This window comes from Polyodon spathula, chromosome 3 (genome assembly GCF_017654505.1).
Source record: "Polyodon spathula isolate WHYD16114869_AA chromosome 3, ASM1765450v1, whole genome shotgun sequence".
NCBI classification, from domain to species: domain Eukaryota; kingdom Metazoa; phylum Chordata; class Actinopteri; order Acipenseriformes; family Polyodontidae; genus Polyodon; species Polyodon spathula.
The window spans coordinates 60048889-60193067 of NC_054536.1; the positions used below are offsets into that span (position 1 = coordinate 60048889).

General features: G+C 36.6%; 1 protein-coding gene across 1 annotated transcript; it reads right to left on the reverse strand.

Annotated features, from left to right (window-relative positions):
- Positions 1-1290: 1290 nt before the first annotated feature.
- On the reverse strand, positions 1291-119500 carry LOC121313267 (angiopoietin-1-like). The gene is made up of 9 exons (XM_041245629.1): positions 118815-119500; positions 65018-65173; positions 64292-64413; positions 62283-62515; positions 45046-45173; positions 43884-43985; positions 42978-43144; positions 4808-4938; positions 1291-2913 (listed from the first exon to the last, which is right to left on the reverse strand). Exons 1-9 carry the CDS (start codon positions 119121-119123, stop codon positions 2753-2755), a joined length of 1509 nt encoding a protein of 502 aa, XP_041101563.1. The 5' UTR covers positions 119124-119500; the 3' UTR covers positions 1291-2752.
- Between the last annotated feature and the right edge of the window lie 24679 nt (positions 119501-144179).

Here is a 144179-nt window from a genome sequence, read left to right on the forward strand (position 1 = left end):
GTATATGTGTATTTAGGCACGAGGATTGCACAGCACTTCACGTGCAAGTAAAATGTAGTAATATGTGAGCACGGGGAATTGCACTTTATTAATTCACGTGCTGGGATTCAAGTGAATAATTAATTGGTAATTGAATCCCAGCACAATAGTATATATAGATGCACGTTGTCACATACTGGCGGTTGGGTGTTCGGTGAGCGGAGAACGGGATTGGAGACGGAGGAAATAAGCAGCAGCAGCAGCAGCAGCAGCAGCAGCAGTAGTAGTAATAATAAGAGGAGAAAGTATCCGCTCACCGTGTTTGTCAGTGTCTGTCCGTGCACCGTTTTGTTAAGTTTAGTATGTTTTTGTTTGTCTTAAAATTACGATGAACTCTTCATGTATTCTACACTTCATTATACATTTGTTAAGCGAGTGCACAAACAGTCACTAACCCGTTTAGGCACGTTGTGCAAAACAATCAAATCAGACAAAGAATAATCTAAACTTATACGTTAAAATCTTAGCCACATTATCTTACGTTTACTATAAAATGTCAAATCCGTTTTCGGTACCTGTCCTGACAGCCCTGGACTGGTGGCTTCTCCAGAGAAGAGGTCCTCCTGAGGAGGCTCCTCCGAGGTTCAAGGACAGGTGCTTCTTCCTCCTGGATACAACAAGCTAGAAGATCCATGGTTTTGGGGGTCGCAACCCCCCAGCCACCTGATTTGTTGAGACACCGAAACCTAATTTTTTAGTAAACCAAAGGTCTGTTGTTTCACATTTCTAGCAGTGTCTGTGTGCCCTATTGTAAGCCTCTTCTTCTTTCTTATGTGGATTAGATACACCTAATCTTAAAAGAAAAGGACATATTGCAAATCCACAATCACCTAGGGAAACAAAAGCTGCCTTATCCGGACGCAATCGTGTTTTTAGATCGTCATCTGGTAAATCTAAAGAATTAGCCCTGGTCCTGTACACCCTCTCCCTGTATTGTCGACACCGCACCTGTCAATCTCAGACTCGCATTCAAGCATTAAAATTACATTGCTGCTACAACTGCTGCCACTCCCAGCAAAGCCATACTGTTGTTTGTTTATTCTATTTTTTTTTTAACACCAGAGAACTTAAATACTGTTTCAAGGTGAGTCATATACTTTATTGTTAATTAAAACCCTAATTTTCAAATTGCAAATTAAATCTTGATAAAGATGACAAGTAACACAGATTTTCTTTTAAATGCCCATGCACACACAAAAAAAATCACAAGCACTGCTTTTTGAGATATTAATATTATTTTGTAAATCAACATAATTTCAGAAATCACATTAACACAATTATTTAATAATGAAACAGTCATAACGACCGCTTGAAAATGACTAAATCAATACCACATGGCGATTTGTTGATTAACACTACAGTTATCATTTATGACCTTTTGAAAATCCCCTCCTTGTGTTTAAAGTCGCTTCAAATGGCATATTCCATTTTTGTTGTTTTTTGTTTTACTTTCTACTTTTTAAAAACATTTTAATGATATTTGCAATTGGTCTGAGTTGTTCTGCTGCTCAAATATTGGGGGGGGATTTGGGAAGTGCTTTGAATTATTTTGAAAATCCCAGCGATGTAGTGAAGTTGACAGCACTTCTAAGTTGTCTTGTGAATCCCCACTCTAGTGAATGTGATCCGATTATTTTAGATTTTTAGAGAGACGTCACTGTGGCGTTGCTTGACCATGGAGTCACATCACTCCAAACAACCAAAAGAAAATCGGATCACCTCAGTTATTATGTGATCTTATAAGTATGATGCTTACCAGGACAGTACATTAGATTGTATAAATACAGCGTTATGACAACACTTATTACATTAACAGGCAGTCGTGGAAATGTACTAACCAGAATGAAGTGCAACAGCATTAACATGTTATGAATTGTGAAATTAGTATTGGCAAATAAAAACAAAAACAATATACTCTGGTACCCGTTTATCTTGGGTGGTTTATTACAAAGAGTTGACAACAAGTTTCTCAACTCAAACCCAGATAAATAAATTGGCTGTAAATACTGTGACATGCTTCTGTTCAGCTGCATCACTTGAACATGGGATCACATATATGTAGTAAAAACAACACAATATATTTTAATATAAAAGAAAGAGACCTTTGAACATTATGTAGTAAGCTGAGTTAAAAAGCAGTGCCATTAATGCAGAATTTTGTTTGGAGAAAATGACCACTTTCCCTAGCCAACTTAATTTAAATATACACATACTAACATTTTTGTGAAAATGCTATAAACAAATATTTATCACTGTTGTGAAATTACAGGTGCCTTTTCCTAATACAAAATCAGTTATATGTTCACAAAATATTCATGTACCTTTTTAAATTATGTATAGTTTGAGACTATACATAGGTATAGTTTTTTTTTAGCCATGTTATATTTTATTTATATTTCTGCCAGTCATGTGGGACAGGACACAGCATTTTTGACAATAATCACCTTGCAACATCTGATTGACATTATCAGTTTCTTTCACCCACAAGTTCATAACCATGACCACACCAGTCAACAGTTTCACAGCCAAATTCAACTGAAGTGTATAGCCCAAAAATTTGCTGACTCGGTCCTACAATGCCATCAATCTGCTAGCACCATTACAGTACAAGGAAGTATCAGTTTCAGACTCCTTGGTCATTACAGTGAAGATTTCTTACAAAGTCCTTTCTTCAGATGCCAGTTGTGTCAACAGCGTTAATGTCAAGTTTTATTTAGAAGTCCAAAGGTCGAATCATCATGGTTGTAGCACGCAGGGAATAGCTGGGGCCTTTGAAGTAATGCCATTTTATCCCATTTAGTTTTCCAAGGTTCTGTCCTGATTTGTAATATATCCCGTTTAGGTTAGAAGGTCCACAGGCATCAAACCACCAACCTGGAACAGCAAAAGTTTAAATTAAATATCTTTGACACTACCTATGATGTTAGAAAAATGAACATCAATTTAATAATGGATAATGAGGAAGACACAGATGTGACTAAAAGCCAGTATGGGAATGTAGCTGGTTCAAACAGTAGCTGGAGTTGCTGTATAACACTGCACGTTGCACCAATGTCTTTTTACAGAATATTCACTGGTGGTTACTGGTTTCTGACGGTTCATTTGTTTTATTCCTTAGGGAAAACTGTCTTCCAAACAGTTTTTGGAAAAGTAAATTTCTTTTTCAAGGTGAGTTATAGTTAAAACCTTCCTTTTCCAAGTACAAATTAACTCCTGAGGAATTATGACAATTAACACGGATTTGCTTTTAAATTCCCAAACAAACAAAATAAATAGTCGTAACAATCCCTGCTCATTAACATATTAACATTATTTTGTAAATCAACATCATTTCGGAAATCACATTAGCATGATTATTTAACAACAAGATAGGCATAACGACCTCTTGGAAATGCCCAAATCAATTCTACATAATGATTTGCTGATCAACACTGGAGTTATCATTTACGAACTTTTGAAAATCCTGCCCTAAGCTGTTAGATGGCAAGTTTTGTTCTACATTCTGAGGTTTTGAACAGCAGCTGTATTTGGTACCTGATTGAGGCAATATGTGAGGTTTATAATTCTGAATATGTTACTTCCTTTTCTTAGTAAATTAGTAAAAATGTACCAAAAAGGCATTTAATGAAGTCAGTTTGATCCTTGTTACACAAATGGCTTCCAAAATACATTAGCACCCTAGTCCTCAAGCTCCCTATATATATATCATAATATTTAGTTTACCATTGAAACAAAAACCTGGAGTTTTAAAAAACAGTGCTTTAGTAGCATGTGCAACAATGTGCAACATGAGTAACCGTTTCTGTTGAATCTGAAAAGCATCCTTATAATGTTATCTAACTCACACAGCTAAAATGATTTTACTTCACATTAATAAGGCAGAATACAATATTTCCCATACCATAATAGAATGGAAAAGGGTGCTGAGGGGCCCTCATAAATACATTACGTGTAAACTGAAAAATCTGTTGGTTTGCATGAATTTTTTAACTTGGTAACTGCACTTCATAGTAAATCTCTCCCACGGGCATTTTGAGCCTGGATGAAATAGGTAGATAACATACTGTAAAAGATGATCCTTATGGACTTCACCAGCCACCTTGCAAATAATAATGCATAATTGACATTGTTTTATGAAGGACATCCAACTGGAAATACAACCATTTCATTTATATCCGTGATTATAGCTGATCAGCTGTTCTGTCCTTGTTAAATGTATGTCATGCAATCAGCTTTAGTGGTCAAATATATGCTATAATGGTTAAAATATTTTTTATATAAAAAATAACCTAATACATTGTAATACTTTTGAATTGATTCATGTACAGAGACTTGTCATACATTAATAGATACACTCATATGACAAGTCTACATTTATGACAAGTTTCTGTACAGTACAGTATTGCACATTTGAAATGGTCGCCTCGATCAGCTGGAAGCTGATTTGCTGGGTACCAGATATGCGTACCTATGCCACTGAGAGGATAGGAAACATTTTCCGTGTTTCTTGTGATAAAAATTACCACGCATGTTCCCTCCATGGCAGTACCCTGTGGATCTGTGTCTTTACAGGCAGTGCTAATGAAAGGGTTAATTAGAAACCAAAATTTATGTCTGGCAGTGTTATGGAGAGCAAGGTTTTGGGCTCCATTGGCTTCATGTAAACTAGGCATTCCATTCTCTATGCTAAGACTGTTAGTTGTTTAATGAGCCCTGTCAATCTGTGAACCATTGCCCTTCCCCGATTGGTTATACTTTGTTTTCTTACCTCCAGTTAGCATCAGAGCGCACTTACAGATACAGTTGTCGTTATCAGCATCTTTAGTGCTGAAATCCGCACCATGTATAGCCAGACTGCTCTGTTTCCCTGCAGTCCCACTGTGACTTTTTAGAAACAACCTGTGAAGAAAAGAATATTTTTACACTGAATTCGTGTCAACTGCACAATTACTCGATATTTTAGTGAAACAAATATCGCACTTAAGAATGGAAGATTGAGTGTCTGTCTGCCTCGGTGCATTTGGATATGTCCATCAATTATTACATTTTTTTAAAATATGAATGGTTTATAAAGCAGGTAAACAACATTTATTGCAAAACAGCATTAAAGCCCCTAACAATACCATAATAAATGTACAGTACATATAAAACAACCTGCATGTCACGGGATTCCATTGTTGTACTCTCAGAATGTGAGTGACTCAAAAAATACCAACACTCCCATTAGAGTTGAAACTGAAAGTAACATTTAAAGAACCATTTACTGTGCTCTGAACCTTCTTGTGGTGCAGATATAGCCAAATAAAACGACATTTAAATAACTTTTGCGTGAACACAAATTCCTATGAAATATTGTGTCAGGGAGATTGAACAATCATGCAGATAGTAGTCACAAATATTTGGGCTGCCCTGTTTAAAGAGAAAGCAGTCTCTCATGTTGTTAGAAGAATTGGGGCCCTGTTGACTGGTCAGTGAAACATCTGTGATTTTTTGGGGGGTATATCAAATACAGTTGTATTGTCATGATCCCACTGGGTACTGATGTGAGAAAAAAATAAATAAAAAATCACATATTTGCAGAACTTTCTGCAATGCTAAAGCATACTAATTTTACATTCTTCTGCAAGTTGATCTTGCCAGGAGTAATACCAAGCACCTTTCAACAATGGTCAAGAAGGATTACTGTTCTGTCACAATAAAGATTACCTTTATTTAGTTTATTTGCCTGGGGAAATGGTTTGCCTAAGACTAACACAAACAAGCAAAGTGATTTGCGGCTTCTGTATAGAGTACCTTGATAATGACAGTACATTTCAGTACTTGTAGTCCCCTTGTTGCGATGACAGATACCTTGTGGATAATAAATTTATTTAATTGATTTTATTGTACACTAAATAGTGGTTTAAAATTTATCAGGCCTCTTTAAGACAATCAAGTTATTATTAATGGACTTTTTTTTAATATACCTTAGCTTAAAAAATGTCTATATCGTCTTAGCAGAATAACAAATATAATATATATATATATATATATATATATATATATATTATATATATATAAATATAACTACCGGATGAACTAGTTCTCACCGTTTCCTACTTTCATCTGATTTTGCAAAGGCACCAATTAGAGTTATTTTTAGAAGTAACATGGTAATACAATAAAAACATATCTTTCTGGACTAAAAGGACCGCATAAGGACCTACACAACTTTACGACATGGTGTCAATCAAGTTAGTTGTTATATAATAATAATAATAATAATAATAATAATAATAATAATAATAATATATCATTTTTTTATATAGCGCCTTTCTTAGTGGACCACCATCACAAAGCACTTTATAGAGGTAGGCTGTGAACTGCGCATTATATGCAGAGTCACTTACAATAGGACATTGATTTAACATCTTGTCTGCAGGATGGAGCACAAGGAGGTTAAGTGCCTTGCTCAGGGTCACACAGAGATGGGATTTGAACTGGTGACCTTTGGTTACAAGCCCTGGACCACATAATAAGCACGACCACACTGCCTCCTCAAGCTTCCTTCCCGCCATGTGCCACCAAGCCTTTATCACAGTAATTCTTACAACAGTGTACATTATAAAAATAAGCAGCTATACACAATGAAAAGACTATCCAGAAAGGGATTTGAAGTACTATGCATACCCACCCTTTGAAGATTTAGGGCAATGGTGCACAACATACGGCCCATAAGGGAACTGTTGCAGTGCCAAATTAATTTAACTTAAAGAGGCTTTACGACACAGAGCATTCAAGTTTTAATGAGTACATGGGAGAATTGCAAAATCAAAAAACTGCAGATCTTAGACGACAGCTGTCTGCCCAGCAAGATGTCTTCTGAAAGGCACAGAAAGAAACTAAAAGTGCCACAGAGGTAAGCTATGATATAGCTTCATTAATTGCTAAGACATCTTGACCATTTACTAATGGGGGTTTTGTTAATAACATGTGAAAAACTGTCCTGCTGAAGCTCTGAACTTTATCAGTTTGAACATGTTGTATACTTATCCCTGGTAGTGGACAAGACAACTGATCGTTCAGACACAGCACAGATGACAATATTTGTGCATGGTATAATGAATAGGGCTGTGTTTGAAGGTTCAAAGGTTCGTTCGCTGGCCATGGATTTGAAGGTTGTTTTAAACCTTCGAAGGTTTGTCAGACACAGTTTTTTTTTTTCTTCTGTTAACAGAAACTGTTTGACAATGTGTGATTACTATAATTCACATTAAATGTCACTCACATGCAAAATTCAATCTTTTGATCTGTATAATGGATATTACGTACACAAAAGTTGTTGTATTAAAATCCGCTACCAAATCGTTATACGTAGCAACTCTATATGGTGGCTCTGCCGTGTATGGAGCAGGGTATAGTATCCAAAGCACTGGGGGCGGTACAGTTGTAGTGCTTCAGTAAAATATGTACTGAATATCTAGCGTACAAGACAGTGTAAGTAGAATATGTTTGAAACATTCAAAATATATGACATCACTAATAACTTTAATTTCTAAAACGGAGCACTGTCCATCCCTCCCCCCTCCAGCTCGTGTTATCCAGAAGCAAACTTTTAATTTCTTCATTTTCCATCTCGACAGCAAAGCGTTGTACAGAGTAAGCTGTATTGAAAGAAATGTCTCGAAACCCCTCTGCTGTTTGGGATTTTTTTTTTAAATGCCCAGACAACCAAAAAAAAAGTTGAATGTAAACTGTGCAAGTGACTCGTATAGTAACCAATCTCTGGGGTCACTTGACAAGCATAAATTCATATTATTATTATTATTAGTAGTACAATATTTAGTCATAGTAAAATGTGACAGATAACCTGCTTGGAATGGTGACTGTTAAATAAAGTTTTGTTTTGCCTTTGTTTTGGTAGAGACCTATCCCAACACACTCACAGCTGTAATTGCTGCCAAAGGTGCTTCCACCAAGTATTAACTTAGGGGTGGAGACTTATCCAATTATGATCTTTCAGTTTTGTATTTTTAATATATAATTTTTTTCTCAATAAAAACTTTTTTTCCCCTTAACAGTGTGGAGTATGGTGTGTAGATAAGTAGAAAAAAATCATCATTTAAATGCATATATATATATATATAGAGAAGAGAGAGGAGAGAGAGAGAGAGAGAGAGAGAGAGAAGAGAGAGAGAGAGAGAGAAAGAGAGAGTGTAAGGGGAGAATAATGTAGTCCTGAGGCTGTTTTTTCAAAATCTGGATAATCTGGATGAAAAATTATTTTGTAATCCTATATTTTGTGATGGAGATTACTTAAAAAAAAAAATCATAATTTGGCCAGTTTCTGAAAAAAGGGATCAAAACGATCCAGATAAACATAATCACAATCAGAAAATATAGGATTACAAAATCCGGATCACTTTGATCCAGATTACAAGTTTTGAAATCTCTCCAGGTGACCATCAGGTGGGGAAGGTGAGGCAACGAAGGAAGTTGTGCCTGAAGGGCAGTCCCCCACTATTACTGTCGGAGTGTTGGAAGGAGAGATCTGGGACATACTGGAGGAGCAGAGAGCAGACCCTGATATTAGCCAGTTAAACCAATGGAAAGGGTTGCTCTAGATATTTTAGGTCCCCTTCCCATAACCCCTAATAATAATCGCTATATTTTGGTTATTTCTGATTATTTTTAAAAGTGGGCCAAAGCCTTTCCTCTCCCATTTAAGAAGCAGTCACGGTGGCAAGGATAGTGGTCAAACAATTCATCTGTTGGTTCGGGGCAATGCATACGGACCAAGGTAGGAACTTTCATTCCAGGGCTATGCATACAGACCAAGGTAGGAACTTTCATTCCTTACTAATGAAAGAGATCTGTAGCCTATTGGAGATTAATAAGACCCGGACTTCCTCTTACCATCCCCAATCAGATGGTTTGGTTGAACTATTTAATAGGACTCTGACCACTACGCTTGGCTCTTTTGTGAACTCAAATCAGACTAACTGGGATAATTTGTTACCCTATGTAATGCTAACATATCAAAGTAACACTCAATATAGTACTCGGTTTGCCCCTTATGAGTTTATGTTTGGTCGAGACATGACCCTTCCAATAGATGTGTTAATTAATTTAAAACCTGAATCTAGCTATGAATATGTAGCCGGGGTAGCAGAGACCTTACGGTCAGTACATGAGGCAGTACAAAGACACCAGGATCCAGCAACTTAAAAACAGAGTTTTATGATTTAAAAGCCGGTCCCTATATCTATTTGGAGAAGAGGGGGGGTTGAGATCTCCGACCCTACTAGGACACTCGGGACTGCAAGGCAGGGGAGGACACCAACATTTTGACCCAAGGTTGCCTGTTGATTGGTGGGCCCACACACGGAGGACAGGACAGGTGGACCCATTGATCAGACCACAACTTGTTTTACAGAAACCAGTTTTGCTAGAACCTGGTGGGGATATTGGAGTGCCACATGTTAATACCAGAGGAGCAACAACACCACGACCAATAAGGGAGAGACATCCACCACGATAGCTTCAGGACTACGCTCCTAATGAGTTACGACACAGGTTCTCATCCTTCTTCCAAGGAGGGGAATAGTGTGATGGACTCATTTTTTAATTTAAAGGCCTTACCTTCAACAGTGCTTAAAACAAAGTACACAGGGGCTGAGGGTATGCAGCTGGTCTACCTAATTAGTGCTGATTGATTGATGGAGACTATAAAGGGGTGGCTGGGGAGTGTTAAAAACAAAGGGTTGTGCTGGAGTTGAACTGTGAGCTGTGAGTTGGGAACTGTGAACTGTGAGTGGTAACTTGTGAATTGGGAACTGTGAGCTGGGAACTGGAACTGGGGGGTATCATTGTGTACCACCCAGATCCTAAAGGGTTAATTGTACCCTAGCAATTTTTTCATTCTTTTGTTAGCAAGATACAAAGAGCATACCTTGTAAATGACAAACCAGTCCTGCATTTAGTTTTTTTGGTAGGAGCAGTTGAAACTGGCACTATAATTGTAATATTATACAGTGTACTGTGAATGTCCAATACCAAAACAACTTCAGCTTGGTCTCCTTGTTTTATTTAGTCAAGCCATTTATACATGCTGTCAAATACCCACAGGTTACATGAAATGAAACAATCATTCCAGAATGTTGTGTTACATAAAAATACCATGAATAATTGTATTTTGTTTTTGTAGAAAGCTTAAAATAAATTAACCTGTTACAAACATTTATATTTTGGTCTTTTGTGTTATACAACAAAACTATCTTTGACTGATTCTGAATATAGTCGTTCTAAAAAAACAAAACAAAACAAAACAAAAAACATATTACTGTATTATTGGCCCTCAGAAGTTAGTTAAGTTTTCAATCTGACCCAGCCAGCAAAAAAGTTGTACACCCCTGATTTAGTGTGTTATCACAGTGAACCAAATAGAAATTAAGAAGCATATGGGAGGTATGTGTGTCAGTGTGTTTAATGTCTCATACGGGAGGTACTGTATGTGTGTCAGGGTGTTTAATGTCTTTCAGTAGGAAAAGAAGACGGCTGAAATCAGCAGAGCACACATTTTTAATCAAGTGTGGAACAAAAAAATATATAACGGTACAAACCCAGCAAGAAACTACAAAGAGCAATAATTACCGTAAAAAAAATGGTGTACAAGTCTCCACCCTTCCCCCACCCCCTTTTGAGACAAAAATTTCAGGAAAAAGCCTATATGCTCCCCCCTTGTTAGGACCCCCTAAAAATACCTAGAAAACAGACTTATACAAAGGTTTTTACAGTATGTGTGCAAACTTACAGAACACACATACTGATTTTATACATTTTCCTGCATGTTTTTTTTTGGGATGTTTGTTTCTATAAGCTTCTGACTCTTACCACTTGTGAACAACTTCTCATTGATTTGAAAATTAAATGTATGAGTATAAAGCCCACCCTCCCCTGAAAAAACAAATAAACAGAAAAGACCACCAGCTATTGGCTATTAATAAATCTATAAGAATAATTATTTGCAAATGCACACTTTTAGTTCAGCTGCTCCTTCCTGCAGCAAAGTTGTTTTGTCAAGGTTACTGTAGATAAACAAACTGAAAACTGTATATTTATGTAATACATATTATTTCACCTTTTCTGTTTTTTTGTTTTTTTTTTAATAAAGGAAACTATTGTAGAAATCACAATAAAACTAGTAAATCTACTTGTGCATACTGTAAGTCGTTAATGAGATATTTATTTTAAAACACTCTACACTGCCATCTAATAAGTATGGAGACAATTAAGTGACTTTAAGTGACTTTATTGCACTGGTATACAGCTTGCATGATTGATCACACTGGAAAGCCACAACCATTGAGCAGTATATTCTTGTAAGTCCCCCTTTTCAAAAACAATGAACTCTGAATTTTACAGTTATCATTAATAATTATTCTCCAGTCATAAGAGTATGACTCTCTTACACAGATGCTATATTGTTAAAGTGGGAAAACAGCTTGAGGGTCAAGAATTCCTTTTCCTTTGATTTAGCCTCCTGTTATGTTTTTTTTTTCCTTTATAGTCCATCATAGTTTCATTTATCATAAGACCAGTTATGAATGTCACACAAAGAATGAAACTATTATTTGATAAATACAAACTACAAGTGAACTAGGTCAGTCCACTAGTAAGCCAACTATATATCCAATTATATTTACTGTTGCTGTAATTGTCAATGTTTCTAAATGCTTAATTAAAACTGTCACCACATATTTGAAGTGTCACTTCAACCCAGCTAAAGTTGTTTCCCACCAAAAACAAGCATGCCAGGAACACATTAGTTCAAAGGGCCAGCTATTTCAGAATTTTATAAATGTATGCAGCTATTACTATTTTTAATGTGTGTGATTAGTATTCTGAGCCTGTTATATCTGGTTCCCTTTCAATTCAAAGAAGGCCACCAAAACATCGTTATGGGCTATACGCCTGCCTATTGGTAGGTGTCACTAAGGTGACCCCCTCAGTCCCACATACCGAGGGTACATAACCGTCACACAGGGGAGCCTCACCCTCTTTTCGCTTCTCAAGATTGGTACAGTAAAATCTCTCTGTGTTGCATTGAGCCCTTTATTCTTCTTAAAAAGAGCTGCGTAAGTTACTGCTAGATCCCCTGCACTTTGTGCTGAAAGCCGGCTTCGCCGCTTTTCCCGGAATCAGTAGCCTTTTTTATTCTGTTTCTAACTATCAGCACCTGCTCGCTCCGGTGTCAGGCTTCTTCTCTCTGTCTTTACGTCTTAGTATGGTAAGTATTATTGTTAAGAATTGTGTGTTTTTCATCCTTTCTTATTTGGGAGAATGCTGTTACTCCACGGGCCGCAGGTCGGGCCTTGTTTTGATTGTAGCTGCGCGTCCCCGTGCCTGTGCAGAGGACTAGCTGCAGCATGGCTGCTTACAGCCGGACCAGCCTTATACTCCTCACTGAGGCATTCCGTGTTGTTGATTTGAGATGTACGCAGGCTGCGTTGGCCTTCACCACGTGTGTAGGTCTTACAATCAAACAGACAGTGTGCTCTCACTCATCTGTACTGTAATATTGAACTGTTTTTGTATTTTAAAAACTGTTTTTGTAACTGTGTTGTAAAAGTCAATCGCCCGCCACTGCTTCGGCCCTGCCCCCGTTATACACTACATGCTGCTCAGGTGTGTGACCACACGGTCAGGTGTGTGACCGCACGGTGCATGAGACTCAGCCCGTGCTACTTCAGTACCACGGTGCGCACGGTGCTTATTGACTCGCTGTACCGATACAGGGTGGCGCGCTGGTGCTGCACGGCACGCGGTGCACACTATACTTGGTGCCGCACGGCACACGGTACTTGCGGTGCTCGGTGCACACGATGCTCAGTGCTCGGTGCACGCAGTGAGCACAGTATCTATTGTCCCATGCCTAGTGCACGCGGTGTGCAAGGGACTCGGTGCTGCACGGTACTCAGTCGCTGTACCACCCTGTGACAGAGTCTTCCTCGGGTCACACGTGTGGGTAGCCGCTGTTCAAGCATACAGAGAGACTGAGGTGGTGTTGAAACGCCGGCACAGGCGCGCAGGATTTATTAACAAAAACATAAAACGAAAGTAAAACAAAGGCGGTCATGTGACATTACCAGCGATGGTAACGCACAGAGGACAAATACAGCAAACTGTACAAAAAGTGCAAAATAAAACACAATACCCCAAACTATAACTCAAAAGGTGCCGTGAAAACGGCAGGCCTTGCAGCAGCCCCGAGCAATCTCCCGCGGATGTTTTTAAACTGACGGACACTCGGTCGAGACCCGCCCACGTGCTGATTGAGGACCAGCACAGCCAATCACTTGCTGCCCTTCCCTCAACCAAGCATAGCAGGCATCAAGTCTCAATCGAGCGCCCGTCTGTAAACAATAATACAATCAAACTAATCAAGTCCCAAAACGACACAAAATAAGCCCATTCCCACATATAAACCACACCAACACTAATTTACCACTGTGCAGGGCAATCGCACTGCCACACACCCCCTGACCTCTCCATGGGAGAGCAGGGTGAGCGGATCTACCGGGCGCTTTGCTCGTACAAGGATATGCTCTCTATCGCTGTCTCGTGGGGGGTCTGCTTTTCCTCCGGATATGGAGGTCGAGGCGGAGCCTGAGTTCCCTGCTGAAGCGGACCCTAGTTCTGAGGTTTCCTCGATTACTAACAAGCCACCACTGTCAGGGTCGGTGCCTGCACTCATGGGGAACATGGGGGTGTAACTGCAGGTCCCCTGGATAGCGCAGGCAGAGTCATGTTGCTCCGTCTTTTGGCCGCTGGACGTGGCTCCCTGAGCTCCACCCTTCCTAGCTTTCCCTGATTTTATGGAGGAGGTGCGCTCCTCCTGGAACCACCCAACCACAGCACTGGCTCAGTTGAGACACGGTTCTCCACTGGCCTCGCTGGAGGGGGCGGAGAAGCTGGGCCTAGCCGGGACATATAGGATGCGTATTTTCATGTTTCCATTTGTCCACAGCACAGGAAATATCTCCACTTCGCCTTTTAAGGCAGCGTGTACGAGTTTTCCATGCTGCCATTCGGTCTCTCCCTGGCTCCCCGTATGTTTTCAAAGTGCGTAGACGCTATCCTCACCCCCTTGCGGCTGCAAGAGGTCAGAGTGATGAACTACCTAGTCGACTGGTTGGTCTGTTCCCAGTCGCGGGAGGGATCGGTGGCCCACACTGCGCTGGTGACGGAGCATCCAGTGAGGCTGGGCCTCACCATCAATGATGACAGGAGTCGGCTGACACCGGTGCAGTGCATAACGTATGTGGGGTTCCGGCTGGACTCCACTACGATGCGCACATACCTATGGGACGACAGGGTAGCAGCTCTCCAGCACCAACTGTCCCCGTTTCGACAGGGATCGAGGGTGCCCCTTGTTTTGTGCGGTATCAGCCATCGAGCTGGGTTTATCTCAGACAGTGTGTCTCGTGTGTGAATGAGAGGGTATGCAACCGCAGGGTGGTGACGAAAAGCGTGTTAGTGAGCTGCAGGCGCTGTCTGTGCATAGCTCCTGCATGGGTATTTGGGATGATGGTAGCAGAGCGTCACTGTGTGCAAACCCTGCTTTTCTCCCCAAGGTGGTTACAGCCTTCCACATCTGTGGAACTGGAGTCCTTTCATCCTCCACCGTTTGCTTCGGAGGATGATAGGAAGTTGAACCTTCTCTGCCCGGTTTGGGCATTGAGATGTTATATGGATAGGACGAGAGCGCTGCGTCAGTCTGACCAGCTCTTCATCTGCCATGGAACACGGACTCGGGGACAGCCCTTTTCGAAGCAGTGACTGTCGCATTGGACTGCGGACACAGTCTCGACTGCATATGATGGTGCTGGCTTACCCCCACCTGGGCGGGTAGCCGCACATTCCATGAGAGGTGTGGCTACATTATGGGCCCTCTTTCGAGGTGCCGCCATGGCTGAGATTTGTGATGCAGTTAGCTGCACTACCCCGCATACTTTTTCCAGGTTCTACCGCCTAAACGTGGTCTAGTTTAATCTCTCAATGCCCTATGTGAGCACTAGGGTCGAGGTTGCACGCTCGCACCGCTGACCTTGGTCAAGCATGGCTAGGCGTCCCTCGCATGCTGCTGTTCTTTTCTCCCTCGCGACGGCTTTGGTACTCGTTTCCCATAACAATGTTTTGGTGGCCATCTTCGAATTGAAAGGGAACGTTAGTTTACCTACCGTAAACCTGGTTCCCTGAAAGAGAAGATGTCCACTAACCGCAAGTTCGTGTCGGCTGACATCACGGTTTCGTCGCGAAAAGAGAAAGATCCTTCCCTGCGTGACGGTTATGTACCCTCGGCAGGTGGGACCGAGGGGTCATCGAGGGGAGGGGGCCTATTGGCAGCTTTGATAGAAAGAGCTCAGTGACACCTATCAATAGGCAGGCGTATTTCCCATAACAATGTTTTGGTGGCCATCTTCTCTTTCAGGGAACCAGGTTAATGGTAGGTAAACTAATGTTAGTTATGCATTCAGTGTTTTATAACTAGATTTTGGAAGGTTCCATTTACTTTCCTACCCCCCCCCCCCTTCAAAAAATAAAAAAATGCTTTAATAAAAGTAAATACCAGCAAGATGAATTTCACAATCAAGTTGGGTCATTTAGGGGAAGTTTCTTAGTGCCAAACATGTATATTTCCAAATTGTTAAATAGGAAATGATCTCAAAATATCCAAATATATTTTACACAAATCCAGAATATGCAAATGTGCTGAGCTATGTTGAGTTTTCTACAACTCTAAACCAGCCCTTAAGAGCTTTGCTAGTTTTTGAGATAGCTGTAAAGACAAGTGGGTTTGCAAAACTCACAAACAGGTCTTTACAGATCTCTGTCTTGGCAGGGGTTCATATCTGCCAGTTAAACAATGCTTCCACTTTGCAAATGCTAGAAAGTTAAGTAATTATCGGTAAAGTATGCATTCAGTGGAAATCATAATAAAATGTAATACCGATTCTTGCATTGGTCAAGTTTCCTGGAGCCGGTTTTTCAAAACCTGTAATTTGGATCAAAGTGATCCAGATTTTGTAATCCTATATTTTGTGATCGAGATTACTTTTATCTGGATCATTTTTATCCGGTTTTTCAGAAAAATGTCACTGCTGGATTACATTTATCCAGATAACAAATAATCACGATTACGAAATCCAGTTTTTTGCTAGGCTAGTTCTTAAGATTTTTTTTAAGAGGCCTTATTTATGATATAACCTAATTTAACAAAAGAAATACAGATTGAGGTAATAATGATTAATACACATTTTTTACAAATTTATTTTGTTGTATATTATTTCTTTTAACAAAATCTAAATCACTCTTAATGTTAGTGCACATATAAAGCATAATTGTTATTTTATTTATGCCTACTTGGCTGAAATTAAATAACTAAATCTAAATTTAAAAAATAAAACTTTGGATATGTGTTTTTAGACATCTTCATTGTCTTTTTTGTTGGTCGGGAGTCCAGCATCCAACTTTAAAGGAGGCGTATGTGAAGACGTATGCTTTTTTATTAACGCTATACCACTAAATATGTTTTCCTTTTTGCTTGCATCGATACAAAACTTAAATAGAATATAATATTTACATATATAATACTCTATTTGGATATATAGAGTGTTTGCTATAATAATTCAAACAAAATATCGATGTTCTATGATCATTTAAAAGCCAAATCCACCTCCGCAGTAGGATCACAATAATCCTGCTATTTTGGATCAAAGTAATCCTGATCTCCTCTTTAAATTCTGAAAACCCAATTGCATCATTTAATCGTGTGATCGGACTATCAAAACGAAATCTGGATTACAGTAATCCTGATCGTATTTCGATGTTTTGAAAAACCCACTTGCACAATATAATCCAGATTGACGCCTTAATCCGATTACCAAGGTTTTGAAAAACCAGCCCCTCATGTCTGCTGCCTACATATCATATACATGTAGCTTTCTGTGGAAGCATCAGCAATTTGTAACTCTTAAAAAAACATCACAAGGTTAACTTTGCAATCCAATTTTTATGAACTACTCCACAGCTGCTTGTTGCTTCTCCGAAAAGGCATTGAAAAGGCACATCTAACACAAAAATATACAACCTATGCAGTACCATCCCTATTGCATTGGGCTAATTTGCTGTTAGGCTAGGTTATCAGTACATTCAAGTTCTGTTAAAATGCAGGACACAATACAGAAAGTAAGTGGCAACATAAAGGCCAGGATTGTCTTATTTTCACACATTGTAACATCCAACCACAACCTAATCATAAATGCCAAAATGCTTAATATCTGCAACACATTTTATCAAAATTGGATTAAACTGGAACACAATGTCCTTTTGACAGCTTTTCTATTTCATATTTGTCTTTTTTTCACTCCAGTTATGCAACAATCCATTGGACTTAATATTATTCAGTAATTTGTGATATCACTGAATGTGACAAGATTACAAAGCCTCTTTATTATGAATGTGAAACAAGGCATCACTCCCACACACATGGAAAAGCTAGCACCCCACCAACCTCTAAACAAGCAAGACAAGGAAGAGAACAGCTGAGTGGAGAAAGAAAATGTCTAACAAAGTCTGTTTGACAAATGATGCATTACGAACTGAACACAAAGCCCAACTCATCCATCAAATGCAAAAAGTAAATAAAATAAAAGCAAAATGGCCTAAAGACACCCATAGAATGCTGGTAGCTGTTTAGAAATGCAGAATTCCTTTCCACAAAAAAAAAACTTTTTCTAACCACTGATTTAAGAAAATGGACCAGTAAAATTTTAACCTTTTTTAACCTAAAAAATGTTCAGCTTGCTTTGTTTGCAGTCTCTTACATTGAGCTGATTATGATTGCAAAAATCTATATCTATCTATCTATCTATCTATCTATCTATCTATCTATCTATCTATCTATCTATCTATATATATATATGAAATTCTGTACCACATTTAAGTTTTACAGTGTAATAAAGATAATAAACAACACAAGTAAAACAGAAAAAGAGAATAGAAATGTTAAATATATTGGCAGATATCAAATGTAATTAATAATTGATTTAAAAAACAGAAAATAAATCTAATGAATATTTCAGGGTTCATAAAGGCCATGGTAAAACAAATTTAAGGACTTAAGGACTTTTTCAAGGACCATCATTTCAAAGGACATCACATGCTGATTTTAATTAAACATATTCCATCCATGTACCAATGCACTGAAAACAGTCTTAGTTAGTATATTATACGGTTAAATGTTCGAATGCTTTTAATGATCAGAAGTATATTATTTGCTCCTTTATCATAAATCATGTTGTTATAAATTTGCAATGTGTTAAATGCTAAAAGAAAATGCTTAAACATAAATAGATAAACTGAAGAAAGTCCAAAGATACCAAGCATGACACAGGCAAATATACCAATAATCACTGTAGTTTAATACTAAGCCTCAGTTAAAAAAAGCTGATGAATTTAATGTGTCACGTCTCAGCTCAGTTTTTGAGATGTGTGCATTATTCACTGTTTCAGTTAATTTATTGACAAATATATTAGTCTAGTTAAGTATTAAAGGTATTTTTTTATTTTGATATGGTATTTTCCAAATACAGTTGTATTTTGTAGTTAATATACATATATCCAATGTAGGTGTATTTGGTATTTTGATAAATTTTTCTTCGGTATGCTCAGCTAGCTGCTGAAGCAGAACAGTGATGATGGAGAGTCTGGGTTTATCCAGTGGAGGTGGGTTGTCGGGTTCAGTGGCCAAGAGTTGCGTCGCACAGTGAAGAACTTATCTGAAGCAGCAGAAAGGAGCAGCAACTGGCTGTGGTTGAGACGGAAAGATTCTGGCTGGGGATCTCAAGCACAATAGAAAGAAAGAAACACTGATGTATGGGTAAGTAAGCTGGGCTGAACTGAGTGGGGGATGGAGGAGCGATGCTGGGATGCCAGAATCACTGTTGTCATGGGCTAGTCGACAAAACACAGAGGATGGAAGGTGCCCAGAGATGTATCTTACTTAGATCAATGCAGACGGTTGTCATGCTGATGCGCTGGGGAGACTGCACTGTGGTTGATCCTTGGATGCGCTGGGGAGGCAAAATAAGCTGATCCCTGGAGCCAGCATTACACTTCAGCCATCAGCACCAGGCAGTAGGACATCTGCATCATCAGATTGAAAGAAACACACATGGATGGAGATGCAGATGGCTCACATTAGTTTACTATAAAGCTACGTCTTAGTTGGTTCTTATCTTGGCCGAGTTTTAACATCTGCTCTCATGTAATGGAACTCATTCTCTGAGTATTTTGTATTAATACATTTACCCAGTAATATTTTGGCCCAGCCAACAACAATAAGTTGAAAGGATGTCTCATAATAAACCAACAAAGAGATGTGAGAAAAATGTTAAATTTATTCATTAAGTGGCTTGAAAAAGATGTAGATATGCAAAAAAAAAAGAAAAAAAAAAGAAATCCCGGGGAGGTGTGGGGGCTGCATGATTTTACCATTGTGGCAGGGCAGAGCCCTGTCTGTAAATAATAATAATATTGTTGTGTGGTGATTTGGTGGTGGTTGGCAGGGATGGGGTTAATTTCCTATCCCTGCCAAAATACATGTGAGAATGTGGCTGGAGCTAATTAAATTATTGAAAATTAGACTCCAGCCACATGCTATAAAAAAGGGGAAATCCCTTTGTTTGTAGGAGGTGTTTTGGGGTGAGTGAATAGTATTACATTTGTTTGGTGTGACAAAGTTCAGTGAAGGCTCTGCCCAGCCTGAACAGTTTTGTTTAAACTTTTGTTTTGGCCCTTGTGCCAGTTATTTTGTAAGTGTTTATTGTGTGCAAGATTTGTTTTTATTTGACCTTTTATTTTTGGCTCTGTGAGCAGTGTTTTGTTTGACTTTGATTGCCTTTTGTTTATTAAACAGCACAGTGGCGCTTTCACTTCAGCTTCCTTGTCTCTGAGTCTCCTTGACAGCCGATACCACCCGAGCCTGCAACGCTATCCTGTCACAACCACATATATTGTTTTTAAATGCCATCTAAATATGCTGTTTTTTTTTTTTTTAACAAGGACTAGTGTTAATTGTATTCAATGAAACAAATACAATACATTGTTTTACTGTCAATTGTTTTTAGATTACGCATCATAAAAGGTCTATATAAATTATTTAAAAATCTTTACATTTTTTGTGAACACAACCTTAGACAGTATTTAATTTACTTGCATCACGACAGCAACTTTCGAAAACAGCTATTTATTTTTCTCTTTGTGTTCCAGGTGTTGTTGTTTACTTCAGCAATCGGGGTAATAAACAGAATTAATACCTCGGAGGAGTTTCTTTGTTCTTCTCCAGATATTGCTGATCTAGTTCGGGTTTGGTGCCGAATTCTTTTTGAAGTTCTGATGTTTTTGTGTTGTCCAAACTGTCAGAATTCTCACTCGGTGATTGCTCAGTCTTAACATTGCTTTGGCTGGCCTAGGTGGCTCTCTTCATTTTGATGTCAGCAGATGATTAGCAGGTAGCTTTTGTTCGAAATAATGGAGCTCCTGGTTGCAGCATAAAGGAATATCCCCAAGAAAGTGTCCTGAGAGCATCAGATGATTCGAGGGCATTTGCCATTTACTCCAACCTTTCACTTCCAGAGCTCGACAAACCTACGAAATCAACGCACCCTGACCCTGACCCTAACCCAATTCTAACTCTTGCCCTCAGGACACTTTCTAGTTTGTATGCCTTTGTGCTGCATCTGGGTCGGGTGATTTGCTCCAGTAAAACATTTATATAATACTTAGTTTTTTAGTACGATGTACAGTACGTATGTTCCGTTCATGTAAATATTATCATATAAATATTATATATAATTACAGTAAAATTAAGCTTGAAAACTGGGAGAGGGGGGGTGATTGCATATGTTATCCCCCTGATCAAAAAGTGAGGGAAATATATACCCCCCACCCTCTGTGATCTACATCCATGCATACTTGATTAAAATAAAATAAACAAAATAACAAAAATCTGTTTGAGATTCCTCATAAAATTATAAGAACATTTTGCAATTTTTACCTGTTTGAATGGTGGACTTTTTAGCACTGATCCTTAAAATTATATCAGTTATATCAGTTTGTAAACTATGTTTGAATAGTGAAGACCATATAAAATGCACCATGTGGGGTTGTACTGAAAGAATAGTATCCATTTTGAATGCTAAAAAGTATTATGTTAAATAGGATAGGACAAGTTTAAAAACATTTTTTTACACCCTTAAAAATGTCTATAAATAATAAGCATCATGTTTGAAAGCAAATGTTAACACATTTTTTTAACACCCACCACTAGCTAGGTCAATCCAGCTGATAAGCCCATAGGCCCTTCATCAACATGAAAAACACACACACACACAAAAAAAAGTCCACTCCCTGCTACTCTACAATAGAAAGGATATGCAAAACATAGAACACTGACTAGCCAAAACTTAAAAGGCACCTTAGACTGACGCATACTAGACTATGATATCATGGAACATCACTGGGGAACCCCTTTTACCAGATAGAATTTTCAGTGGAAGGGAAAAAAAATGACCATGTAATATTACTGCAATTTTATTACATATTACAAGCCAATAAATGAATGGAAGAGGGACATATCTAATCTTATTAGAACCGATACCTGAAACCCTGCAATATTTCCATGCATGCCCTCAAATAAATACCTACAGCTCACATTCCTCAGAAATCAACCACAGCTTTTAATTAATTATTTATTTTTTTAGAAATGCAATTATTTACTGTTGTTGCCTCACTACTATCAAACTAATAATTCCAATGAAAAAATAGGATTTGATGTGTTCCTGATGAGCTGAATACTGTATGAACAAAAACAAAACAAAAAAATAGAACCATGTGATTCTGTCTCTGCGGCAATTACACAGACAACATTGTCACAGCATCTGCACTGGCTAAAATAAATAAATCAGCCAATTAAAAAGGGTCTGAGGATTTCATTCTGAAAGTGCTTACTCCAAATCGCTATTAGATTATTTTATTCTGAAAGTACAGTAAAAAAAAAAAAAAAAAAAAAAAAAAAAAAATCAAAATACAATTCTAAACATAGAATATTGATTCTAAAGAAATCTTTTTTCTACTGACTCCACTGTGTTTTTCATTTCAATTCTTCACTCGTATCTCAGTGTTGAAAGGCCAGCTGGCTCTTCTAGTTCTTCTTCTACTGACTTTCAGAATTAATTTCTGCTATCATTTGCTTTTGAAACAGCAGAACCAGGCCTTAAAATCAATTGAAAGTGATCCAGTTTCCAGATACCTATTCATTATTTACACAGCAATGACAAGGATTTATGAATGGGCTGAAAGGTTATTATATAAATGCGCTGAGTCCAACTTGTTTCATTATAATATGGATATTATTTATTATTACTATTTACTGCATTTATATAGCTTTTTATACATTTGTATAGCATGTCACACATACAACTGTGAGCCAGACAATGTAAATAACAGTACATAATAATACAAAGGCAGCAATTTCCTTTCCTTTCTGTATTTAACCAGGTGGCCCTTCCATGCGATGTAATGAACATGCAATTTAGATTCCCGCCATCTCTGTTCTATTTTATGGCCCTCATATTTAATCTTACGAGTTGTGTCATTGAACCACAGTGAGATTTTTTTAAAAGACACTCTCTGAGTGTTGATTGGCGCTACAGTATCTAAGATACCAGTCAAGGTGGTGTTGTAGGTATAAACCAGCTCATCTACTAATGAGGACTCAAAGAGTGGTAATGAGCTCAAGACATCAGAAAGCTTAACAGCTGTTGAAGAATTAATTACCTGGGATTTAAATGTACGATCCACAGTCTTTGTAGATACTGGCAGATTCACCTCAAAAAGAATGGCAAGATGATCAGAAATAGTAAGATCTAGGGTTGTGAAGTTCTTAACAGCTAAACCACGAGAAATTACCAGATCTAAAGTATAGCCACGATTATGCATAGAACCCTTGACATGCAGGATATAATCTGAAGAATCCAGTAGCCTCACAAATTCCAAGGAGTTAGAATCAGAATCAATCATAGGGTTTCCATGCGGGTCAATTTACATGTGAAATGACGATGCACACGCAAGTTTCGGAGAATTACTCGTGTAAATCAGGTTTGTGGCCGAAAAAAAAAAATGCCCAAGAGAGGGATAGGATAAATCTCATTTATTAGTGTAAATGACGAAACACACGGGAAAACCCATGCCCAGTTTTGCATGGAAACTCGCATTTCATGTGTAAATGTTAATGAGCGTGTTTATCCTTAACTATAAATATCGCAAGGGAGCAGGTCAGTTGTTAGTGTGGATTCCAAGTAGTGCCTGAAGGGCGATTTTATGGTCAGCAGTGGTGTAGTTCACCTTAATGATAATGCGGGCGGCTTGTTTTTATTATAGTTTTTTGCTGTGTCTGGCCTGTCATATTGTATATCTCTTCTGGGTTTACAGTTCTGTATAAAACCACTTATAATGAACTGCGTTATGCCCTTGCTATAGTATTACAGCAGCTGTTTCAGAATATCCTTGCTGTAAAAATCAAACACAAAGTGGAAGTGAGCTGCTTAAGTGTAACTGAATTAATTCCTGTCCTTTTTTATCCCAGCTATGTCCAAAGACAATGCGTGTCCGCCCTCGACGGACACGCATTGCCCAAAACAGTGCAACAAACATCCAACAAGTTGTTGATGCCCTCAGACCTTATCGAGTAAAACTGCAAATGAACGTACTGATTGTGTTTTATTTGCTTGTATTATTATAATGTGACACAACGGTAAATCCAACACAACTTAAAAGAAGAGAATCTCTGACAGCTCATGCCTCCTCGGATCACTGCTGTCCAATTGAAACTGACGGCTGAGGTAACCTTCACAGTTGCCAAGTCTGCTTATAACAAGAGGAATTGGGCTTGTTTTTGAGAGTCGCAGGTTGTAATTTGCATAAACACACACATTAACATGGGTTGCGCTTGATTTGGGCTTGTTGTGAAAGGCAGTGCTGCTTTTTTTTCTCTTGATAATGTAACCTTCCCCTTCTGTCTCACAGGCAGCTACTGAATGGTGTAACCAATCACCTTCAAAATCACACACCAAGTTAAGCGATCATCACCTGTGTTAAATTGTAGTGATTCACTTGATTTCAGGATAAATTCAACAGTTCCTGTGGGTTCCCTCTGCTGGGTAGTGCATTTCAAAGCAAAGAATCAACCATGAGGACCAAGGCGCTTTCAAAAGAACTTCAGGACAAAGTTGTTGAAAGGCACAGATCAGGAGACGGGTATAAAAAAAATATCAAAGGCCTTGAATATTCCTTGGAGCACAGTCAAGACGATTATTAAGAAGTGGAAAGTGTATGGCACCACCCAGACCCTGCTTAGATCAGGCCGTCCCTCCGAATTGGATAACCGAGCAAGGAGGAGACTGATCAGAGAGGCTATCAGATTGTGCATGTGACAACAATATCCCAAGCACTCCACAAATCTGGCCTGTATGGTAGGGTGTCAAGAAGGAAGCCACTATTCAAGAAAGCCCAACTTGAATCCTGTTTGAAGTATGCAAAAAAAAAAAAAAAAAAACTCAAGAGATTTTGTAGCAATGTGGCAAAAAAGTTTTGTGGTCTGACAAAACTAAAATGGAACTTTTTGGCCTAAATGCAAAGCGTTATGTTTGGTGCAAACCCAACATAGCGCATCACCCAAAGAACACCAACCCTACTGTGAAGCACGGTGGTGGTAGCATCATGTTATGGGGATGTTTCTCATTGGCAGGGACTGGGAAACTTGTCAGGATAGAAGGGAAAATGAATGGAGCAAAGTACAGAACCCTCTTCAAGAAAGTTCAAACTGGGACGGAAGTTCATCTTTCAGCATGACAACGACCCAAAGCACACGGCCAAAGCTACAATGGAGTGGCTAAGGAACAAAAAGGTAAATGTCCTTGAGTGGCCCAGTCAGAGTCCTTACCTAAATCCAATTGAAAATTTGTGGCATGACTTGAAGATTGCTGTCAATCAACGCTCCCCAAGGAACTCGACAGAGCTTGAACAGTTTTGTAAACAAGAATGGTCAGATATTGTCAAATCTAGATGTGCAAAGTTGGTAGAGACCTATCCCAACAGACTCGCAGCTGTAATTGTTGCCAAAGGTGCTTCCACCAAGTATTAACTCGAGGGGTGGAGAAATTTTTAATATATATATATAAAAATTCTCCACCCCCTGAATGGTGGGGAATTATAATATTTTTTTTTCTCAATAAAAACATTTTTCCACTTAACAGTGTGGGGTATGGTGTGTAGATAAGTGGAAAAAAAAATCCTCATTCAAATGCATGAAACTCTGAGGCACTGACACAACAAAATGTATGGAAACCACAATTTTACAAAATTTCACTAGTAATCTTCAAAAACAGCAAGAGTACTTTACGCATAGCTAATTTACATATCAACCCCCACCTTTCCCATTCATTTGCATGATGTCAGGTGAAAAGCTTGGTTTACTCGAGTAAAATAAACTGAGTGAATGGAAAATCAAAAGAGCATTTTACACAAGATATTTTTCTTGTGTAAATGTCTCGAGTTAAAAAAAAAAAACTTGCATGGAAACCCCATGAATGTTAACATGAAGGTTAAAATCAACCAATAAAAGAGTCCTGTTATATATTACTGTCAATATAGATAGCAGATCCCCAAATTCAGTCAGATAATCCTATGCTACTGCTGACACTGTTTAGAGCAATTTATATTAAGTTGTTCTCTCCAGTTAACCCTGACGAAGAGACTACTTTAAAACACAAAAATGGTTACCATATTATGCACCTTTTGAATAAACATAAAAAGGTAATGTTGGTTTGCCTAGGTTTAAAAACCAATAAATACCTATTGGCCTACTCATCTGGTTTCTTTGTCCCCAATTCATAAAACCCCGTGCCAAGATGAGTTATGTGGCATTAAGACTCCTGGTAAAATATACAAAAGGACTGTGCAAACATAGCTCAACTCCCCTAACGTCGCTTGTGGCTGATAAACAGTCACACGAGGGAATGGTTAATTGCCTGTCTCTACTTTCTGGTCCGACACCGTGACCCAGCCATTGGGCTTTTAGTGTGACCTTTGAATTTGTTAAAATAAGTATATATATATATATATATATATATATATATATATTATATATAATATATAGGGCTATATATATGAATATATACTATATATACTATATAATTGTGAAATCTAGGACATATTTGATTTTACTTCAGAGTCTTTACTTATTCCTGTCCTCAACCCTATAAAAGTGCCAAACCCTTTTGATGTTCATGACAATGTAGGCTATGTATGTAATTCATGCTGTATAAAACTATTTTGATGGATCTAGAAATGATAAGTTGATGTATATTACTGCTGTATTACATTTGTTTATATGCTATACTTTCATAGCAATATGTTTGTTAACATACAGATACACCACCTCATTCTCTTCAACAAGCATCTGAAATATTTTCAGAGATAAACCATATCTAACTATAAACAGTATTGCTAGAAGAAAAGATAAATACTGGTAGATAATAGAGTTGCTCAAAGGTGTTGGGATGTTAATTCAAAAGGGTTTGTCAGTGATTAGTTGTTAATTTTAGTTCCTGTTTCTCTCACAGACAGATAACAAATCTGCTTGTGTTAGCGTCTGAGGGTGTGCATCCTGCCTCATTAACAGCCTCTTCTCACAACAGCTCTCTGGAGAGTAACGTGCTGCCACCCAGGCAAGGTATTTTGACGCAGAGCCACGTGGTTTCCCAGACTATTATGTGGACGTGGCAGGCTTCCTCTGGCTAGTAGAGCTTTTAGACTTAAGGTACACAGAACTTTCACTAGCACAGTCACTGTAAAAAAAAAAAAAAAAACTAAATTCTGGTTAGCTAATCTGTGGGTACTAATGAAGCATGAATACATGGTTCTGTGAACATTGACAGTACTGCCTACGTTTGGGGTATTATTTCTATTATGGAAGTGCAAAGCTGGCTCCCTGTTTTTCTAAATGAAATAAAAATGTTCAGAATGTTTCACATTCTGCTTTATTTCACAATACGGTTTCTAAGATTAAACATTTAGCTAATTCTGTGAACTTGGCCTACATTTTGTTAATTTATTTATTAATTGCATTTATATAGCGCTTTATATACAAAAGTATCGCAAAGCACTGTACAGTACATAGCAGAAAAAAAGAACAAACCACAATACATTTGTATAGCATGTCACACATACAACTGCCACAGTCAGACCATTTAAATAACAGTATACACATAATAATACAAAAGCAATAATTTTTAAGTTACATTAAAACCCACTAAGATAAGAAAGCCATTTTATAAAAGTGTGTTTTTAGTCTTGACTTGAAAACTGTAACGGTCCCAGCTTCCCTGACAAACAAAGGCAGAGCATTCCATAATTTAGGAGCTCTACAAGAAAAAGCCCTCCCTCCCCAAAGCAGGGGTAATATGTTCACTTTTCCTGGTTTTAGTCAGAATTCTAGCAGTGGTATTCTGAACAAGCTACAAGCGGGATACCACATGTTTTGGGACACCAGAAAAAAGTGCATTACAATAATCAATTCTAGATGAAACAAAGGCATGCATTAGTCTCTCAGCATCAGATTCAGAAATCATTGGTCTAAGTTTGGCTTTATTTCTCAAATGGTAAAAAGATACTTTAGTAACTTCCCTAATATGAGTCTCAAATGATAGATCAGGATCAAAGATGACCCTCAAACTCTTAATTTCTAGTTTAAGTTTTGATGAGAGACTGCAAGGGTTGCGCTCATGTAATCCCACATTTCCTTTTAGTTGGTTCTGTGATCCCACTAGCATAACCTCTGTTTTATCTGAATTCAACATTAGAAAATTCTGTGACATCCAGGCAGAAGAAATTCCTGGCTTTAGGGACAAATATAGCTGGGTATCATCAGCATAGCAATGGAAGTTCACTCCGTGTCTGTAGATAATGTCACCCAGCTGTAGCATATATAATGAAAACAACAAGGGACCTAGAATGGAGCCCTGTGGAACACCACAGACAACGTATGACAATGCTGATTTTACCCAATAGAGACAAACTAAACCTATCAGAAAGTTAAGATTTGAACCAGTGTAAGACAAGGCCAGACAGTAACACTGTGCTTTCAATACAATTCAGTAGGATGGAATGGTCTACAGTATCAAAGGCAGCACTTAGATAAGAATTAAAAATGACGGAAAGCTCGAGTCAGAGCTTATCAGCAGATCATTCACAACTCTGACAAGGGCCGTCTCTGTGCTATGTGCAGCACGAAAACCAGACTGAAACTTCTCGAATATACCATTAAGAGTTTTTGTAACTGAATTGCGACAACTCTTTCTAGAACCTTATCTAAGAACGGTAGGTTAAAGATTGGCCTATAGTTATTGAGGTCTTTAGGGTCCAAATTGTGCTTCTTAAGCAAAGGCTTTACTACAGCTACCTTAAGAGCTAAGAGAATTATACTGGAGGAAAGTGAACAATTTATCATTTATCACCTCAAAAAGAATGGCAAGATGATTAGAAATAGTAAGATCTAGGATTATGAACAGCTAAACCACGAGAAATTACCAGATCTAAAATATGAAGGTTAAAATCACCCAATAAAAGAATCCTATCATATTTGACTGTCATTATAGATAGCAGGTCCCCAAATTCAGTCAGAAATAGCGGGTTTGACTTAGGGGGGGGTCGATAAATAATTACAATATGAACAGGTAACGGACTGTTTAATGTTAAGATTAAAATTTCAAAAGATGAATAACCTTAAACAATTTCCTGTTTCATTCCAAGTTCAACAAATGAAAACAGAAGACTCTTTATGTGTGCTTCTATTTCCAATCTTTTAAACAAATGCAATATTTTGAAGCCCAATCACCCTTTCCGAACATATCGTGATTTTGACCAGTTGCATCTAAACTGGTGACTCACCACAAGACTCAAAATGCTGCCACATGCTGAACATTGAACAGAGGGCTTCCTGTAATTAGAACCTTTTTTTATGAAAAAGGTTCATCCCACATCTTATTTTCATTATTCTTTGGACCTATTCCTTCTTCCAAAACTTTTGCACTATTGTTCAGATGGTAATTACCCTACGGTGGCATATAAATATTTTAAACCCAAAATTGTACATTTTTCAAAGCTCACGCTGTCCTTATGGCATGTGTGCCTGGAAACAAAGAGTACATTTCCTGTTCTCTCGATCTTTTTTCTTTAGACAATAGTATTACTATTTATTGCAGAAAAAAACAGTGTTCTCATAATTTTATTCAGGTCTTCCCACCGACACAACCAGAAGGGTGTAGTCCTCATAACTAGGACCCTGTGAAATTAGAACAACATGACTAACCTGCAATTCAGTCCTAAACCGCAAGATGTCCACGTAGCCACTCCAGCTAAATTGATCAAAATAATAATTAAGTATTCAACCTATTAAATTCTGGCTAATTGTAAAACACAAGGGACAATTATGGCCATTCTATAAATCGATTGATGCTTTTAAAGAATGCTTACCTCAAGACTTTCTTTGAGAGATCGCACACAGCAATATCCACCTGGGGTGCTGCCGCACACTGATGGGCATAACTTATTTTGCACAATCTGCAATGTATCTTTGGACCACGCTTGAAAGGGAATAGACTGATATTTCAAAAACACAGAATATGAAAGGCTCAGACTGACAGCAGTGTGAAATTGTCTTTTATTAAAAAACGGAGGGGACTGAAAATCAAGGACACTGAAATAATGTAATTTTCAATTTAACAGAAGCATTTGCTTGTGCTAATACCCCCCTGTTAAAACTAGATAACCCCAACCTAGGTAAATTCCTTAATAAACATGCAGTAAATGCGTTGGGGGGGGGGGTGCAATTCCTCCAGCAAATCGCCTGACGGTAATATTTGCCTGAAGTTGCTGATCTGCACAAGCAGAAAATCCAAAAACTGATAAAAGATTCCAACAGTTTATCTATAGTTACTGACGAATCCACAGATACTAAAAAAAAAAAGTGTTTTGCAAGGGCTTGCCAGTGAAGGTACCTCTGAAGAAGAACTTAATGTTATTTTAGCAGATACAGTTTATCTGCACACTGTTAATTAATCATCAGTTGCACAGAGCATTGCAGAATGTTTATGCTTTTAATACTGTCACTGGATTTGTATCTGATAATGCCATTTGCATGATCAAGGTACACAATGGCATTCTGTGAGATTTGTTGCCAAATTCAGTGCACTTGACTTGTAATGCCCATATATTAGCCCTTGCATGTAATATCTGGGCAAACAAGCTGAACAAGAAGAAAACACAAAAGAGTCTACATGAAATGCAAATCAGCAGAAAGTTATGCCAAGTCCCTTTGGATAATTTCTATATTATCTTTATGTAGCACCCGTGAAGGGCAGTCGTTCCTTTCGATCAGTGTGGGATCAGTCAGGCGGAATACCAGAAGGAAATAAACGAAGACCACAACAACTTGCAGGGCAATGAACATTGTGTTATTAAATACAGGTGGTTAACTATATTGAACAAATAGAACAAGTCTAGAATACATAGTCACGGCATGGGGTTTGCCGTGTTCAATAAAAACAACACATGTTAATTACACCGTGTAACAATTTTTTTTTTTTTTTGTTCCTGGGTAGTAAGTGTTATTTCCTAATTGCTTATGCCTCAAAAGTATAGAAAATGGCTATTATTCCCCCACAAACTTTGCTTTTGTGACCAGGACAGTGATATTTCAAAATATCACTATTTCCAATGGGAAAACGGGCAAATGTGTGTCTTTTCGTTCACATAAAGTCAGAAAAAAACAACATATGAATCAAAATTAACATGTATTTATACTAAAGTAATACAAAAATGACTACAAAAGATTTAGAAGTGAGTAGTTTTTCGAGATTTATGATTATACTGTAAATACAGTACAAATACAATCTCGAAAAACTACTCACTTCTAAATCTTTTGTAGTCATTTTTGTATTACTTTAGTATAAATACATGTTAATTTGGATTCATATGTTGTTTGTTTCTGACTTTATGTGAACTAAAAGACACACATTTTCCCGTTTTCCCATTGGAAATAGTGATATTTTGAAATATCACTGTCCTGGTCACAAAAGCAAAGTTTGTGGGGAGTAATAGCCATTTTCTATACTTTTGAGGCATAAGCAATTAGGAAATAACACTTACTACCCAGGAACAAAAATTGTGTTACATAGTGTTATAATTCAAAACAAAGTGCAGGGCTGCTCGAGACAATCGAGGAGACGGGGCTGACCAAAAAACAACAGTAAAACCAATACTTTAAAAACTCCCTGTCTCCAGCACTCCTCCAAAATCCCCAATGTCTTTTAAAAAATACTATAATCTAAAATAGTTAAAAACATACTGTGGCAAAGTATGTGTGTGCAGCTGCAGGAGTGCTGCAGTGATTAATAAACAGACAGACAACGATAATCCAGGTGAAATGATGTTTTATTTATATCCAGGTCGGAAGGGAGATTTATCACCAAGAATCATTCTGTCTCTGTCACACATACATACAGACGGTGGGAGACAGGAAGCACAGCAGGAGCCTCGCTCTAAATGTCGGCAGTGTTTTCAGTAATTTTTCTCCCCAACTCACTGACAAACACAAACAAGTCCAATTCCTTCTCTGCTCCTGCTGGCTGTACGTCCAACCCAGGCAGTAATGTATAGTGGTATCAAAGACGGAAATAAACCTTCAACTCAGGAGGTCTGCATTGCAGATTTACATAACTACAATTCTGTGCATGCAAATTCTATCAATTTGGCCTCACATATTACAGTTGTTATGTCTGATATGGAGTTAAATAAATCGCTGGCTCCTAAAAATTAAAACAGCAGTGGAAGACAGGGAGGTGTTTGCGTCAAACAATATCTCAAATGCTGACATTTTAAGGGCAGTTAACAGCCTTGCATCCCAATTTGCCAGCGTTGAAAATGAAATGAAACAAAACTTCTTGTTGCTCGCGAACAGGGTCGGCCTTAGTCTGTGTGGGGCCCTAGGCCGTGACACCCCCCCCCAAAGAAAAAAATTATATATCCCAATTTAAAAAAAAAACCACACCCTCCACACATAATATCAATAAAACGGAAGGCTACCGCTCACCTTCAGTAATCAAGTAGGGAAGTCTTACTGCATGTGTCACTTACGTGAAATAAAAACTGTTTGTAAACGTTATCCTTTTTATATAAATCTAAAATTATATTTGACCAATCTACTTATCAAATTATTTTTCACATCTGGATACTGCACATTCAGCTGCAGTTTGACTGCTCTTTAATTTTTTGCTGTGTAAATTACACTAAAACAATACGCCCAACAAAACATCATGACGTTTTTTTCTGAATATTCCAGAATACTTTTGAGAGCCACTGTAACCCTTAGATGTTGCATTTTTAAAAATACACTTCTTATGATCAAATACACTCACATGAGGAAATACGACCACGGTGGTTTGCAGCATTGTCAGCTTATGATTTTCAGCTCGTTTATCGCCCTGGGTGCACAAATATAGATGGAGATGCACTGTTGAGACTCCCTCACCCCATGCACTGTGGAAGAGTGAGTGGGTTGAAGTACCTTCTCTGGTGGTGAGAGCGACCTGCCAGAGTCAAAGTGGATTTTTCTCCTGATTGTAAAGGAGTTGTACAGCAGTTGGGAGTTCTCCCCAAAGCCCTGCCAGCTGCATATGTAAACTTCATAGACTTGGATCTCTCCCAACTGCCCCAGCTCAGTCCACAAGATGTTTGCACAACTCAGAGAAAGGATCTCCTTCTCACCAAAGTTATTGTTGCCTTGGAAACAGGGAAGAAGCCTGCTCCAGCGAGAGGTGCCCCCTGGACGAAGTGATATGGTGGAAGATGTGGGACTTGTTTGTTTTGAAAGACGGCATGCTATATCATTGCTGTAAGACCAATCCACCTGTAGGTTGTCAAAAGCTTGTGTTACCAAGTGAGCACCGGCAGCTGGCTATGAACTCTGTACACAACAACACGGGATATTTGGGCATTGAGAAAACTCAAGATCTAGTTCGCACCTGGTTCTACTGGCTAAGGATGGCAGCTGACATAAAGTGGCACTGTAAATCCCGCTCCCAATGTGTACAGCATAAAACATTGCCTAAGCATTCCGCTCAGCTAACCAATTTCATGACTAAAGCCCCCTTGGAGCTAGTCTGTATTGATTTCTTGAGTTTGGAAAATGAATACATAAACATCAGGAACATTTTAGTTGTCACAGACCACTTTACTAGGTAGGCCCAAGCTTACCCAGCAAAGGACCAACGAGCTAGCACAGTAGCAAAGATGTTATTGAAGAAATTCTTTGTCCATTATGGCTTACCTCAGAGGATGAATTCAGACCAAGGAAGAGATTTTGAAAGTAGACTGCTGAAGGAAGCACTGTACGTCGCAGGCATGAAGAAGTCTAGGACAAGTTCTTACCACCCACACGGAGACCCTCAACCCGAGAGGTTCAATCGCACCCTATTAGACATGTTAGGGACTTTGAATCAAGTGCAGAAGATGAAATGGAGCCTGCACATATCTGGTGTGTGCTTACAATTGCACACGGAATGATGCTACTGGCTATTCGCCTTATTATTTGATGTTTGGGAGAGAAGCGCGACTTCCTATTGACATCTGTTTTGGTGTGTCCACAGATGGAACATCCACTGGGAACTACCTTCAGTGCACAACTCGACTGAAAGACTAATTAAAGGAAGCTTATCGCCTGGCCAAGCTAGCAACCACTAAGAATAACCACGGTAACAAACCCCGGTATGACAGAGCAGTCCACTACTCAGAATTGCAGCCTGGTGGTCGGAATCTAGGAATTCCCGGGAAACATAAAATTGCTGATTGGCGGAAACGCAAGCCATACTTGATAGAAGAGAAAATGCCAGGTATACCATACCAAGTCAAGCTGAGGACGGTAAGAGTCCAACAAAAACCCTTCATCGAGACCATCTGCTACCGGTAGGACAGCTGGCTGAAGACTTCACCCTTGAACCCTGTCGGTCTGAAAGAGCACCCAGAACTCACAGACATGCTTCCAGAGGAAAAAAAAAAAAAGATGTCACAGTCTTCTCAGACCAACCCGGTCATGATCCAAGAAGGAGATGAGTTCAGATGAAGAAATGGGATATCCTGAGTCAGTCCCATTACAACTTGAGAAGCTTCAGTCTACAGTGTTAGATTTGGGATATGAAATCACTGCCCCTGGAACTGGAAACATTGTTGAGAGGGATGTTACCAAGCCTTCACAAGAAGAGGCTGCAGCATTGTTTGACCCAGTTTAAGAAGAAACATCCTGACTAGAGGTGGAGAACACATACCTCAACCTGATCCTGTTGAAGTGACTCAACATGGTTCTGATGGGACTGCAATTGAAGAAGAACCTGTAAGAGTTAAGAGACCAATTAAACCTGTCAGTAGGCTTACATATGACAGACCTGGAGTCTCTTACAGTACCCTTCTGCCAACGGAGCACAGGCAGCACTCAGTTTTCGCTGAAAGAATACAAGCCTGGATTAGGAATGTTGTTCTCGCCTTGAGTTATGGGAGTATGTGGAAGTGAGACTGTGTAAGGTGGAGTGTACTTACACTGAGAACAGAACAGAAATGTACTTTGCTCAAGTTATCTGGAAACGTTATGCCAAACAGTATGGAAAGCATAACCCATGACTTGTCAGAATGCCACATTTCCTACTGAGGGAGACTCTAGCTAACCTGGTGAGACAAAGGTTAGAAGCTTCGTTTAGATTTGGAAAGCAGTTTACTTTAAAATAAATGTCCTGACCCTCTTTCTATAACGTGCCCACAAATCTCAACAATAGGACCTCTTCTCATTATATATTCATGATGATCGTCAGTTAGAACTTTCCAGAATATCCTATCTCTAACATTGTGCACATGCTCTGAGGCATGTCATAACGTGTTTCTGAAGCAAACTTTGATGAATTGGGGCAGAGTTTTGAATAGAATGAAAAAATAGCACAAATTGAGTCAGAAAGAACTGAGGAAGAAAGTACTGAGGCAGAAAGGATGAGCTGAGTAGGAGACAGAGAGAGCTGAGCTGGCGACTGTCTGGCACTTTACGGTCCACGGGTGAAAAAGACGAGATTCACAGGATTAGAATTATTATTATTTAAATTGCAGTTCGTAAACATAAGAGGAAAAAATATACTTATCCTGGAGCGAGCGTTTCCACAGTTCCTTTGCATTGAGAAAGGATCCCGTTCCTGCCTGGAGTGGCCGAGTTTGTGAATGTTATGTCTGCTGCTAGCAGACCTGCAACATTTCAATGGCTCAGAAAGAGTAAACCAAAATAATTACAAAGCAACTAATACACTAGTTCACTGTATTTAAAAAAGTTCGGTACTTAATAATTTAAATACTATCCAATACACAACCTGAATTATTGGATGCGTAGTTTGAATTTTCATAGAGTAAGATTGCTTTTGATTTAAATAGATTAACAGGAAAGAAATACAGAATGAGCTTTAATTTTTTTTGAAGGTATAATCAGCAAGTGTGAAAAAGACCGATTTATTTTTTGAATGAGACGGTGTTTTTTGATCTCCACGGTGAGAAAATCTTGTTTTGTTGATTGCATTGGACGATTGACACATCACCGCCATCCGGTGGGGAGAAGGGAGAAGCGCATACAGCATATTATTGTTTAGCAATATTCAGTGTTGAAACTAGGTTTATTATATTTTTTCTAGGAGTTACTGTTTATTAAAGGAGGGACATTGATTTAAGAGAGAATTGTTTTTAAAGGGGAATAGAAGACATTGATTTGACTGGGACATTTTCTATTTAAGAAGAAAAAATAACTTTATTTTATAGCCAATGGAGACCCCCTAAGTTACTCAGAATTTTTAGATACATTTAATGTTCCTATGACTCCAAAAGAATATGCAATATTATTTGATGCCATTCCTAGTAAGCTCTTTTACCTCTGTAAATCATCATTTGAATGCAGTGATCTAGACCTTTCCTTTCTAGATTTGCATATTCGTAATGTTACTTTATTTGATTCCAAGTGCAGTAATAAACTTGTAAGACAGCACTTCTCGGACTTGGATTATACAAGATCTGAAGCTTGAAACTCATTTCTAAACTGCAATATTAATTGGAAGAAAACATGGACAATTAATCATAAGTATGCCCTATTGCCGCAAATCTGAGGTTCAGTTTTCTATCATACATAGGGATTACCCAGCTAATTGTTATATGAATAAAATGCATTCAAACATTCATCCAAATTGCACCTTTTGCAGCTCTCATTCTGAAACGTTCCCTCACTGTTTAACCGAAAGTAAAAAGAAAGAAAAATCGATTGCTACTAGGCAGACCAGCACGGTATGTGTTTGTGAAATTTGTGTTAGAGATTCTTTTTTTTAAATTTATTTTAAACCTTTTATTTAGCTCTGTGAACAGTTTTTTTGTTTAGATATTTATTTTATTTTTGTTTTAATAAAAACGGTTCACCAGCACGCTTTCACCTGTAGTACCTGCCTGTGTGTCTCTCTGTCAGCTGTCTGGTCTTGGAATGTCACTACTCGGCCAACCTGTCACATATATGTTTTAAAAAATTCAATTATCAATGCATCGAATCATTGGAATAACCATTGATGGATAAAATGACCATCAATGGTTGAAAAAAAAAATACTAATAACAATAATAAAACCTCCCACTACGCAGCACATACGTTTTCAGAGTAAGCGTGAAAAAAAAAAAAAAAAAAAAAAAAAAAAAAAAAAAAAAAAACTAGAGACTAGAGGTAGGCTGCATTTCAGGATCAGATTTTGCTAGTTAAATTGTCAATTTAATTTTAAATAATGCCATCAGATGTTTGGAAGTTATTTACAAAAGAACAAAATGGAAAGGTAAAATGAGTTGTTTGTGGAGTTTTGATGAGCTTCTGTGGCAATACCACCAACCTGTGGGATCAGAGACAGCACCCGACAAAACATGACAGCGGAAACACAAGTAAAAAACAAAAGGAAGCAATATCTTCAGCGACAGCTTATTTTGGAAAGAAAGTTGATCCAAAAAGTGTTATCTGTTTGAACGCCTTCTTGAATTAAAATGGCCAGTTATTGCTGTTTTTGTCAATTCTCAGATTTGGCCAAAAAAATCTCACGACTGAGCAGTGGAAGCTAATGGCTGAGATATTACCTTTGCTACAGCTATTCAAACTGGCTACAGTACTTTTGAGTGCAGAGAAAAAACATTACTGCTACTTCTTTGTACCCACTTGCAACAGGAAAAAACACAGACTGACTGAAGTTCCTGATGAAGGGGACACACTGTCTTCTTCAAATTCAACTGATCTGCTAATTCCAGTTACACTGACTTTGAGAGATAATCTAGTGCATAATTTGTCCAGCAATTGTGTTTGCATCAGCTGAATGACCCAAGTAATGAGGTTATGCCACTGCTTTTTGTGTCATTTCTTGACCCCAAGATTTCACCATCTGGATTTCCTATCCGAACATGACGAAGCCCGCGTGTCTGAAGCACTGTCTTCCAAAGTAGTGAGGCTGGTGGAGGACAACCTTGAAAATCGTGCCTGTACAAGTGATTGCAGCACAGAGGACTTACCTGTTAAAAAGAAAACGAAGACCAAACAAGCAATGGAATTGTTACTTTGTGGACGGCAACAAACACACACCACTTCGAAGGAAACCTTAATCCAACAAGAGATGACAATTTATGCTTCTGAAACTCCATTAAACATCAGCGAAGATCCCCTGATTTGGTGGGAAAATAACTAGACACGCTTTTCCAACCTAGCAGCTTTGGCAAAAAGCATGTTAAGTATCCCTGCAGCATTGGTCCCAAGCGAGCGTGTGTTCAGCAAAGAAGGGATGCTTGTGAACAAACTTTTTGTTCTTCTTTGAAACCGGAGAATGTGGATGCCATATTTCTGAATAAAAACAGAAAATAAGCTCTGGAGAGAGCACTTTCATGATTAGATTTGATGAAAATATATGTACTTATACATGTTTCTTTTGCATTATGAAAAAACAATGCATCGATAGTAAAAAATAAAAAAAAAAAACTATCGTCCCAGCCCTAAATTTTTTTTTTTAAAGTCATTATCCTGAATCCAATATTAATCGGTAAAGCTTGTTAAACGTCGAATTCACCAAAAATATGAGTTTGACTGAAATAAATTTATACACAATAAACAGCGGTAAAATCACTCGCTATTTTTTATTTTCTTACCAAAAAAAATTATTTTGAAATCCTCTCTAGTTTGTGTAGTTTATACTTGCTGTCTGTCTCGTCTCTGTTCCGCTGAATGGCTGGGGCCGCTGTCAGTCATCTCAATGGACTGTTAGTACTGTAGTTTCACCCTGTTCTGACAGATCTTGCTGACTGAAGCAGCATTAGAATGATCTCATTTGTTTAAATCACTGTTAGTAATCAAGACCTGCACCGATGGTGCACTTTCATTTGTCAGCTACAGCGCCTGTCATTCAAAGTGCCTACTTTGAAATTAGCGGGTTAAGATGTAGGTAAGCTTCTGCTTTAGGTATACAGTGACAGTTACTAGTTTGATTTGAAAATGAGGCGCAAGAGAAAAACACTTAATGAATATTGTGCACAGTGCCTCGACTGACGGCTGAAGTCTCCACGGCAGGATGAAGCGGCCCGTCTGCCTTACCTTCCAGTGACTCTTAGTTCAGCTGTGCTGAAGCAGGAGAGGGGTGGCGCTCAGACTCTGAATAATAAGTGCAAGTTAGTTATATTCAACTATCTAATTTTTTTTTTTCTTTGCATATTAGTTTTACTTGTAAATTGTATGCTGTAAGTGCCTGTGTAATACACCTTTATGTGCTGCGATTTCTACTGTTTATTTGAGACTAGGGCTGTCAATTATGCCTCCAAATAGCAATCGATTAATTGGGCACACAAAATCGAATTGTTTGAATAAATATCGATGATTGTACATACATTTTTGCTCCAATCATCTCCCACAGGTGTGATTATTTTAATATAATTGCAGTTATATAATGGCTTGTGCCAGCAATTTAACGTGAGCGGTAATTACACCTTGGTAGCGTCAGGGGGAGAAAAAAACAAACAAAAAAACAGCATTCGCAACAAGCCTAAAGCAAGTTTTAACAGGGGTGGTGCTAAAATATTTATTCCAAACAGATTACAGTACTTTGGAATGTAATGTATATAAACTAGACACATGTTTATGAAAAACGTCTTTATTTATTCAGTGACAGCTGCAGCATCACACACTGCATCTTGTTAATACTGTACCACTTTCACTCTCTGTGAAACACACAATGTGGAAATCCCTGATTAAAACATCATCATCATCATCATCATCATCATCATCATCATAATAATAATAATAATAATAATAATACATTGACTTACCAGAACTTTTCTGAATATTGTTAGGCATTCACTATATAACAGTTCATTTTGAAACGCCAAAGAGGCGCAAACTATATACAGTCAGTTTTCTGCAATACGCACAATTTAAGGGGCGTACTTACAAAGCATTTTCAAAAATGATTCGCTGGTAGGATGGAACCAGCAAATCAGATGCTAGTTAACAAGAGCAGGGAAAGAAGAGCAAGCCCACTGCTTGCCTGTGGCCGAAATACTGTAAATAACAAGGTAGGGGGTTCAATGCATTTTTGTAGATAAACTTAAATAATAATATTATTAACTATGCGCATTACAATAATGTAATTATTGAATCTATTATCCAGCATTTATATCGATGTATATAATGAGGAAAGAAATCAACTGAAAAATCAATTTTCGATTTAATTTGTAGCAGCCCTATTTGAGACCATTTTTAAATTTGTGTAGGATCTTTATCTTTACAAGGTATAGCTCCACTGTGACCAAACGTGCTATTTAAAAACAATGTAACCATGGTTTTGTTGCATGTTGAATATGATAAAGGGGTTTCTCTAAATAGGGCTTTCTTCAATGCATAAGAAGTCTTTTTTTAAAGCATTAAGGTTGATTTCATCCATTCTCTGCTTGAATTGAAAAATAGATAGAAAAAACAGTACATTCTTTCTAAAATAAACGTCAATATTATTATTTATTATTATTAATCGTCAATTTGGCAAACAAATAAAAATCTAATAGTAACAAGCCTAATCATAACACACAGCTTTATGACTGAAATTCCAAATGCTTTGTTTAGGCCATCGTAATGGTGTTAAAAATCTAAATAAAACCGTGATTGGAAACAGAATGCATATTTGGTTGTGATGACATGTTTTAGATAGATGGATTAATCAATCATATATCTTAGATGAAAAAATATCTCTATTAATTTTTTCCCAAGCTTGTTCTTTCTTTAAACATTTGGCTGGACTTGGCCAAAATTTTGGTGCTGGCAACAGTAACAAAATAGTTCAGCTGACTGGCAGTTATCCATATTATTCTGACTGATGGGTACTCTACATTATAATGCTTTGACCTTTTACACCAGTGTACACGGATGTGTTACATTTCAGTAGTCAAATCACTGCCAAAATATCTCAGCTTCAGTTTCATCTTCATCTAAATAAGGTAACACACTGTATATAACATTCAATGTCTAAGTAATTAAACTTGAAAACAAATTTGCCAAAACATCTCAGCAGTAACGCCTTATGTTCTCTGTTTCATTTAGCCACTAGTTTTGTGGTTTATCTTGGCTGGTTTCCATTCAAAACTGGACAGAAACAGTCATACCTCAATACTTTGAAAGAACAAATCTATTCATAGAGAGAACTGTGTAACAATTATTGACAATACTAAAAGTTATACCAGTATCTGTATTTAATGGTTAGTTGTTCCTCACTATCTTGTAAAGTGCTTTGTGATGGTGGTCCACTATGAAAGGCGCTATATAAAATAAATATTGATTGATTGATTGATACATTTTATTTTTCCCTAAAGGGTTTTTGTTGATTTTCATGGATGTTTTACTATATTGCAAAACAAAATAGTTTAGAAATGTACCCCACTAATCTCTTTCAGAATACTCTATATCGTTTAATTACAAAGTAATAGCAATTTCTACATTTTGGAATTTATTGATTCATTTTAATTAATTAAAATATCTAAAAGTTGAATGTCTTCAGCCTTTTGGTCTGAATGCTTCTCCACCTAATCTTAAATGAATATCTAGTGATAATTTACGATATGGGTGAATATTTTATGATATCTTGTAATATGGGTTAAGTTGATCTTCATTACAGTCAAGATCTGCAGTTCTTTGTTGGATACTAAAATGGTTTGATGTTTGAAAATGTGTAGGTTTTTACATGTTGGCTCCATTCTGTCCCGTTGAGAGTACAGTAAAAAGATCTTGAAAATTAATTGAAAGACTTTGCAAAGATTACGAAAGAGACATTTAATGCAAATAATACATCTAGGGCTTAAATCCAAAATATTTCTTAAGTCTGCACTTATGTATGCTTTTAAATAATCTGGATGAAAGTTAATACATTTCATAATATCCTTTACATCCAGCTGTTCAAACTGGGGACATTCTTTAATTCCATTTCTTCCCTTGGGGGTCTCCAAATAGTTTGCACAAACAGGACATTCATGTTAAGTGAATTCATATAATAAGAAGTAATTCACAATCAATGACTGCTAATGATTCATTATTTGTTTTGCAAGTTCACAATAACACATTTTTAGTTTGTATTATTTGTATCATGATATGTATCACAACCGATGTATTGAGGTAGGTATCATATCATTGTGAACCCAAAGATACAGTACACACCCCTACTAAATACACAATGTCATTTGATAATGCACATTTATAAGCACATACAATATTGTGCAATGGATATAAACATTTGACTCATTCTGCCATATTTTCCAGAGAGGTTTTACTTACTGTATTTTTCAGAATAGCATACATGGCTAGCATAAAGCTATTCTCTTTATTTTTTTTGTGTGTTTACCATGTGATATGTACCTATTGGCTTCAGCATTGTGTTACCCATGGCTTGTTATGTGCCAGTGCAACTCTACATCAGAACCTGTGTTCATTCCCCAAGCAGCTTTATGCCGGCTCTGTACAATTCATTTACAGTACGTAACAACTGTAATGAAAATGTAAAACAACATGGATGAAAGTAAAGAGTCAAAAGTGCACAACTAACATGCAGCCCTGGTCTAATCTGGATGTAACACTCAGCACGCACAGTATAAGGTTGTATTTGTTTAAAAGGGTATGGTACTTGAGCTTGGAACAGAAAGCGCCTAATAATGCTGGATAACGGAAATGGTTTATTTGTACAGGCCAAGTGATGCAAAGTGGGGAAAAGCTTATGTTCCACACCATTCTCAAATTGCCAAATTAATTTACACATTTCTTGGATTCTATTGGTATGCGGTCCTACATTACTTTATATTGTTCCCAAATCAAATTACCAGTCAGTTCATAGGCATAAATGCAATAAAATCATATTAGACAAGTATATGTGCGACTGCAAAACAATTGACTAAGTTCCAAAAAATGTTGCTATTACATGTAATTTAAAAGTAACTACAAGGTTGTACTACACACATGTGAATGAGGGTCAATTCTAAAAAAAGATGTCATATTAAACTCATCAACCTCAAACTTAAGGTGCTACACTTGCTCTAAATAGTCAATGAAACTTAACAAAATATGGACTTTTAAGAATCAAGCGTATTATCCTCCCACCGAATGTGCTCACCTTGTATAGGGTTTCCAAAGTCCAACGTTTAGGATGTAATGCAAGTCATTGTTTGTCCTTACCTGTAATTGTGCTTCTCATTCCCAATATGAAACCTGTCGTATTGAGAAAATGCTTGAGTTCCATCCCAGTCCATCAGTTCGATTCTCAGCGAATACTGCCGCTGACTGGTAAGCAGGAAGACAAATTCATTTCCAAGCCAGTGTTCACTAGATGGGCTCCCAAAACCCTAGAGGAAAGTTGAGGCAATACATTTAGCATTATTCTGTTTGGCTGTTACAACCTTTACATTTTTCTGAGACATACATCCATCGCTGCTACTGTTAGTTCAGCTGTAGCATCATTTTGAACTGCATGTTAATATAGTTTGCATTGGAACATAGTCAGGAAAACTTTGCACTCTGTAACAAATACACTATTGATTGGCTTTTTTTAACATTAAATGCACCATATTCTGTTGGTTTGAACTGCTTTTATTTTAAATAGCACAATAATAGTAAACCTATAAATACACTGGGTGCTGAACAGTCCTATCCTTACCTATTATGAAAACACAAACTGAAAACACATGTTAAAGCAATGTCATGTAGGTGCTATCTATTGTTTTCTCATTCAAACTGTAATGTATCTTCTGTAATATAATGTACTGTGTGTATTGTATTTTACTTCCAGACTACAAGGCAACAAAAGGTGAACATTTTGAAAGGGGGTGTAGACTTTCTATAGGCACTGTATATATATATATATATATATATATATATATATATATATATATATATATATATTATATATATATATATATATATATATATATACATAATATTAAGTCATATATTTAAATATGTTGTAAATGGTGGCAGTCATCAAGTCATGACTAAAATGTATTCATATTAACAAACTTATACCACACCTTGTCCATATATTTCATTTATTGTGGAATTAGAAATAAAAGGTTCAGTTTCCCTCACCATTTTATACTCTTTCCACGTCCTTTGGAAGTCCAGACTTCCATCTTCACGGTGCTGTATGACTGTCCAACCACCTCCAACAGCCTCCATATTACAATATACCTGGGAAAACAAAGAAGACAGAATGGAAGACACAAATTGTGTTTTTTGACAAACATTTTTAATCAGCCAAATTACTGGGTGTACATTTAAAACCATCCAATTTAATTTTTGCAAATTATTTAACAAAACATGACAGGTGTCTTAGTCTCATAAAAACTATAAAAAAAGGAATGTATTCTGCTAAATAAACCAACAACAGATAATTTGTAAATAATTAATCAAATATGTCATGGGCACCTTTTCTTGTTATTTATTAATGTCAGTGTTTCATAGCTGGATACTATCAATAACAATAATTGAGGTTAAGTCATTTCAAAACCAAACCCTGTAGAGAACAGTGGGAGTACTATAATAATGAGTGAACAGAATTATTAGTAATGCCTGCCAACATTGTGTGGTCTGGCAGTTCCTTGTCTATGTGAACACCTGTTGCACATACAGAGTTGCCAAAAATATTTTAAGTCCAGTTAGGGCAATAGAGCGAGCGAGAGAGAGAGAGAGAGAGAGAAACAGAGACAGAGACAGACACCTATAGAGAGAGATACCTCTATAAAAGGTACTGTGTTGCAATACTTATGTTCAAGTGTATATTTTGGTTACCGGTAAATGGCTTATCCATCCGGTTGTAGTTAAAACTTACATAAATATACAGGCTCTGTCCTGTTTTCATTTAATCTGCTGTGAGAGTTCTTGTAACACAGTAAGACAGTGTGGAAGGTCCTGAAAGTGACAAGCTTACTGCGGTTTTCCATCACATCGAAGTCCCTCTGATTTGCATGTCTTTTTTTTTTTTGCAATTTAGGCTAAAGTTTAGCTTCAGATAGTTTTGATTTATTAAACACTCAAGATGTTTTGTAAATGTTATGGCAGTCCAGAACGACGTGAGGAAAGTGATTCTGGAAAAGTTTGATAAGTCCTAATCTGCTTTTCATCTGCATGGACAGAAAATATAGACTTCAGAAATGACAGAATTGAATATTCTTTCACAAATGCTTACATTTTGTACTGTTTATTGTATTGCAAATACTAAAAACACAGCAGTTATTTTAAAACAAATTACCTTTTTAGTCTCTGACATGTTGTTGATATTGATATTATAGACCCCACTTTTGTTAAAACCAGCATGGTATACGTCTGCACAGTCTTTAAACGTATTTTCTTCAGCTCTTTTCGTACTGTTTGGTACAACTGTTTCAAATGAAAAAAAAAAAAAAAAAGAATTGGTCAAATCATTAGTCTAACAAAGTTTAGTTGTTAGTTTTATTGACCTGTATAGATATTTACCCAGAAAGAAGAAAAAAAACCCTGCTTATCTTTAAAATGACGTAGGATCTTATCATGTGTTCTACTCAATTGATCCAAACAGTGGTTGATCTAAATCAATAATTTAATAATTAAGAGAAGGATATATTGACAAAACCACCAACAAAAGTGTGTGTGGGTCTCTTAGGGGAATTTTGTCTTCACAATATAGTAAAGTTACACATTTGGCCGTGATATTAATATTAAAACAGTGGTTATATTTAGATCTGTCAGTTGCATAGACGCTGATGTCAAACTTGTTTAGCTTCTGAGAGCACATGAGACCAATCTATTCATAGGGTATGGTGCATGCATTTCAAGTCCAGACTAAGGTATTCCCTTATTAAGATTTACCATCATAAACGCATAGTGACAGCGTGTTAAGCATTGTAAAACCCGTTGAGGTGTGGTAAAGCATATTGAGAAACATGGTAAACCCTGGTAACCTATGGTAAACTTTGGGAAAAGCATTGGAAATCACTAAATTACTTAACGTAAATTGTTATTAGGTTTATTTAACTATGACAGAACTTGTTCTGAAAAGAAATATTAACTTCTGCCATGCATTCATTATACACATTCAGTGGATTAAACTGGAAATTGGTAACTAGCAGACCAACATGGAGGATAAGAGTTCATGAGACACAGAGAAAATGTATTTGATATTAAAAGTAGAAGCAGTGCAGATGGGAGCTAAATTAATTTTCCTTAGGGACTAAACCTTTAATAGTTTGTCAGATTATAAAAACTTCATCCCTCTATTTGTAGATGTGATTCAGAAGCCAATTAAACTAATTATGCACTATTAGATAATTAAAGACATGAACACAATTACAACAAGTACAGGGTTAACAGGGTAAGGGAGCTACTGTCATTGTCAAATGGCAGCTGTGAGTCTATTGCCATCTGCGGATAATTATTGCTGCAATATTTAATTGGAAACTAAACAAAGAGCTCAGGACTAAACACTACAAATTATATATTTCAAGTTCCTGTTATAACAAGTGGTTTATATTTACCCTCTGAGTCTCCATTCTTTCGGGCGAAATTCCTTATGATTTTACAAGCTGTTGTTTTTATTGCTGCAATAGTTTATACATGTTATGTATAAACTATGTAATAAAAGTAAATCAGCAAAGGTTTGTTTAGTTAAATTGAATTAACCCTTACAAAAAACAAGCTCAACAGGTTTCATAATTTTAACAACTTGGGATGGGATTCTTTAAATATTAGTTCTAGTCCCACTATTAAGCATCTTAAAAGATGGTTTTAAGTATTGTTGTAATTTTTTTCAGTATCAAACATTTGGATACTCGTCAGCTAAGGGGTTGATTTGATCACCCCTGGGATAGACCACAGCTGTATTTTTAGATTATTTAGTATCACAGAATTCACAAGGATTGGATTTGCCACTTTAGGGTTGATCCTATGAAAACCATGGATAGGAGGTTGATGCATTCCAGGGTGATTCTGCAGTGCTGTAAAATCCAGCTGTGGTTTATCCCAACAGGGTGTAGTTTTATCAAATTTACCCCTTTGAGAATTCAGCTGTTAATATACATAATTAATGGTGTGTTTTATAGCATATGGCATTTACTGGACTGACAGATAAACATAAATCTGGGTGGCGTCAGTATTAATTTTAGTGCTTACATGAAAAGTAAAACTATGTTTATCTCGGGTGCTATTAAAGCTATCTGTGTTCCTTCATGACAGTTTCATGACCGATTTCTCAGTAAGTGCATCGTAGGATTGTGTCCACACAGCCACATATTTATCTTTCTGCACTTTGGTTTAACACTTAAGCTCCGTACAGACTTTCCAGGGTTATACGTATTTCTTAATCCAGATGTCAAAAAGAAAAAATCAGAAGAGCGTGGTTTGAAAAAAAAAAAAAAAAAAAAAACAGCATTCTTTAAATGCTTCATGCTTTATGAAATATTATAATCAGAGTTGGTGTAGCGCGTTACTGTAATAATATTACTTTTGTCAATAACGTGATAATATAACGTGTTGGATTTTTTTATTTGAGTAATAGTATTACAGTTACCTTATGAAAAAAGTAATTAAGTAATTTGTCTCGTTACCTTTTCTCTGTTGTGCACCTGCAATTGGTGGTCTTTTTTTAAAGCCAGACATTTCAGTTTAGTTGCAACCGTAAACGTGAACGGCTCTTTATTGTATTTCATAGACGCAACCTCAGTCACTGTTTGTAATCTGTGCTGTCTCAGTCAGCAGCAGCAGCGTAGAGTCCTGCGACGCATCGGGTACCCACGGATGACCTGCAAAGCGAGTTGGGTTCGGGTCGAAATGTGAATTTTTTTACGGTTTGCAGTTTGCGGTTTTTGGTGAATGAAATTCGGGTGCAGGCCAGAAATGTCATTTTCTGATCAGACTCGGGTCTAAATTTCAATCACCAAAAACGTTTTTTGTCCTTTCTGTGTACTCGCCTGTAACCCTTTCCCAATTATCTTATTAGAAGGAAAACGTACTGGTATTTCCTGCACTAAAGCAGGAGGCGATAAGAGAGGAGTCAGCTGACTAAGCAGCGCTCTCGGTTTATTTCGCAGCTTGTTTGATATGTCGCAAGATCCTTTTTATCAAATTTATTTGGTGATATTAAAAATGTATGTGGAGGGTTTATATTATGTGGTGGATAATACCGTGTAACATTTTTTTTTGTTCCTGGGTAGTAAGTGTTATTTCCTAATTGCTTATGCCTCAAAAGTATAGAGAATGGCTATTATTCCCCACAAACTTTGCTTTTGTGACCAAGACAGTGATATTTCAAAATATCACTATTTCCAATGGGATACGGGCAAATGTGTGTCTTTTCGTTCACATAAAGTCAGAAAAAAACAACAAATGAATCCAAATTAACATGTATTTATACTAAAGTAATACAAAAATGACTACAAAAGATTTAGAAGTGAGTAGTTTTTCGAGATTTACGATTATACTGTATTTACAGTATAATCGTAAATCTCGAAAAACTACTCACTTCTAAATCTTTTGTAGTCATTTTTGCATTACTTTAGTATAAATACATGTTAATTTGTTGTTGTTTTTACTGACTTTATGTGAACGAAAAGACACACATTTGCCCGTTTTCCCATTGGAAATAGTGGTATTTTGAAATATCACTGCCCTGGTCACAAAAGCAAAGTTTGTGGGGAATAATAGCCATTTTCTATACTTTTGAGGCATAAGCAATTAGGAAATAACACTTACTACCCAGGAACAACAATTGTGTTACATAGTGTAATAGTTCGACAGGCAAGTAGGAAGTGTGGAATTATTCTGGAATCATAGTGAATGAAAATAATGAGCATGTGACTGGGCTCGTTGCTTGTAAAGTCTGTCATGTTTTTGTAAATGACGGCCACAAAACTAGTACATCATCTCTGCAAAAGCACAGGTGTAGCTCCCTTTCAACTGGTGGCACGAAAGTAATACACGCGTATTTTATAACTAACGCTCGCTATGATTACAATTTACTGTACTCTTTGCAATATCCAATACAGTTTTAAGATTTGTTTGTTTGTTATACTACAAACATTTTTAAAACATTTTTGACACCTTTAATACATTAACCAGATGTATAGTTCAAAAGTAAAGAATAGTTACAACCAGGGGTCGAGTGGTGACGTACATTAAAAAGAAAACAAACACACAACAACATATTGTCCACGGACAAACAAAACCGAAGTTAGATACAATTACTTGCGTATGTATGTTAGACGTATTCACTGCCACAGACACCGATAACTCTTTCAACGGACATGCGTGTCCGTGTATGGACAAGTTGCCGACCCCTGGTTACAACAACTGTTTCACAGGACAAAACAAGAGAAAGAACTATAACGAAAAATATGACATGCATTTTTTTTATTTTTATTAAGTAATAAGTAAGACACTTTAGAGTAATGAGTAATGAGTAATTTTTTTCAGTAATGTGCCCAACTCTGATTATAGTGAATACATGCAATTTCCAAAATCAGCGCTGCCTAACTGTTTAAATAACCTACATTTGACATTAGCTGATTGTGCATTACTATTTAATAGTGTCTGAGAACTGTATACGACTATTTAGGCTTGATTAATGATTTACACACTATTAATACACATTAATATAATTCCTAAAGCGGCTAAATTATCTAATTCCCAGGATATTACTGAATATAGGCTAAAATGAAAATAAAACTAAATGACAAAAAATAACAGGGAAGTTTTAAATTGCAGAAAAATAATACATTTTTTATGATTATTAATGTAACATATTGTCAATATCCTTTTTGCGTTTAAAGCATACTATGAGAAGCATTCCCTACAGAATGTACATTTCACCATGTAATAACATTTGGAAAATCTGAGGTCATGGCTCGCCTAGGATCCCAAGAATACATGCAGTAGTGGTAGTACTTTATAATGTTTAGCCAGTTTAACACCTGATTATCTGGTGGGAAATCTAGCATTATCTCACCTTGGAACTGTGCTGCACCTTGATATATATTAAGCTCCCTCCATTGCAAGGCAAGTTGTCTGTCCTGTTGACCATGGTCATGAACATGAAAAGCACACAAGCTCAGTCATTTAGATTGAGCTGTTCCTTCAGTAAGAATATGCAATGTGGAGAAGGTCATGAGAAATGTAAACCTCACATAGAAAAACTCGAATTAATTGAATCCTCTATTGTCTATTTAACCCCAATCAGACCCCTTGTTCACTAAATATCTTGGCATCCCTGAATAGGTGGAATAGATTTAAAACAAAACAGTGCAGCTGTTTATCAAATGTTCTCCATTTATTATCACAGATGAATGACCGTGTGAGCTATTTGATCTTCATTTCTCCCCAAAGTGGGTTTCTGACAATTTCTGTTGTAGCAATCTTGGCATTGACTGTTATTGAAAAATATGCAAGGCTCACACTACTCCCTCTGTACAGCAACAAACTAATATTCATTAAAATTAACATAAACCTTATTTCCATATGATTGTGATTACTAACGTAGAACCAGTACTAATAAAATTTACATTAAAATGAAATACCGTCAACTGCAAATAAATCATGAAATTAATTAAAATCATTAAAGACATTATTTTATGTTAACAAGGTTTAAAGACAGTAATGCTCAATTCATAGCATGCTGGAAGCATACTTATTTGGTACTGCTTACAATGCTTCTCATTAGTGATTTGAAATAATACTTTTATGACCCAGTAAAATCACCAATTTATCTAGGTGTGTGTAGTTAATAATGTGATTGCTAATCTTGAGCGTACTTTATTAATTATTTTAATCAACACAGACTATATGACATAGTTAAGAATAACGAGTATGAATCTTATTTGCAAAGTTATCAACATCTACATATTTATTAACATTCTTTGAATTACTTGCTTCTTTAAGAAATCTGTTGACAGCAGAGCTTATAAATATGCATAGATATGTGAATAAGCTAGATTTTAGTAAATGTTAACCTTGCAGATCAAATGCAAGGTGATAAATCACTGGTGTGAAATACAGCATTCTGACACCCTGGGGGTGTAAGGATAGGGCAGAAGAAGCAGAAGGGAGAGGTTAGTAGGACAGAGTGGTGGCTAGAAAGGACCAAACCTAGGATAGAAGAGCAGGCGAGTCCCACTCTAGTAGCAGACCAGCGGAGCTGGACATGGAAGCTAGGATAGAAGGTGGTCACTGACTGAGGGCGTCGATGCCGACACATCCCAGGGACAGAGGACCCAGCAACCGAAATCGGATACAAAGATGGTTCTGACTGAGGGCGGTGATGCCGACACAACCCAGGGGCGAAGGACCCAGCAACCGAAGACAGGATACAGAAAGTGGTCACCGACTGAGTGTGGCGACGCCGACACAACCCAGGGGGAAAGGACCCAGCAACTGAAAACACATACAGGGGTTATGACTCAGGGAGCTACCCCTCGGGAGGAAGACGGTCCCGGTAGACCAGGACACGAAAGGATATAGAGAGAGAAAGAGGCACCCAGCTTCAGAGAATTCTGTAAAGGGGCACATGTTAGACCCCCAATTGGCCAAGACTTTACGCTGCCTGGGACCTGAAATAAGGACAAGGCATAGAGGTTGGTATGGGACTCGAGCGTGGAGTAGCCACGTCCCAAATTGAGGCAGAGTGTAGAACAGAGCCTCGAGTGAGGTAAGCGCAGGAGTTGCGAAAGGACAGAGTGTGGCTGGGGGTCCGCTCTGACTCACATGGTGAGAACCTCCCTGAAGGTAAAGGGAGGTTGATGCCTAGCCCTAAGGTCCGGAAAGTGAGACTCACTTGCCCCACAAAGGATGGACCCCCGGCTCGCGAAATCTCCCACACCGTGAGACGAACAAAAGACAGCACATGCCAGCGCATAACATAAACAAACTATCAGAAAGACAAACGGGACAAACAGGAGGATAGTTATTAATTTAGTAGTATGTGACTATGTGTATACCTGCTGCTCAGTGGAGAGGAAAAAAACCCTTTAGGCTGATTAGGGGAAAACCTCTAGTAGCCCTGGCAGACAGGAAGCCCCCACTCCGGGCATACTAGCAATTTTAGAAGGAGTAGCAACTATATCAGAGAAAGATGAATGAATGTAGGAATCCACTGCAGAGGTGGACCAGCTCCCCCACATTCGTGGTCAGGCTGGGGGAGGGGGGGTTCGGGTGGAGTCAAAGAAGGAGGCCTGCTCGGAGGCGAGGGTGGAGTCGAGGAGGGAGGCCTGCTCTGGAGGCGAGGGTGGAGGAGAGGAGGGAGGCCTGCTCTGGAGGCAAGGGTGGAGAGGAGGGAGTCCTGCTCGGAGGCGAGGGTAGAGGAGAGGAGGGAGGCCTGCTCTGGAGGTGAGGGTGGAGAGGAGGGAGGCGTGCTCTGAGGTGTGGGTGAAGTCGAGTGATGATAGGAGTGAGAGGAATCAGTGAACAGAGGGTTTGAGGGGGGAGGGTCCTGCTGGGGAGATGCCTTGAAAAGGGGGATAGGGGACTTGATAATTGATGGGTGAATGGACCGACCGCGCTGAAATTGATCTGTCTTGGAGGTATGCAGCTGAGTGATAGAGTAAGTATCGAAGGCGGCCAAGAGGCAGCGGATATCCATAGATAGATCCTTGTAGGGGTAGAAGCGGCTTTTCTGAAGAGTGGAAATTAGCAAATGGAGAATGTACGTTGATATAGACAGATAGGAAGGTGAGGCAGAGGGAATGCTCTTAAGAATCTCACGGAGGGTCAGGCGAACTGCTGGTATGGAGAGACTGGAGGGAGATGGAGAGAATCCCTAGCATGGACGATGAAAGCCAGGATCCGGTTTTGATTGAAGGAATATGATTATTCGATTCTGGGCACAGAAGGTTGAAGACGTGGAGCAGGCTGTAGAATAGGAGCTCTTGAACAAGGGGCGAGGGCTGCATACATGTAATGCTGAGCTGATTGAAGGAGGTTACTGAGAGTAGGATTCAGTCAAATAGCATCTGGAGAAGCTGGGGATTCTGGATGGGGGTTGTGGAAGCAGATGGGATTAGCTGGAACTGAGGGCTGAGGTGGCAGCTGGACTGAAAGAACATATGAATCGGCTGCTGGGGAAGCTTGGCACCTTTGCGCCCCATATTCTTGAAACGAGGGCAGAGAGACGAGATGCCACCATTCTATGTGTTAGTTAATATGGGATTGATCAGCGGTTTGCTACTATCATGTCTGCTTGAAATGGAAAAGGTGAACTCACATTCAGAGATTTGGGTTTCGCAACTCCAGTTATTCTCTTAATAGTGGAACTCCTTAACTCATAATCAAGACAGATTTCCAGTCTCATACCACGTCTCTCACCAAGTATTAATGCTGTAACATTTGAGAGGATGAGCGGAGATATGAATAGGATTGCTGAGGAAGTGCCTCGTATTTAGATTAGATGGGGATTAGTGTTAGACTTGATTGTGGGAATGCTGCCATGATATGCGTATTGGAGGAAAGCTGGAGCATTGGAGGATTTGGAGAAGTGCAGTTGCAGATTTAAACAGTAAACTAGAGCAACTTTTGCATGCTGCAGTAGTGAGCAGATCTGAAGAGGGAGCTGAGATCTGCTGTAGTAAGGAGCGATTAACAGTAGAAGGCGGGATCTGCTGAACAGAGCAGAGGTCTGAGGAAGAAAACGATGGAGTGCTGTCAGTAGTGTGCAGAGGCCCAGCTGTAGAGAGCAGAGATCGGCAATAGAGAATGGAGGACTACCATCGGTAGAGTGTGGTGGTCTGTTGCAGAGAGTAGGGATCTACGGAATGCGGTAGATATTGGTCTTTCAGTGTTAAGGCAGATTTAGATGGAGCGAGAGATGGGGCTGCTTTTGGGAGAGATGAAGAATGCAGAGATCTGAGACTGTTGCAGAACCCAAGTGGATGAAGAATGTGTTGCTCCGAGGCGTCTGCAAAACCTATTGATTGGTCAGGAGCAGTTTATGAGAGTATTGTCTATTGAGGGTAGGAGGACATTGACTGAAACATTGATAATCGTAGGACATGGTTCTGTGACTGACTGGCGGCTCGCATTGATGAAATGATGACTTTGAAAGTTGAATAAGGTGCCTTGATGAAGTTGGCCAGATTGGAGGAGTGGCACCAGATGAGAAAACACGAATCTGAGAACAGGAATAAGTCGCGGGAATGGATGCCTGATGCAGGGAAGCTGGGCGTTACTGTGGTGGAAGATTCTGAGCATCTCAAAAGCAGCTGAGTAAGGTTGCTTCATGACCAGGTCCTTGAAGAAGGGAAGAGTTGAAATTGTAGAATGCGGGTTGGTATAGGTAGGCAAAAGGTTGAGGAGGAAGGGAACTCCTGAGAATCCCTCAGAGCGACAATGAACTGCAGGAATGAATAGAAAAACTGGAGTGTGCAAACTTCACAGTGATAGCAAACCAGTTTAAAGACTGTATAGAATTTGAGTGAAGCCGGGTAGAATATATTTGGTTATTGTGATTAAAATCCTTGTCAATGTAGAACAACAGTTGCATATTCTTTTAGATTTGAATATATTCGTTACATGTTTTAGGACAGTTAGTCATGTATATGAATACATTAACGCAGTATTTATATGTCACAATTGGGCGAAAGTTCAAAGTTGAACGAGCCCTCGCAGGTTGTGAAAGCGGATCAACAGGAAGCCAGAAGATTGCAGTACTGAGGCACAGAGCTCGCAGTGCCGGTTGAAGTTGCCTGGTCACCGGTTGAAGTTGCCTTACCACTCCTCACAGTCACTCAATGAGGGAGTTGTCATGGTAGCCATGGACTAAGAGGTGGTGGAAAAGTTGCAGAACAGCAGTGTCGTTGGAGCATGTTGTGACCAGTCGAAAGCACAAGCCGTCACATGTTGAAATGGAGTATGAAATGGGCTGGACAGGTCTTTAAAATGTTGAACGTCGCTAATGGAAATCCAGTGCAGGATCTTCTAAAGGAATGGTAAATTGTGCTGGCTCTGGGAGCAGGGGAGAGGCGGTTGATTGGAAGCGAGGAGTAAAGAAAGATTTAGCTGACAGAGCTTTGTGATGGATTTAAATAGAGGAGCTATGGCAAGGCAAACGCTTATGACGGGAATGTCGCTGTCTTGTTGAAGGAGCTTTGAAAGTTTTAGTGGAGGGCCATTCTGTCTAATAAAGATGCTGACAAGTTGAGTAATGAAGCTGCAGTTTGGATGGTGCTGTTGCTGGGCTGGAAACTGGATGGAGCAGGAAAGACTAACCCTGGAGCTCCTGCAGCCGAATGGAGAAGCTGAATGATGAGAAGAATCAGCAGAGCAGGTAAGAAAATAATTGATAATATCTTGGGAGCGCTGCGCAAAGAACTGACCTCCAGTGAAAGGCAATGAAGTGTAGATTAGCGGTGAAGCACGAAATGACGGCGTCTGAGCGTTTGCTACAAAAACGAAACACTAGACAGCGAAGGTGCAAGTGATCAGGGCTTAAATAGAGAATAGGTACTAATTGACAGGAAATTGGAAGCCCCCAACTGTACGCCCCCTGAACTACGCTGGCTAACATTTAGAAAATTACCAGCTGGTGTCGCCTATTTTTTAATCCAACAGAGACTACTATGTACTGTGGTAGAAAAAATATATTACTGTAAGAGTTATGCTGGAAGAACATCAAACAGGATTAAAGTACATACAGCTAACAATATAAGTCTTATCTAGTATGCATTACCATCACTTTGTAGATAACACACTTTCCTACATGAAAGACGCACACATTGATATTTGATGGTATTTTTTTCATATTACTTGTAAACAATAAAACTGCTGAAGTATCAGGCACTATTCTCCATGCTCCACTTCCCGTTGAAGGTACACACTCTGCACACGAGAGTTGTTTCCAGGAGTTTGAGTGCTTTTGAGGAAAAGAATTCAAACTACATTTTTTGGAGCAATGTTCGCAAAGCCCTAAGGCAGTCACAAAACACTTTTTCAGACAATTAGCGCACCAGAATCAGGCGCACATGTTGGCAAACAGACTTTTCCCACCTATGTGATTTAGCAATACATGTTTTTGTGCCCACTCGGCAAGTTTGCGTCAGCACTAGACATGGGCTGAACTTGGAGAATGTCCTCATTTAAATACAAATGTAGCGATTTAGTAAACCATTAACAGCATTAGCGTTTGTGTTTCAGTAGACGTGAAAACCAGGTCTAAACTGTATGCAAATTACATGGTCGACTATAAATACAGGTGACAAAAGAGAAATAAAAGGAATATGGAGAGTGCACTGGATTACTGTGATATTTTATAATGTGATTTTGTAACAATTGTAAGTTGCTCTGGATAAGGGCATCTGCTAAGCAATTATTATTATTATTATTATTATTATTATTAATAATAATAATAATAATAATAATAATAATAATAATAATAATAATAATAATAATAACAACAACTAGAATTGCAAGCAACTTTACGGCTTCCTAGTTTTTATCATGAAATTTACGTATATCGATTGGTTACCATCCATGTGACCAATCATCTTCATTAAATTGTGGGCATTACTTCACATAGGGTACAACTATACAGCAAAGTTTCACATGTTTTGTGCAATGGTGTTATCTGAACTTTCAAAATAGTTATAAGGTAGCTTTTCATTTGATCAGCCCCTTTGATTTCGGGGCGCTGGCGCCCCCGTGGTTACGCGCATATTACTCAGGCACCTTAAAAGCCACCTACCCAGTTCATGATTTGTTTAAAAGTACAGACTAGGGGCTTTCGAATGATGTATTCAATGTGTTTATGCGGTAGCAGCGAAAAGGAATATCTCCTAGAAAATATCTTGAGGGCATCAGATGATTTGAGGGCATTTGTTATTTACTCCCACCTTTCACTTCCAGAGCTCAGCAACTCTACAAAATCAAGCCATCCTGTCCCTAACCCAACCCCAACCCTAACCTTAAGCACCCCTGTCCTAAAACATAACCTCAAACCCAATACCTAACCCTGAACCTAACCATTAAGAATCATCTGATGCCCTCAGGACACTTTCTAGGGGATATTCCTGTGTGCTGTGTATTCGGTACTCCTAGCCAGATTTACGGTCGCCTGAAGTTAAGCCTCTTATTATGTGACAGAGTTCACAGCTTAGGTTTCATTTGGAGTATATTGCTCAGTCATTGTAGTAGCTAGATTGAAAGGCACGGTATAGTTGGAAAGCTTAGGATCTCAGCTTTCCAGCAATACCCGCACACGTAGCTCAGTAAGAGATAGGACGCTAGAGAACTGCACGTTTGGAGACAGACAGAGTGAGAGCAAGACAGAGAGAGTTTTATCCATTGTGTTTGTACCAGACAGGAACTGCTTTACCGAGTTGCACAGAAAGTGATTGGACAGGGCCTGAGCATGTACAATTATATGTAAAATCTCTTCAGTGTTCCTTATTCTGTTTTGTTCAAAATAAAGTTGGGTAACACTTTATTTTAAGCACTGCATATTAGGCATTTATTATGTACTTATTTGGGACTAATTAGCATATAATATATCATGGATAGCCTCCAAGTAAGGGTTTGTTAGGTACTTATTATGCTTATTCTCAAACATGTCTTACTAACAAGATACTGGACATTAATAAAGGATTTGCATGTATTATACTGAAGTTAAGACTGTTCTTGGCCATATTAGGTCCTATTAGCTGCTCGTAAATGATTAATACCTTGGTAATAAAGCAGCAAAACAAAACGGACCATGCATGGATAACAATCTATCCCAGAGCTGGACTTATTAGGAGGATATTGTTCACAAGTAAAGTGTTTTACAGCAATTATTCTGAAATGAAGGTTTCATTGTCATTAATCAAGAGCTTATTAGAAGCATACAGGTCATTAATATAGACTTTTGCAGCCCATTTTCTGAAGTAAAGGCTTCTTTTACATTACTTAAGAACTTATTAGCAGCATATGTCATTAATACAGTTTTGATCTAACAAAGAATGCACAAAGAAGCAATTATCACCAGGGCATCTTTAATCAGCTGTGCAACCAGTATACTGGCAAGCCATGAAGCTCTTACTCACATTAATGAACTTGACAAAAAAAAAAAAAAAAAAGTTGAAGTAAAAAAGAAACAGACAAAATTCCCTTTTAATTAGGAATTTATTTGGGTTTTTTGAAAGAACTGTTAAAGCTTGTAACAAATTGCTATATAATTATTTTCCCAGTAAAACATAATCTTAAATTAGAAATATTCTTTCCAAAAAAGGTCAGATACATTCTGCATTCCTAAACAGACACAGCACCAACTGGTCTTGTAAAGAGATAACATTTGAAATAACATTGGAAATTTAAACAAAGTACTATTTATTTTTTCCGTATTCTGTATTATTAGCATTGATACTAATTAACGGGATTTTAAGATTGATTGCTAAAGTCGAAATTGTGTGTAACAATCATTGTAATTAAGTTCGGGTCCAATCCCATTGGATATTTTAACAAAATAAATAAAGACTAATCTCAAACATGGGTACATTTTGTTACAAGCAAATCCTGGTGCAGAACTAAATTTTGTCTAAACACATGTGTCGTCCGGCTTTGATGTATTTTTGGCATTTAATATCTATATATATATATATATATATATATATATATATATATATATATATATATATATATATATGTATGTATATATTTGGTGTGTACATTGGAGTAAGAGTAATTTTTAATTGAATTGTATTGAAAAATAGTATTGTTAACTTGAAAAATGTGTTGTATAAGTAAAAAGTTATTTTTTCTTTTTCCACTCCAAGCAAAAAAATAAATAAAAAAAAATGTTTTTCTGTATTAGTCATAAGTTATTATGGTACAGAAATATGGAATATGCAGTTAACAGTTTACCACATCAAGCCACTATTACAAAGGTGCAATAAATAAATAAATAAACATTGGTAATTATAGTAAAATACTGTACTATTGTATCAATATAAAGTATGGACATTTTAACACAAACTGCAGTACGGCATTATCATCAGGGAGTAGGTAATTCAAATGTTGTTATTTTGGATATAAATAGCTTATATTTAATGAGAGTGCAACAATAATCATTTACAGATCTTAATTGAAGGTACATGTCACAAATAACCGTTTTTTTTTTTATGACGTGCACCTTTTTTGCCAAGATTTTTAAATATACTTAAAATAAAAATAATGCTTTTATGCTCGTGTGTATAACAAACCATTTTTTTTTTTTTTAAACATGTACCTCAATAAAAAAAAAAAACTTTTCTTAACAAAAGATAAACTTGAACAAATGTTACAGTGTCTATTGGTACCAAGTATTGCAGTCTGACCCAGACTTGTTTTTAAAGTTTGCTGCCCTGTCTCCAAACTCTCTTCCTCAGATTGCCATCATTCTTCTTTGCTATCAGCTGACAATGGTTCTGCTGATATCGCAACATGCCTTTCTTCTTAAAGGAGATCACCTCTATAACTACTCATTGTGTATATATGTATTGTATGACGGCGAAGCGCCATGTGTTTTGTTATTGTTTTGCAGCGTGGATGGGAAGCCCCACCCACATTAAAAACCCGTGCAGAAGGTGGCCATCTCCTGAATTAATTAGATGGTCACCTGTATAAATACCTGAAGCTCTCAGCACTCCGAGTGGGGTGTTCGAGAGGTGGAACGAGAGCGGAAAGAGAAGAGAAAACTAAACTACAAACGCTTAAAGGATCCGTGAAGGCTACTGCACAGCTGGACCTTAACAGTTATCATTTGTGTTTGTGTTTTGTTTTTGTTTAGCTCTTTTATTTCTGTTCTGTGAGCTGTGTTTCTTTTGTTTAAATATTTTATTTATTTTTGTTATTTAATAAACAACGCACGCCGCGTTTTGTTGACACTGCAGATACCGTTGTTGTTGTGCTTCCTTCTTCTGGTCTAACGTCGCACCAAAGCCATTTCCTGTCACAGCGCCAAAGCACTATTTTTTGTGAGGCACAAATTTAGCGAGGGAGTTGCGCGAAGATCGAAGATCTGGCCCGATGTCTTTTCAATGTTGATTTGCTATATCTAGATGACAAACTACACCACATAATACAACTATTGACTTTTGCAATGATCCTGCTATTGCTCTGTCACAGCTCTCTCCCTTTCCTTTTTTCACCCTTCTCAAATTATTGTCAAGACACTGATGAATTGGAAGACTACTGTATCGGTCTTGACCCCTAATTCTGCAGTACAAACCCTCCACCATGATGTGCCTGCCCAACTCAACCCAAAATAAAGACCAAAAATAGAAATTTGTGGTTGTGTACAGTATAAGAATGTTTTACTGGGGCAGCCCCTTGTCAACTGACCCGATGCCAGACCCTTGCCAGGACAAATGACTTACTGCCTCACCAAAATATTCTCAGTTGACACAATTACCACTCTTGCCTAGCAATGAGCCCAATTAGGGTACCAAGGTAAATGGATCTTTGATAATAATTCTAAATTGCAGTGGGGATGATTTATCAAGTAAATAAAGTCTTGTCTCTTTCTTATTTATATTCATATTTATATTCCGCACCCTTTAGGAAAGAAAAGGTGTGTAAATGTAAAAACTTTTGACATATGGTCAGCATTTTCAAAGGATGCTCTGCAGGGCAGCTAATGCCTCATTTACATCTGTCCAGTGGGGTGCCTATAGATTATAATGTATATATATATATATATATATATATATATATATATATATATATATATATATATATATATATATATATATAGATATATATATAGATAGATATAATTAAGTAGTACGTGAACCCATAAAGTATAAATGTATGAGCTACAATGTTTTGCTTCATCTATTCTAAAAATCAGGTAAAAAAAAAAAGTTATGTTATAACTGAAATAGCCACATTTTTGATTGCAGAGGACTTGTGGCCTCTGGTCATCAGAAATCTCCTCTGGATTACAACCTGTGAAACAATCAAATGTTAGTGATGTACTTATACCATGTAGGTCTTCGGAATTCTCTCCGTAAACAAGGGGAGTCAGACAGCAGAGCAGACATGGAAACTTACAGATAGCGAATTCTTACTTTTAAATAACATATTGCAAACACTGTTTGAGGGTATAGGTTCCTGAAGAATAGATATAAAACAAATTGAGATAACATGTATCATCAAGTAATTATTTTCCATATTCTAATATCTTTTGTAATTTGATGGATATTCAGTTACATGTATGTGCTCTACATCATTTGGTAAACAAACTATGTAGTGTACAAACAATAGAAAACACCATTGTAATGTTTAAATGCACGAATTCCAATAGGCTACTACTTCCTCAGAGTGGCACATTCAGACTGAAAAATTCAAGAGGTGTAGAACTTATGCACTTTCAGCATTGCTGTGTTTAAAAGAATGAGTGAATTCATAGGGACAGTAACCGTGTCTCATTTCACTCTCTATAGATTAAACGAATAATTAATCTTACAAAAATAATTTCAATACACTAAACAGAAACTCCCAAGTCTTACACGAACCGCTGCTTGAAGTGTGTTACTAGACACTTTCTTACCTTACTCACATGGAGCCTGCTGATTGTTCTGCCAATGAGACATGCAGGACCTTTACCACAGTCCTATTTCAGAGGCCTAAATGATTTACTTCATCTGCTAAGCAGCCCACGTGCAGATGTAATGCTAAGCATGTGTGTATATGTATGTTTTTGTTCATGTGCTCATTCATGTTACCTGGTTTAAATGATGTGTGACCTATACAGTGAAAGGAAAACAATTAATAACTAAAACTGACAACTCCTTTATTCCTTTTCTGTCACCAGTTGTATCATACAGGAAATCCCCATTCCCTTGCAGTATAAGCAGTTCACAGAGGGATGTAAGCCGACGTATCATGGTTAGATCAGATATAACTGAAAATCTTATATGTAACCTACTGCCAAAATTGCCTAAATATTTTTTTGAATGGTAATGCTGTATTTTGGATTTGCATGTATAACTGTGAAAACAAAAAAGGTTTAAAGGTTTAATAAAGCCATTTAAATTGGTATTTCAATAAAATCTCAAACAATGGCTTTTGATTTAAAAGGTAAACAAACCAGGGAATATACCTTTGTTCCAAAAGGTTTGTGAAATGGCATGACCGTTTTTGTAAGCGAATATGTTTTATTAAAAATCCAATATTCTATATTTGGATTACATACAATAAAGTAACACTACTGCAAAACCAAAAGCTAAGCAGAAGTGGTTCTTGGTTCGACTTTGCAAAACCAGCTGCAGTCACTGCAGTGATGTAACCCACTGTACAATAGGACTCCTTAATGTGGTCCTGATGAGTTTTAAATTGCTTTTGGCCCTTTCAGTGTCAGATGTCATTGAAAGAGTTCAAGTAATCCTCAATAATGCCTGGAAATTTGAGAAAAAAGGGACCTTTGTTGACCCAGAAGTAATTTTGTATAAACACCAAAGTCAGGCAGCAAACCCTCTGCTAGGAGTCTGGTTCCTGCAAGGAAACAAGGGAGTTAGGCCTTACCTCCGTCTTTGGAGCAAATGTTAACAAGGCTGTGGACCATCTCCATGAGGTCTAGCTGTTGCTTCTGCATAATGCTGTTGTTGCTAGTGGCCTTGTTCAACTGCTTTTCAAGCTCCTGGATAATGTTACTTTGTCGTCCCACCAGGTTATGGAGACTCTCTTTCTCGTCCCTCAAAGTCTCCAGCTCCTCCTTGTGCCTGTCCTCCATCCCAATGATTTTATTCTCCATGAAGCTGAGAAAACAACCATTTTCATGTAACCCATAACTTGAACTTGCGTCTTAACTGAATGCATTTCATAGCTATTGTATTTCTGCTGATAGTTGATTTTGCTCATACTTTAACATGTTTACAGTTGAAAGAGGAAGCTTTTATCATGTTTTATGGTTTAAGGGTCCTGCTATCTTGTTGGTGCGAAGCCAACATACAGATGTTTTAATGTTTAGGAAAGAACATCTCTTGGTTTTATGAGCAATCTGTCAACAGTTTGCACTTTCATTAATTCTGAAAAAAGCACCCTAAACTACTTATATTACAAAGGTATCATCGTATTTTTATAGCATATCTTTATTCCTTGGCCCCTGTTGCATTTTATATTGTCAAAAGACCCTTTATTTTAAAATGTATGACATAAAAGAATGGTTGGTTTCCAAAACAGTGTTTTGAGTTCAGTGCCAGTAGATTCAACATTATTACAGAAAGCAAAAACACAACCTATTGAATTATACAGTATTTTTTCTTACACTGTGGGAATTTTATTATCAACCTTAATGGGACTTTCTCTTATTTTAAATTGAATTTTGTAAAACAAACATAGCCGTTTACAAAGAGGTCCTGTTTCTTTTGCAATCCAAATAAAATAAAGGGTAAGCAAAGCATCATGCCATCTTTTATGTAACTTTCATTTACTTAAAAAAAGGATGTTAGCCAATAACATTTGTAGCATCTGCTAGGTTAAAGGTCAAAATAGCTCTGCCTGTTTATTGACCTGCAGTGACTTCAGTTTTCCGGTTTTTGGACCCCAACTTGTTTGCATCATGCTGCTTAAGAGAGTAGGCAGGTTTATGGCAACAATGTACTTATCTCATTGATTAAAATGTATGGTTTGTGGGTGGGACAATTTTCAAGACACAGTAATTTGCTAGAAATGTATTTAACAAAATGGCCGTGAATAAAACAAGACTGTATAAGTCTGTTTAATATTAAATATGAATAAAGGGCTATTCACACTATAGCCTTTATTTGCTGCATTTTCTAAGGTAAAAAATCTAACCTATGGAATACTACCTGTCATACTTGAACATAATTGCTGTGAAAAAAAGTGAATAAATGCTGTAGTGTGATTAGCCCTTAAGCCTGCAGTATTTTTTTAATCACATACACACATTATAACAGGTTTTTTTTTTGTATGTTCAAACAAAGCATTCATCATTGGGTGTACAAGCATGTTTTTGTACATGTGTAATATTTATTGGTCAGTAGGTTTTTTGTATTGCTTTATGCAGTGTGTGAGGGCAGTTTTTGTTTTCTGAATGATATTTGCCACTGAAAAATTGCGAGCTATGGGGCATAAGCTTTACTGTTTTTAGAAGACGTCAGAAACTCCTAAAACATGTAATCAAGCACCTGCAGTTTCTGATTGTTGGAGTCAATGTTTGCAAATCATTTTTCAAATTAAGTGGTGTCACAGAAGCCTATGAATTAAGAATAAACATGATTTCTTGTTGGTATGAGTACAAATGCCATCATATCTCATCAATGATTCCATCTTTTTAAAATATTAACAAACAATGGTGTCTCAGAAAATTGCTCCAGCTGCGTTTTCATCCTAGATATTTTTAACTCATACATGTACATTGAGTCCTGAGGTTACGTCTCACATTCGTATTTCTTTTACTGAGGTTTTAGTTGAAAAACTGCTCTCTACACTGTGCAAATACACCACCCAAAAGGCTGATGTTTCTAGTAAGAATATTAAATGAGCAGCAGGTACCAGTGATTCATGCTTACCTGTTTTTCTCATGAAGTTTGGTGATTTCATTGGTCTGTACCAGCAGCTGCTTCTCCAGTTTGTTCGTAGACAACGAGTTCTCCAGCAGCTGAATTTCAAGTCTAGATGTCTGGTTTAAAACCTGTCAGATAAAGTAAAAGAAAATGACTCTTCTGTTCATTATTTATTCATCAGATACAAGACAGATTCATTTTGAATTGTTTGTGACTGTTTTTACTAAAATGTTGACAAAGTTTTTTTCTGCTGAAATGTTGTATGCTTACGATATGTGCACTCTTGATACAGTGTATTTTAGATGAAGTTAAACATTTTAAAAATGAAACCTGGTAAGCTTCACTAGGCCTTAAATCAGGCTAAATATTTTAGGGAATTGTAAGACGAACCTTTAAACATGAATTATAAATGTCACCTTTAATCAAGTATGTGTGTTTATGTACATCTCTAATTTTGTAAGTGACCGTATAGGGTGATAAAATTCAGAATCGAATAGAATTATTATTTTTTGCAACATACTTCCAATTACTTATTCAACAAGGTTTTTTTTTTTTTTATTATGATTATCATTGTAATTTTTTTAACATTAATAAATAAAAGAAAAAAAAATATCCAAAACTGAATGGCATTTCCAGCTGAACCATTTCCATTTCTTAGTTCAGTTATGACCCAAATATTCCTGATGTCCTTTGAAAGCCATATCTCCCCTCCCCTCATCCTCAGGGACATACCTGAGTTTCAACATCTGTAAGTTTCCGTGTCTGTTCTGCTGTCTGACTCAGCAAACTGGTGCCTATCTCCAGCATGGTGGCCGTGTGGTTTTGGACAGCATTCTGCTGAATCTGAGCCATCTCGGTCTTCATGTTCTCCTGAATATAGTTTTCAATCTGGAAGAAATGTACAGATTAAGAATTAGATCAGCATTGGATATGTAGGACGTTATATGAATGGTTATTGCTAGTTCTACAAAATCAATAGACTGTACCATGAAAAATGCTTACACTTTTCAGACTATTTAATCAATATTGCCATTGCCATTTTCATGAAATCCGTGCCACCTTATACCAGCCAGATATTGCAGTGGTTAGCTTTGAAATTTCCAACTGAAAGGTCATGGGAATGATCAAAAAATAGGGAAGGCTTGAAAATGTATATAATGACTACTCTGAGTCAAGTAATTCTGACTTGATTATGGTCGACTATTCAACTGTGGTAACCAGCGGTGTACCACAGGGATCAGTATTAGGTCCTCTGCTATTCCTAATCTACATTAATGATTTAGATTCTGGTATAGTAAGCAAACTTGTTAAATTTGCAGACGACACAAAAGTAGGAGGAGTGGCAAACACTGTTGCAGCAGCAAAGGTCATTCAAAATGATCTAGACAAGATTCAGAACTGGGCAGACACATGGCAAATGACATTTAATAGAGAAAAGTGTAAGGTACTGCATGCAGGAAATAAAAATGTACATTATAAATATCATATGGGAGACATTGAAATTGGAGAAGGAATCTATGAAAAAGACCTAGGAGTTTTTGTTGACTCAGAAATGTCTTCATCTAGGCAATGTGGGGAAGCTATAAAAAAGGCTAACAAGATGCTTGGATACATTGTGAAAAGTGTTGAATTTAAATCAAGGGAAGTAATGTTAAAACTGTACAATGCACTTGTAAGACCTCATCTTGAATATTGTGTGCAGTTCTGGTCACCTCGCTATAAAAAAGATATTGCTGCTCTAGAAAGAGTGCAAAGAAGAGCGACCAGAATTATTCCGGGCTTAAAAGGCATGTCATATGCAGACAGGCTAAAAGAATTGAATCTGTTCAGTCTTGAACAAAGAAGACTACGTGGCGACCTAATTCAAGCATTCAAAATTCTAAAAGGTATTGACAGTGTCGACCCAAGGGACTTTTTCAGCCTGAAAAAAGAAACAAGGACCAGGGGTCACAAATGGAGTTTAGAAAAAGGGGCATTCAGAACAGAAAATAGGAGACACTTTTTTACACAGAGAATTGTGAGGGTCTGGAATCAACTCCCCAGTAATGTTGTTGAAGCTGACACCCTGGGATCCTTCAAGAAGCTGCTTGATGAGATTTTGGGATCAATAAGCTACTAACAACCAAACGAGCAAGATGGGCCGAATGGCCTCCTCTCGTTTGTAAACTTTCTTATGTTCTTATGTTCTTATGTTTCATATACTCTGTGTGAGAAGACATTTAAGAGATATGAAGAACTAAAATGTATTTTTTTAAAAACAACTCTTGCAGATCATGTTGAGCCAAAACACACAAAAATAATACTTGGCAGAAAAATTACAACATATCTTATTTAGAGTACAACATGTTATTTACGCATTATTTACAGTACAGTTTCATCGCATGTTATCAATACCAGGTAATGAGTTCTTTGAAAATCTGGTTTTCATATGTTTATGTAATTAGTTACGAAAATGACTTTTTCTAAACAAGTATCTTTATATTTATGATGGTATATATACAGTGCCAAGAAAAAGTTTGTGAACCCCTTAGGATTTTCACATATTTAACATATTTCAAACCTAAAATGTTATAAGATCTTAATCTAAATCCTAATAATAGATAAATATAACCTGATTAAACAAATGACATAAAAACATAATACTTTTTCAACATTTATTTATCCACAAATGATTCAACATTCAATGTCCATGCGTGAAAAAGTATGTGAACCTTTAGATTCAGTAACAGGTGGCACCCCCTTGAGCTGAAATGACTTCAACTAAGCGTTTTTTGTAACTGTTGGTCAGTCTCTCGCACCGCTTTTGAGGAATTTTGGCCCATTCCTCAAAATGAACATCAGGCAGGCAGCAATGTTCTTTTTAGAGAGCAGTGGTTTCCTTCTGGCTAACCTTCCATGAACACCATTCTTGTTCAGTCTTTTTCTAACAGTTGAGTGATGAACACTCACATTAGCCAAGGCGAGAGTGGCCTGCAGATCCTTGGATGTTGCTCTGGGGTTCTTTGTGACTTCCTTGATGATTTTCCGGTTTGTTCTTAGAGAGATTTTGGTAGGACGACTACTCCTGGGTAGAGTGGCTGTGGTCTTGAACTTTCTCCATTTGTAGACTATCTGTCTGACAGTGGATTGGTGGAGCCCCAAATCCTTAGAAATGGTTTTGTAACCCTTTCTAGACTGATGAGCATCAACAACTGTCCTTTGATCGTGGCATGACGTGTTTCCACACCCCTGTATGGTGAAGACCAAACTCACAAAGTTTCTGATCTTTATAGGATGGGGCCTCCCAAACTCACCCCTGAAGATCTACCTAATTATTTAAACACCTGATTCTAATTAAAGCCCTTAATTGAGCTGATAAAACCAGGGGTTCACTTACTTTTTCATATAGCCGGAATCTTTATTACTCATTGTTTGTCTAATTCATAAATCATTTTGTTTCAAAATACATGGAATTGGTTAATATAAACCCTATTGGATATTTAAGAAAAGACTGGTTTTGATTCAAGAAGGCTATCATGCTAAAACTATGGAATTTCCATAATTATCATTGGGGTTCACAAACTTTTTCTCGGCACTGTAAGAACATAATATATCAACGACATGTAATCATCAATCTTACAGTTATTTAATATTTGTGCTCTACTCACCACCTGTAACCAATTATTTCTCAGATGACTTTTCTTTTATACAAAATCTGGTTTCTATAAAGTAAGCTTTATTCAGCATATACTACGAATATTCCCCACCAGCCTTAACATTGTCATGTTTTTTTTTTTGTTTAGCATATTATTGACAAAAGCAAGTAACATCAACATAAGCAAGATGTTTGTTGGCATTGTAGTTGAGGCCCAGTATTTGTCCAAACAAGAATTCAAAGAACGACTGATTAGTAAAACATTAAAACTTCAACCATATGTGTGTATCTTACATATGGTAAAGAATATCTTAAGGATAACATTGGCCGCTTTAACACAAATACAACACTGTATGCAATCAATGTGTTTGTTTTTCATAAATTTCACAACAAGTTAATACTAAAACAAAAAGCCAAATGTTTTAACCACACATTGTAAATAGACCATTCTTTATTTCACCATTGACAAATTATTCTGGAGATTGAGTGAGAATTATCTAGATCTGAAGTATTTGCTCCAGTGCAAAGTTGGCATAATGTATCTGCATGTTCATCTTAATAATGATATATGTAAAGATTCTCAAAAATCTCTCCTTTTTGCAGTGAGCTCTATTATACTTATCATACATTAACCATAAGGTGGGCATTTTGCCTACAATTTGACCACATGTCACAAATGTACGCAACTTGCCCAAAGAAATGCAGTTGATAGTAACATCATGAATGCTTTTGGAGTACTGCATTTTACATATATCACTGTGCAATTATATATATATATATATATATATATATATATATATATATATATATATATATATATATATATATATATATATATATATATATATATATATATATTCAACAAGAAACATAATTATGAAATCAAGTCCTGCTTGTTTTCCTTAAATATGTCTCAATGTAATAATACTGAACCTCCTGCTTCAGGACTGTTTAATTTTTAAATGGAGCAGCTTGCCTATTCCTTGGCTAAATTAAACAAAGGTTTAATTATACATCATTCAGTTCTCAGGAGCATTTTTATATCACCACCAGCTACCAGTTTAATGACAGCATTTAGCGATTACCACCCATGCTAAAAATGAGCAATGATATTGTTGAAAACAGATGTTAGTCAGTCAAAGTCTTTCATCTTATCTTTTAGCATTTTGTCTGAGAGTCACAAAGATATGAGGCGTTAAATGCCAAAAAGCGACTTGGGAATAATGTAAACTTGGTCTACAGTTTATGAATTATCTAACCATGTTAAGGGTTATTAAATTCTTTATATGCACTGCTCCCTCATTATATTATTATCATTTCCAGCTTTGACAAATTTATATTTTATTTTCAAATATTAAATATACTTCAGTTAAGGATCGTATTAGTGAAAAGTGTTTATCATCAAGTTATTTTTTAACCCCTTTTGCACAAAATTACTTGTGTTGCCAAGGCTATCTACATTTTCTACATGTGCCCCATCTGTTTGTAATGCAGGAGCTTAAATCTGTAGTAATACGGTTCCAGAAAAGAATGACGGCTGCATTAGGTATCTATAATACTTTTTTTTTTTTTTACATTTTCTGTTTACTGATTGGTACATTAGTATCAATACGAATTTTGGTTTGCCATGCCCATTGATTTCAATCAGACCTAAAGTGCATGCTAGACAAACATACTTTGTCAATTTAAGCCAAAAGATAACCACAGATTGAATAAAAATTGAATTAAAAAAATATCCAGAAATCTACAAGATAAACAGGCTATGCATATGGTCTGAAATGTTTAGCATTATGGTTACTGGCATACCAGTGATAGTGTAGACTTGACAAACACCAGCGAGTCACTTACATCATGAACACATCTATCTTTACATATCTTTACAAACGCACCCTCTTGGGTGCTTTTGTCAGCTGAATATTGTCCCCAATGATAAACATGTAGATCAAACAGTACTCAATAATTGTGTAGAAGTGGGCAAATGAAGGGAAAGCTTTGTTGTGCATTGTTTAAATAACACATTTTTAACAGGTTTCATTCACTTTCAATTTATATCTAACAACCTCAAAACCTAGAAAATTGTACTTGGAATCCAATAATACACAGGCTCATAATCTCACATGTGTATATCACTACTATTTGTAAACATATTATTATTATTATTATTTATTATTATTATTATTATTATTATTATTATTATTATTATTAATAATAATAATAATAAGTGCCTTATTTGCTGTCCACTATCCCTTTTTTGTGTTTAAACAGACTCCCCAGTAGCTGCCAAGTACTGCATAGTTAAAGTAGGCCTACTGAATCTACAAAGAGGCAAGATATTTATGTATTTTTAAACATCGATTAAATCAAGCATTTTCTTTCATCATCATTTATATTACACTACAGTGACTTAAAGCTTACATAGACATAACAATGTCGGCATGTGTAGTTCCTCTGTTGAGAAACATTCCACAGGCCTCGTGAATCAATTAACATCGTGTTTTATTGCATTTTGTGAGTAACCCAGGGCTAAATCTAAAACCTGCATTTTTTTTTTTTTAGTAATGCCTTTTTTTTTGCATTCCAGTTTATTTATTTATTTCCAAACTAAAAATATGATTTTACAACAGCCATTCATTTCTCAAAATCATTTGATTATTTATTATGTATTCTGAGTGTAATTTATATATTTTTTATCAGTAAAATGTTGATATAGATATAGTGTAGATATAAACGGGTTTAATCCAGAACCTCAGACCCGGTTGATCAAAAGTAAACAACATAACTCCATGTCAACGTCTGCTGAAGGTTTATTTTAATTACTGCACATGAACTGTCACCTTAATTGCAAATTGATTGGAGACAAACTTGGAAAAGACACGCTTGTTTTACACAGAATGCTCTGCGTGGAATGGGTTAGAAGCTACTTTGTTGACTTTGAGTCACTGGAAACCTTTGAGATGATGTTCTATGACCAATCAATTTCTAGTAATGAGCACTGGTGAGCCAAATGGCCGCTCCTGTGTTCTCTGTACTGATGGAGATATTTAGGAATGCCGTACTGCTTGTTCTTACAGGAATTATTTCTCTCATTTGAACATTTGTGGGTGATCTGAGTAGGAAGTACAAGGAGAGCAAACATATCTTATTATTTTAAACAGGACACTATCAGTCATTCAGCGGGGGTGTTAGTTGATTTGCCTGTCCAAATCATTTATTTATCTTCTGCAAAACAGATTTCTCTATTTCTGTATCTGTTTTAGAAATAATGACTGAAAAGGAAAGAAAAATAAGTGGAGAATATTGTTATGGGCATTTAAAAAAAAAAAATGATTTGGATTGTTGTACTGGGGCAGGTATATTTTTTTCCTTCTTTTTCAAATTTAGAACTGAACTTTATACTATATAAGGACATCTGTGTGAATTCTGTATATCCATATCTTTTGGTATTTTTGTTAATCTGTTTGTTCAGCACAGTCCAGCATGGATGCCAGTGCTGTGATAAATCCCCCCTTGGGATGTCCTGGAGTGAGTGTGAGTAAGGATTATATATCTTTAAGAAGAATAATGAAAATACACAATTAAGAATGTGTCTTTCTGTAAGTGATGGAAATAAATACATGCAGCTTTATTGCTTCCCCAAACAACTTAAAAAGAGAGGAGATAAAAAACAAACAATAAACTTATTATTTTCTAATTTCTCTCCGTTGAATGGAAAAAATAGCTGATGACAGAAGTTAATGGCTATGTGTGAGAGTTATGTGTGCAGGAATAATTTTGCTACTGTAATAATTCAGTGAATAATTTGCAGCACTATTTTACAGCAGCATGCTTTGCATTTTACACTAAAGCATTTTGTATTTTGGTAAATTATTGTTGAACAAAAAAATATAGAGGCATAGAGAAAGTCATATGTGCATTGGTATATAAGTTATATCCCTTACTTCAAAGATTTAAAAAAATAAATAGAAAGACGATTTATATACAGAACATTGTGGTAAACAATAAATATAAATCGGACATATTCTTGCAAAAACATTGAATGTTTAACATCACATAGCATATTCATATTGCCTATTGCCCCAGGATCTATCTTCTCACAAGAACATATAAAGGACAATTTCCTGAAACAAAATATCGCCTTGGCAATATGTAAAAGTAAAGACACGATTTTCCAATTAAATTTCTATTAACATGATCAAAATTGATCAGCCTGACCTAAACCCGCGAGGCACAGCACAGCACCTTTATTGCAGAGCTTCAATTTCTAGTTTCAAGGCGCACTGTTTGAGACACAATATAGAAATGTGAAATGTGACTGACTTCATTAAAAAAAAAAAAAATTATATCCTTCTTGTTCTTACTTGAAGGCATTACATCCATTAAAATAACTGATCAATCAAACACCAGAGCCCTATGGATCATCACTACCCAGTCGATCATATGCTTCACATCGGTTCAAATTGTTACTGTAGTAATGTTTAGCAAGTGTAATCAGGTTTTTGTTAACCCTAACCCTAAGCTAAAAATTAACAATGTCTGTTAACAGTTAAACTAAAAAATAACCCTTCAAATAAAGTGTGACCAAGAATTTTAGAACAACAAATGCATTCCATGACTCTCTCTAGAAGTTATTAACCTGATTGATTCCAGTTGTAAAAATCAAGACCAACATGTCTGAATTAAGCATTTTTTAATATATATATATATATATATATATATATATATATATATATATATATATATATATATATATATATATATATACAGTGCCTTGCAAAAGTATTCAGACCCCTGACCAATTCTCTCATATTACTGAATTACAAATGGTACACTGAAATTTCGTTCTGTTTGATATTTTTAAACACTGAAACTCAGAATCAATTATTGTAAGGTGACATTGGTTTTATGTTGGGAAATATTTTTAAGAAAAATAAAAAACTGAAATATCTTGCTTGCATAAGTATTCAACCCCTGTGCTGTGGAAGCTCCCAGTTTGCACTGATGAAAGAAATTGCCCTAACGAGGACACAATTACCTTACCATTGGCCTCCACCTGTGAACCATTAAAGTTGCTGTCACATTTTCTGGATAAAAACCCCACTGTTGAAGGATAATTGGTAAGGCTGTGAATCTGAAGGAAAATGAAGACGAAAGAGCATAATATAGAAGTTAGAGATAAAATAATACAAATGCATAGATTAGGGAAAGGGTACAAAATAATACCCAAGTGTTTGGATATCCCAGTGAGCACAGTTGGATCAATAATCAGGAAGTGGAAGCTGCATCACACCACCCAGGCACTGCCAAGAAAAGGCCATCCCTCAAAACTCAGCGCTCAAACAAGAAGACTTGTGAGAGAAGCCACAGAGAGGCCAACACTCACTTTGAAGGAGCTACAGAGTTCAGTGGCTGGGAGTGGAGTAATGGTGCACCAGTCAACCATATCAAGAGCTCTGCATAACACTGGCCTGTATGGGAGGGTGGCAAGAAAGAAGCTGTTACTCAAAAAGTATAATCTGAAAGCATGTCTGGAGTTTACCAGAAAGCACAAGAGTGACCCAGCTGCGATGTGGGAAAAGGTTTTGTGGTCAGATGAGACCAAGATAGAGCTTTTTGGCCAAAACTCAAAGCGCTATTTGTGGCGCAAACCTAACACTGCCAAGACACACCATCCCTACAGTGAAGTATGGTGGTGGCAGCATCATGCTGTGGGGATGCTTCTCATCAGCAGGGACTGGGCATCTTGTTACAATTGAAGGAAGAATTGATGGAGCAAAATACTGCAAGTGAATCTGCTTCAGTCCACTAAAAAACTGAAGCTTGGGAGGGAATTCACCTTTCAGCAGGACAATGATCCCAAGCACAAGGCCAAAGCAACATTGGATTGGCTCAAAAACTAAAAGGTGAATGTCCTACAGTGGCCCAGTCAAAGTCCTGATCTCAAATTTTTTTATTTTTCTTAAAAATATTTCCCAACATAAAACCAATGTCACCTTATAATAATTGATTTTGAGTTTAAGTGTTTTAAAATAAAATATCGAACAGAATGAAATTTCAATGTACCATTTGTAATTCAGTAATATGAGAGAATTGGTCAGGGGTCTGAATACTTTTGCAAGGCACTATATATATATATATATATATATATATATATATATATATATATATATATATATATATATATATATATACACACACACATTATTAAGAAATGTCATTATGAAGTCATTTATTTAATTGTTCTTGGGTAACACACATCCTTTTTCATGGTTTTGTATTACATCATTCACAAGTTGTTTCAGAATGTTTTAATACATACAGTCAAATTAGAACAAATCGACTTGATATTACCTTTAACTAAATACCAACAGTGTGTGTCCTTTTTGAAATATTATAAGTTGCATTCTCAAGGCCACTGTAATTACAACATTATCTAACAGAGGAACAGAGTGCAGGTGGGTATAGTTTTGTTTTGTTCTTGTCACTGGGGGGTCTATTAATCCATTTACCGACCACCAGCTGGGGGGCAGCCAAAATTACTAAGGTCACTAAACCTGAGGGATTGATCTGTATCATTTAAAGTCTAAAGGTCAGATTCATTTCAATACTTGTGTTAAAGTGACAGGTACTATTTACAGATTTATAACAGTCATTTGCAAACAAGTTCAAATTTGCCCAGAATCAGTTCATCTGTGTATATTTAGTCAAACGTTTTCTTCTGTTAATAAAGATGGTGTTTCAGATTTCAGTTAAAAGGAATTATCTAACACATTTTCCACGATTGTACGCAAATGAAGGTGTACAAACATATTGTAGTAAAGTTTTCATTATGTTTGTAAAATACCATAAAACACCAGACTACAATAAATGAATATTTGGAAAGCCTCAATCTATTCATATTCAGGATCCTACTACCTTATCACAATAGTTGTTTGTCTAAATAAAATCAACTTAATTTGCTTAATATTACAGATATAAATATTGTATTTATTAGCGTAATAATTCGTGTAATAAAATAAGTAATTTTCATTATTTTCAGATAAAAAAGAGTTGTTCACTAATCTGTTTAAAAAAAATATTTCGCACAGAACACATTGCATCATAAAACCTTTAACCACCTATACTTGGCACAATAAAATCCCAGTTGTTTGTCTAAATAAAATCACCAATATGGGTTATTGTAGTAAAGTTTTCATTATGTTTTTAAAATACCATAAAACACCAGACTATAATAAATGAATATTTGGAAAGCCTCAATCTATTCATATTCAGGATCCTACTACCTTATCCCAATAGAAACATGTTAGCAGACAATCTGTATATATTTCTATATTTGTATTTATTTCTTTATTTAATTTTTAAAAACTAGTTGTTAAAATATCCAACAATTTCTTAATTGATAATATTTTCCCTTCTATCCCTATCTTAATATTTTTAAATGTATCTCAGCAAGCCCACACCCACAAGAGACTGAATGACTGATAGTTCTGCACTACGTGTGATTTGCAATGAGCACATATGGTCTTTATTATATATAAAAATTTTAAATAGGCAGTAAAAAAGTGTCTTTGACCGGAATCTTTATTCATTAGTGTGCATGTCCATTTAGGCTCTATTTCTATATTTCAATAAGAAAGAAACAGTCCTTGAAGTATATTACTAGGTTGTTTAGTTCATGTAAAATGAACAGATGTTAAGGAATGGGTAAATGCTCTAACACCACTGGCTTGTTGGGCACATATGTTGCGGTTCAAAGATGGAAAAGGTTTGTACTAACGTCTTGAGGGAGCAATGGTCAACCTCATGAAAGACTGTCATAATTAAACTCCTAAATCCACCTAGAGAGTCTTTATTACTCAAAGAAACATTACCTTGAGTTTAGAGTACATAAAACGTACATACATTGGACCTTTTTTCTTTTTTGTTTTTGGTTTTATTAACCATAGTCATTGAGTTGAGTCAATTCGAGTCATTAGTTCTGACAGTTCAAGGCAGTTTGATTTAATCAGATTCATTTTACAGGAGAGTAGCAATCTACAAGTAAAAAGAACAGAAAATTTCTATTAAATATATCTTACTGTAGAATGCAGTATTTGATTTTCGCCAGACATAACAGGGCCCATGTTGGCCAAAAACTTCCACTTTTGACTCATCTGTCCATAGAACATTGTTCCAGAACTCTTGAGGAGAGATCATCCAGGTGCTTTTTGGCAAACTTGAGATGAACACTCATGTTCTTCTTAGTGAGCAGTGGTTTCCGCCTTGCTACTCTGCAATGAATCCCATTTTTGTCCAGTGTCTTTCTGATGGTGGAGTCATGAACACTGACCTTAGCCGAGGTGAGAGAGGCCTGCAGACCTCTGTATGTTGTTCTAGGGTTCTTTGTGACTTCATGGACAATTTTACGCCTTGCTCTTGGAGAGATTTTCGCAGGATGTCCACTCCTGGAAAGATTTATTACTGTCCCAAACTTGCTCCATTTGGACAATATGACTCTGACTGTGGTTTAGTGGAGCCCCAGAGCCTTAGAAATGGCTTTGTAACCCTTTCCAGTCTGATAGTCATCAACAAGTTATTTTCCAGAGGTCTTCAGGAATTTCTTTTGGTCGTGTTTGATTACCTTGCACACCAAACAAATGAAAGAAGCACCAAACTTTGGTGTCATATATATATATATATATATATATATATATATATATATATATATATATATATATATATATATATATATATATATATGCAATGCAATAAGAGGCCAGCTGCCAAAACAACTAACTGTCGACAGTTTAAAGCAACTTTCGTTGATTGACAATTATTCTGTGATTTGTTAAACTATTTAATTTGTTAAATTTGTTAAGGGAGGAACCGTCACCTCCCCCTGACACGGTAAAACATTTGTAAACATGTGAAGGGCCCCGTTATAGAATATATATATATATATATATATATATATATATATATATATATATATATATATATATATATATATATATAGTGGTTTGCAGAAGTATTCAGCCCCTACCAATAATGTCAAATTTTGTTGAATTACAAATAATGTGTGCACAGTTTTTCAAACAACCTTTTTTTTTGTATTCAAAGCTGTAGCGGTTAAACTGAACACTGTTATATAAGGAGGAGAGTAAATGTTAGCAAAACTTGCATCCATGTAACATGATGCTGCCACCACTATGCTTGACAGTGGGTATGGTGTTGACAGGGTGATGTGCAGTGTTGGGCTTGCACTTGGAATTTAGACCGAAAAGTTCACTTTTTGTCTCGTCTGACCACAAAACCTTTTTCCACATGTCTGCAGTATCATCTACATGCTTTTTTTGCAAGCTCCATACATGCTTTAAGATGAGGCTTTTTGAGTAATGGCTTCTTTCTAGCCACCCGTCTATACAGGCCAGCTTTGTGTAGAGACCAGCTTATTGTTGATGTGTGAACACTAACTCCCATCTCAGACACAGAACTTTGCAGACCTCTCAAGGTCATTGTTGGCTTCAGAGTGACCCAAACCAGATTCCTGCTTGCCCGGCTGCTCAGTTTGGGAGGGCGACCTGATCTGGGTAGTGTCTGGGTAGTATGATGCATCTTCCACTTCTTAATGATGGACTTCACTGGGCTGAGAGGGATAATCAGCACCTTTAAAATTTTCTTGTACCCTTCTCTTGCTCTGTGAATCCCTATCACTTTATCCCTGACTTGTTTTGAAAGCTCCTTGGTCTTCATGGTTGCTCTGTTGGATGTGAGTTGCAGTTTAAAAGTATTTACATACCTGAGGGAAATTATCTACAAGTTAAACCACTTTGAGTACACACAGGCTGAAACCAATTCACTAATGTTGTGACCTTTCAAACAAATAATTTGCACCTGAGGGCTGCAGTAGCAAAGGGGTTGAATACTTATGCAACTGAGATGGATCTGTTTTTCTCTGTAAATCTTACTTATTTATATTCTATATGCATTTTTTAAACTGTATTAATGTGGATTAGTTTGTGTAGATAAAGTCTAATTTGAAAGCATTGTGGAATATGCTCAGGTGACAACAAAATGTGAAAACTTTGCAGGGGGTAAATACTTCTGCAAACCACTGTGTGTGTGTGTGTGTGTGTGTGTGTGTGTGTGTGTGTGTGTGTGTGTGTGTGTGTGTGTGTGTGAGTGAGTGTATAAGTAGTAGGGCAGGGGCATATATAAATAAAGGAAAAAAAAAAAAACTTAAATCCTTTTTTGAGTGCACACCAAAGGTTTACATGATAATTCTGTCTTACTTTCCTGGTTGTTCCTGGAAATAAGTTGAGTTGTTGTTCAGAATTACTGTGTTTTATGTGTCAGTTTATGTTTTTTCATAAGATTACATCCTAGATAACATTGTTTGGAAAGATCTAATTGCTTAAGGTTAACTCTGCAGAACAAGTATTCTTGTTTTATGGTTATCTTTCACAAATGTTTTCTTAATGATTATTTATTGGGGAAAATGTGACAATGTGTCTACTATTAGTTGAAGTAGATGAATGTGTGTTTATAATGTTAAGTACATCAAAGCAAAGCCTGCCGTCCTGTTATGTAAATTATGAGTATGGTTCTCGGTTTTTATTGTCGAAACATAAGTGGCATTACTGCAATTCCTACTGTGCAGGAAAAGTCAGCAAGGCCTGGAGTATATAACACTTAAAAGATTAATGATGTCACACTGCTGTGTTATCAAACAGCCACAATGTGGTCTGGTTGTCTTCTCCTAAAACATCAAGAGTTATCAAGGAGCTAATGGATCCTGCCAGAGAGCAAAGAGACCACCCTCAAACTGGGTACACGAAAATGTTGGTGATAGACCCACGTCTAACATCATTAAACCTTAAATTTCTCATTAGTTACTGTTTATGCCTCCTGTGTAAACATTTGTTTTCAAACACACAAAAATGTTACATATTTGTATTCATGTGTAATGGGTCACTAATAAGCTGGAGATTGCTACCACAGTCATTTCAAATCCCACCACTCCTATGTTTGTGGTGAAAACATTATTGTTTTCCTAAGCATACTGAAGCATGCATCATTGTAAAAATAAATCCCTCTTCTCAACCAGTTTGGTGTTCATTATGTCTAATTGTATGAATTATATTTTCAAAAATAGCAAAGACATTACAGTATTGCAATTATAGATAATACTAATGAGTTGATAAATAGCCATAAAGGACAAGAATGACCCATATGATTTCATCATGTATGACATTTTATGCTGTCATGTTGGTATAAATAATAATGTTTACTAAACAGTTCATCAGTATTTGCATATTGTAAATAATGATGCCATTACAAAATCTGTATTAAGAGATGGTGTGTGTTCATATAACCTAATGGTGAAATTGCTCATGACCTGATACAAAGATGCTAACAGTGAACAACAAGTGAAAAAAGTATAGATTCTCGACAGCTTTCCATTAGCCTGAACTTCTCAGAAACACTTGAGGTGTACTGCATACTGTAAACATCTTCTAATGATCAACATGTTGCTATGACTGCAATAATCTTGTGGCAAATGCCTCAACCATGTGCTGGTAGAACAGCCTTCCAGTTCCCCTGAGATCTCAGGTCTGGATTGCGTGTGTGGTCTTCACCAGGCATTCAACACATCCATAATAGTTTCAAAGAAGGGATCTTTGGTGGCCAGAGAAGAGAAATAACGTTTTGGCTTAAATTAAGTTTTGAACAGTGTGGATGTAACAAGAAGCATTGTCATATTGAAAGTTACCGAGAAGCCTGACAAAAATCCATCAGTCTAAGTCCAAATCCTTTAGGATTAACCCAGCCCCTTTAAACAATGAGAACAACGTAATAGTTTTAAATAAACTATTATCTCAAATGTGTCTATCTGACTCTAAATGGGAATTTCAGGATTTTTACAACAATTGTGATAATTGTTATTCTATTTTGCATTCATTGAAATGCAACAACAGAATTAGTGGGAAAAACTTACTGTTCCAAATTACTCTGTGTTGCTTATCAAGTGCAGCTCTTAATCTAAGGAAAGCCATTCTTTGAATGCAGCTCTAAATTTAGATTTAAATGTTCACGGAGTGCTGTGTTTATTTTACTCATGATGTTGATCATAAACAACCCATTTGCCTATTTGGTCATCCTCATTTGTGGAACAACTACCTTACTTCATGTTCATGGAGTGTCCTCTGTTTATCTATTTTGAGAATTGTTTTCTGGATTCAAAGGCCTCAATGCTGCAACTCAATATGCCGCATAGACGCAGCATGCTTTTTTCTACAAGGCTTGTGCTGCTTGGATTCCTATCGAATGAAGTGCTTCTACTGTTGATTTGCTTTCCAGACTGTTGAACTGTAGTTGAAGCCCTGGGTAATGTTTAGACTCTGAAATAGTAGCTACATGTTCTTAAAGCATGGGACCTCATCTACACCGTGTCTCTGAATTACTTCACAACATTACAAAGTAGATTAGCGGCCACCGAAATCTATCAAGTTTAAATTGAAGCAGTAAAGCATGCATACATTGTCAACTCCCCTTAACATTTTTGATGTGCAGCATGTCAACTCTCCCTCAAGCTCTTTGCAGCAATGCAACTGCTTTAATGTGAATTTTATGTTTTTGACACAACACCTGTAAACCACATGCACATTTTGTCATGAATGAGGACAATTAACATTTAAGGAGGTAATCAAAAACTATACTATACACCACACAAACAAAAACAAAACTAATCTCATCGTCAAACTGTCAAGTGACAGCTGGATTAAAAAAAAAAAAAAAAATTGCGCCCTCAAAAAGAGCATTAGAGGCCACTGGTCAATAAAGGCCATGTTATCGCCATCGGATTCCGCATGGGCGTGCTCTAAATGAACCCCGGATTGGACCAGGGACCTGCAGTCAAAAACACCCACCCCAGGAGACCAGACAGTCTATTGCCTGGGTGGAATCATTAACAGGGTTCCCAAATACAACAAGTATGTGGGTGCATGGGGGTATACAACGAGAACTGCAGCAGGAAGTTCTTTAGGGGGAAAAAGAATGCCTGCAGTCTTAGCGATGGTAGGTAAATGTGAGACCATGACTCAGACTGATTAAATGACTTAAAAACTCCCCTGACACTGTGGAGCACTCGCCATCCTAGATCCTCCCCTTGGGATTAAGGGGGAGTATAGGGCTTCCCACTGGGGACGCTAGCCCTTTGGGGGTTGGAAAGGTTCCCACCAGGCAGTCTCGGGGAACATGAGGACTAGGAAATGGAAAGGTAGAGCATTACCGAGTACAAGAATCCCCTCGACATGGAATGAAAAGAGGTTGAGGATAATTCAGGTTGTTCTAGACTGGAGGCTGAGTAAGTTCCTGCACCTTTGGCGGGTCATTCTAGTTGTCCTCCAATACACTCTGGCTGCGAGGGTCAGGAGAGTTATCCATTCCGAGCACTCGTGATCCATAGGTATTGTAAATATGCATACTAGGTTTCAGTGACCCAAGTCTAGTCACCTGCTGGGATGTCTCTGACACTTTTCACAACATACAAAAAATAAAACTTCACAATGTTTTAAAAATAAATAAATTATAATACAATGACATTGCTTTTGAAAGTTCCACTGGGTTTCTCAAAATAACATTTCATACCAATTAGTCTACTTTCACCTGCAGAGACCTTTGAGGTATTGAAAGCATGTGATTAATTATTGATTAGTTACATCAAATAGTAAAATGTTATTTTTTACATTATTGCTATGATCATTAATGGAACAAAAATTCCAATGGTGGATACACACAAGCACCCCTGTTGCATACTAACTGTTATTAATATGTAACTGACCTTGCATAAATAGTAATTGAATATTATTTGCATACTGATTAATACCATGCAAAATAAAATGTTACCAAGATGTACCTGGACAGTTAATTAATCAATATTCTTGTCAAGTATTTGATGAATTCCAAAATGTCTTTCTTAAACATAGGAGGTTAGAATTTGTAGTATGACTTGTTTAAGGATATCACTTGTCTTCCAGAAATGTGCACTTAAACATTTGGATAGGAAAATTCAGAACCTACTCTATTCTTTTTCATAAAATCTGACCTCCTGAGAGTTGCACCAATGTCCTGAACCTCAGGAAGACTAGAATGGATATTTCCTAATTACAGAGCTGGGTTATATTTCTTGACTTGGTTACGTACACATACAGATGTAAAGCCTTTGCCAGTCAAAATAAACATATTTTAGCACTTTTTAGTATGACTGTTTTTATATCAAATTGTTTCAACATTATCAGTATCCCCTCATATATCAAACTGGCGAGGTGCAACAACCATATGGGCTATTTATAAAATAAGTTATCTAACTCTTAATTACTACCTTAAGGACCAATAGTTTTTTCAGAGGGATGCTTCCCCAGGACCAGAGTTTCTGTGTCTGTATTTGACTCTCTTTGTATCAAATTTACATGTTGTCATGTTGGAATTTTCAGAACACTGGGGAACATTATAAAATACTTTAGAAACCACAAAAACATTTAGCTTTTTTCCCCAACATGACATTTTGTTTTTGTGTGTTTTTTTAGTTAAGTATTTTATTATTATTATTATTATTATTATTATTATTATTATGTATTCCTCTTAGGGATACATGTGTACAAATGTGTTATTCTATGGCCTGAGGGACCTTACAATACTTTCTGAAAGTTTTGTAGAAAAATATTGATGTTTGGGCAAATTACAAGACATTGTTGACCTGAGTGCTTGCAATGCCTTAGTAAACATTTACTCTTAGGGTCTTTATAAGCAATAATGGACACTATTCTCAATTATTTTCTCAAAATAAATATTTATAAATAAAATAATAGTTTTTTCATTCCATTATTATTAGTAATAAGGGAAAAGGTGTACCTGAGCATACATTATCTGCGTATATACTCATTTCTTGATATGCATAAATATTGTAAAAACATTTATATTAAAACACGAGAGAATAAATGTTCTAATATGATTATGTCAAATACAGTACATTGGATTTACAGTATTTTCCAATTTTTTTAAACAAGTTCCTGTCATGTTTTGTGTGCTGCTGTAACCTGTCTCAGCCCTTTAAAAATGAAATGCACGTTTCAGGTACGTCACACGGAAACAAAAGAATCAGAAATGTAATCCCTCCTCTATCCAATGATATGCGTTAACAAGCTGTACTGGTATGGTATGGTAGCCCAGTAAGTCAAACAAATAATGATGTACATTTTTTTATTAAGTTTACCTGATTACAGGCCCAGAATGACATTTCAGTATAAATTCTTAACCTACACTGATTCACACTGTCCTAAAAAGCATTTAATTTGGCAGTTCCTTGATCTTATCTTTCTAATGTGCCTGCAACAGCCACATTAGACATATGGTACTGTACTTCATATTGTGTTAGCATTTATTACAACTACGGTTTTAGATGAGAACTTTAATTAATTATGAGGCGATCAACTGTCTTTGGACATTTATCAAAGATTTTAAATTATAAATATTGAACCAGTTTTAAAAAGCAAGATTTTGTTTTCAGTCAGGGAATTACCATCAGAAACATATATCTTTATCTGAGAACTTCTGAGCGGCATTAAATAGTAGTATTATTGTAAAACAGGATTAAATTATAGTCAGTGCAATTTGATTTTTGATACATCCAATAGAATACCCAGTAGAATAACCACAAATTAAACTGTCAGCCTCAATTTAAAATTCAAATGGAAGTTTCACAGTTTCAGACTGAGGAACAGTGTTACAACAGCTGGTACACTGTCAGGAACAAATTAAAATAAAAGGGCCTGGCTAAACATAGAAGTCTAACAATAAACCACCTTCACGATAATCTATAAAATGAAGCAGTAACTTTAGGAATGGTTGAGTGTAGGAGAAAATAACCAATCCCTGAGTGGATAAACACATACGACCTCAGTTGAGGCCTGTTTAGACTACTGTGTTAGATGCTGCTATACACTCAACCAGCCCTAAGGTTATAGCAATTCCATTACAAGCGTTTTCACACAAGCAGAGATAAGTATAACATTTTAGTAGGCTACAGTATTTAGAAATGATCAGGTAAAATTATGTTTTGAGATGTTGTTTCATTTATCACAAGCTGAGGTTTAAAAAGTGCAAACCTTATGATGTTGGGCTTAACACATCACATATTGATTCTGTGCTGTTGTATAACAGGGTTTAAAATAACAGCTGAAAATGACACACACATTTCTGCTGTAGTGCAGGCCTATCATTCTGCCATAAACTAGGTTACAAATGAAAAGCATTGTTAATGTGGCCCCCTTGAAGTGTTGTAATAAGTACAATTGAATGCTATTCGGTAAATGGATTTCACGCACACAATTGCCACTATAATCTGCTGGCATAACATTTTTTTTTTTTAAATACTGTAGCTATGCAGTGTGAACAAGACCATCATGTGCTGACAGTCTGAAAAAAGAGAAAAGTTTAACAGTTCATTTGTCATTTCAGCTTTACAACCAAATTGTTCAGGAATGTATTTACTGAGTGACTCTAAATGCCTGTTTTTTTTTTTTTTTATCCACTGTGAAACCGTGTAAAACTGGGACCTGCAGCATACATTTACAAAAACTAGTTAGCACCACCAACCTACAGTTCTAGCTCCAGTGGATTTCCATGTGATCATAGAAGCCTGCTGCATCAACTGAGAATAATATTTAAAAATCACAGATAATGAGCAAAATCACAATTGGTCAACATTTTGGTCATGAAGCCAATCCTGTCTGCCACTGCTACACAAGCCAAACCACAGCTCAAACATTCTCAGAAGGGTAAGCAACAAAACCTTACAAGCAAGAAGTGTTATTTTAAAACATTCTAGTGAGCTGGGTCCTAATAGTAATGTTTTCCTTTCCCCTCCAATTAGGCACGCATAACTCCTGTTACCATATGGTAGCGCCTTCAGCGACAGGCACTTTTACAGTCAGCACTCACAAATCCAACCCTATAAAATGTTGACTTCAGTGATGGTTAAACGAGTGTGATGCATATCTGCTTATTTCATTTTGACCCGTTCCAACCCTTTCCGTTTTTCAGGGAACAAAACAAAGATATAATGTCAAAAATACATAGCTGAAAGGACGGTGTTTTAAAATAAGTAGTCGTCCATTTAGATGTATTGTAGTTGGTTTTGTTGGTACACTGCTATATTTTCAACAAAAAAGTATTCTAATCAAAACAATATGATTCTGAAAATATCACATGCCAAAAGAGACAACTGTGGACATGTACATTAAATCGTGTATGTATTGTGGCAGTATGTAACATTCCCCATTAACGACCCAATTGCAAAATTAAATCAAAATGTTACCCATGCACAGAACTGCGTAAAACGTAAAAGGCAATGCAATTTAGCAAAAGATTTTAAAAAAAAAAAAGTTTCCAGAATTAAAACAGTATCCAAAGTCAGTATTCAAAACTGCAGAATATAGTGCTCGATAAGGCCCTAATATCACAGTTCACTTGCAAATGAAAATGCACAAAAGCAACTAAATATCACAGATTTAAAAAAATAAAACTGTTTAACTGTAAAACTGTTTAACTAATGATTAACTGTTGCTGCATTTTTGTCAGTTGAAACTGGAGGAAGAGCTATGCAACTGTACAATCAAGACAGACTGATTTGCCAATGCAAGAAAAAAAAAAACGAGGGTTGTGATAGATAATCAAATAAATTGTAACATTGAAGAGATGGTGTTTTATATCAGAAAACTGGTGATGGAGTCAGAAATCGTGTGTGGCAGGTAAGTGCATTCATTTGTTACATATATAATGGGGATTGAGTTTATTCTTAATACAATGACGGTAAATGACGTGTATCTGTGTGTCCTATATTTGAGTGCTGACTGTAGTAAGGAACTATTTCCTAAATTATTCAAGTAGAGAGAAAAGAAAATATTCCTTTAAAATTGATTGGCTTTATAACCAAGCCATTAGAATGGAAGTTCATTTTTCATCAAAATATACTGTTTGGTCCAAAACTAAGTATATCATGGCTAGTGTTTTGCAACACATTTTATTCAAGCAGTTATGTGTTACCATTGGTTAATGTAACAGTGTTTAGAAACATTAGCTAATATGCATTTCATTCAGGTAACCAAAGAGATACAAATAGACCTGATTGCTGTCTTCCAAAGATATAGTTCTGAAATTTGTGGGAACTAATGCCTATTTTTCACTGTACAACCGAGCCACGCTGGGGCCATATCTAGCCCTCACGCTGAGATTAAGGGAGCCAGGTTGTTTTTCGACTGCAGAGCCGAGCCGTGTTACAGATGTTACATCCAACGAAAGGCGGTTGTTATTAATTGTTGTTATTAATGAACAATAGTTTGCCAAAAGATATGGAAACAAATGGTGTTTAAAAATTAATAGACCAAATGGTACAGCTGTATCTTTTATCACTTTATTTTGTAAATATATTTAGGAAAGTCTTTATAATCCACACATTTTACTAATTTTATCGAATTGCTAAAGTTCAATTAGTTCTGTTGAAGGGGCTAAAGAATGCTTAAAATATATGATTTGCCAAAAATATCCTGTTTAAGGATCGTCATTGTTTTTTTCTAGTTGTTTTTTGTTTGGGTGCTTAAAGAAAAGAAGCTGAGCGGGCGCAACGAGAGCCATAGTTGTATGTATGGTACAGCTGTACAGTATTTTGTTTGACTATACTTTTGTAAATAAGTTTAGAATTGTTTTATTTTCTGCTTTTTTTTTCTTTACATTAATATAATAAAGGATGAAAAATGTGATAGAATATTGTGTTTTTGAGTGTGTGAGTTAAGTGTACTCTACCCGCGGTTTATGTCCATTTGCTTCAAATCGTCAGAAATTCATAACATATACAAGTCATAACATTTCTCTTTCTTACGCACGACTCCAGATCTTCCTGAACACTTCTGTCTGCCCACAGAGAAACTAGAGGCTGCACTTCCTCAGTGTCCTGAGTAGGGTTGCCACCCTGCCAGTATTTTACCGGACTGACCGGTATTTTTATGTACTTTAACCCCCTGTCCGTTTTTTTTTTTTGAAGATGTCCGGTGATTCTAAGCATTCTAATCTATTGGATATGTTCTTAAAAATGTGTTACAATAAACATTTTAATATAACACGTTGTGCTTGTATGAGTGAAATTCAAATACTATAAATTGGCGGTGCAGCAGAAAGAATTGAGGTAATCACGTAAGCCACCAAAACGCTGTACCGTTATGTTTTCTTGTGTGCTCACCGCTGTGTGTTCTCTGGTATGAGCATGCATGCTGCTGTTAAGTTTGACAGCCCTTTGAATGAAGAAGCACGAAACTATTAAGTAGAATACTGTAACGTTAGTCACAATGCCAGAGACAAAGAAGCAGGCAATCTTCCCACCACTCCACCAAAACAGATAGCACAAGCTAAGAGGAAAAGGGGACCTGTGTCTTCACTGACGACTGGTTAAAAGAACCAGACTTTAAAGACTGGCTCGCTAAAACTGCAGACAGTACGATTGCCCGTTGTACTGCCTGCGAGTGTAAGTTCATTGTGAAGTTTGATGGTGTCGATGATGTAAAGCAGCATAGGAAAGGGAAAAAAAAACATGAAGCAGCTGTAGAGAGTGTACGCAAGACCAAGACCACTGCATCTTTCTTCACACCCAGGAATACAGCGAGAGAAGACACTGTAACGGCAAGTGTGTTAGCCTACTTGTTTCATGGTGTTAAACATTACAGCTTTTCGTCAATGGATTGTGGCAGTAAACTTGTTACATGACTGCATGCTGATTCACCCGTAGCAAGCAAGATACAGTTGGGTCGAACCAAAATACAGAGTCTGGTGGTGAATGTACTCAGGCCTTTTTCTGTTGAGACCGCAGTTAAGAAACTGAAAGACAGGCGATCTCCGTTTGCAGTTGCGACAGATGCCTCTAACAAGGGAAACAGAAAATTTTCCCCATTGGCTGCCCGTTTTTTTGACATAGGAACAAGGGTTAGCAATGTTCTTTTGGATTTTTATGAGGAGTCTGGTTCGGGTTCTTTGGATTCCAGGTAAACAGAGCTTTGCCACACTTACCTGTAGAAGCGCAGAGGAAATTCCGTGACGAAGCAAGTTCAGTGTACACCCGTGCAGTGGCTTACCTTGAGAAGTGGTTCTCCTTCGAAGATACTCCTTTTAAAGTATTTTCTTCACTAAACTTTATGACTGTGATTTGATGAAGCCGGACGACCTTTTGAAAGCAAATTCTGCGGCAGGCATGAATGATTATCCGTACATGTAGTACTGCGTCTTAAGCCCCGCTATTTTCCGGTCCGGTATTTTTGTATCTCATCACACTCAGTCACGTGATGTTTGCTGAGGGGAGGATGTATGTCAAAAGGGTCAGAAGGGTTCTCCTTTACTATTTTTTTTTATTACATTTAATCCTTATAAACTGTATATTTGACTGCTGTATAATGGATACTAGTAACAGTTTGAAACATAATGATTAAAACATTTCCAACCTCTGTAAAGAAAGAAATGAAGTTAGATTAAATCACTTATGATGCATGCATTCTGTGACATTAAACATGCTACAATGCTTAATAGAGTCGCAACAGAAGCTGCAAGAAAATATAGTGGGAATTGAGAGGAGGGTTACTGTACAGAAACTGGAGGATATCATGTTTCGTCTTGAGAACAAAGCGAAAGGACTAATGTCTGAGTTAACAAAAATTAAGGGAAATATGCAGGACTTAGAAAAGGGTTCCAGACGTAACAGTATTAGGGTTATCAGAGTTGCGGAAGGACTTGGAGGGAACAACTGACCTGAATTTGTAAAACATATTGTATGAGAATTGCTTTGTATAGACGCCTTAGAAAAGAAAGGCCTCTGGAAATTGAACGTGCCCATCGCTCTTTGGCGCCAAAGCTTCCAGTAGGAGACCGTCCACGACCACTTCTTGTCTGCTTACTCAGATTTCAAGTGCAAAATTTAAAACAAAAAAGTTTCATAGAAAACACCACAGTATTGCAGCACACAAAAACAGGACTTTCTACATATTTTTCTCGATGGCTGTCTAACTTCCCAGCATTCACTTCAAGGAGATCATGTGATTTTCTTTTGTTTCCCAGTACTATATACAGATGTGTATTGTGAAAGGGAAATGTTCTTGGCACGGTTGACAAAATGTTAGTGTACTCAGTACATTTCCAAGTGTACTCAGTACACATGCAGTGTGAAAGAGAAACGATCTGAGGACGTTTCCCCTGAAAAGCATTCTTATATGGTAAGTCTACCATACTCGGTGCACTTCCAAGTGTACCCAGTGTTAAAAGGGGGTTAGTTATTACCTGCTTTGATGAATTTTAAAATATGGTACATCCAGTTAAGATTATAATTCTTTATGGTACATTTTTCATATTGGGAACACAGTAATATTGCTTATTTCTGATATTAATGTATCATTTTGTTTCATTATGGGTAGTTTCATGGAATGTGAAAGGTTTTAAGAATCCTGTCAAAAGGGAGACAATATTAACCTCATTATCTAGGTACCACTGTGATACAGCCCTTATTCAAGAGTCACATCTTACAGAAAATGAGATTCTCAAATTAAAGAGGAGGCGAGTAGGTCATGTTTATCGTTCATCGTATACATCTAAAGCTAGAGGGGTTCTAATTTTAATTAATACAAGATTATATTTTGATTTATTGGATACCATTCAAGATACAGAGGGAAGATTCTTGGCCATTAAAATAAAAAATGGAGAAAGTAAGTTTGTCTTGGCCAGTGTTTATGCCCCAAATTCCAGTCAGTCAGATTATTTTAGTTACTTGAATTATTGTAATGGAAGATTTTCCCATTAGTTATTGGTTGAGTGTAATGACATTATGGATAATTATCATGACATAAAAAACTATGTTTCACTAAATCCACTCTGGCACTGAATAATCTGTCTGAAGAGCTAGGCATGGAGATATGTGGAGAATAAAAAATCCAGCAGGCAAGGATTTTACATATTTATCTGCTGTACATAAAACCATTTCTAGAATTGATTATTTCTAAATTTCTACATCATTAAAGATGTTTCTAATGCTAATATTGAGATATATTTCAGATCACGCCCCTGCTCATAAAAAAATAAAAATAAAATGCTAGATGGCAGTTTAATAATTCACTCACCAAAGGTAATAACTTTAATTCCTGTATGATGAAAGAAATAGAAGAATATATTAAAATAAATAATGGTGAGATTAAACCAAATATTCTATGGGGTGCTTTTAATCCATATGCTTGGGATAGAATTATATCACATACTTCTGCAAAGAAAAATGAGCAAATGGCTAAAATTGAAACTTTAGAAGATCAAATAAAAATAGCGGAAAAACAAATAAGACAAAATTCTTCTGCCAAAACATATATAGAACTTATTAAACTCAAATATAAACTTAATAAACTTTTTATCTGACAACGTGTTCAAAATAAATAGAGTTAGAAGGGAATACCATGGGTATGGTGAAAAGTCAGGTAAAGTCTTTGCATATACACTTAAGAAAATGAAAGAATCCCATATAACTCCTGCAATTAGAACAGAAGCAGGAGAACTGACTATTAACCCTGAAATTATCAACCATGCCTTTGCCTCTTATTACAACAAATGATATTCCTCCAATGAATCTATTGATGATGAAAAAATAAATAGGTTTCTTGGAATGATAACTTCCTGGAAGGATACTGAACCCCCAGTTTTAGCACTTTGGAAGAACTACTGAACATTATTAACTTGGAAAGAATGGACTGAAATATGGAATAGAGCACCCTCTTATTTTATGGTCATGAATTGTAAGTACATTATATAAATATACTATACCTAGATGTATTTATATATGAGCTACCTGAAGCTATTGTATGCTTTGACTGCAACCACTTTTCCCTTGTTCCAATTTATTTAACACCAGGAGCATATCAGTTAAATATGTATCTATTGACTAACTTTTGTAAAAGTTATATAGTGATATACTTGAATGTGTATTGATTGCATGTAGGCAAATTAACTGAAAAATTGATTGTTATGAGATACAATATGAATTCTGAACTAAATGTTGCATCTGTGGAATAATTATTTGTCTGTCTCAATGCAATATAAATTAACACTTCATTAATTCAAGTGGCACAAATCGGTACTGCTAATCTTTGATCAGAATGGATCACTGAAATTACAGTAGATCCTTTTAGTTGAAAGTAAAAAAAAAAAGAAAAACACTCTGCACAGGACAGGCACAACTAAATATGTTTGCCCTCAGCAGACTCGCCTTTGAATAAACTGTAAGTTTGTCACTTCTTTCTTTATCTTGCACTTGTTTTCAAATGCTGATCTTCGATTGGAAGACCATTTGATTCTAGAGTCAATTATCCAGACTAATTGGGAACGATACAAGTTTGCATAATCGATTTGTATGGATAGTACAACAGGTATATATAACAATTACTGTACCTTTAATAATGCATAGAATAAAGGAACATACGCAAGTACCTACTGATGATATATAGCTAGTAACCTATTCTATCACATTAAGCATACAAAATTACAAAGCTTTACAAATCATTAAATTAATGCAATTAAGTAAAACCTACAGTTAAGGTAATGAAATACTGTAATTAAACATACCATATTCCAAACTTTGAAAATCATCAAAGAATACAATTCAGTACAACTTTGACACATTACAGAACTTTAGGAATCATTAAACTTTAAATTTAAAGCACACAATGCTCCACCTAAGGTTTTGGTGGTCTGAATAACTTTGTAGCATTTCAGTTGCCTCAGTCTGCTGGTGGTTTTTTTGGCAACTAAATCTCATAGCCGCTTCTGAAGCAGAATCTTTGTGCGTAATACACCACACGTAATTCATCACGTGATTACAAGTCCGTTCGGTTGATTAGACAGTACGCTTGATCAAAGATCGGATAATTGACTCTACTGTAGCTTTTTTCAACTGCAATTCAAAGGTTTTGCAGTTTAAATTAATCAAACCAAAAGCGTGCACACAAAAGTTAAATTCTGAACACGAGGGTGTTCACTTACCACAGTCCATCTAAACTTGCAGCTCTAGAAATAAACAATCAAGGATTATATATAAGAGCTTTTAGGTACTCTTAAGTTGTTGTTTGTGTTTTTTGGTTTTGTGGCAGTGACAGACGGTGAATATACATATTTGTATAACACAACAACGAATGGGAATATGTGTTTAGTGACCATATTCCCATTTTTAAATTTCCGCTTGTATAAAAGGACTAAAACCTATTTGTTCTGTATTGTTTGGCACATGCATATTTTTCTTTGCACTCTCCAGGGAAACACCAAAGGAATATATATATATATATATATATATATATATATATATATATATATATATATATATATATATATATATATATATATACACGGTAGGGTAATATATAGGTAAATATAGATCCCAAGAGAAAACACGTTGTACAAGTATCCATTTATATCTACTTTTCTCTTTTTGTGCAACATGTTCAATGGAATTATTGTTTGTGTTTGAAAATCCAGATTTTAATAGCCCATGACTCAACATTACATAAAGATTCCTGGCAGCTTACTAAATCAGAGCCCTTTTCTTGTGGAGAAATTCAAATGGTAAAAAAATGGTGCTCTTTTCATATGTTTCTCATACAGCGAGAAGACATTTTTGTATAGTCTTATCAGTGTTCTTGACCACTTGCTATGAGATTTATTGTTGTTTTAATGGAATAGAGATTGTCATATTATCTGAGTAGCCTGTTTTTGTTGCAAAACAAGAATCAAATATTATTTAGTCATTTGGCATGTCATCCAATCTTTTTTTTTTTTTTTTTTTTTTTTTTTTTGCCAATAGCAAAGGTTTTGTTTAATGAATCTATAAAACAGGAAAAAAAATAGATTTAAAGTTTTTCCCAAAGGATTGAGAAAACTTCTGACAAAACTTCTTTGTTTTGTTTCCCATGTATTGTCATAATGGCAAATAATAGCCAAAACCACTAGAACACCTGCAGAAAATAAAGCACTTTTTTTTTAAAAAACCAAACATGCTTAGTCTGTGAACTGGTGGGCGGTTTGGGAAGCACATTTTAAATAATCCTTGACTGCTTGAATTTTTCTATTTAAAAAAAAAACATGTTTACATAAGGGAGGAAGCTGGATGTGTTACCATGGAAACAGACTGGAGGGAAAAAATCAAAAACAGGAATGTAATATTCAATATAATACAGAGGCAGCGGGTGACTATAATGGCTCTATGCACAATAGGATTACAATTTTCAAATATCCCTGTGACTAACCCTCACTTTTTAAACAATACAGCTGTGCTAGTAGTGATTTTAATAATTAAGTGTTTGATGATAGATGGCATCTTAATAAGTATGTAGCAATGAATCGCCCTTTCAGCTTACAATTGTAGGTAAATCACAGAAATGTAATATCCTTCCACTGAAAAAATCACAATTTATTAGCTTTGAAAGTGTTATACAATACCAGGCCCCCCTTGGTAAATTGAAGCATATGTCCTGTCTGAACCACATCCTTCATTTTTACATGCTTCATGAGAAGATTTCAAGAAACCAGGACTAATTCTGTAAAATATTGATTAATATGTGCAAAATAACCATGTTGTCAAAAACAAAACAAAAAGATGAAATGACTCCCTAGTAGTAATATTCAATACAATATATTTGTTATAGTAATAAGTTCTAAACAATTTAAATCATACAACAAAACATTTATAAGTGGCAATAAAACCTACAGGAATGCACGTGTCAAACATGTGTGGCAGCCTGTCCATTAGCTGGAGATATTTTCCCTTTTCAGTTCCATGTTATTAAAGAAAATGCCATATTAAATTATTGATTCTTAGAACCCATTGTATAATTCTTCGTGAATAATTCAATATCCAGTGGTACCCAATTATCTTTTTTTTTCTTTTATGTGATTTATTTCAATCAATAGATCATCTACTCTTTGAAGTAAAACAAAGCATGCATTTCTTTCCCAATTTTGTTCTTAATAGTGGAAAAAGGATGTCCGATTGGTGCTGCTCCCATTTTATAAGGCTCCCCTTGTACTGAAGATCACTTTAATGGCTTTCCCAGAAATTCATAAAAGTACTCCCTCAATGGGGGAGTTTCCATGTGTGTTCTATTTTTTCTCGAGACATTGTGCTCAAGCCAAACAAAAAATGACCCTATACATATAGGTTTCCTTTGGTTCAATTGATTTTACTCGACAAGACCCTCTTTTCACCTGACGTCTTGCGAATGAAGGGGAAAGGAGGAGGTTGATATGCATAGTGTTCTCGTGCTGTTTTCGCAGACAGCTCAGGAAAATCTGGTTCCATGCACAGAGAACAGGTACACTAGAGAATCTCACCTAGAAATCCATAGTTGTCAGATGACATCTTGTTTGAGTGAAACTCTAAAGCACAGTGTTAAGCTCATGTAATAAAGCTGTGATTTGTAAATACAAATGTATTGTGGTTTGTTCTTTTTTCTGCTATGTACTGTACAGTGCTTTGCAATAAATAAATAAATACATAAATAAATAAATAAATAAATAAATGTCTTGTGCCTTGTTGTTTAATAATATGTTTTACTGCTCTTGCCCAAATTGTTTTTCAAATGTCCATTGGTGGGGTGGCGTATCGCTAGTAGTGGATAACTTATTAATTATACAAAAAAGAAAATATTTAACCTGGAGGTATATAATGAAACTGTCCATCCCAGCTATTGCAGATCACCGTGGCTGAAAACCGGCAGAATAGTAGTTTTATAGAGAACTGTTCCAGACACCATTCACATATGCTCCAAGGCTGTCTGGATTGGGAGCAGTGGACGTTTTCACTTGACATGCAGGTTTCCATGTGAAAATGGGCGTGGATTTCCCGTGTTTTACATCATGCTCTCAGGTACAAACTTGATTCTGTCAAGTTGTTCTCCCAGACGTGCACTTCACCTGTAAATAACCACACATTGAAACTCCCCCAATGAAATTTGTGAGCTTATCCAATTTCAAAACCAAATATTGTGCCTTTCAGGGTTTTTTCTTTTGCTTCTTTTATATTCCAATTGATCAAGTTAGAAAAACAAAATACACCGTATTTACTATATGTACTGCTATGTTTTTAAACCCCTTATTTTAAAAATATCAGTGATACTTGTACAACACATTTTCCAAGCAATATAAAATGTTTGGGCCCATCTACAAGTTCCTTAAGTTTGTTCTTATCCCAGCCATTTGCTAAATCATGCATTATGCACTTCAATTTAATTGGAGTGACAGGAGAAACTGGCATACTGACACTAACCACTACAATACCGCTTAGAATTAATTACTGCTCAAACTCACACAGAATAAGATTATCACAGTGTGTAATCTGACCAAGCAATGGGGTGAAATTATTTTAGTGAAAAATAGAACAAGACAGGATAGAAGCTTGTCTGAGTGTGTGAGCATTAAAAGATCATTCTTAAAATTACATGGTCAATGTTTCGTCAGTGCCTTCTTTGTTTTCTATTACATGAAACCTTTCTTCCCGTAAAAAACTGTTTAGTCTGTGTCAATGGCCCATTATACAGAAATTTGAAGAGAGAATCTGATGAGAATATGAGACATGATGCCTCCAGCAAGGGCGAGGTGAATATGTTTACAATAGGCCTCACTTCATTTACGCAACAAATAAAGATCAATAGACCAAGCATGAATGCAAGGCTCTTCTTATAAAACTTCACAGTCCATGTGGCTTTGTTTTGTCAATAGCAAGAGCAATTACTGTATTTCAATACATTATAATCACTGACTAATTTTAGGGGTGATCAGTCACACTGGTCCCTGTATTTCATGCACTTGCCTGGTCCATGGAGAAATCAACAGCCATTTAGGGCGTTTAAGACTGAAAGCCATTAGTTGCTAGGTCGTGTTGTCGGTCAGTAAGGGGCGGATAAAGAACATTATTTGAGGATCCAAGTGGTAGTTAGGGAGACTGGAATGCAGGCCATGCAGAGAATTCAGGGTGGCATACAAAGAGTGGTTTACCTCTTCTTTGGATTCCGTTACGCGGCCCACTCAAGTTTTAGAGTAGGAAGCAAGGCATGTCTCCGGTTTGTAACCTCTTTCCTGCCAGTGGTTTTCAATGCAAGCATCTGTGTTCTCTGCAACCTCAAGCTTTGGCCACCACCTGATTGTCCTACTGTATTTTGTTTTGTTAGTATTTTTGTCTGCCTGTGTGGAACAGTGCCCCATTCTATTACATGTATGAGGTTTGATTTGTTTTAACGCAAAATGTGTTATTGTAGTTTGGCAATGTATAACAAAACTTCACACTACTGCACTGCCATGCCTGCAATAATGGGAGACATTGTGACAACAGTGGAGGGATTATTCGCTTTGTTTTGTTGATTTTAGACCTAATACCTTTTGTCGCTGTTCTGAAACTATAGAGACATAGCACTATAAATCTTTCAGCACTGGTTTACAAAGCATGCATTTTTACAATTACCTATGCTTCACTAAGGTGAATTTATTACTTGTAAAAAGAACAGGAATCTAAACACTGGAGATGGGAACATTCTAGTTGTATGTATAAGCCAAACACAATAGGCACAGTGCAGGGGTGTAGATCTGTCTGGGGGGGGGCATAACATTTTAACATAAAAAATGTCTCTTACATTGAGCTGCTTATGATCGCAAAAATCATTCTATATGTATGTATTTCTGACCAATTTAATACATGTTTAAGCTAATGATACTCAATGAACTTGACCTTTATGTGAACACTCTAGGTGAATTCTGTACCACACTTTTACAAGTAATAAAGATAATAAACAACACAAGTAAAAGCGAGAAAGAATAGAAATGTCAAATATATCAGCAGATATCAAATGTAATTTGAGTATTTTTGTTTTTGTTCGAAACTATGGAGCTTCAGGTAGCAGCAGAAAGGAATATCCCTTAGAACGTGTCTTGAGGGCATCAAATGATTCCAGGGCATTTGCCATTTACTCCCACCTTTCACTTCCAGAGCTCGGCAACTCTACGTATTCAAGCCACCCTGTCCCTAACCCAATCCCAACCCTAACTTGAAGCAACCCCAGCCCTAAAACCTAACCCTAACCGAAGACCTAACCCTAAACCTAATCATTAAGAATCATCTGATGCCCTCAGGAAACTTTCTAGTGGATATTCCTTTGTGCTGCGTCCGGGTTGGGTGTTTTGCTGCAGTGTAACATTTTATTAAATCAAGGACCTAAAAACCTAATTTAGAAAATTCGCGAAAAAGTCATAATGGTTTACGTTTAAGTATCTCATTGATTTCCGCAGGAACTAAGGTTCGACTAGGACGAGATAATTCTATTGTGTGTCGTCACATTCAGAAAGCAAACGTAATCCTGGAGCCTTGACTTTACTTATATATATATATATATATATATATATATATATATATTATATATATATATGGTACAAGATGAGATGCAAAAAGAAGAAATATTACATATAATAACAGTAAAATTAAGCTTGAAAAATGTGTGTGTGTGTGTGGGGGGGGGGGGGGGGGGGGGGATTTTAACCCCATCCCTGCCAACCTTACATTCATGCACACTATTTACATTAGGGGCTTTCACTCTGCCAGTTTTAATTGTTCCTGTCAAAGTAGTAATAGGTGTGGTCTAGTTCTAAAGGATACTTAAGTGGGATACAGCGCCTCTATGGATGCAGACCAGCAATAGTACTGCAGGTGCACCGTTTTTTGTTTTTTATTTGAAGAGGATTTTTTATGTGGTGGTGTTGTTTTTTTTTTTATTAAAAAAGGAGTAAATGAGATGGGAAGAAGAAATGGAGTGGTGGCATGACCACAAGTGGCTGCTGTAAGCTGAAGAATCTCCATAGTGTCTTGCATCTTGGAGCATGGGTACCTCCTGGATGTATGCCCCCTGTGAAGAACCCTCTTTATGAAGGCCTTCCATCGAAGAAGTGGAGACAAGAGAGGAGTGGATCCATCTGAACGCTGTACCATCACCACAGACAGACACAAACCTCATCTGCCTCAAAGGGAAGGATTGGTGCTTCACATGTAACACTTACAGCCAGATAGCTCTTATACTGTTTAATATGAAGTATAACCAAGTATAAGCATTAATTTAAGTCATTATATTTAATTATAGCCTTGGTAACATTTAGCATGGTGACATCACCCTATAAACCTGTTGATAATACTATGTTAACATATTGAATTACATATCGCTTTTTATTTTTCCATATACTTAATGAAAAACAGACAGAATTTGACATATGAAATATGACATATTATGGTTTCCTGTAGACTTTTACAATAACATGCTGTAGTTTCTTTGAATACATGCTATCAAATAGAATATCTAAATTATGTTCATATAGTTTTTTTCATTTTTTTTTTTTTTTTATGATGTCTTAATCTTAAAATTCTAGGTGATGCAAAACTTTTGGCCATAGCTGTAATTGGTGCCTGTTAACCTCAGGTACATTCTTGCATTGTATAGCCTTCTGTACACGGTTACTATGGATCATAGGTGGTTTTACTGTAGCTATAAGAATGCAAGCATCCTCAGTTCTTCTGATTGCCTGATTGTCAATACGCCACTCTGTGAACCAAATATTGTAGGCTAAGGTTGCTCATGCTAATAAGAGTTACAATGATTTAAAGCCTTAGCTATTATTCCAGGATAACAACGTTCTTAAACATTTAAAAACTATTTTAAAATATCCTTCTTGCTTCTGTCAGCTTGTTACAAAAGTAATAGGTACGAGTAAAGCAATTGGACCTTTGAGCAACATCACTTTTTGTTTCCAAAAATAGCAGTGTGGTCCAGTGGTTAAAGTCCAGGACCTTGTAATCAAAAGGTCACTGGTTCAAATCCCACCTCTGCCAACGACTGACGCACTGTGTGACCCTGAGCAAGTCACTTAACCTTTTTATGCTCCATCCTTAAATCAATGTCCTATTGTAAGTGACTCTGCATATAATGCACAGTTCACAGCCTACCTCTGTAAAGCGCCTTGTGAATGTGGTCCACTATGAAAGGTGCTACATAAAGATAAGAGAGAAATAAAGGACAAGGGGTATGTTTTTGGGTTAAGTAGCATGATTTTTGGTAAATACTGCACTCTGCAAAATCTTTGGAGTTTTTAAAGTAATATTAAAGGGTAATTACTAACAGATTACTAATATAAAGATTACTGGTCTGCTGTTCGTAACAGAAGTCAGTAGACTTAGTATGAAATGGCCCCCTTAGACACACACTGCAATATTAAAAAATATGAAAATTAAAAAGCCATTAGTAAAGTCTGGTATGTACACATCAAAAATAAAGTGTAAAGCTTCCACAAGCATTTTTTTTAAATAGATGTAGTGTTTTGTTTTGTTTTTTGGGGGTATGGACTGGGCACATTAGGGGGGTCACCTTCTCAGCATTCTTTATAGTTAACTCAGTCAACTGAGGCTTTAAGAAGTGTGGGAAACTATATGTTTACTAAATAGTAACCTGGAAACTCACTTCCTCAAGGTTTTCAAAAACACTACTACATCAACACAGAAGCTACAACATTTTATTTGACTCCAAGCAATTTAGAGCAACACTATTATGTAAAACAACTAACCTCCTAGAAGGAATGTGGCTGTTATTGACTGATAATCTCCTTGGCACTGATGTTTGGATCTTACCCCAAAAAGAAAATAACTACTTAAATCTGAGTCCCTTTCAGTACTGAAAAGTTTGTTTAATTTAGTTTCATGCTAAAAACTGTAAACTGTAGACCATATGATTTTATTATCATTAAAATTACAATTTCCAGGTTTTTGTTTTTCAGCGTTCTGAAATGTCATATAAATATTTCAAACTGAAGTTTGACTGAGAAATGTTTAGTGTTTGGAGATGTTATACTAGTAGGACATTTTAGTAGTTAAGAACCATTAAAGCAGGGAACATTTTACAAATTTAGGGCAGGATTTTCAAAAGTTCATAAATGATAACTCCAGTGTTAATCAAGAAATCGGTATGTAGCATTGATCTGGGCATTTCAACGAGGTTATTGTGCCTACTTTGTTGTTAAGTAATTGTCCTAATGTGATTCCCGAGTTATGTTGATTTCCAAAATAATGTTACTTTCTTAACGAGCAGTTAAGAGCTTCTTTATTTCTTTTGTTTGCATGGGAATTTAAAAGCAAATCCATGTTGCCGTAATTTATCAGTTCATTTGCTCTTGGGGGGAAAAAAAAAGTTTTTTAATTAACGAAAGAGTATATAACTCACTTTTAACTAACTAGCGTTTGTGATGCCAATGATACAGACAGAGAGTGTACAGGACCAGGGTTCATTTCTTACAGACTACCTTGATAATTCATTATTTGTAGTTATGAAAATAGTTTAGCCTTTTCTATACTTGTGGTTAGGAATGAGATTTATTCACTTATTTTAACCATTTGTAATTTTACGGTTTGTTGTACTGCTAAAATGATATACCATTATTTGCACCCAGTGTAACGATAATACCAAGAAATTATCAATCCAACTGCAGCCTACTTGAATTCTGCATATGGACATTATATGACAGCTGACATCTGCTGTAGATTTGATTTGAATTATACAACTGAAATCTTTGTATAGAAAACGGCATATTAGATATTACAATAAAGTTTCCTTAGGTGATTGCGGATTTGAAATGCATCCTTGGCTTTTAACACCTGTGTCTAATCCACACAAGAACGAAGAACAGGCATCAAGAACACACAGCGATGCACTAGGAATATGATTGAGATCATTGACACGGATTTTGCCTGGACGTATTTAACGTTGTCAGACTCCCCCCACAATTTATGTACAATGTACACTTTCATCTCCAACATTTGTATGCATATAAAATGTTCTTATAATACTGTAAGTGTTCGTGGCTACTTTCTTCTATTATCTTTGGAGAACAAATAGTATTATAGTCATTGGGATATTAAGGCCATAGTGGGTTTACTGTTTGAATTAAACAGTCACTCGTGTTGGGAGCAATAGACTGCACACATGTGTCGCTAACCCCTCCAGCTCATTCTGAACATCTGTATAGGAAACACACCTATTCTATGTGCAGATGGTTTGCACAATTTAGCACTGCACTACTGACTAACTTAAATAAAAACAGACAGTATACATTTGGCTTATAGGCTACTCATGATTATACAAATTAGTTGTATAATGCAAAATTTGTTGCTAGCCCCTTGAAATTCGTATTAACAAGAATTGACGCTCCTCCTGTAAGTATCATAACTTGTCAATGCGGCACCATGATCTGTTTTGTGTTACTTGTCTAGGCTGCCAATTTAATAATAATAATAATAATAATAATAATAATAATAATAATAATAATAATAATTTATTTGCATTTTACATGGATGTGTACAATGCAGCAGCATAATTTATTATGTGTTACCATACCTGCAGCCTACAGGCTAAAGTGAAAAGAAAGTATGCTAGTAATTCATTTTATTTTACTGCTATACTGTATACTGTATAGGCATACTGTACAGATTTATATTTTTTCACAATGTAATGTGTAGCCTACTCAAAACACATTAGTGTTATTGCAGCACAATGATTTATAAATGTATGTGCTTGAGATTTTATTGTGTTTTTTTAAACCCTAATGTAAGAAAAACATATCCAGTTTTGGAGGGGTTACTGTATGATTATGAAAAGCTTTTTGATGGAAATACATTTTTTATTTGGGGGTGAAGGTGGGGGCCTCACTATAGAATCTGATGGGATTAAACTACCTTTCATTATATATATATATATATATATATATTATATATATATATATATATATATATACACACACACACACACACACACACACACACACACACACAGTGACTATAGAGAGGCTACACCCCCTTGAACTTTTTCACATTGTTGTGTCAGTGCCTCAGAGTTTCATGCATTTAAATTTTTTTCCAATTATCTACACACCATACTCCACACTGTTAGATCATAAATTGATAAGTGTCTACCCCCCTGAGTTAATACTTGGTGGAAGCACCTTTGGCAGCAATTACAGCTCTGGGTCTGTTGGGATAGGTCTCTACCAGCTGTGCACACCTAGATTTGGCAATATTTGACCATTCTTCTTTACAAAATGTTCAAGCTCTGTCAAGTTCCTTGGGGAGCGTTGATGGACGGCAATCTTCAAATCATTCCACACATTTTCGACTGGATTTAGGTCGGGGCTCTGACTGGGCCACTCAAGTGTAGCTTTGGCTGTGTGCTTTGGGTCTTTGTCATGCTGAAAGGTGAACTTCCGTCCCAGTTTCGGCTTTCTTGCAGAGGGCAGCAGGTTTTCCTCAAGGACTTCTCTGTACTTTGCTCCATTAATTTTCCCTTCTATCATGACAAGTGCCCCAGTCCCTGCCGATGAGAAACATCCACATAACATGATGCTGCCACCACCATGCTTCACAGTAGGGATTGTGTTCTTGGGTGATGCGTTGTGTTGGGCTTGCGCCAAACCTAATGCTTTGTAATTAGCCCAAAAAAGTTTCATTTTAGTTTCATCAGACCACAACATTTTTTGCCACATGGCTACAGAATCTCCTGATTGTTTTTTTTTTGTATTCTTCAAAACAGGGTTCAAGGTGAGCTTTCTTGAGTAATGGCTTCCTTCTTGCCACCCTACCATACAGGCCAGATTTATGAAGTGCTTGGGATATTGTTGTCACATGCACACTTTGACCAGTCTTGGCCATAAAAGCCTGTAGCTCTTGCAAAGTTGCCATTGGCCTCATGGTAGCCTCTCTGATCAATCTCCTTCTTGGTCGGTCATCCAGTTTGGAGTGACGGCCTGATCTAGGCAGGGTCTTGGTTGTACCATACACCTTCCACTTCTTAATAATTGTCTTGACCGTGCTACAAGGGATATTCAAGGCCTTTGATTTTTTTTTTATACCCATCCCCTGTTCTGTGCCTTTCAACAACTTTGCCCCGGAGTTCTTTTGAAAGCGCCTTGGTGCGCATGGTTGAGTCTTTGCTTTGAAATGCACTACCCAGCAGAGGGAACCTACAGGAACTGCGGAATTTATCCTGAAATCACGTGAATCACTACACTTTAACACAGGTGGAGGTCACTTAACTTGTATGATTTCACCGTTTTTTTGGGGGTTTTTTGTTCCTGGGTAGTAAGTGTTATTTCCTAATTGCTTATGCCTCAAAAGTATAGAGAATGGCTATTATTCCCCACAAACTTTGCTTTTGTGACCAGGACAGTGATATTTCAAAATATCACTATTTCCAATGGGAAAACGGGCAAATGTGTGTCTTTTCGTTCACATAAAGTCAGAAAAAAACAACATATGAATCCAAATTAACATGTATTTATACTAAAGTAATACAAAAATGACTACAAAAGATTTAGACGTGAGTAGTTTTTCGAGATTTACGATTATACTGTAGCAGCAAACCACAACTCAACTCCCACTATTCATTTGAACAATATCGCACGACTCTCGCAATAGAGATCTCGCTAAGAAGACGCAGCAAATATTGCAATTAGTATATTGCAGCTTTTTTTAATAAAATATTTTCTCTTAGTACATATGACAAAATGTATACTTTGCTAAGTGTTGCAACAAAAATGCAAATTGTAGCAGTTATGTTATGCTATGTTAAATCTGTTTTTGAGAGTTTAAATAAAGGTGTTGACTTCACATTATAAAAATGTTGATATTTTCTTGTATAATTCAGCTGGTCAAAAGGCGTGCTTTGCTTTACAATCCTAGCCACTCTTAGAAAAGAGTAGTTTGTCTGTTTTTCTATAAGTCTGTAAAATTGTAACTATCATTACAATCAGAAACTCAAGCCTGACCCACATTATATTTATATTTATTTATTTACGATCATAATAACCCAACTCTCACATATGTATTTAATCAGGAAATACATACAGGTTCAATAACACACACCACTTCTCTCACTAAACACTTTCACGAAAGGACAACATATAACACATGGCTTTGGAAAATGTAAATATAGTAATAATAATATCAAGCTGCAATTTCTTGACGGTAAAACATGGGAAATATGTTTGCTGTTATGGTCTTGTTCAGGACAAGAAAGAAGTATCAATGTGCTTGTAATTATGATTTAGAACAGTAGTGATCTTTATTTAAAGTTGACTCTTTTCCTGGTTAGGCTGAAGATGTTTACTTAGCTAGACTGTGAAAAATAAATTCTGAAGAGATAAAAAAGGCAAATATCACTTGTCAGGAGGATACAATAAAGGTAGCTAGTTCCCATATTTGTAGGTTGTGTTTATGAAAATCATTCAAGAATAGTACCACTCTGTCTCAATGGCTGTGACATTTTACAGGTGTGTGTCTGTGACAGAGATCGAATGACGCTTGGTGTTAGATCTCCTTCCTGACCTGTGAGGGCACTAGAAAGAAGGAGCAGAGTAACCTTAAGCAAATGGCAAGACAATTTATTCCGTAGGGTAGGTGGAAGTCGGCCATTTAGGAAGGGAGTGGAGCTACAGCACCCAAGCTCACTGACCCGGACGGTAGACGGCGTGGCATCCGAGGATTGGAGGAGCGGATGCGCTCGTTAACCGAGAGTTCATGGGCGAGGGTATAAATAGGGGGGCGTAGCTTCCGTGATCTGTTCCTTTGCAGATGGTTAGTAAACAAAAACCTAGAAGGAGCTCGTACAATTGTGAAATAGAAACCGTGAGTGTTCTGTGTATTCATCTGTCTTGTAACACTGTTTGTTTTGTGTCGTTGGTCTTTAAAGATTACTCGACGATCCGGAGCTGTAGCTGCAGGCCAGCATTAACCCGAACATCAACACTCACTTTTCACTTTGGAACTGTCTTTGCACCACGAGCACTTAATTCACACACTGTAGGAACTGCGTCTGTGTTTGTGTTTTGTGTGGGTGAGGAAAGATGGGACTTTTTTTGGTTGCAGGCCAAACCCGTGGGATTACAAACAGGAGTGATACACGCCGCTGTACCACTTGCATCATTATTATTGTTTGCAGGTTTTACCATAAGGTACATTATAATCATTAATAAACACTCTTGCACCTGTGATTAATGTGTGATTAATCTGCTCTGCACTGCACTCACCTGCACGTATTCACCACTTTGTCACAATATCTTATCAGAGACTGCTGGAAAATGCGTTGCAGATACATACTGCATGCCACAGAAGACTGCTTTTAATTTAACAATGTGCCATGAGGCTAATGACAACTTTATCATCATATTTTTCCATGAAAGTGATTGTAGCTAATTCCATCAATCTTACCTATTGTGTAGTGGGATTCATCCTATAGGTTGAAATGTCTTTTCGAAAGAAACGCATCTTAGTGATCAAGTAATTTTAATGTACACATGATACCTGGTGCTACATAAGGTTAAGTAAATCACAGTTTTTATTCATACTTTAAGATAGTTTTGCATATTTCTCCCCACCCCTTTAATGACTTACTTCCTGTCATTAATTACTGAGCTGCTTGAGTGACATGCTTTAAGCTTGTAACATGTTTTGACCAAGAAAACAGTGCTGAAGTGAAAAGGCCTGGGAAGTGCAACAGATTTCTTCGGAATAAAGAATATAAAGTGAGATCTTTCTTTAACTTAATTTAGTCAAACACGATATATAATTTTCAAAATCAAAAAACATGTTTGCTGTAGTTCTTTCAGAACTGCACATCTACAATCTATGTAGCTAATGGCAATACTTTATTATCTACAATCACTTTAGCACCCAAATAGAACCTTTGCAATTACATAAACACGTAAAATGCAAATAAAACATAGCACAATTAAAACAGCAGTTATTACCACAATAGTTCCATTGCCTGCAATCAGAATCGTCCATTAGTCCTGCCTTCGAACTGACAGAAAACAGAGTGCAAATTGTATATACTGCATGGAGATTCTCAGCCAAATCTCCCCTACCCCCGTTTGAAAGTGCATGCTTAAAAAGTAGCTGCAGGCCAAATTGATTAAAGGACAGAATACAAAAAATCTGCAAATGGACTGGCCAAAATTTTTGTCATCTGGGAATTAAATGTTGACTTCTATTAATCATGATTTCCAACTATAGTCCCAAAGTCTCAGAAAAAAAGTATGTACTTATTTATTTCACACAATTAAAATGATAATGAATGCTTGGATGATCTTGCGTCGATTAAGGACTGCTGCATTGACGATGTCCTCTCGTGGGAGGAGAGCATTGTTATTTTCAGAATCTAGTTGTTGTTATTCATGAGAATAAATAAATTCACAAATGTAAAATTTTGAAAAATAATTCTGCTTGATAATAAGTTATTCTGTGTATATGCATACTGTTTATGTACAGAAATCGTTAAGCTCATAACAATATAAACATTTCTACTCCACAGAAATTCAATCTAGATGGCAAGAAGATTAGAGGATATTTTTTTTCCTCCCCTTGAAGCTTGTGCTGGATTTGTGGTAATCTATCTACCATGACAATAATTAACGGCTCCAACCGTCAGTACAAAACAAGCATCCTGAGTGTGGCTCACTCTGCAGCTTCAGTACGGCGTGGGCCTCCCAGAGTGGGGCTCACACTGCGGCCTGTAAAATCTTCCAGCATGAGACTCTCTACAGGATTGGATGTCCTGTTCAAGAAATCATCATGTACGAATCATACCCCCTTTTCAAAGATACACACTGTGATCTAGCTTTCAAACCTAATGGCAAATTAGGTTCCCAAATCACCCACGGATCCTATAATTCAGACTGCCAATTGTTCCATACTCAGTCATACTTTGTCAGGTCTACTTTTGCTTTACTCAGTGCAATTATTGTCTCTTTTCACATACTGTACGTGTTACTTATCAGGTTACAATATCACTTGTTAGTCACAGTTCAATCATGCCTAGTCATTTCGACTACTCAAAATTTTACTATATAATCGATGGCTTTCACTTCCTTAATGCAATTCATGTCTCCCTATGATAGGCGTTACTAATCAAGTTGACAAATCAGCTTCGCTACTTGCAATTAATGTTTCCTTTAACTCACTACCTCAGACACAAATGTTGCTGCCGGACATTCAAAGACCTGCTCCAAACTCCTTCTTCCAAACCATCCATCACAAAGGAGTCCTGGAGTCTGTCAACACTCTGCGCTCCGGATGCATCTCCCCATTCAAGAATGTCCTTCTAGAAACTATGTCGTCTCTGCTACCGTGGGTTCCTCCGGCATGGCAAAATCACCATCAAAACCTGTTCCTTGATTCATCATTGGACCCCTGTATCGGAGATCTTAAACTTCAATCTCAGGGTCATGTATTCTGTATATCTAAAGCATGTAAAATATTGTACTAATTGTATTAATTGCCCTTTTCTGCTCCTTCTAGCTACCTATAGAGGTCATGCTGCAGTTTAAAGGGTTAAATCTTTTTTAAACAAAGTAAATCTGGGGAAATTAAGGGAAGGAGTAATTGTTCACAGTGCTCGCACTAATTCTGTTTGCTGTCCCCATTCTACCATGCTGAGATATCTGACCTCCAGACCCCGAACCACAGTTCTGGACCTGCTGTATCAAACTGCATAGAACCTGCCAGTCTCCAGATCCTGGTTTTCTGCAAGACTCCAAGATCTTCTCCAAAAAGGCAGCCTTTCTTCCTCGAACTATTCATGCCATTCTTTCAGAGTGAAGCTGCAACCACAGCTGCTCAGCTAAACTCCTGCGCATGTGTGGAAGGGTGCCCCATCCCTGTGTGTATTTTACGTTTATATCTGTATGTGAGTAGTGGTGCACGAAGTAGTGGGTGATTTAAAATGTATATTTGTATTTAGGCACAGGGATTGCTCAATCACTCCACGAGCAGATTATAAAGGTATGTTGGTATGTGAGCATGGTGATGTGTGTGTGTGTGTGTGTGTGTGTGTGTGTGTGTGGAATAATGGGTGACAGAGAGGAAGTTAGAATCCTCCCTTTAAAAACACATGAGAATGTGGCTTTTTTTTAGGCATGGAGGGGAGGTGGCTGAAGGTCTAGGAACCACAGAGACTTTTTCCTTTTAGGTTTTCTTTTCTTTATCCCTCCCCCTTCTCTGTAGCCCGTAGCTCCTCCCTTTTTGGATCCGAAGCCAACAGCAGCGGCTCCTCCTAATTTGGCTCTGGCTGACTTCTTGCTGTGTAGCAGTGGCCTGGTTTAAGGTCCTTACTATTTCTATTTCTTCCCATTCCAGTTTCATGCAAAATTAAACAAAACATTGTAACAGAACAAAACAAATAACCAAACACAAAAACCTAACTCTCATTGGAGTACTAACTAAACTTTTCCCCAGTCCTTAAACTATAAGCTGGATGGCTAAGCTGTTTACCAGTTCAACAAAACTACTTGTTATAAAAACAAGTTAAACACAGCACACAGATTACCTTTAAAGTTGTCCCACACAACTTTAAACAAAGTTTACACCCAGGCTTGACACAGACAGCTCACAAATACTTCTGACCAGCTCTTATACCTGCCTGCTTAAGTACTGGCAGGTGTTCTTATTCCATTAGAGCCAGGTGTTCCCATTCTGGTTCCAATTACAAACCCCAAGGCATTCTGGGTGATGTAGTTCTCCATCACACCCCAATGGACTACATTTTGTCCTCTCTCCTCCCCCTAATCTATTACAATATGTATTTACATATATTTTTGTTTTTCACACTTGTTATTTGTTCACCAGGATATGCTTATGATTTATTTTCTTATCTGTGTTTTTAAAAGGATAAAGAAATGTCTACTGCTAATAATTATTTAACTAAAAATTTCTGTCACTATCTGTGTAGATTTAGCAGCTAGGATTTACATCAGTGTCACAATATCAAAGCCATCAACAGTTGTAAAGGATCTTAACATCTAACTATGGACTTCAAGAAATATTTGCTTTTAAATGGGTCACTTCTCTCCATGGTATGTTGAAAAGGTGACTTTGCCTTGACCTTGGAATGAAGATGTTACTTAACAGTTTGTAAGGCTGTGTAATGCTGGTAACCACTATAATGTAAACATCATTAGTTCTGAAGCATGTATCGGCTCAGTAATCACCTAGGTTTCTTATATGAACTTTATTGTATAGTATTTGAGAGGAAATATACATTATACAAAGGCTTTCTTTTTAAAAACAAAAAAGCAAACACAAAAGTTTTTGTACACCATGGTAAGTAAAAGGATCAGTTTAAGTACAAACTTCCTTGTAGTTATGGTACAGTAGTTATGGTCTACATAAATAATGCCAGACTGCTTATCATTTGCTTTGGATTTCCTTAGCCCTGGACAGTACATCTCAACACACAACTGGGCTAGCATGTTTAGTTAAAAGAAAGATTGGGAAAGACTGCCCAAAAAAACATTTTTATCCTGAAACTGTTTTTCCCAAACACCAGGACTATACTAATTCCCATTAAATGGTGAATCAGTTCTCACAAAAGACCACAACACTGTGCCATACAAAAGACTTTACTGCACCAGAACAAGCTCTTAAGAAACAGCAGCAGTCTGTGCTACTCCAAAAAAAGCAGAACAGTTGTAATAACTTGGCTTTCAAACAGCCATCACAATTCAAACAATGTCTTACCAGACACCGTCAATGATTATTCTCAAAGATATCCAGGCTTAGGGCCACAGTCCAATCAGGGCATCTTATAAAACCATGAGGTTGAACAAAGTCTGTCCACAAGGCTTGATTCCAGTGGACAGCAGGGTTTAATGCAGCCCTTTCCCCCAAAATACTTGGATTCAGTACTCACCTACAGCATAGTATTAAACAAGAATACTGTATTACTATCAGCCGAAAAACAGATGTCAGGCCTTTTCATTAAAAAAATTACAAAGGAGGTACGCACACCAATAAAGTAGCAAGGTTCTGGTTTACAAGGCAGTGCTAAAACTAAATTTAAAAAAAATTAAATAAACTGCACGCTCAAAAAGCAATCCCTTTAAAATAAAATCATTTTGTTTTTATCACCACAGCATGTTTTTGTGTGTGCTTTCTCTCCATGAGTTAGTAATAATTATATTAAAACACATGGTTGCAGTTTTATTAAAGCTTATTTAAATAATCATGGTTGCTTGGCAATACAAGGAACAGACTTACTGGTAACAACAAATAAATACCATTTCAAAGCCAGGTATTAAGGCTGACATCAATAGTTTTCTCAATATTTATATAATTTAACAAAGGCAATGCAAGCTTTGCTCTTATATTTCATAATTATCCAAAAAGCATTTATTTTTCTGTTTAGACATGGAAGTTTACATTTTTTTTTTCTGTTGTAAACATAGCCACTGCTGATAAAGCTTGTTTATTTTTCGTGCTTTAGACTACCAAACAGTACTAGGGTTTTTTAAGAAGGCAGACTTTGCATGGTTGGCTACTAGGTCTTTTTTACAACTCCTTTGATGAGTTATTCAAAGATATTTGATGCTTTGTTGGTTTCAATTTTTTTTCAATGTAATTCTTGTGTAACTGTTATGTGTAACTGGCTTGATTTCTATGGTTACAAAGATTTAAATCCATACTCTCTACAGTTGTACTTTACTCAGTGAACCTAAATTAAGTAATTTAGCAAGACAACTATGGGAGGGGAAAACCTAATGTCAAAATTCAAGTTGTATATTGTTTGAGAAAAGTTTTTAACATCATAAATACTGCATTTACAAATACTTGAGGTCATGATTGTTCACCATAGATATTTTAAATATTTTAAATAATTATTTTTCTTAAGAAAATGTATTGTAAACTATAAAACTAGGGGTATTTTATATTTTAGTTGAAATTCCCTTAGGTTAAATACATTTATAAATCCATTAATGTATTCTAAATAAAATAAACTGCTTTGAAAATAATTTTGTAGGATTATGCTTTAGGTGATTTTAAAACATGAACTGGTACTCATTTTAGAAAGTCCACTGTTTTGAGTGAACCCATTACATAGTTTCTTTGATGTTTTGAAAACAATACCCATTCATTTAAAATCTGGTAAGTCATTCTACCAATGTATAGTGTTTTCTGGATAACAAGAAGGGAACTGCATACAGTATTTGTCTTGCATTTTTTCTCCCAGTGACAAAATCAATGCCCAATGCTGGAAGAAAAATGCATTAAAAAACAACACATTTCATTAAATTCTACATATTTTTACCTGCACAACCAAGTTTATATATGAATCGTTGCACTAAATCTTTCATGGCGTCAGTTCACTCTGGTTTTGGTTTGTTGAGCCCCTATCATTTTGTTGGACTTGCCGCATTGCTCGCAGAGTGAGAAACACATAACATTGCTGTGCATTTAGCTTATTCTAACACTAGGACCTGCAGTAAAAACAGAAGAGCTGCGTAGGAAAAGATGTCCAAAAGTAACACTCATCACAATAAAGTCTGAAGTGGGTAAACATCTACATTTTACCACATTAGATGACCATTTAAATACTGTATTCTATGAAATGTTAGACCAGGATCAACACCAATGAGATAAATATAACAGTGTAATACAGTTCAGGGCAAAAATATATAGTAATGTTCTAAAATATAATTTAGGACAATCCAACTGAGGGATATTCTTAAACCTTTTTTTTTTTTTTTTTTTTTATCACCAATACAACTGCTCCTGCGTTTAAAGAAATGCATAACCAGAAGAACAACAAGGTTTATATGTGCATCAAATAAAATGTCCCTTTTCACTATTTTAAGTACATAAAGAGTTCTGATTATTATGCTCCAGGATCGCTTGACTCTTAACAAACATGTTTTATGTTTATTATGTCTTTGGCTTCCAAGTCTTGCAAAATATTATAACTCCAAGTGACCCTGTCTTCATATGGAGAGGAGCTACTAAACTATTCCAAGCTGTGTGGGAGTGAAAAGTGTTTATCTGTAATCGGATATTCGTCATGCAGATTCTAATATTATTCTCTCCATTTTTACAGTAACGTTTATTTTATTGTAGCTTATTTATTGGCTTTTCCTCACTGAACTCTTTTCTATTTGTGTTAAAGCTGTTTTTTTTTTTGTTTCTATCATTTTTTTTTTTTCAAAATGTGATGTTATGATTTGGGTTGAGCAAAGTGTAGGAAGCATTTCTCGAATACTGTCATGGATAACCTTGACAACATCTGCACAATGTCCCTTCGGGGTTAAAGGGAAAGATTGATGTCCTCAAAATAGGGAAACTATGGATATGCAAATGAATAAATGGATTGATTGTGTTTTGTTCTTTATAATACAATATGGAAGGTTAACTATGACTCGCATGAAGTTAGGTGTATAGGGAGAGGGCAAACTACTATACATGCATATAATATGCATTGTAGTATATACTGTTCAACAATGTATAAACTAGGTAATAAATAAACATGTACCCATTCTGTTTAGCTGAATATTGTAAGTGACCACTCTGGCTGTTTATCTGGGAAGTTTTAAGTGCCTATATTTCAAAAGTGCTGGAACATGATGTGGCAGATGGCAAACAGTGGTATGGTCGTTTAAAGCAGTAAAACAGAAAGCAGGAATTCTGTTTTCTAGTCAAAAATTTAGTGGATTTCAGGGGTCATGGTTTATACAGGGAAGTGTTCTTGTTTTAAAACCCGGTAAAACAAGCAGTTATAACCCCTTCATTGAACTTCACAAACAACGTCTATTCAAAACACCCACATGGAAACGTGGACAAGAACACTTTCCACCATAGCTGCATGACATGGTTAATCTTGTTTCTGTACTGTTATCTCCTAGAAATGTGTGGCTTAAGGAAAATGGTCTAGGATTTCTGATAGCTTCCAGAGATGGATGTCTTATCTTTTTTGTTTACCTGAATCGAACATATTTTAACAGAAAATAATTATCTACATTTATGTTACATGAAGATAAAAAAAGACACCACAATATATCACTGGCCATTCTTTATTTAGTGGACACATTTAAGTACAAACATGTATTCTAAAACTAAAAGTGATCCATCCATCCATCATCCTTTACAGAGTCGCAGTGAGCCAGAGCCTAACCCGGCAGACACAGGACTACACCCTAGATGGGAGTCCATTGCAGGACACCACACACACACAAACACACACACACAGAGGGTAATTTAGAATGACCAGTCAACCTGAAGAGCATGTCTTTGGACTGTGGGAGGAAACCCATGTGAACATGGGGAGAACACCATGCCACCATGCCGCCCCACTTAAAGTCATACACCTGATAAATGAAATAATACATCTAAAAAGACATTAAAAAAGCGGTACCGGTGTAATTACAAATAAATTAATCTTATACGGAGTGCATATCTGGAGTCACTAAATGCACCCACAAAGGATATTTAATTGAATAATGACAGAATATTTATTTTGTGGGGAAATTGGTCCCAGGAGTGAGGTTAATTAATGTAAAGTTAACTTTCCAGTCATATTGTTTTGGCACACATGGTATTTTTTAAAGCAACCAGGTACAGTGTGCTCATTTCTATCAAATATCATATAGACTTTAATAGACAACATGTGACAGATTTGACACACACAAACATGATTTCTTATCAATATTGTCTGTGCTATAAAATGTATGTGTTATACTGTTAAAATACAAACAGTTTTTTTTTTTTTTTAATTATTTATTTTTCTTCCCAACCATAAAGGGAACATGTTTGTAGAACTGTGGAATGTAATTTCACAATCTAATTGTGGTTGGGCAGGGAACTTACTTTTGAGCTAGATTAAAATCTTAAACATCAAGCATATTATGCGCCCTGATTACCAGAACATTTGTCAGTCAAATGGCTAGTATCTCATTGGTCATTCGATAAAGAACTCGTCCAATGATCATCTTGGAAGGGCTTTACATCTTCCGTCAATCCATTTGTCCCTGCTGTACGTCAGAGTTCAACTTTTCCTCCACAACAGCCACCTGTTTTTCGACTTCGTCTAAGGGGAGGGCAGCTATCCTGCCCCCGGCCCATGGCTTCCCTACAGTCAGCCTCTCCACTATCAGCAAACTAAATTCTGGGCAGGGGTACCTCAAAGGGCAAGGCCAAAGGCCAAAGATGAAATGAAAAAAATGTATGAGTTTTCCTGACTGAAATAAACTTTTAGGGCTATTTTGAAGCAAATGCAAGAGAAAGAAACATTTTCAAAAAGGAATAACACAATTGACAGTATAGAACTAGCAAGTTGCAATGCTCCAGTTAAACTAATGTTCTGAGTACAGTTTTATAATTATGAAATGTTTTTAGTCTCTCTGAAATGTACATTTGCCTTCAAAATAAGACCCTTACTGTTTGTGAATTTAAAGTTCAGACAGTATTAAATGTGAGATGGATATGCTTATATATTGTTGGCTATTCAGTTGAGATGATGTACAGTACTCAAATGCACATCAGAAGCATTGGTCTAATTTGTAACTTAATGCTATGTTGATTTTCTTATTGGAAGTCCTTACTCCCATTTGTTCCTTGAACAGGCAATTTAAGAACCCTTTTATATTTTAAGGTAATGGATGAAGCATACATAAACCCTTAGCTCTGTACAAGACATTTACTTTTTAACAAAGGAAGACAGGAAGGAAGATCTTTCTAGTCTATTGAGCATCCACTAGTACTGCATAGTCAATTTGTTAGTGTTGGCCCATATCAACAGTGAAAGCCAACTTTTATACAAAGGAAGTTGCCCTTGACATGGCTATCTCCTTCTCTCTATGCTCAGACATGCTGTGTGGCCCTTTGAAAGTACCTTCTTTCATACACAGAATAATGTCATATGTCTCCTTGCATTTCAATGCAAAATGCATGTAAAACTAAAATAAAGGGTTACACATACTTCTATATGTCACAATGCATCATGCATCATTTTGGATGTATTTAGATCATATTTGGTCAAACACAAAACAAAAAACAGAAAAGGGATTTCAGATGCAAGTTACTTGTATCTAGTCATGTGATTTAAACAGCAGCAGGAAAATACCACAGTTTTCAGTAGAACACATATATATATTTTTTGTTTTTAAGTCTGCAAAGCCTTTCTTTGGTTTCTGCTGAATATATACAGGTGCAGCTTTCAGTTAGATTGTGTTACCTGTTTTGTGGTGTCAAGCCCAATAAAATAATTGTACTGTCATGATAAATATATATAAAAGCATGTATCACAAGAATAATTAACATGAAGTTAGCATAAACGGCCCACCTTGAACATTTATTACATGAATCGATATGCAGAGTAGCTACATACCTATTTGCACTAAGCCTTCTGCCTCAGTTTATTAAAACTAGTCTTTATATTAGAATTACATTCCAGACAATATTTATCAATGAAACCCACCTCCTGTAAAAAAAGCAGTTTAAATGATTCAGCTGATGTGTAGTTATGTATAAAAGGGATGGCATACAGTATATTAATCTTGAACCTTAGTTGCCTAGCTAAATATTTCCAGATTAGTGGCAAGCACATCAAATTGCCCTTTTCTCATGCCTGGTGACAAAGTAACCTTTCAGCAAACAGAAGCCACCTTTGACTGTACAGGAATGTTATCAGGGCTTCTTCTTTGCAGTGGTTAGCCTTCCACCTACTGATGAGTAGGGTTAATACCTTAGAGCAGCTGCTTGCTGAATTTATTTTTGGCAAGACTATGTTTAATGATGAGGCATTACCTCCTTCAGTAGATATAAATTCAATAAAAAAAGATAATTTAATAATAATTTTAGGCAGGCCTATATCAATCACATGCAGAAGTATATAATTCAAGGTCAGGAGATTCAGATTCTAGGATTGGGGCTTAAATTGGCTACACACATGAATCACCCAATATACTGTAGATGTTCCTAGTAACCTTAGATACAAGTGAATAGAAATAATAACCTTAGATACAGGGGAACAAACAAAAGATTATGGAATAATAAATGCCATAAGGGAAGAATTCCCACCCCCAGTCCTCTGAGACAACTACTGGAGCAGTCCAGTTTTTTTTTTTTTTTTTTAATTTGTCAAGCAGGACATAAATAGTCATTTTAAATCAAAACAGCTTTCAAGTCCCCTGCCAATGATACTCCAATCACTGGTCAGTTTTCTGGGTGATTCACTAGGATAACTGGGGAAACACATTTATAAGGAAAGTTTTTTTTTTCTTGTTTTATATAAAGATGTATTGTCCTGAAAGTGCATATTTTCTTTGTATTTATCACATATACAAATACAAATGAACTACTTGCTTCTAAAGGGCATGGACATTTTTCCGGTCATGGCTTTGACCAAATGTAATGAAGCAATCCTTATTCACTCGAACCTCTGACATATATGGGGTCATTGTTTACATAAGTTCTCACCATGCCTACATTTTATTATGGACCTTGTAAAAATAACAATCAGGCAATGATAATACAAGTTCTGCACATTGTACCAGAAACCATGCTTTTTTTGTACTTGTAACATGTCCATTCTACAACTCCAAAAATACAACCTTTGTGGTACTTGTGCTTTAGAGACCCAATTAACCCTAATTTTTAATTTAGATTCTCCAAGATTAGTGTTGTGTTTCTCAGGATCTGCAAAACTACTGTATTAGGTCATAGCCAATATTACAGTATGACACACCCAAACAAAACACTGTATACTGTGTTTATATACTGTGCCAGGTGTACCAAATGATGAGTAGCTCAAATAAACAACCAGAAGGCACAAACCTTCCTCAATGGAAAATTCCAAACCAGAGCTGCTGTGTTCGTCAATCCACCAGCTGTATTTGACGAACTACCTACTGGCATTGTCAAATCTAAAAAATGATTCTTCACTAAAAATGTACTTACCTGACATATTTCTGTCATTATCAATGAGATAGAAACAAGATAGAAAGGTGAGTTTTACAATGCAGTTTTACCAAGGCCGAAACCCCACAAGTGTAACTTAACAAGAAGCTTTTTTTTATTGGACCATTAAAAATAGCATTTTATTTACTACTGGATTAACAACCTACTTTTAAGTGCCTGGGGACATCCACGGGGGACAACAATTATTGTGGATTTGTAACAAACAGGGCATCATTTAAGACACATTTCTTAGCAGATTGAACCATACCAATTTTTATTGTGAGCTATAATTTTAAATGACCTGTACAGAAGGTCAGTGATGTGTCTACTTAAGCTCAGGTCTGTCCAATTAAGCAATCATACACTGACCTTCATACAATTATGCGCAACACATCAATAATTGTATTCTTTAATATACAGTTAAAGTGTTTCCCATAAAACATTAACTGAGGGATATCTGAGGTATAGTGTTTAGGTCAAATTATATGCTAAACAAATTCATATGTCGTTATACAAAAGATTTCGATGTGTATTTATTTCCTTGGCTGATAAACCACCACTTGCACCACATCTCTCTTTTTATCGTATAGATTGTTTCTTTAAGAGTGTAGGCATTAAGACAAACTTCAGATACTATCCCACCGATTTTAAATTAATGTGATGCAACTACATCGTTTTAACTTCCAGTACTTAGATGTCTTATATCAGGGGTAAGTAGGAACATATAATAAGGGTAGCATCAATTCCCATATATCTGCATATGAACTAACATATAACAGAAAAATCAGTTGATATGCATACTAATACCATATTCATGTTAAAACTAAAACAAAATCTTACTTAATTATTTACTATCGATTGCTCAAAGAAATGTGTGCTATAACCAAAAATTATAATACTTTTAAAAGGATTTATATTGCTGGGAGACAACCTAAGTGAAAGATATTTTTCTTTTCCTGGCTGAACCTTATATTTAAATCACTTTGTGAAAGATACATCACATTCTTTTTCAGCATCACTTAGCTACAGTTGATGATAATCAAACAGATTATGTAAATATCTGGTTTTGTTTTGCAGATACTGCAGTTATAAATTAAACTATGAAACCAATTGTTGGGCATCATTCTTTAAACATCCGTGGAATATATGGTTCATTAGCGTGATTTGTGAATGGAAATAGACATGCATAACTGAAAAAATATCCTCTAGTATTCAGTTTTGGCAAGAGTGGTTTATAAACCCTGTGACTAGCTGGAAATTAAGACCTATAAATGTTTTAACTTTGAGGCTTGTCCTTGCTTTGTCAAAATAAATTGGTTCTCATGAATCCTTTGCCATGGAAGAAAAGTTCTACAAACAGTTTCTTTTAACCTAGATCTTACTTTACTATATTTAGTCTTCCTGGTCATGCTTAGAAGGTCGTTGTCATTATATCTTAGATACCTTTTTTGAAGTAATTTAAAGTACTGGTATATCATAGTTAATATAAGTCAGTCATATCAAGTGTAGCTTTCAAAATGTTTCTGTCAGGATCTTCTCTGTTTTGTCAAAGTTAAAGGATATATTTATAATATGTGTGACACATTCATGAAACATGCATAATTTATACAAGCTAGATGAAATCTATTACTATTAAGCTTGAAATTATCTTACTTTAATGTTGGTAAACGTTAAATGTTAGGTGTGGGGTGGGGGGGGGTTTAGGGGTGGTGTGTGTGTGTGTGTGTGTGTGTGTGTGTGTGTGTGTGTGTGTGTGTGTGGGGGGGGGGGGCAGTTGTGTGTTACATTATTTGCTCCTGGTTTGTTAACTTTATTGAGTGCATTTTTCCATATGCAAAGGAATTAAATTGCTTTGAGAATCTAGCCCAATATGTATCAACTATAGTTACAAAACAGTACACACACACAGGTCTACAACACTTTTTTTTTCTGGAATTGAAAAACCTACCACATATGCTGTTCATAAATATGAATATCGTGCATATTTAAACAATTATATCTCAAAATACTCTCCTTACCTTTTGAAGCCACTGCGTGTAATTCTCCATGATATGTTCCAGGTGTTGTATTTTCTGTGTAGAAAACTCCTGGTCCACCAGTGGAGCATCCCTCTGAAGGGCGTTGGTGTTGTATTGGTCTGTTGTTCCCTCTTTACAGTTGCCTTCATTTTCAGGCAAGATAAACATATAAGAACATTGTCCATGCTGGATGCGGCTATATCGCCTGCCATTACTATCTGTACCACGTCGCTGAGCACTGACACCTGCCATCAGAGCCCCCAGGAAGACAGATAAAAGTAAATGGATGGTTAGCATATTCCAGAACATTTTTTTGAAAGATAAGTATTTTTTTTTTATGAATGAAGACTTTCTTTTTTTTCTCCCTTTAATTTCAGCTGACCAACACCAAGAACAAAAATAAAATAAAAACTTAAGCTTTTAGTGTCTTTTCATCCTTAATGCACTGAATAAAAAGCCAACTACCAAACATTGAGATTTAAAAGTAGACAGAAAATGGTATCAATAGGCTTGATATGCAATCTTCTAATTCCTTGCAAAGCATAAAGTATTTCCCAGACAGCTGTGTGAATCAGAGCTCCTCTCAAATCCCCTCTGTACTGCAGTTCTCTGTGTGTCCTCAATAAGTTTTATTAGGGCTCTGTGCTTAAACCAAGCTTGTGGCAGACTGCCTTCCCCACACGATGACTTGAGTGGAATGTGTGTAGTGTGCCCCTATGCTAAGGATGTCTGATAAACCGGTGCTGGGGGGATCGTCTTACAAGCTGAGTGGTTGCATGACCTCAAGCATGTATGGTAGTCAGCCCCCTGTGCCATTTTGCTGTTAAGAGTCTGAGTTTGAACCACCAATACCTAGCATCTATATCAATATGTTTATCTGATCAAATCCCTGTTTTACGTCTAGCATTCAATGTTATAAAAAGGAAATAATGCATGAAGAAATGTATCTACAAGCGGCACTGTTTAAAAACTAATGCTTAAAGACTAAACAAGCTAAACCTAAAGGATTTTAAAACAGGTGATATGCATTCAGGTACAACATAAATGACGAAATTTCAAGCTCATTATTTATATAATATCTTTGATGACTTATGTAATCCTTTTTCATTGTACTTTCCATTTGTGAATAAATCAAATATTCGAGTATTCTTAGTGTTCATTAGCATTTCTTTTTAGAAGAGTTAGTTTGAATCAAGCAAAAACACACAATTAAACATGTAACCACTTCTAGATACTGTAACAATGTTATAGCATGAATAGCATTTGGACTGGTTACAGTTATTTTGGAAAGTGTGAAATGAATACCCAGGACAAGATGTGACGCAGCATGCTGCAGTGCAAACAAATATAGCACATTGACATGAACAGAGAGTACCAATACTATGTAAACATCACTCAGTTAATTTTTCTTTGTAAACAGAAACTTTCAAATTAGGGCATGCTGAATAAACAATATTCTGCAGAGGCTCAAAGCTGTTCTGTCAGACTATCCAATGGTGTTCAAAATTTCCCACAATACCCTACACAAACCAAATTAAAATATATTACCTTGACCATGTGAACACAGCTAATGACAACCAAATAACAACTCTGTGAAAAAAAAAAAAAAACTCTTTAGTAAGCAATAATCCATTTAAGTGAAGTGATGTGTAAAAGCCACACAGAGATACTCAAGTGATAGTAAAACTAAAAAAAATAATTTAAATGAAATCTAGCTCAAACTGTTTTACAGTGTATTGATGTATAGTTCTAGCTGTTTCACTGAATAAAATTGCAATTAAAGCCCACTAGGGATTTATGTACTAGCTGTCTTTAGTTACGGTATTATAATTCAGAAGTGTAATTTTATACTGTTTTCTTTCACAGGAATGTAAACAGGTAATTATTCAAAACCATCTCTACAGTTCAAGTTTCTGACCCACTGCAGAGTTTAACCCTAACAATCCTGCATAGTCTTGGAAAATACAACTGCAGCCAATAAACTGTGACCTTCAGTATAAAAATATTTAGCAACACTAATTCTGTTTTGGAATTTCTTTAGATAACAATGGATTCCCCTTTAAAATCCCAAATAATGAGAACATTTACAGATTAAACTACATTGTGCTTGTTGGGCCCAACATTGTATACCTTGTGTGAGATTATTGACTTACAGTGGAGTTGTGAAGGGTAATGAAGTGCTGGTATATCCTTCTCTGTGGATGAACAAAGATCAACCTTCCATCCCAGATCTCTATTCCAATCATCAATTAAATTATTTAATTGACCAGTTCAACCTCCATCCATTTTGAGTTTTTTTTTAACCTTTTTTGACATGTGCAATCATTATGAATGACTAAAATACTGTGTGTAATGTGTTTTGATTTGAAGCGAAGACTTGCTCTTCTGTTCTAGTTGTCTGTTGTAGACATATGTTACATAGACCAGATCAACTAAGGCACCAGCACCCTCTTGTGCACGGGAGTGTATTACCAGAAAAAGCAAAGGCAGCTTCATCAATATGACACAGCTCTAGATGGCACTGGCTCTTCACTCTATAAAAACACTTTGGCTGATGTTGCCTATGTTATGTACAGTATATCTATGGAAGACAACTGGAAGTGAATAACTCAAGTGAAAGCACCTTAATTTGAGAAAACGGCAAAATAAAATGTGAAGCTACTTGCTCTGCAATTATTCCATTACACATATTTAAAATGAAGTGTAATGGTCTTTCAGGTGTGGAATTGCCAACCCATGCAGTATCAAAAGTGGCCATTGATAGATTAGGATTTGCATGCAAGAACACTTGGCTTTATGAATACTCTATTAACTTATTTGTATTCACTGCTCAGGTTCATGTTGGTATTTGTTTGCCATTGTCACTGTGAGGGTAAGACCCTGACTGTAATATTGAATTGGCTGTTATTGTGATTAATATTGTGATTGTTATTCTACTGGTGATTGAGATGTGGTTTATTATGTATTGTGCATGCTGTTGATAGGGCTGGGGATTATAAAATACTGTGTCTTTCTTTAGGAGGGAGCATTATTAGATCAGTCGTGATCTTGTCTGGGGAATGTCAGTCAGTGTATGTAACCTGCTAGTCTGTGAGTATCAATTGTCATTTATAATTTGTGTGCAGTGTCCAGTGCATAAAGAAATCTACTGCATTCTAAACAACTCCGTGATCCAATGTGATTGTGAGTGTGGGTAAGCACGGACCATCACCCGGTTACAGTCACATAACACAAACATGTGGAAACCCATTCCATACAAAGACTCATGAATTAAAGACCCAGACATACAATATGCAAAATGTTATTTAAAAAACAAAGAAATTTAAATAGCAGTCTCGCCTATCTTTGGAATCAGAATAATACAAATAAACTTCCCCACTGATTGGAGATATGGATGCTTAAGGGCTAATAAATATGGTAGTAGTTAAACCGAGCTATTTCCTACCTAGCTCATGGCAATTTAGATTCACCCATCTTGAGAACAGTAGACCAACAATGAGCGCATGATCCATGATAATCTTCTAACTTAAAAATGTGTGTCATTGGCATTGTTCAATTATTTCTAGGCAGCGCATTAAGTGTCCATGAAAAAAATGCATGTTATCTGCATTGTGTTTTTTTACTTATTTAAATGCAATGGTGTTAAATGTATATTATGTAATAGGGAACTATCTTATTATAATAAAGTGCATCTTTTTGTAGTGTAAATGACTTTTTACTCTTTAATAGTCCTGTATGTGTTCTGTGTGATTATGTATCATTATATCAGCTTACATTACATTACAGCGATCATCAGTTACATTGCTTAATAAATTGATAACATTTGTTTTATTATTTATGTCATTCTGAGCTTTTTGAGCAAATGGCCAATCTGTTGAATGGCATCAGCTGTGATTGGGTAGTTTACAGTGAATATCATTCCCTGATATATGTTATTACATTCCTCCATAGTCTTCTTTGTAATGCTGTATCATAAAGCACTATTCCTGAAATACATGTGTATGATACTTGTTTGCCCCAATGTTCTTCTATGAGACAACACATATGCTATTTTGCCTGTGCAGCTTGCAGCAGTAAATGTATAAATGACATTTTCAAGTTATGTTACAGGTCAGGAACCAAATGGAGTTTCTGTTATACTAATAACATTAAGATAACACCTATAGTCTAGATATTTTCAACATGGGATTACAACAAAACTTTAAATGTGTAAAACATATTTTTAAAATGAAGTTTGATGACTGGTGTTTAGGTGGACTTTTCAAAATAAGCCAGTATTAATCAGTCACTGGGGCACACATCATGTGTTTATGCGTCACATAAGACTATAATATTAGGGATTACACTAAGGCAGTTTTTCAACTATAGTTTACAAAGGAATCTAGTTCTTACAAACATCTAAAAATTCTATCCACTAATGTTTTCTTTTGTTATGTTCTCAGGAGGTTCAAACCAACAAGTGCCAGTCGGTAACAAAATACTGAAAATTAAATCTTTGGTAAATATTGGTTATTGTAGTGGATAACTGCTATTAAGATAATGAATGGTTCAGATTATAACCAAAACAAGTTTTCTACCTTAACTCATTACTGCTGAGAGGGCTGAAGTACATAAACACAATTCGTCATACAGTTGAAGTCTTTAATGGCTGATCCAGCAAATTGTACTGCATGTAATCGTTACGTTATTGAACAAAATTAGAATAAATTACACAGTTGTTTGAACCATTGCGATCCCATCTGTTTTAATACAAGCAGAGCACAGTTTGAGTTTCTACTGAATTGTTTAATTTGTCAGTGTGATGTTGAACCCCTGCCAGAAACTACCAAAGCTGTCAGATTATACACTTTCTTTTTTCAGGCTATTGTGCCTGTCTATCAAGCTCTTAGCCTTTATCTACATTTAGAATTTAATGAAGATTATATAATCTGTATAACACATTAGGTGTGAAAATAATCAAAAGCATTTCACTGTGTTCTTTCTTTTTTTAAAACATACATTAGGTTGAAATAATATTTATTTTTATAAGTGTACTCTATACTAATAATATGCCTGAGTTTTTTTATATTCATTTATATTTTGAAAGCCTATATGTGATGCCACCCTGAACTAAAAAGCACCATTTTATTAGGGAAAATCTGACATTTCTTATGTGAAAGTGTTGAAAAGATGGGATCCTCAAGAAGGGAAGTAAGTCAAGAAACCTTTTGGTATGAAGTTTTTCAGTCTTTATAAGAACTGAATAGCTTCTTAGTAAAACCCACTTGACATGTCTTTTGGGGATCTCTTAGTTTGAATAGAGTCCTTAGTTAGCTAATTAAAAAGCGTCTTAACAAAAAGTTCTGAACTATTTTCCTTCTTCAGAGGCTCTCATCTCTTGAACAGGCCCCATATTGTTTACAAAGAATTTAGTAATATATGTTAAAGCTTTACAAAAGATCCTGTTCATATACGCTACCCTGTGTAATATTCACAGCTTGTTATTGTAGAACAAACGTTTACTGTTTTTTATTTGCCTGGCTCTTGGCAATTTAGCTGTCAATAAAGCAGGGGACAATGGCATTGCTTACTGTCAGACACAGCGTCTGCAGGCACCATAAGTACTTGCCCTCGCAGACCCTGCAATTAAGGCCTTCAAGCAGTGACAGTCAATTGTGCCAAATTTTTAGGTTAATATCTACAGTCTTCTTTTTTCTATGTGATACAAAGTCAATTGAAACAACAAAAAGAATAAATTAATTAAGACAACTCTGATATTTTACACCCAGAGCAAGCTGTTCTTTAATTATTCATGACGCCAGTCCTTTTAAAGTGTCTCCAAGTAATATACTCAAAGTAATTAACTTTCTATTCCATCATAGTCACTTAAGCTACTAAGAACCAAAACAACAAAACAAAATAGTTTGAAAGTTGCCTCTGGAACATCAACATATAGCCTGATGATCCAAAGTTAAGTGTTCAAAATTATTAACAGGAAGTGAAAACTATGTTATCACAAGAAAGTAAGGATACAGTTGAAGAAAACATTTAGTTACAAGAAAGACTGAGGATCATATTCCACTATTTCTAAATTAACGGGAAGGAGCAAGGCCACCTGATGTAATATTTAGGACATAGAGTTAGTAACCTATAAAACATGTAAAGAGAGAGGTTTCACCTCATCGAAGGCCCAACACATAGAAGGGGGATTCCGTCATTGAGGAGACCCGACAAACAGGAGAGGGGTCATCGTCTCTGAGATGACCCGACATGCAAAGAGGCTTGTGAACCGGAAAGAAAAACCTGGAGTTAGTAGTTATTAGAACATATAGAGCGGGGTGTTCTTTGAAGAGACCTGACAATCTAAGAGGGGTGCCAACGCTTGGGGGCCCTCACATAATTAGAGGCATCAGAACCTCAAAGAGAAGATGACAAAGGATCATGCATGGTAAAGGAGGGGTTTGGCCCCTCTGACTCATGGAGAACCCTCCTCTAAGAGGGAAATGAAGCAATGCTTAACAAAGGGTTGGAGAAAGTGGAATCAATACACCCCCCCCCCCCCAAAGAATGGACCCCCAGACCCTGCTGAAGACACTTATGAGAAGAAAAAAAGGAGAACCACCAATGCATATTGTAAACAAGAAAAAGAGAAAACATTTAGCATGAGAAGGAACGAAAACACTTATCGTGACAAAATCTGTAAGCTGTACCCTACCGACTATATGAAGACCTTCTGCACAGTGGAAAGGAAAAAAATCAGAAGAAAAAAGGGGAAAACCTTTGGTGGCCCAGATGGAAAGGTCATCCCCACTCCGGCCATACTAGCAATGGACTGGTGAGAAGAGAATATTTCGCATGGGGAAGAATGAATGTAAGCTTCAACTGCTGATGAGGTCCAGCAGACCATATTTTTTTATTAGATGCTGGTTAATCATTGTTCTTGCTGCTGAAATGGCTGCTCTGATTCTGAATTAATGCAGAGTGTTGAATTGCAGGGGAAGACATGCTCTGGAAACCAAAGTGGAGTGTGTAGAAAACCAAATAGAAGGAACTGTATATTCGGAGCATCTCAAAAATCCAAAAAATGCAGATGGGCATATGGCTTCCATTGTTAAATCATCAATTGGAGAAAAGCAGCTTTGATGGACAATTGAAATCAAATTGTTGAGAATGTCTATGGAGATAGGTAGGAAAACAGGAGATGCAGCCAGAGAGCTCTTGAAAATTCCTCACAGGAAGAGATGTACAGCTGGGATTGATAGTATAGTTGGGGAAGCTATGGACATCATATAAAATTTAGTGTTGAATCCCTGACAAATAGTATTTGATTGTAGCTGGTGCCAGACGTAAAGAATCTTTTGCATGAACTATGAAAGCTATAATCCAGTACTGGTTAAATAGAGTAGGATTAATCCTGCTTTGGGAGCAGAAAGTTACATAACAAGCCCAACCTGTAGAGTATGAGGACCTGGTAGAAGGGGCAAGTGCTGAAGCCATGTAATCTTGTGCTGTATCTTACTGATAGTTGGATTCCGTTGAAAATCATCTGATTGAACTGTGGAGTTGCTGCTGGAGATGGCAGAGCTGTAGGAACTAGACTGTGGAATTTGGAAATCTGTAAACAAGAAAGAGCATCACCTACATTATTATAAATGCCCGTAGATGGCGAGCTTGTATTAGAAAATTGAAATCCATACTAGCCATTGCTGTAATTACATGATAAGAGGGGAACTGGAACAGCCTTTATTTATAATGTGCACTGTAACTATATTATCGCAGCATAATAATAACAATTTCTTAGACCAGAGTTGACCCAATAGCTGGGCTGCTGCAACTATTGGATACATTTCGAGGAGAGCTGTGGATTTTAGATGTGGAGATAGATTTTCAATTTCCTGAGGCCATATACTGGAAAAACATTGATTATTTAAGAGACCTCCAAATCTCAGTGATGAGGCATCTGCAAACATAGACAGGCCATTCCAGTGCTGAATAAGAGTAGACCACATTTTAATGTCTTTCCTAGCTTCTGAGGAAATATTAATGTAGGAGTCCAAGTTCTTTGCTGTTGAAGTAGTCAAGATATAAACACCATCCCTTGGGGGATAATGTGAATTGCAAAGTTGAAATAAACCAGCAAGGAAAGCAGAGCACATTTTCTGATTGTTTTACTGATCTGAAAGTTCTGGATAAGAAAATGAATATGGTTGAGTTTAGACTCGGGTAGGCTAACATTTTCCAAGTGGTAATGCCAATAGAATTAATACTGTAGATTGGAAACAGGGGAGCTGAAAATCGACCAACTATCTTTTTTTATTTATTTTTCAATTAGAGATTGGACTGACTCTGGTTCTTGATGAGCAGAATGCAGGTTTTTACTTTGAAAAGAGGAAGAAGGAATTTGACTGTGCCCAGTTGAAAAAATGTTTTCCAGTCTGCAAATTAAGTAACTGTTGAAAATCTTGTCTGGATGATTCAGAAGGTTTTGTGATAGTACTGAAATATTTATAGGAGTGGAGACTGAGCATTGAAGAAAGTCACTTGGGAGCTATTGGGAAGATTTAGAGTAAACATCTCTGCAAGTACTGCACATGTGAATATAATTGCATTGCTTGTTTGAACAGAAACCGGTATTGAAATTATTGCAGATTTGTCTTCCTCCTGCCTTGTGGATAGCTTACAGGGGGCTGAAGAATGTACGGAGTTGGGAATGTATGGAGATTCTGTTTGAATAGTGAGGAGTGACGCTGACTGCTGATCTGGAGGAAGTTATGATGCTATGGCCGCCTTCGGGCAGAGAGATGTTGAGTGACCAGTGGAACCGCAGACCCTGCATGCATTAGCTTTGAGACCACCGAAACTCCTGTTGATCAGACCTGAATCGGGTTGTGCCCAGTCAGTGATGTGGTTATCTGTTGCTAATATAGCTGCTGGTTTTGCTGAAAAAGCTTTGTGATAATCGAAAAAACATGGTTCCGCCATATCTGACAGACAGCACCACAATGTAAAATTCATAGGAGTCTAATTCAGCTCTGTGGTTTGGGTATACTGAATATGGTGAATGCAAGGACAAATTCCCCCAATGTTAGATTTTGAAGTAATCAGGGGTCTTTGGATTTCAGTGTTACTGATAAATCTCCACAATCCACAACTCTGTGATCCAAGAATTCTGATGTCACCATCAATAACGAAATTAGATTGACATCCTTACCTTCTATTATGATACGTCGAGTTTGTGGGGATGTTGAGTGACAACATGCTGTGGTTGAGGAGACAGAACCATATGCTGTTGCAGTAGCTAGGTCGTACACAGGAGGCTCTACTGAAGGGACCAAAGTTAGAGCAGAACCGAAAGTGACTGTAGCTGCTGCTGCTGAAACAGCTGAACTTTGCTTTTCTTGCTCGATATTAGACACCCGTTTATCCAAATCGCTCAATTTAGTACTGACTGAAGACAATGTGTCTATGAACGGTTGCATGAATGCTTTTATTAAATGAAATATCAGGGATTGCTCTTGCTGGATTTTGCTGGATGGAGCAGTTGCCTGCTGGTTTGATGAGCTAGCTGTGGGGATGTCTTGCTCTGGTTGAGGCACCTTCTTGGGTGGAAAAACTGGTTCAGCCGAAAGGGAATTACAATAAAGAAGAAAAAGCGATTCTCGATTACTTCCTGCTGGGATCACGCTGCCATTTTTGAGAAGGGTCTTTATGAGCTTGTTGAGCATCCAGTCCTTCCAGTACAGTCACACAGGAGATGCGTCCTGAGCTTGAAGTAGCTTGGATCGGCAGAGATTAACTCCTTGGGCGGCAGGTACAGATAAATTATCCTGGTCGGGATGCATCGTTCAGATCTAACGCAGACGCCTGGACAGAGAGAAGAATGGTGGGCTGATCAGACCCTGGTTTGCAGCTGCAGGAGAATACTGTGCTACAGACAAGAAATCCTAAAAATTCTCTGAGTCTGAGGAAGAGAGTTGCTATGAGTACTCCATATTAACCCTTTGCAGTCCATTTATTCAGCGCTTGTCAGGTGCCTCAGATCCAATTTATTTTCATACACGCTGTTTATTTTACATTATTATTTTTTTTTCAGAGTAAAACAGGTTTAAAAGGCATTGAATTACAAAAGGACACTCAGTACTGTATCTCCAGCCAAGCCCCACCCCTTGTTTGCTGTATTTTTCACATACCTCTTTATAGACCTACATACTAATACATCCTTTCCTGATCACTCATTCTATCACCAAAATCCGTAATAGTACAATTATAAAATAGTACATAATATAAAACATTTGATTGATAATGGGTCAATAGAGTGTCTTCTTTGCAAACTGAAAGGGTCTGCTACCTCATCAGAAAATATGACCAATGACAAACCCTATACTAATGCAAAGGTGGTGCAAAACTGACACTATAAACCTATAGCTCAAGATTAGTTGGTGCTGGGCACCACAGTGAATTTGCAGTGGCTTATCCAGTATTTCAGCATAGGGTTTCTGGTTTCATTCCAGTTTAGAATGGCTGGGTGGTCCACTCACAAAATGTCGATCAGAATTGGCACTAATCACCTCTTATGAGGCTCATGACTACAGGAGTAATTAGACTGAACTGCCTTCAGATGTCTGATGGCCTCTCCAGGTCAGGATAGCAGGGAAGTAATTAGAAGGTCAACCCTCTTTCATGCCTTATGGTAACTTTTGGTTTCATAACTATTAAATGTTGATTACAAAACGAGAGAACATAGGACTCTAAAATTGTTCCATACTTGATAGATGACCCTATACGATGTGTAAATGAATGAAGGTCTTAAGTCTATATCAAACAAAAAAATGCATGTTTTTAAACAAGTCTAGGTGAAAGATGACAGGCTCCATACATATGGATTTTGAAAACATATTTAAAACCTTGACCTAGCAACTGTTTTTATTAAACTTTACAAAAAAAAAACAGCAACAACACAGCAACAGTATACAAAGTGCAAGATTAAAAAAAAAAAAAAAAACGCTAGGAAAAATGTCAAGAGGCCAAGACTTTGAGTCTGATTTTGATAATTTGTTTGCCATTTGTTCAGAAAAGTAATGGCAATAGATATCTGCACTCAGAGTGATTCAACTGATTGTTGAGACTGCCTTCTGGTGTCTTGTTGTGATCTAGGGATTACTGTACCTTACCTTACCTTACCATCTTAGGACAACCAGTGCTTTGCTGAAGTGGCAGAATGTTTAGCGGTTTAAGATTCATCTATAAATAAAAACCAGGCCTCAGTGTCGTTTACCTTAACTGGTTATTCTCTGCCACACTTCAGCATTTTTTTTGTTGTGGTATACAGCAGTACATGTTTTTAAATGACATGTGGTTATATATTCATTACAGACCACATAACCCATACACGTTTTTTCAAATGGTCTTATCTCAAATTCCCTGTTCAGGCCGTAGCCACAGCATGGATATTCTGCACTACCATTCATATGCTGATATTTTGTAATGCAATGTATTTGTTTCTAAAATTTCCATTATAAATACTTTTTGACACACATTCTTTCTTTCTGGGTGCCAGTGCTTAACTACTCAGGAGTTTTCCAACTGAATATGTGACACTGCACATATCTAAAATCATCACATTTTCACAATAGCTGAATGAGTTTCTTCAGATTATTCCATACCTAATCAACTATTTATATTCCCTTTCAAATGGCAATAATGCTCACATTCTTTTCTTTCTACAGTCTATAGTACAAGCTCTGAAATACTTGCTGGAATATCCTGACTGTCTGTGACAGAGATCAAGTGATTCTTGGTGTTAGATTTCCTTGCCGACCTATAAGGGCGCAGAGTAAAGGGAACAGAGTATCCTGGACTGGATGGCCCGACAGTTCATTCCCAGGGTTAGGCGGAAGTCTGCAATCTTGAAAGGGGACTGAGCTACGGTACACTAAATCATTGACCCAGAAGGTTGAAGGAACGGGTGCGCTCATTAACCAAGGGGTCATGGTTGACAGTATATAAAGGGGACGTAGTGAGGTGATTATTATGCTATTACGCTAAGAACCGAAAGGACCGATGCTGTGATTATTACTGTGAGTGTTTTGTTTGCTTTGTCTGTCTGTCTAAAACGTACTGTTTGTTTATTAAGATGAGGTGGCTAACACGATCCAAAGCTGTTGCCCACGGCCAGCACTAAACTCGGACAACCCTGCACATTGTATCACAGATAAATTGTATTTCACATTGAGCACTACAGCAAGCACTTTGGACTGGTGACAATGTTTGTATCTTGTGTGTGTTTGTACTGGACTATTGTTTATTATTGTTTATGGGACTGCAACCCATCATTATTCCCTACACAATACACATCACTGTGTATTGCCAGTCCTCCTATTATTCACAGCTGGGTCTTCAGACTATTTGGATTTCAAATAAAACAGATTCCATTTCCACTTTGTTTTCTGTCTTGTTAGATTACTGCACCTGCACTTCACCTGCTTTACTAATTACTGCTCTACTAATTCAATAATTTGTTACCATTCATACCAGTTATAAGTAAGTAGAAAAACGAGCATTGTGTAGCCCTTGCGGGTGTGCAAAGGCAGCTGGGACCCCTGCAAACCTGCTTTGCACTTACAGTTTAAACTGATGTTAGCAAACAACATTGACATTGACATCCTAACAACATGTGACATCCTAAAGGAGACAATGACATAAATCAAGAGGGGGCTTTAATTCTCACAAACCTTGTAATAAGAAGCAATAAACCTACAGTACGACAGAGCAGATTTTAATTCTAAGATGGGATTTGTGGGTTGTCCCTGTACAAGCTCATTCAGCAGTGAATCTCAGTTCTCTGGTTCTCAAGTTTTATTTATTTATTTATTTTTTGTATTTTAGTCTGCTGATGAATGCATCGCTGCATCCACACACTGTTTAAAGTGTCATCAGGGTGACTCTAAGGGGTGTATTATGTGCACTAGAAAACAATGCATGTGTAAAACTCATATTTAGCTCTTGGTTGAAAGAAAAACCTGAACTATTGGAGGTTCTTGAGGGCCATGGTTGAAAAGCACTGTCATACTGCATCTTTTAATACAATTACCGACAATTCAACATTAAATTGCTGTAACTGCCTCCTAAAGCCATCTATACTGCTGACAAAGTCATGATATGATAATACATAGCTTTATAAATACATTAGTTCTTGTCGGTGTGTAGCAACTGAGATTAATACAATTGTATAATTTAGCTTGTATTGCTGTTCATTTTTATGTTGCCATATTGCTTGGTTCTGGAAATAGTTATACTAAGGATCAAATAATGATCAAGATTATAACTCAATGGAATAAAAATAAATGTAGCATGCCGCAATTGTGACTTTAAATAAAATAGCTTGTTTGACAAATATTGTTACGTTAAAGCCCAGTATTATATCTGTAAGATAAAGGCATCTGACAGAAGCTGAAAGTTAACGTACTTGAAAACAATGATGTTGTGCAAGTGGTTCCAGTGCACTTGAATGTGTCACGCCTTGTGGTAAGCAGAGATAGGAACTGTTACATGCCATGTATAATCAATTCCCCAAATGCTTGTCTTTGCAGGATGGCAAGGAAGTGCCTCGGCAGACAAGATCCTTGCCCCATTGTCAAGCAAGGTTGGTGCTTGAGATGGGCACAGAGTGATGTAATGGTGTTACAGCGAATAAATAAAATACTGTGGAAAAACAGACCTTGTTATTATGTCAATAGAGATTTTATGTTGTGAGTGTTGGCATTTTGATTTTTTCTGTAAAATTAATGGCAGTAAAAATGCTGTTGTAAATAGATTCATTTTTGAACCAAGGTGCATTTAGGGTTAAGTAAGCATACTGAAAGTCTCGACACACACAGGGATCAATCGTCACCAGTAACACAGAAACGTTACTGATCATGGCAGCATACATTCAATTGCAGATGGATACAAGTCATTAGTAGCCAATGCTCACCACATGAGAGCTTGCTCCAGCAGAGAGGTTACTAGCAAGCACAAGGATCTATGTTTACTGTAAGCCCCGAGCAGCATGCTGACAAAAATTGAGAAAAAAAAATCTTTAATAGGTAAAGTAAGATGTACATCTTGTCTTTAGTCTGCATTCTCTGCGTATATTTATGCATTGTAAATGTATTATTTTGCTGAAGCTACAATACAGCAGATGCACACACCTAGAATTTGTTTAATTACCTTATTATAAACAATGAAAAATATTGTAAATCCCTAACTGCTGTCAAATTCTGTGGATGTACTAAAGTTCAGTTGAGGGCCAGCCCTCTCACATTCTGGAAAGACTGTCCAGGCTCCCTCACAACAATAGCATCCAGTTATAGACTGTGCGTGGCATAGTTTTATAAACATGTATAGCATTATGGTCCTGCCTCATACCTAGCTATATCACTTTGCCTGAAGCACAATACATGAAGCACAATAGCGGAGGACTTTAGAATCAAATGGAACTTTCCGAACAGCGTAGGTGCGATCGATGGCAAACACGTTATAATTCAGGCCCCTGCCAATTCAGGGAGCTGTAAAACCCAAAACATAGCCTAAATGAAGGTTGATTTTCATAACAGGCAAAATAAGAACTGATCGAAAAGTTATTTTTAAAACTTGATGTCTGTAACCAAATCACATATATGATTTTCAAAAGGGGCAAAATAAGAACTGGGTTGTAAAGTGTTTTCTAACATTTATCTTGGATCACTGAATTTATGGCTTTCAAAGGGTTTCTGCAAAAATGACTTGTATAAACACTTACTGGACCTTTAAAATATATAAAATTTGGTTACATAGATCAATCACTTTGCACGCGACCTAGCTTGCCGCCGGTATAATAGTACAAATGTAGGCTACTGCTTACCTGCCATTCCGTTTCCACACTTATACCATCCCATAGTTTTTGTTTATAGTCTCTATCGAGATATTTTTTGTGTTGTTTGTCATAAAGCACAGGAAATTGCTGCACCACTAGAATGAAATGCTCACCCATATTGCTTCTGCAAAATACTTTGAGATTTACTTTTCAGATGTGAATATAAAAATGGCTGAGAAATCGTCCGCCGTGACTAGCCCTTAACCCTAACATAGCAGCGGCTAGGGAATATATTACCGTTAAAATCAAAACAAATTATTATTATTATTATTATTATTATTATTATTAATAATGATAATAATAATGCTTTATTGCGGAGGCATCATCTTTCATGTGTGGTAATTAGTTATTATACTACAAGTGGCTGCCATTTCAATACACAGTTGGGTTATCTTGCTATGAACAGACTGTTATGATCTGCTCATGCTTGATTTCTCAGTTACTGAAAAATAGGAGACAAAAATATATTTAGTTTTACGTTTAGAGAAAAGTCTGCACCTTGGCCATAACAACAGAATTTTCCAACAAACAACAGTGGACTATGTCTGTAGAGGCAAATAAAACTTTGGAGTGTTTAATTTCTTGTGACACCTCCCTTCCCTAACAACCGTAGATCATTGAGAAACATAAACACAGTACAACTTGCTAAATGACACAATAACATCAATATGCAGTTTTGGGGAACATGTGTATAATTATATATTCAAAGGTGGGTGTTTTTGTTTTTTTAATTAAATTCAGAAATTACCTTGTAACATTGCTAGACCCTGGGTCTATCTTAATGATCTTAACATTGACAACTCTTACGTTACTCTTACATTACTTTAAGAACTAATTTTTGCTCAGTAGTCGGCTGGAATTTTACATTTACGGGTGGCAGAACCTACAGCATTTGTCTCAAGAGAATAAATTACCTGAGAATTAATTAACTTCTGAGCTCCTTCTCCAGCAGAACATTTACTGGTAATGGCTAGGGACTACAGAATAATAACAACAATGATAATAATAATGAGTAAACAAAACAAAGATGGTATTGATGCAGGTTAAACAAATACGTATAAATGAGAAGAAACATGAGTCACTCTCCTTGCTTTGCTACTAGTACTTACCCTCATGGTGTAACCTGACGCACATTCATAATGGAAGTGTTTCACATACATGTTTTCACAAACATTCTGTTTGTGAATGTTTTTTTTTTTTTTTTTTTTTAAATGGGTGCTATTTACAACATATCAATCTAAAACCTAAGTTCTGCATTCATTTAAAAAATCAAATTAATCAAAAACCTAATTAAACAATTATTTATTTATTTATTTAGTTAGTTATCGGTGTCTTGTAGTTGAATGTATTTCAGTCTGGTAACAAAACAAAAATAATTGTTTTTAAGCTGCTTGCAATGGGCTCATTATATAAATAACAGCTATTACTTCACCTATCAATGCGACGCAGCTACATGTGACTAAATTGAGGCAGGCAGGAAGCTTATGAATAAAGAACCCTCAGGAGTTGAAAGCCAGCTGGCAGGGGGAGAAACAAAAAAATGACAAATAAAGAGAATCTGAGAAGGACAAATAACATGTGTTCTGCTCAGATTAGCTGGATGGTACATAGAATTTCATTCCAGCGATCACTGTGGGAAATTACTGCTTGTCCAAGGAAGGCAAGTACAGCTGTGTTGCTGGTTCAAATAGACATTTAGCATCATATCGTTTGCACAACATGTGGACAGTTTGGGACAGACACAATCTGGCATTGCCCCTTTCCTGCTTTTACCATCAGCAGCCATTCATACAAACTACTTATGTATTACAAAACAGCTAACATCTTGGAACTTGGTGGATTTCCAGGGCAGTCCAGTTATATTTATGGTATTTATTTGTATTTTTATTATTTTTGCTGCAATGCATTTTTAAACAGTTGCTATAGTGACAATATACATATACAAGCAATAAACATATTTTGAAAGAGACAGTACATTTGCCGTTGCTTAATCAGGATCCTGTTTATCAGGATTGTTGTTTAAATGGGATACAACTCTGGGAGACGGTTCTTCCCAGTGCTATGTCGTTTAATTGGGACGTCACTTTGTTTAATTGAGATACAGTATTTTCAAATTCTCAGGCTGTTGTTGCAAAGAAAGTTGGCGTGTATAAAACACACTGATTCTTTTTGTTTATTTCGTTTATTCATTTTTACTTTCCCAAAGGCATCCTGATAAAGCAGCATTGATTGTGCTATGGAGCCAATGGTACCAAAAACTGTAAAATACTGGTATTATATATGTGCAGATTGTTAATAGGGTAATAAGGTTTTATTTTTTACTCATTTTAATTACTTTTATAAATTTGTTTTTTAGAAGTATTTTTTAAACTTTAACTTGTTTTACATAAAGCTAATACTTATCTGTGTAATTTGTCATGTTTGAGTCTGCAAATTACCTTGGGGGTGCCATATTTTTCAGATTATAACTTGCACTATTTTAGAGATTTTAACATGCTATATACAGGGTGTACTTTGGTTATATCATTCTATGTATTATAACTTTTTTTTTTTTCGTAGGGTGATATACAAGAGGCATTCCTTTTACAAGAACTGTTATACTAGATGTAGACCAAGGTAGCTCAGGAATGTTCATTATACACATGCTATGTCTTATAACCTGAAAATTATGGCAATTAAGAACATAAAAAAAATAACTGGTTTCACATATACTGATTAGCACTAACTGATTAGTGTTTCTTTGGTGTTACTGAACAATATAACAAACCTGTTTACATAAAAAAATTAAAAATAAAAATAAAAAATTGGTGTGTGTGTAAAGGACCTAAATGCAAAAAGGCAGATTATAATGAGTTATTTATTTTACTTTTACTAATAAACACTAAAGGTAAATTATAACAATAATCCCCAAAGCAACTAAAGGCAAATTAGGTTGTGCAAAATATCCATTTGTTTATTCTTTTAGTGCGCTAATGCCAATCGCATATCAAACTGAAAAATGTGCACCTCCTTCAGTTTGCTATGTAAGGCTTGGTTCAAAACTGGGCCAGATATTGCCCCTAAGGGTAAGTTATATAAAAGCTAGTATATCTAACTGTCTCCCTCAGGCCTCTCCCACCAACAGGGTTTAAATACAATTACCGATGAGCTGGTGCCCTCTGATTGGGCAGAGAAAATCTGAATTGCACATGCAAAAATGATCACATTAAGGCCAGGCCAATTTAATTTAAAACAAGCATTGCAATTGCATTTGCATAGTGTCAATTACTTTTTTGATTAAATTTAAGTATTATTATTAGTAGTAGTAGTAGTAGTAGTCGTAGTAGTATTATTAGTATTATTGGTATTATTGGTATTATTGATATTATTAATAATAATAATAAATAATAATAATAATAATAATAATAATAATAATAATTAAAACCAATGTGTAGTCACCATTGTCGGAACGACTAGTGTTTTTACTTCTGTCCATTCTTGGCATTATTCAGAAGTTTATTGTTCCCCAAGAACTCAGAGTCTTTGCATTCTTCTGAGAAACTGAAGCAGATCTGGAGCTCTGTTTTTACGCTGTCCACTTCCACCCTGTTCCTCTCATTTCTCCAGGCAGTGGTCACCATTGAGAAAAGACGTTCTGTGTAAGCATTGCTGCATGGTATGGAGAACATGTAGGAGCTTATTTTCTTCATGTTCTTCAAGTTTCCCTGGGCTTTGCTGAAAAGCTTAAGGTACCTCTCCTCACTGATCTGGCAATCCTTCATCTCAGGGGAGGATATAACGCTTTCCACAATGCCGAATTCTTCATATAGTGAACCCATGTCAATCTCTTATTACGATATGATCTCTGTGGGCATTCGCAGGACCAACATAATTGTGAGATTAAATAAATGACACATGTATTAACCAATGAAGACAAAAAATATAACATTCAATTGTGGTTCTTAGAGGCTGGTCGTTTCAAGATAAAAATAACGGACATAGAGGCGTCCGGTACCGTATCAGTACCGGACAGGGGACAGACCAGCTGAATACCGGACTGTCCGGTATAAAACCGGACGAATGGCCAACCTAGGTACTAATAAAAAGTGATACTCAGCGCACACATGCCTGAAGGGAAGTGCCAATTCAAATCTGGCATGTTATGATCTTTTTGTAATTTAATTGATCATATTTTCCAGTCTTTGACATCCTTTTTACATGCGTAAAGGGAAGTGCCCATTCAAATCTGGCATGTTTTGATCTTTTTGTAATTTAATTGATCATATTTTCCAGTCTTTGACATCCTTTTTACATGCCTAAAAGGAAGTGCCCATTCAAATCTGGCATGTTATGATCTTTTTGTAATTTAATTGATCATATTTTCCAGTCTTTGACATCCTTTTTAATGTAATTTATCATATTTTTCCACCATTAAGAAAATATAATGTGAATATTTATCCTATGCAATACATTAGGTCTTTTACAATTCCTTGTAGGCTATGTATAATTAATGGTAAATGTTCTTCTTTTTGACAATAGGAAAACACCAATCAGATCGCAATTGATTGCACCTGTACCAAAATCTGAGAGCGTACCACTTGTAACCTGACAGTGTACCACTTTCTGACCCTACATGAGTCAAGTTTTGGTACACATACCACATTCTAACACTACACCGGTTCTATAGTCCAGATCACAGTTTCTGCCAGTTTTGTTGTCAATTCAATGCTTGTCTTCTTTTTATTCCTTAAGGATATTATTTTCAAGTATTGCTTATCCTTGTTAGACAACTTTTTGGGTCTTCCAGTCCTGGGTTTGTCAATTACAGATTGGAAGGATTTCTCTTTATGTTTGTTTAGTTGAGGTGTCAAGTTTTGTTACCTTCCAATTTGTCCATATTGATTCATTTTCTTTCTGGGAATAATGTGACATGAGATGAACTATTATACACAAGTTCTCTTGGATTCAAACCTACCCCAAAACACGTAATTGAAAAATAAGCAATGTTTGGATGTGTTATATGTACTAGAATTAAAGGAGGCGAGTTATATTGAAAAACAATCTTCAGGCAACTTGGCTCCAATTCATTTTTCAGTTACAACAGACTTTTTTATTGCTAACATTATGTATTTGGCTCTTTTATTATTACATATTCACTGTCTTTAAAGGAGAGATAACCTAAGCTGAAAGTGGATGGAATGGATGCTCGTTGTCGGATAATCCCCAGTACTGGCATTAATATAAGTCCTGGTACTGAGTACCAGCAGAATTTCACCTCTGACTGGCAGACAACATGTTTCAATGTCATTCTTATACAGCAATGGAAGCTATCCGTAATCTTTAAAAATTCTTCAGATAAGAAGTGCCCCATTACATGTTTACAGTCATATACGCTAACACACCACTCTTCAATTTACTGGAAACTATGTTATGTTTCTAAAAGGAGGATCTGCCTCTAATCACACATGTAATCAAAATGTTCATATAAAGAGCCCTTTGCCTATGCCACCTTGTCGTTTCTTTATATGGTCCTTCTCCTCCCCTGCCTCCACCTTGCAGCATGCTTTGTCCAGGGTGTCTTTCGCTGCCCGCTGGCTATAGCTGTCATAATCAATACATTACAGTTCAGCCAGCTCACCAGGGGGTGGAGTGCCATTGATCCTGCTGCTGGCTAACCGTCATCAATCAATAACCATTTCATCACAGTCAGCCAGTACACGGGACAGGGGAATGTGGCCCACAGTGCCACTGGTCCTGCCCGCTGGCAATAGCAGTGATCAAGCAATAATTACTTATCTCAATCAGCCAGCACGGGGCAGCTTTAGAGCTCCAATGGACAAGGCCACAGTTTCAATCAGGGAGATTTGAAAGATGTTACCAAAATGCATTTAAATAATAGCGAAAGATTGCACAGAGATAATTTGACCAGCTTCCTAACTGCAGATATATAAGATTACAAGATTAAAGGCTGCTACCAACCAGACACGATGCTGCAAGCGGAACTGTGCTGCGATATCTCAAAATAAACAGAACCCATACTTTTGATAAGTATCTTTCACACCACAGGCGATGCGACAGGCGACACAGGGGTGGCACCAGGTGTGTGGAAACATTAACTTCAAAGCATAATTGAAACTATACAATTCTAAACTATAAAACATAATATATTTGTTACTGTGCTTATAATTGTACTAATACTAGCTGACCTAAATGATGGAGAGCAAAACTGCAAATAATACAAGGATCAACATACTGAAAGTTACAGGGATGGTTTAAATGTGTTGTGATTCTGTGATTCTGTATTTAACCCTAACACGCTGTGATTCTGTATTTAACCCTAACACGGCTGTGATTCTGTATTTAACCCTAACACGGCTGTGTTTCTGTATTTAACCCTAACACAGCTGTGATTCTGTATTTAACCCTAACACGTCTGTGTTTCTGTATTCAACCCTAACACGGCTGTGATTCTGTATTTAACCCTAACACGGCTGTGATTCTGTATTTAACCCTAACACGTCTGTGTTTCTGTATTTAACCCTAACACGGCTGTGATTCTGTATTTAACCTTAACACGCTGTGATTCTGTATTTAACCCTAACACGACTGTGATTCTGTATTTAACCTTAACACGCTGTGATTCTGTATTTAACCTTAACACGATGTGATTCTATATTTAACCCTAACACGGCTGTGTTTCTGTATTTAACCCTAACACGACTGATTCTGTATTTCAACAAGCTGAAAAGTATCAATTAAATTTCAAGCAGGTCAGGGTGAAGCAAACGCTGAAGGTGGAGGGTTAATCAAAGGAGACACAAGGAGGCAGGCAGAAATAATGAAGCAATAGAAAAAGTTTTGTTTAGTGACCACACCCTACACCAAGTGATACTGACAGTAGTGCAGCAGATTCTTCAATTCAGGGGAAAAGAGGCAGAAAGTATGTGAAAAAGAATAGAGCAAAGGCATACCGAACCATCAAAAAGTTGAAAGAAGTAATTGAGATTAATAAAAAGAAGGCAGACAGGTACAAAAAATTATTGCAAAGATTAAAAGTGCAACTGCAAAATGCAGCATGTCGAAAGTTTAAAACAACAAAAGAACTGAAAGATACCATGCTACCACATAATATGCGAAAAAAAAAACTCTTGTTCCATAACACATTAATAAGTGAACTGAAGGAAAACTACACCAAGGCAAAATGTCAGAAACTGATTTCAAAAGTACAACAGTCCATTTGCATCTCACACAGAAAAATTGGAAACCAACCTACAATTTTTATGTTTAAAAGAAAGAAATCTGAATGTGCCAAATGATACTCTGTAGATATTGTGAATAATGTAAAGGAGTTCCTTGGAAGAGATGACAACAGCAGGACTTCTGCTGAAAAGAAGGACACTATCGCAAGACAAAAAGAAAAAATGTTTCCTTTTAGATTCTCTTAAAAACCTCCATTCTAAATTCTTATTAGAACAGCCACATGTAAAACTTTCTGACTCCCTGTTTTGCCAATGAGGCCCTTCTGGATTGTTTTCCTGACAGTACAAGACAGGAAAAAAATGCCTTTGCAAGGTCCACGAAAATGCCCAGATGATAGCTAATTGACTACCAACTTGGATTAATAATCACCCAGAATCTAGAAAAGACTGTGGAAGATAGATGTCGTGACACTAAAAGCAAGGCTTGCATGTACCAAGAATGAGAAGCTTGCAGTGAAAAAACACTGTTGCTTGACTGTAATGATTTGGAAAAATGTACATGGTAGCATGAATGGGTACAATGGAGATAAGAGCATGAGAAACAGAGGGGGTGATTGAAAGAACACATTATTGTAAGTATGACGCTAAAGGATAGGCTAGAAGGTACAGTAGAACAACTTCTTAAATATTTTCAGACAGCAATCAAGGATAAAGTATGCAAGCACATGTACAACATTCATTACCAAAATTCAGAGCTGAGAAATCTACCTGCTACCTTACAGCCTGATGAAGTCATTCTACACATTGATTATGCAGAGAACTGGCATTGCAAGTATGCCACTGACGTGCAATTAGCACACTTTGGCGCTTCACATCAGCAAGCTACATTGCATGATGGGGTTTTGTATACTACTCATGATGATAAAGCTTTCTGTACCATATCATCATCAATGAAACATGATCCAGCTGCCATTTGGCCACAACTTGAACCTGTTCTTAAATTCCTACAGGAAAATCATCCAGACATCTCCAAGCTCTACTTTATAAGTGAAGGCCCAACAATGGAATACTGTGGGAGAAAAACCTTTTTCTTCCTTTGCACTTTACCTTTTCAAAAAGGATACAGGGCTGTACATTGGAATTTCCTAGAATCCAGCCATGGAAAAGAACATCAGATTCCCTTGTATCCAAAGGATTCGATATCCCAAATGCAAGGGCTCCTTATGATGTTGTGCTTCCTCTTACTTCTGTTATGCTGTTTTATGTCACAGAAGAAGACACTAATAAAGTAGAGGGTATCCTGCCAAAAGAGATTCCTGCAGTACGATGTACTCACTCCATCAAATTTTAAGCACCTGTTATGGAAAAATGCAGTATAGAGCTCTGAGCTGCTTCTGTGACAGACCAGGTATGTGATCCTGCTATGGTCCATGTACATTTCAGATGCCAGTGGCAGAGAAGAATGACAGTACATCTTCAGGTAAAGGAGGGGATCAATCAGAGAAAAAACACTCCACTTTGTCCAGTTGATGATGTTAATGATGAGCACCTAGGAAGATGGTACATTGTTTCTTATGATAAGGAACCTTACCCAGGAGTTACTGAAGGAGCGGAGGCTGAAACTGTTGAGGTTAAGGTGATGCACAGGTTTGGCAAGAAGCGTTTCTTTCGGCCACTTGTTAAATATCAGATTTGATATACTTTAGAAAATCTCATCACTTTGATTTCAAGTGACACAATGCCATGTCCAAATAGATCCATTAAAAGCTGTCATTGACAGTTTTCCCAATGAAAGTATCCCCAACTCAATGGGGAAATACGTGTTGATTATATCAGCCTTAATTGCAGAATTCAACAAACGTTTTAAAGACTTTTCAGTGATTGACAGGCAATTCAAATTGTCTCTTGCCCCTTCACAGTGACTATTGATCAAACACCTGAAAACTTGAAGTTGGAACTCATTGAACTGTAGTGTGATGAAGTTCTTCACAACCGCCATCAAGAGCTGCATTTGACAGAATTTTACAAGTGTCTGGACAAGACCTGTTTCCTCCAATTATGAGTTTCTTTGGTACAACATAACATATATATATATATATATATATATATATATATATATATATATATATATATATATATATATATATATATATATAATTGCATGAGATGAAGTCTAACCGACGCCCATCTCCGGGACACACTGTGACTCGCAGCCACAAATCTCACACCAGACATCACCCAGATAATCAAGTCAAAGACTCAGTTGCACAGCTTACATTAAAACATCTTAAGCAACCACTTGATGGTGAATAATACTCCTGTCTATATAAGTCAGTTAACAATGAATATGCACACTATGCAGTATAGGTTATATTTGTGACCCGCTGATCATTACATGTTAGTCAATTAGGCCTGCAATAAAAAAAGTTTATACACGCCTGGCATTTATGAGACAACCCCTAACAGCTCCGGACTGGTGGGGAGGTATGTTACGTTAGTTCCAGCATCTCCTTTAACAAAATAGCAATCTTTATTTTGTTGGCTGCAATAGTCAGTTCTTTATTAAAAACAAACCGATATTTTGATTCATTAAAGCATTTTGCTATGAATTACTGGATGTAGAAATGAAAATTCTTCTTGAAATAAATTGCAACATTAAAATATCTTATTATGTACTATCTCTTTCTATTTTATGGGAATAGATTTATTTTATATTTTTTATGATCTATGAATTATATAAATAACCCAATGACATTTTAAAGTTATGTTCAATTACCAACTGCTATTTCTCATTTTCTGTGACCTCACAATGTTCAATTATCAGTATATAAAATATACAGATCCTGTATATATTCTGGAAAATTGGCAACCACCTTGTTAATAATGTTTTTTAAAAAGACATATTCAATATTTAAATCATTAAAAAGAGGTTTACAATTTCATGTCTGGGAACACTCTACGACACACCTAGGCTATTCAGGTTTTCTTACTTTCTCTGAAAATCTGTACATGTTTGACACACTTCAACATCTGCCTCTCAAATTTCCTACTGAGTTAATTCAAAGTTCTGTTAAAGTAAACACTAATTCACGAATAGTACATATTTTCCTCTTTCAGTGACCAGCAGTGTTTCAGGGTGTAAGGGTTTGATATAAATTAAGGATTACTTAATAACAGCCCTCTTCAAACTTTTTTTATACCCTCATCGTTGCGGAACACTATCACAAGATCTGTCGACACTGCAGTTGATGTCAGCGAAACCCAGACAAGAGCAAGTTTCATACGGTAGCATTGCCATACGACTCCGAGTCTGAG

Coding starts and splice junctions, on each gene's coding strand:
- LOC121313267 (XM_041245629.1), bottom strand. CDS start 119,123: ATGTTCTGGAATATGCTAACCATCCATTTACTTTTATCTGTCTTCCTG. Junction 43,986..45,045: donor ACATGTCAGAGACTAAAAAG/GTAATTTGTTTT, acceptor TTGTTTTCCCAG/GTATATTGTAATATGGAGGC. Junction 43,145..43,883: donor CGTGGAAAGAGTATAAAATG/GTGAGGGAAACT, acceptor ACTTTCCTCTAG/GGTTTTGGGAGCCCATCTAG.